Source organism: Canis lupus, chromosome 5 (assembly GCF_003254725.2).
Source record: "Canis lupus dingo isolate Sandy chromosome 5, ASM325472v2, whole genome shotgun sequence".
Taxonomy (NCBI): domain Eukaryota; kingdom Metazoa; phylum Chordata; class Mammalia; order Carnivora; family Canidae; genus Canis; species Canis lupus.
Genome location: NC_064247.1, coordinates 29,203,938 through 29,326,041, shown reverse-complemented (window position 1 = coordinate 29,326,041; position 122,104 = coordinate 29,203,938). Strand labels below are relative to the sequence as shown.

Here is a 122,104-nt window from a genome sequence, read left to right as displayed (position 1 = left end):
TTAGGTGTATTTATTGTGTTGTTTAATCCTTAAGACCCTAGGATTGGTGTTACTTGTGTTTTGTAAATGTGCAGATTTAGGCTGAGTGACAGGATGTAGGTTGCTGGAGATCTAGGTGTGGCGGTCTAGGAGTAGTATGGTTGGACCTCAGACAACATGGAGTTGAACAGTGTGGGGTCACTATACTTGGATTTTTAAACTAAATATATGAGGAAATTTGAGATTTGTGACAGTTTGAAAAAACAAACTGTGTAGTCTAGAAATACCAAAAAAGAAATTAAGAAAAAGGTGATATTTTAGTGATACAGGGTATAGTAGTAGATATGTAAAATGATGTGTTAAGTGATATCAGTGAGACTTCTGGTTGGCAGTTGGCTATTAGTAAAGTTATGGGGGAGTTGGGAGTTAGGGGCAGACTTCAGACCCTAGGGAGGGGGTGATTCCCTGGTTAGCCGTTTGGTTCAGATGGAGGGGAGTCCAGAATACTTACCTTTTGAAAATTTTAATCTCTTGCTAAACTACACTTTTGGGGTTTTAATGTATGTTTGAAAATAATATATGGCTCTATTTCTTGATCTTAATATAAATGGGATTGTGAGGCTCTAGCGTCTGCCCTGGCAGTTTCCCACGTTCTCCGTGGAGACCACGTCCGGGGCTGAACAGAGCCTTCCTGTGTCAGCAGCTCAGGCCCTTCCCTTGTCAACCACCATCCCAGAAGTCAAGGACAGCTAGCTGCTGGTAGCCTTGAAGACAGATCTAAAGTTTTTTCTAGAAGTGTAATATTTCAGACAGTACCCCTATTCTCCAAGAAATAAAGCTAATGCATAGTAGCAGCTCTTCAACATTTACAGTCCTAAATATTGAGGACCTCAGAGCGTCTGTTCATGTGGGTTGCATCTGCTGATGCTTAACCATGTTAGAGATAACAGCAAATTTTTAAAATATTAATTCAGTTAAAAATGAAATATTCCGTTAAAGCAATGCACAGTGCATGTTTTTTTATTTTTCAATTTTAAAAAAAGATTTTATTTATTCACCAGAGACAGGCAGAGGGAGAAGCAGGCTCCATGTAGGAAGCCCGATGTGGGACTCAATCCCAGGGCCCCCTGGATCACACCCTGAACCAAAGGCAGACACACAACCGCTGAGCCACCCAGGCGTCCCTGCGCAGTGCATGTTAATATAGCACTTCTCATGGAACAAGTCAACGCTTTAGAAGAATGGCATCGATTTACATTTTAGCAAAGCCCTTTGATGTCTGGCTTAATAGAAAACAGCTGGATTCTTAGATCAGCTACTGCAGCTAATCTTTTTTAATATGTTGGCTTTGGTTATAGTACATGAAGAAAATTCAGCCTCTGGAGTATGTATTTAGAAAAGGAAGGAGAATTTTTCAGGTAATTGTGGATATTCTTTTTGGTATTACATGGAAACTTGACAAATGGTAGTTTCTGAAAGGTAGTTGGAATGTGGAATCTAAAATCATGCCAGTGGTCTTAAAATTTTAAGTTTAAACTTTAAAAATTTATACATTTTTAAAGAGCTATTTTAGGTTCTCAGCGAAATGGAAAGTACAGAGTTCCTGGGGTGCCTGGGTGGCTCAGTTAAGCGTCCAACTCTTGATTTTCAGCTCAGCTTATGGTCTCAGGATTGTGAGAGTGTAATACACAGAAGAGTTTCACTGCCCTAAAATTCTGTCCCTCCCCTTCATCCCTTCCTCCCCACTAGCCCCTGGGATCCTTTAACTGTTCAGTGATCTTTTTATTTTCTCTTTCATAGTTGACCCTTTCGATGACATGAGGGTTAGGGGCACCAGTCCGCCAACACAGGCAAAAATCTGTATAATTATTGACTCCCCCAAAACTTTACTAATGGTCCACTATCGACTGGAGCCTTACTCATAAACAGTACATATTTTGTATGTTATGTGTATTATGTGTTAAATTCTTAAGGCCTATGAGGGCAAAGGAAGTGTTATTTAAAAACCATAAGGAAAATACATTTCCACTACTGTACTGATACTGTGCATTTATATAATCATTGAAAACATCCACATTCTAAGTGGTGAACCTTGCACTTCGTGGTTTTCTTTTAAAGATTGATTGATTGATTGATTTATGATAGAGAGAGGCAGAGACACAGGAGGAGGGAAAAGCAGGCTCCATGCTGGGAGCCCGACGTGGGACCCGATCCCAGGACTCCAGGATCGCGCCCTGGGCCAAAGGCAGGTGCCAAACCGCTGAGCCACCCAGAGATCCCTGAACCTTGCACTTTTAATGGATCTTTAACCCATGTGTGGGCACGACCCCTTAAGCATTAGTCATTTGGAAAACACTCGTTTACTGAGTTGTGCAGATGTCTCATGTTAGCACATTTCATGACTCATTGTCAAAAAGTCACAGCTAGGGCAGCCCTGGTGGCCCAGCGGTTTAGCGCCGCCTTCAGCCCAGGGTGTGATCCTGGAGACCTGGGATCGAGTCCCACGTCAGACTCCCTGCACGAAGCCTGCTTCTCCCTCTGCCTGTGTCTTTGCACCTCTCTCTCTGCCTCTCATGAATAAATAAAATCTTAAAAAAGTCACATCTATGAATGTCCCCATTAGTATCATCAGGGCAAGTTTAAGGATTAGGAAGTTCTCAAGCTCACAGAATACAGCTTCTATAGAATTTTAATTTTTGCTTAGAAATTTGATTTTTACCATCAACTACGAACACTGTTGGTTTTCATCTCACTCGGAGAAAATGCCACTTATAGCTGCCAGTGGTTTTTTTCTTTTTTCCCCAAAGTAAATATGCTTTGTTGGGAAAAAGGCAGCTCGTCAGCAATGCAGTTGGGTCTGTAGCAGAAGTACCTGGATGTGCTTCCCATCTCGTCCCATAGGATGAAAGCGACGGCCACTCGGGGGCCAGGTTTAAGTGACCGCATCTCCACTCCAACGTGCTGGAGGCACGCAGGGCAGGGCGGCTGTGGCTGCTGGCCCCGTGAGCCCAGCACGCGGATGCAGGCCGTGCTGTCCACAGTGACTGCGCTCCTGTGTTTGCACACCTGTGAGAGTGGCAGACAACCCGTGTGAGTGGTTAGGACCCCCAGAGTGTCCAGGACCCTCGGAGCTCCACCGTCCCATGTAAGAACCACTGGCGACTAGTAACGGTTCAGGAAGAACTGGACAGGGGAGGAGGACACGTATTCTCCTCGGAGTTTCTTCCATCGCAGACTTCTCATCTCTCCAGCACTTACGGTCCCGGTGCTTTTGGGAGGTAGATGGGTTGGTGTGAGATTCGTTCAGCCATGTCTTGCCCCTGGTGTTCCCGTGGGATCGGTGTGCCTGCAGTCTGCTCTGCTCTGTGATTGCGGCCTCCTTGGGGCTCAGTCACCAAGGAGGAGGTTTCCTTCTGGGGTTTGGTGTTCGGACTTCCACGTCTGTCATTGTCAGACATCTTCATCAGTAATAAAGGTGATGTTTTCATCTGTGTGTGGTGACTGCTTTCATCCCTTACTGGTCCTGAACTTGGGTAACATGGGTGTTATTTATTGGGCCCCACAAACCCACCGTGGATCACGCTGTCTAGTTGGTGTGCTGGGATGTGTGTGATTAGCTTAGAGATGGGAAAACCATGACAACAGCTGATCTGTATGCTAGATCCTGTGGTCTCTCTGTGATAACGGTGTCCAGACAGGTCTCCAGCTGCGAATCCTTGGAGCTTTGAGTCCTCTGCAGCGGTGGCAATAAAGGGCAGTGGGCAGCATCTCGTAAGCCACATGGTGGTGCTGCTCCACATGTTCGGTGAGAGCCCGGGATCCCAGACCCAGGGACTCCCCTCCAAGTCCTAAGGCTTCTGGCAAGCCCTTACAACCTTGCCCCCCCCCCCCCCCAGCTTTTCTCTGAGGGTCAGTGTCTCTCATCTTTTGGTCACAAGGTGAAGTGGGACCTGACCAGGGACTGCACACAAGCATGTCTTCTCTCCGGGACTGTGCTAATGGCAGGGCCAGGGGTCCGATCCCCAAGTAGCTGCAATGGAGTCCGAGCATGTGTTGCTGTTTTTGCTGTTTTTTAAAGGCCAGGTAGAATTAGGACACGTAGAAGATCCAGGGTAAGTATATAAAGTGAGATGTTGAAATCCTGTTTCTCCCCACCAGGATTTTGAATCTGCCCTGTGGTAATCCCTGCTAATCCACCATGTATTCTGTGCCTGCCAGTGTATCCCACATGCGTGTGCACAGGCCAGGTGCTTTGTCACTTGACCGTAGGTCTTGAAGATCTTATTTCCAAGTCCATAGGTAAATACCCAATTATTTTTCTATAAAACCAGAAATCATAATAGCTATTCCAAAGTTACAAGGAAACTAAAGATTCTTCTCTGTCCTAGTCTGGTATATAATCTCTGCCACATTCGAGATGGGTCCAGACAGTCTGTATTTCCACCAGAATCTACTGATCTACTGTCTTTTGAGGAAACTTTTCCATTTTGAGGCTGTTGTGAATATAACTCATACTATAGCAGAATTTGGAGCAATTAGGGTATATTTTACAGACACTAAAGGTGAAAAAGCATGAAGGCAGGTATGGGGATTAATTAGTGAAGGGTTTGGGATGGCATAGGAGGTGCAAAAAAATAATCATTGTCAGAGCAAGCAGAAGTCTTATAAAGTAAAGCATGATATGGAATACTGAAGCTCTGAGAGGCAGATTTTAATCCAAGCCATAATAGAAGCTCAGGTTAAGTGCTGTGTGGATTGTTCAAATAATGTAATAAAAGTAAGTAGTCAGTTATTTAAAATTCCAGTTAACATACAGTGTGATAATACTTTCAGGATGTATGCAGTATAGTGATTCAGCGCTTCCCTACATCACCTGGTGCTCATCTTGACAGGTGTGCTCCTTCATCCCCATCTCGTTTCCCCCATCCCCACCTACACCTCCCCTCTGGTGACTTCAGTGTGTTCTCTGTAGTTCAGAGTCTGTTCTTGGTTTGTCTTTTTTTTTCTTCTCTTTGCTCATTTATTTTGTTTCCTAAATGAGTGAAATCATGGTGTTTGTCTTTCTCTGACTTATTTCACTTAGGATAGTATTCTATAGCTCCAGCTCCACCCATGTTGCAAATGGCAAGATTTCATTTTTAATGCTGAGTAATATCCCATTGTATATACACCACCTCTTCTTTACCCATTCATATATCAGTGGATACTTGGGCTGCTTCCATACCTTGGCTATTGTGGATATTGCTGCTATAAACATTGGGGTGCAGGTATTCTTTGAATCAGTATTTTTGTATCCTTCAGGTCAATACCTATTCGTGCAATTGCTGGATTATGGGATAGTTCTATTTATTTTTTTAAAAAGATTTATTTATTTATGAGTGTGTGTGAGCAGGGCAAGGGGTAGTGGGAGAGGGAGAGAAATCTTCAAGTACACTGACTGCTTGAGCATGGAGCACACAGCCCAACGTGAGACTTGATCTCATGACTCTGAGATCATGATCTGAGTTGGACACTTAACCGGCAGCTACCCAGGTGCCTGGAGTAGCTCTGTTTTTAACTTTCTGAGGAATCCCAGAGTGGCTGCACCAGAGGTTCACATTCCCACCAACAGTGCAAGAGGGTTCCCCCTTCTCCACATCCTCTCCAACATTTGTGGTTTCTTATGGTGTTAATTTCAGCCATTCTTACTGGTGTGAGGTAGGATCTCATGGTGGTTTTGATTTGTATTTCCTTGATGATGAGTGATGTTTGCAAATATCTTCTCCCATTCTGTAGGTTGCCTTTTAGTTTTGTTGACTGCTGTGCAGAAACTTTATCTTGATGAAGTCCCAACAGTTCATTTTTTGCCTTTGTTTCTCTTGTCTCTGGAGATGTGGCTAGTAAGAAGTTGCTGCAGCCAAGGTCAAAGAGGTTGTTGCCTGTGTTCTTCTCTAGGATTTTGATGGATTCCTGTCTTACATTTAGATCTTTCATTCATTTTGGGTTTTCCTTTGTGTCTGGTGTAAGAGAATGGTCCAGTTTCATTCTTCTGCATGTGGCTGTCCAATTTTCCTTACAGCACGTATTGGATAGACTGTCCTGCTACACCGGATATTCTTTCCTGCTTTGTTGAAGAGTTGACCATAGAGTTAAGTATCCATTTCTGGGTTCTCTATTCTCTTCCACTGTTCTATGTGTCTACAATTGGGTATTGAAAATTAAATAGGATTAGAGTATGCAGAGTTGGAGAACAGAGATATTGGGAAGTATTTTCCAGAGTGAGAAATATGAAGACAAAAATGCATGAAGCATTTTTGGAAAAAGAAGGTGGATAATGGGAAACAAGTTTGGAAAGGTAGGATGGGCACTAGGGTTTTGTTTTTTTTTTTTTTGGTTTTTAAACTGCTTTATTACCTTCACACTATGTACTAAACATCCTTCCATGCAAGTTGGTGAAACTCCCCCGCTGACAGAAAAACTTTCAGACTAAGTCAAATGAATTCTCCAATCAGAAAAATGACAGAACATCACAGATTCAGAGTAAAGGGTACATAAAGAAAATGCAACTTTGGGAGGCAGGGAGTTTATTATTACTGACCTCAGCATTCAAGGCATAAGGCAAAACTCGTCATGATGGTCATGGTGAGGGGGATCCCCTATAAGAATGTGCAAATTGTACCTCAACTGAAGCTCCCTAATTTTCCTCCTTAGCTCTCTCATCTCCTCCATGAACTGTTCCATATCATTGGGCACCAGGTTTAAGAGGACCACAGATTACGGGCTCTGCTAGTATGAACTGTACCATTCCATGAACACAGGCTATCTTTCCATTTATGTCTTCAGTGTCTTTCATCAGTATCTTGTGATTTTCAGCAGAGATCTTTCAGTTCTTTGATTAAATTTAATCCCCAGTATTTTGTTTTTGATGCTGCCGTAAATAGGATTGTCTATTTTTCAGGAACTTTGTTGTCAGTATATAGAAATACTGCTGCTCTTGGAATGTTGATTTTGTATCTTGCAACTTTCCTGAGTGTATCCATTAGCTCCATTTGGTGGAGTTGTTAGGATTTTTCTGTTTATGAAAACATGTTGTGTGCGAATAAAAAATTTACTTCCTCTGTTCCAGTTCTGATGCTGTTTACCTCGTTAACTGTCTGGCTAGGCTTTCTCATGCTGTGTGGAGTGGTACCCTCTGCCTCCCTCCTGCCCCTGCCATCACTGACTCCTGATGATGGCTATAGGCCTGTCCTATGTGGACTTTACTGTACAGAAGGACATCCCTTCTGTTCTCATGGTAAAACAAATCAAATACGGGTGTTGAATTTTGTCAAATGCTTTTCTTTCTTCTGAAAGAACCTAAACTTCATGGTTGCAGTCTGCAAATGTTGTGCATCACACTTATCTGCCTATGTCAAACCATCCCTGCATCCCAGGGATAAATCCCTGGTGAGCATGGTGAGTGATCCTTTGGGCGGAATTCTGGTAGTAGAAAAAATGTTTGAGTTTATATTCATCAGGGACTTTATCTTCTAGTTTTCTGGTGGTGTCCTTTTCTGGCTTTGGTGTAGTGTACATTAGTGTAATGCTGGCTTTTAAAAATGGTTTCAGGGGTGGGGGAATGCCCTGGCTGGCTCAGTCAGTAGAGCGTCCGACTCTTGATGTCATGAGTTCAAGCCCCATGTTGGGTGTAGAGGTCACTTTAAAAAAACAAAACAAAACTGGGAGAGTGTTCCTTCCTTTATTTGTTGGAAGTTTGGGAAGGATTAGCATTAAGTTTTCTTTGGTTAAATTTACCAATGAAGTCATCTGGTCCTGGGCTTTTCTTTATGGGGAGATTTTTGACAAGTGATTTAATCTCCTTACTCCTAATTGGTCTGTTGAGATTTTTTTTTTTAAAAGATTTTATTTATTCATGAGAGAGACAGAGAGAAAGGCCGAGACCCAGACCCAGATAGAGGGAGAAGAAGCAGGCTCCATGCAGGGAGCACCACGTGAGACTCGATCCTCTGTCTCCAGGATCACGCCCTGGGCCGAAGGCGGCACTAAACCGCTGAGCGCCCACAGACTGCCCGAGATTTTCTATTCCTTCTGGATTCATTCTTGGTAGGTTTTAGGTTCCTCATGTGTCTCTTTCTTTTAGGGCTTTTCTTAGCTCTGGCCAGATTGTGGTGGTGAGGTTCTTTTCTAGATCAGAACGAGGCGGACGTACAGCTGGTTCCCTGCACAGAGAGCACTGCTGCCTGTGCTTCTGTAGGCGAGCAGAGGTGCTGGTTGGACAACAGCTTGGGCACTGCAGGTAGAGCATCCGTCTGATGTCTTCAGACCAAGAGCTGTTTCTTTCAAGTCTCCTGCTGCTCTGTCATAGGTTCCCAGGGGTCCAGACCATGCTGGGGGGCTGCGGGCTTGGGAGAGAGCCCTCAGCATGTTACTGTGCTGGTTTGTACTTTGAGGCATTTGTGGCTGATATTTGTATAATTCTACCCAATAGAATAAAGAAGGGGTGTGATGTTCTGAAGGATCCCCAGGTAGGATCATTGAAACACTGATTCAGAAGGTCTAGAGTGGCGTTGATGAATTTCCTCTTCCACCAGGTTTCCCAGTGGTACTGCTGGTCCAGCCAACCACACTTAACTAGTGTCGTGTTACCCCTAAAATATGCCTCTTTATTTGGGGTTTTTCATTTCTCTTGAGTTTGAAGAAATGAAGCAAAACCACACACACAAAACTCTTAGATGAAGAACAAAATTTTATTCTAAAAATAGATCTCAGTGACAATGAAATACCAAAAGCTGGTCATTATAATAAAAGGAAAAAAGAGTTAAAGGAATTTGCTTTTTTTTTCTCCTTAAAAATACAAAATTCTCACTAATATATTGTCAACTCTCATTTATCTGAATGGGAATATTCATGTTTTGGATTATCTAAAGTCCTGGATTGGGTTCTAATGTATCTTCAAGTCAATACATTTCTCAATGCAAACAAAAGCAAGTATTTGCCGAAGTGAACAGGACAAGGGTATGAGTTTATGCCTGTGAAATGTGCACTGGGGGAGCAGTGGTTGGCCTGGGAAGTGCGCAATGCAGCTTCCACACAGAGAAGACAGTCTTCGCGCCACAGAAAAGGCATTCAGGGACATGAAGTGGTTTCCTATCTTCCGAGTGCTCAAAATCAGGCCTGCCTATGTTGTTCTAATGGACCTCAAGCCGAGAAGCACAAAGAACACAGGAGATGAAAAAGGTAAAATTGAAACACCCCCCCCCCCACACACACACATCATTTTGCAAAGAAATAGAAATGGTGGGGTCCTGACCAGGCAAGTATGTGGTCTGTTACTAACTCCACCCACCCAGGCTTTCTTGGATTCCCTCTACAATACACATCTCAGGCCTGCGGCATCACCTGGTCCTCAGCAGACTAGGCCGTAATGCACAGTGAGCAGAAGTGATGCTTTTACATAAAAATTCCTAGCATCCTCTGAAACACAAAAGCTGGTCACAAGTCACATTTAAATACTTTTCAGTGCAGATGAGGGACATTAGGACATTTTAGTGTATTTCTGGATTAGCAGAAATTTACTAAGATAGAAACACTCTCTCAGATGGTCATACAGTCACACTAAATACCATTTTTTTTGCCAAACATGACTGAGTTTTGGCTGTTTGTAACAGGAACTACATTGACCGGCCCTGGGGTCCCTACAACATGGTGCTTTCTCTGCTACCATAATATAGCCACATGCCCGCCCCCAGGAGACGAGTGGCCTGAAGATAAAAGATAAGATAAAAGCTTATCTTAAAAAGTCTTAAAAATTTAATCCAAAGTTTTTTTTAGTATAAAAATGCTATTTCCCCAAATCTGAGTAAAATCAACAGTGCACAAAAATGCAGCATTTGGTCATGTAGGTGGGAGCCCGAGGGGTTGTGTAGGTAGTGCCGCCCTACGGCCCCTGGACGGACTGGCACGGCCTTAGCTTGTGGGGTGGGTTTGGAAATCACAGGAGGAGCCTATGTTAGGGAAGTTTACAGGACATTAAGCGATTCTAGGAACAGAAAGCTTTACACCTCTTAAAAATATTCACTAAACAGAAAATAACTGTTCCATATGAAATAAAGCAATTTCCAGTAGTTGACGCTAGTCTCACAGCAGCAATAACCTAACTAAATCTTTAAAACACTGTTCAGTGTTGCAGTTTACTGAAATACACAGAGGAAAAAATACTTAGATTAACTATCATTGACAGTTCAGGCTCTCCCTAGTAGGGCAAAGCCCAGATATCATTTCTAGTTTGATTGGGGCCTGAGGGCAGTGCACCAGGTACAAAGCTTTAAAGTTATGCTTGCGAGCTGGTTAACTCCTATAATTTTTGCTGTGTGGCATTTCTGTTACCATCCTGAGGCCCTTATTTGTATGCTGGGACGGCACAGCGCCCATCAGGGACCATGTCTGCCAATTACTCCCCTGCTGTGACCAGTGCCATACAAGGAAAGGGCAGGCCTTGTCTTACTGTGCATTTTTTAAAAGTGACTATAACCATTGTATTAACTATATGTTCCAAATACTCCTTTAAAAAACCCAAATCAAACCTGTTTTACCTTTAGTAACCAGGAGGAATTTCTATATGTTTATACAGCACATTGTATATTATATGCATGGCCTAATAACTGAAATTAATTGACAGGGCTGTATCAATCTTCTTCCATTGGTCCTTGACTTCCTTAGATGATGGCGTCATGTTCATCACTGTAATATATCAAAAGTTAAAATTACTTTGTTTTGTATTTATGTCAAAACAGTTTGGGTTCTTTTTTTTTTTGTTTTGTTTTCTTAATTTTTATTTACTTATGATAGTCACAGAGAGAGAGAGAGAGAGAGAGGCAGAGACACAGGCTGAGGGAGAAGCAGGCTCCATGCACCGGGAGTCCGACGTGGGATTCGATCCCGGTCTCCAGGATCGCGCCCTGGGCCAAAGGCAGGCGCCAAACCGCTGCGCCACCCAGGGATCCCTGGGTTCTTATTTTTAAATAAATAACGTCAGGCCCTAGAATCCACATTGTCATTTCTTTCTGTAAAATCTTAAGTGCCTGGTTTACTATATGGTTAAGGATTCAGACAGCCTCTGCTTGGCCTCTTAGTGGCTGTGCTAAATCACGCACCCACAACTCCTCAAACACAGACTATGTATGAGGTGCTGTGCTGTTGACTCTGCCTGTCTCATCTAATCAGCTCATCTCACAGGGACCAGAAGCCAAGGGGCCAAGGCAGGTCCCGTGCGGAGTCAGCAGCATCCCTGCACCCACAGACCCTACCCGCCTGCCCCCGCATAACCTGGTAGTGCTCACCACCAGACATCAAATACTGTCCTGCATAGGAACCTCACAACTTCAAAGCAACTACTGGCTTTCAGATGCAGTAAGAAAAACGGCCAAATAAACTGCAACACTGTTTTTTCAGCTCACAGACTAAGATACATCCTAACTTCAGACGTGCTAAAATGTGGGGAACAGGAAGAGCCACATGTACTGGGCCTGTGGGGGCCTAGGTCCCCTAGGTCCGCCGCCCTTTGCCAAGGGGTTGCTGCTGGGCCCCTGAAGCCAGGGGAAGGCAGCAGGATGCCACAGGCACACACAGGACAGCATGCTCTGTAGTAAAGGTAAGCTAAAATGAAAACAATGGAACTGCTTCACTATTTCACAGCCTCATTTACATCAGTGAAAACTGATTAACTATGAAAATACACTGATCAAACATCCCTTCTGCTCAACTGGTGAAATTTACCAAAATCACACTATAAATATTTCTAGAAGCACAGAAGTGTATCAAAAACAAGTTGAGGGGCAGCCTGGGTGGTTCAGCGGTTTAGTGCCGTCTTCAGCCCAGGGTGTGATTCTGGAGACCGGGGACTGAGTCCCACATTGGGCTCCCTGCATGGAGCCTGCTTCTCCCTCTGCCTGTGTCTCTGCCTCTCTCTCTCTCTGTCTCCCTCTCATGAATAAATAAATAAAATCTTTTTTTAAAAAGCAAAAACAAAAACAAAAAAACCAAGTTGACTCTAGTCTGTTTCCTTCATGATCTAAAGAATGTTTCTGAATATGCTTTTAGTTTGGCAAAACCTTGATATTCTTTGAAAGTGAGTTTATTAAAGTTTCACAGTTCAATGAAAAATTTGAGAAATACTTTCATGCTGTGTTCCCTTCTGGAAACTCAATGTGCAGCAACATATCCAAGCCTTAGTGACTTCTGTGATCAAGGAACCTGTTCTGTTTCAGTTTGTTAAATCAGCTCAAATGCACTTGACATGTCAGGTCCATGTGGGACACACATGTGTGTCCTCTGGACAGGAGTCACCCTACAACACCTCAACAATCAAAAGAATAAACTGGCTCTTGTGCTCCAGTAAGAGTCAAAACCCCCAAAGGCCTCTGAGGACTAAAAGCTAGGGGTGACCCCTGCAAACAGCACAGGACCTGCAGGCCTACAAAGGGGCCTTGTTGGAAAGATAGGATATTTGATACAATGAGTTATCAGAGAAAATGAGACTGCAGAAGAATTTATGTAAATCCATGTTCCTACCCAGGATGTACCTCCGTGCTCCCGACAAGTGCTGGATGTACCAGCTCCACAGCCTTCTGAACAGGTGCTGCTTATGGCTGGAGGTACGTGAAAGGGACGTGAGTCAGTGCAGCACTTTCACAGGCATGGGCATTGTTTGTGTTTGCAGGTAATGTTGGGCACTGAGGATTAATGGGAATGTAATTCATAAACCTGTGGCCCTGTTCTGGCATTTTGTTGTGGTATTTAAGGAAAAACAGAAATAACCAGTGCTGGCCAGCAAAACTCACATGGTTCTGTATCGAATGCCTCTTCTTGAATAATACATTCTGCATCCGATGTAAAGAATTGACAGGACACCCAGTGTCAACACAATACCGCCAAGAAAGCTGCCAGTATCAAATTTTGATCCTGGATTTCCTTTAGAATTAATAGTTGGTGTGACTAGAACAAAAAATATGCTTTAGTTGCTTTTCAACATTATCATAATAAGCTGCCAATCTGAATTTCTATCTAAGAAAGCCAAAAGCCTGCTTTGCACTGGGTGACTGCTGAGCTCTGGGTCCCTTAGCCCATCCGGCACTTCTCTCCTGTGCCCAGGGCTGACCACCCCCAGCACCGGCAGGTCTTCTTCCCCCCCAACCCCAGGGCTGACTGCCCCCTCAGGACCTGCAGGTCTTCTTCCCCTCCCAACCCCCGGGGCTGACCACCCCCCCAGGACCTACCTGCAGGTCTCCCCACCCCAGGGCTGACCCCTCCAGGACCTGCAGGTCTTCTCCCTGCCCCTAGGGCTGACCCCCCAACCCAGGACCTGCAGGTCCTCTCCCCACCCCCAACCCCGGGGCTGATCCCCCTGCCCAGGACCTGCAGGCCCACATCTCAGCCCCCCACCACCCCCAGGGTTGCCCCTTAGTATCTCAGGGTCTTTCTACTGCTGGACCCCAACCTTTGACCACAGCCTCCGAGGCCGCAGGATTTGGGCAATTTGTTTCCTTGCTGGTCCTGGGAGAGTTCAGGCCTAACTGTAGGTGTTGGCACGATGGATCCAGTCTGAATGAATGGTTCTAACTGAAATTTCTCCTTTTGAATAAATAGGGGATTCAAACTATTTTGGCTTTATCACATCAACAGCCCAGGAGACATTACAGTTGATTTCAGAACATAAACCATATTAATAAAACAATGGAGAGAAACCTACAAAAACAGAGGAAACTGTGAAGTCTGCTCTTTGTGTTGCTATGTGCAGTCACTAGCTGAACTCTTAATATGTTAAAAGTTAACGTTCAGGTTCTGATACCACTGGAAGCAGAAAGGAAGTAAAACCTCCATGAATTGGTGATTGGGGTTTAGAGCCCGGTGGATGAGGCTGCCTAATTCTGGTCTGTGGCGAGGGACCAGGAGTTCCAAGCAGGACACATTTTCAAAGCACATCCCTTACAGTCCTCATGGACCTGATTAAATCAGAAACTCATTTTTCTACAAGAACAAGACCACCAGGATTGATGCCACGGATTGTGTAATATGACACCACTGTCCACATTTCTATTTTTTGCACAACAGGAAAATAGAAATGTGGCATTTGACACCTATTTTCAGTACAGAAATAGGGCAGCTTTGATACATACTTGTTACTGATAAAGAAAGGGCTGTGGCTGAACTGTTGTGGGCGATGGTCTCCGTGGCCAGCGTCGCCTGGGTTGTGTTCTGGGAACCTGAGCTGGTAGAGATCCTGTTGGCCGAGACCCCAGCTGTTGTGATTCTGGCTGTAGCTGTGGCCGTCTTGGAGATAGGAGACAGTGGCGTGGTCAGCGGTTTCGTGGAGCTGGTGGTGGACTGGCTCGTATAGTTGGAGGTCACAAAGGTGACATTCTCTGCAGGAATATCCAAGAAATGTTACCCCTGAACAGTGACTCAGGGAATTAGTACCCACTCTTTGTGGCCTTCCTGGTCAGACAGGTGGAACAGCATGGAAGATCCCGAGCCCACCACCAGCCAGCCCACCGTGGCAGCCAGCCAGTATCTCAGACCATGAACGACTGTGTGGGATCCTGCCTGCCTGCCTGTGAAGCTAAGAGCTTGGTGAAGATAGGAAATAAGGCCCCCGAGGGCAGAGTTCCTTGAGGACAAGAACTGTGTCTTAAACTGATGCTGTCTGAACCTCATACCTATGTCCTGTCCCAAGGATCAGGTGAGTGGAGGATGGGACTGGTGAGTGGAGGATGGGACCGGTGGGTGGAGGAGGGAAGGATTTTAAAGATGCGGTTTCTAGCTACCTCTTTCCCAGCAGCCGTGCCTTAGCCCCCCATGTGGGATGTGGGGAGGAGCCCACACTGCTTTGGGAGGTGAAGGCTATCACCTTGATAGGATGCCACCTGCTGGTGCCCAGTGTGGCTGCTTGGGAAGAATTTCCCATCATTAGGGGGGACACTTCTACTAAACCTGGTTCTGAAGGCTTCAGAAATCCAACACCTGAACCAGCAACTCGGTTCACACCTGACATGGGGGTCTCATGGAAAGGAGCAGGTACTCATCATGTCACTACTCCCCGAAATGCCAAGCAAGAAAGCTTGTTTCCGGGATCCCTGGGTGGCGCAGCGGTTTGGCGCCTGCCTTTGGCCCAGGGCGCGATCCTGGGGACCCGGGATCGAATCCCACGTCGGGCTCCCGGTGCATGGAGCCTGCTTCTCCCTCTGCCTGTGTCTCTGCCTCTCTCTCTCTCTCTGTGACTATCATAAATAAATAAAAATTTATTAAAAAAAAAAAAAGCTTGTTTCCCATTCGGAAAAAGCCTTGTGCAAGACATGTGTATACGTGAACTGTGCTATGGTTCTAACTACGCCTGCTTGCCTCCCACGGGACCTCCCTGGAAGCCCACAGGAGCCCCAGTTGTTGTAGTATGTGCTGTCCAGGGACTGAAGTCCTGCTATCATTCGGTCTTTTTTTTTTTTTTTTTTTAATATTTTGTTTATTTAATCACGAGAGACACAAGCAGAGGGAGAAGCAGGCTCCATGCAGGGAGCCTGATGGGGGACCCGAGCACCGGTCTCCAGGATCACGCCCTGGGCTGAAGGTGGCGCTAAACTGCTGAGCCACCCGGGCTGCCCTCATTCGGTCTTTTTCCTGGGAATGAATGGATTCCTGCATTTGTCTTGAGGTTCCGAGCTTACTGCAGGCTTCCTGCTCCCATCCACCACCTGGGGACGCCGTACCTCTGGGTGAAGGAGTGACTCCGTCCGCCTTCCCCTTCCCCAGGGGGTCTCGGCCCCCCACAGTGCTGTACCGCACCCGCAATCATTGCATCCTATACCAACATCCCCATCCCGTCTTCTAGTCACTTTGGACTTTTTCTTGGAAGACTTACAATACTTTTTTTTTTTTTTTCCAGTTTAACTGTACAGGCTGATTTTAATGGTGCTGCTTATTTGCCTCTCAGCTTTTACCATTCCAACTCCTAGTACATTTTCTCAACTCTGGGTCCCTGCTGTGTGGTCTCACCCACAGAGTCTTATGTAATTTTTAATAAAGGCCAAATGAAAACTTTTGTACTATAGAGACCAACAAATTACAGTTATTCCAAGTAGAGGATACAAACGATAAAAATGAACTACTCTGAATGCTCTCCATGTAGAGATAAGTAATACACTTAGAGTGGAAATATTTCCCTTTGTTTGAAGAAGTCGTGCACGAATGCTATTGTAGTGGAATTAAATACAGCAAAGGACCAGTGTCCATGTCACATCTTCAGAAGAGAGGGCTTCGCAGAGTAAAACAACAAACATGTCCAGCTTCTGGCAGCAGCCCACTCGTGAGCTTCCTGCCCTTTGTCAGAGACACTGGACGGAGCCACAGGGGTGAGGTAGGGAGCTGGAGTGGGTTCATCCAACTAGGAAAATCCCGGTGTGTTAGAGAAACAAGCAGCTGAACATTTCTATAAATTGACCAAACAGGCAAGTTCTGTATCAAACAGTGTCACGAGGTATAAATGCGTCCACGGCAATCCCGGGAAGTGCCCAAGATCAGCGTCCTTGTCTGGGCCCCGAGGGTTGGGTCCCTGGGGGACCAGTGCTGTGCAGGTGCAGGAGGCAGGGTGGGGGTGGTCCACAGGTACAGGTTTCCCAAGTCATGGGGGATGGAACAGGTGGCGAGGGGAAAGGAGTCGATGCCACAGTGCATGAGGGTGGCCGAGGGTAACACTTAAAAGTTGTCATCACGAAGGGAAAATTATGCCGAGGACGGTCCCCGGTATTTACTGGACTCCTTGTGGTCCTTCAGTCGATGCAAATGCTGACTCGTGCAAATACCTGACACTGTGCTGTCACCGAGAAGCTCGCAGCCACTGTCAAGGCACAGAGAGTCTGTGCCTGGAGAGGGTCTGCAGAGGACAGAGGAGGCTGCCCTCAGGTTGCAGCAGGATGCGGAGCCCCTGGACGTGACAAGAAATGGACACCACCAGTGACGGGGGCCTGACAAGCCGTTCGGAGGGGTCCGGGGCTGCACGTGCAGATGGCAGAGGCACGTGTTTCCCGCACCAAGTCCGCAGCCTCAGGACATAGCTCTGCACGGAAGGGTGACCAGCAGGGAGCCAATCCCCAACACCAGGGCGCTGGGTGGGTGAGGGGGGTGGGCAGGGGGGAAGCTCCCGCTGCAGGAACCCCAGGAATCACTTGGGGGAACCGCATGTGTGCCAACGCCACATGTAGTCCCAGCCTTCCTGCAACTGGCTTTCCTCCCCCAGACCCTCTGCCCGTCAGCTCAGAATCAGCAGGAGTGAGGGGGACAGGGCAGAGCTGGGAAGGAGCCGGGAAGGAGCTGGGAACACCCGTGTCCCCACTGTCACCCCGCATCCCCACGGCCACACCTGCACGCCCACAGCGACCCTCCAATCCTGAAGCAGGCCCTGGCTGGCAGAGGGGAGGATCCCCGAGCTTGGGTGACCACAGAGTGTCAGCGTCCGGCATCATTCCGGGCAGCAGACGGACCTACAAGGACTCTTCCAGCAGGTGGACCTGAGGCAGCCCAGCACCTTGGCTGCTGGGAAGGGGCGTGGCCCACACAGCGGTCGGGCTTAGGTTCTGGGATGAACTGCGTCCTCCAGGCGCGTGCTGCAATCCTAATCCAGGTATCCCCACTACCTCAGGGTGCGATGTTAGCTGAGAGGTGGATCTTTCCGTAGGAATCAACTTAAAACGAGTCACCAGGAGGGACCTTACAGATAGGGAAATGGGCAGGGGGGCAGAGGGGGCAGGGGAAGGGGGGAGGGGGACGGAGGGAGAGGGGATGGGGGCGGGGGGCGGGAGGCAGGGGGGCAGGACGCGTTGGGGCCAGCACTGCTAGCCAGTGGGGCCGGGTTCAGGCCACCCGCAGTCACGTACACTCACGCGGCGCCCGGGCGGAGCCGGCTCCTCTGAGCATCTGTCCAAAAACACGCAGAGCTCCCACGGATGAAGCGAGGTCACGGAAGGGCTTCAATCAGACACGAGAAATTCTCGGCTGTTGTCGGGGGACACGGTGAGCGGACGGCGGGCGAGGGGTGGCAGGGACGGGTCCACGCTCTCGGCTTCCCGCCAGGTGCCGAGTGCAGGGCAAAGGCAGGGGCGCTGATGGCGCCTGAGAGGAGTGCGCTTTGCCAGGGCCGTCAGCCCTCGGTCACTGGGTGGCGGTGAGAGCACGACCCTCAGGACAAAGTTTTCAGAAGGGATGAGACTCTACCTGGTGGGTGCTGCCTGTTGTCTGGGTGAGCCATGCACTGCGCTCCCCTCGGGCGCTCAGCCCCTTCCCTGCGGGTTACCTCACACGCCTCACACGCCTCACACACCTCACACTCCTCACACACCTCACACACCTCACACACCTCACACTCCTCACACACCTCACACGCCTCACACGCCTCACACTCCTCACACGCCTCACACACCTCACACTCCTCACACACCTCACACGCCTCACACACCTCACACTCCTCACACACCTCACACGCCTCACACTCCTCACACACCTCACACACCTCACACACCTCACACGCCTCACACGCCTCACACGCCTCACACTCCTCACACACCTCACACTCCTCACACACCTCACACACCTCACACACCTCACACGCCTCACACTCCTCACACGCCTCACACGCCTCACTGAAGCGGACACTCACGCTCCTGCCTCCTCTGGAAAGTGGGAATGAGGGGATCCCCGGTGGCTCAGTGGTGTAGCGCCACCTTCAGCCCAGGGCATGATCCTGGAGACCCGGGGTCGAGTCCCGCGTCCGGCTCCCTGCGTGGAGCCTGCTTCTCCCTCTGCCTGTGTCTCTGCCTCTCTCTCTCTGTCTCTCTCATGAATAAATAAAATCTTTAAAAAAAGAAAAAAGAAACTGGGAACGCCTGGGCACGGCTAGCAAACAGAGCCAGGGGGCGGTGTATGCCACACAGCATCTGCCACACAGAGACCTTCGGTGACTTTTCTTCCCTCCCAGAGCAGCAGTTTTCGGAAATGCACTTCCTCTCAGGAGCTGCACCCGGAGGTCCCCAAGGGAAGCTGAGGGGCAGGTGCCGGCAGCTCTCCTGGCCCAAGGTCAGCGCGGCGGCATCCCTGGGAAGACCAGGCTCTGTGCCCATCGGTTCTTTGGTTCTTTGAGGCGATTTTCCAAAGAAGCGAGGCCTGTTTCCCCGACACCAAGTACAGGTCCTGACCCTGCAGAGTCCTGCTGCTCGCTACAGGTCTGTGTTAAGTAACTTTCCTGCCCGATAGCCTCGAGCCCCAAAACACCGCTTTCCCCTTTAACCTAAAAATTCCAAGGTTAAAGGTGACAGTTCTTTCATCAGGGCATCAAATACACGCTCAAACTGGAGTTGAAAATACACATGAGGTTTTTTAAATCGCAGTTATTTTTAAATAGGATAGGAGTACCTTTTCATTTCCTATGATAGTTACCAAAAATACTGAGCTATTTAAGCTACGGTCATGAGTTGGTGGTGCCATACATTACTCTGAGCGTGTGGGATTCCGAACACGACCCGCAGCCTGAGCCAATGATGAGAAAACCGTGCGTGTGGCCCCCGGAGAACCTCTGTCCTCTGGAACACAGCAAAACCACAGCTCTCTCCCGGCTGTGCTCTTAGAGAGCAGAGGTCTTCCCTCCCTGTGCACACACGGGAGACTGGTTCTTAAAAGTCTGAATTCTCATGACCCGAGGACCAAAAATCCACAGAACTGAAAACTCTAGATTAAAACAGGATCTAAGAGGAAACTGGCCTTAAAAAAATTCAAAAACTATTATAATCATAAAGAACTGTGCTTTGTCTGAAAATCCAATATATTTTGCCAAGTTCCTAAACATCTAAGTTCAAAATTAAAATTCCAAAAAGGAAAAAATAAAAAAATAAAAAAAATAAAATTCCAAAAAGGAAAGCCAACTATATAAATGCAGAAAAATAACCAGGGTGTTTGGACTAAGGTCTCGTATAACCACAATACATTTAGTTCCACCAGGGTCTGCTTGGCCCAGAGCTGCAGGGGGCTGAGCAGAGCCAGGAGTGGGCGCCACCTTCCTGGCCACCAGACTATGACATGCTGTGCCGGTGCCTTCACCTGAGTTCCTGCCCACTTTGTTCTGTTACCACACGCTCAACTCCCAATTAATTAGTAACCCTGGCTAATGACAAAGAAGGCCTGGATCATGGTCACAAGGGCATCTGCAAGAACAGTAACTTTCTTCTCTTGTTGCTCAAAACTGGCCACGCCTCTCATCCCTAAGATTCTTGCTCTCCATAGCACAGAACTCACTCCCTGCTGTCCCCAGCATGCTCCAGCCTTGCTTGTGCAGGCTCCGCACACCTGCCCCATGCACACCTGCTCCCTGCCCCCCACGCACTCCTGCCCCACTTGAAAGTATGCTCCCAGGCTCTGCAGACACACAGACAATGCAGTTCTTACCTGCAAGGAGCTCACAGTCCAAGCAACATGCAAACAGCACAGTCACATTATTCCACTTCCAATTCCTTCCCAGGCATTTCCCTTTTCATCAAACATCTGGTTTTCATTTATTTTGAACTCTTCATTGTATTATTAAATAAAAATTAGTGTATCTTTATTTTTTAAGGAGAGAATGCACACGAAGTGGGGGAGAGAATCTCAAGCAGGCTCCCTGCTGAGTGGGGAGCCCAACAGGGGCTCGAACTCATGACCCTAAGATCATGACCTGAGCAGAAATCAAGAGTTTGACACTTAACCAACTAAGCTACTCAGGTGCCCCCTCAAATTAACGTACCTTATTTTGTTTTTTCAATAGAAAAAACCATTTAGCTGGTTATTAACTGTGCAAACTACACACCTGGATTTTTATTTTACTCATAGTGCCAGGCATGGTTGTGGGTGAACACAATCATTTCTGGCCTGTGCTCTAGACTGTCCAGCAACAGAGGCGTTTGCTCCCTTGCCCCTCACGGCCAGTCCATTTCTGTGTTTGTTGCTCCTCCTTCCTGAGACCTACAGTGCCTCCCCCCACCTCAGTCTAGTGAAGTTCTGTTTCTGTTCAAGGCCCAGCCTAGAGGTCACACTGAAGGTACATTAAGGTGAAGATTATCCAACAGTAAGAAAAACCCCATGAACTGCTTTGTTTACAAGCGACTTATCTTTATATGAGACACAGCAAACTTGGAAAGTACAGAGGGCAAAAGCGTAGAGGTTACCTCAAACCAGTTACTGACCAGAAAACAGGCTCTGCATGGCAATGCAGCAGATCCTACAGTCACCTCCTCCCACAATACCGGATCTGCAGTGACTTCCAGGAAGAAACCACTACCTTGGAGAGCAAGGCCTACACATGGAGCAAAGCTGAAACCTTCCCAGGGAAGCAGGGGGAGAGGCTGACACACAATCCCACCATAAACTCCACCCCAGCACTATGACCCACAGTCACAAGGGAGCTCACAGCCCTCTCCTTGAACCACACATCAAGTACCCCCACCTATACACCTATGCCTGGGAGACAAGCCCATGGGCCCTCCAGCATGACGGGGCTCAGGCCCAGCAGACTCACTGGCTACAGGGACCTGACTGAAAGGGGCTCATGTGCTCAGTCTTGCTCACTCCAGGGACTAAGCACAGAGGCAGCCAAGTGATAGGTGCCTATGCTTTATGTCAGAGGCTCCTCTGCTAATGTCCAGGTGTTGGCTTGAATGGCAGACATGGAATTTAACACACATCTAGGGGCCTGACGGGTCCTCTCTAGAGATGGATATGGGCATCTTTGCTCTCTCCCTCTGCCCCACTCCAGCTCCCCAGTATCTCCAGGGGAGGAGCCTCTGCCCTTCTGGTGCTGGCCTGGCTCTGGTGGCCAGGGTGATTGCATTCCTGGGTCCCATGGACTGTGACAACTGGAAAGGCACTTTGGGCAGACTGCCACCCCCAGGCACTGCACACATAGCAGATGGAAGCACAACTCATCCTTCTGTGGGGGAGGCCCATTCCCTTGGGCTTGGGCACCTTTACACACTGTGTGCCTCTCTCCAGGCACACACTCTCACTGGCATCTCATGGAAAGGAACTTGAACACTTGCCTGGCTCCCACATTTTTGAAATTGTTGCCCAGGGGACACCTCCAGATGGCCTGACTGGTGGGCAGCAGGACTTATGCATACACTCCCTGTGTGTGCTGGCATGCTTCCAATGCTGGTACCTGAGGACATGGCTTATAATCAGCCCGAGTCCAGGTGCTGGGACTATCCCCTACACTGACAGGGCTTGGCACATTCTCAATTCCTGGGAGTCTTTAGACATAAAATATGGTGCTTAATAATCAGAGTTATGAAAGACAACCAGGCTAGGGCAGGATAGATGGTACGTACGGTTCTTCTGCTACATTAGGCCACCCATTCAAGAATAAGAGGTGCCTGTTTCATCTAATGCATAGACCGACACAGAAAGTAAAGGAAAATGAAGAAATAGGAAGATACTCCAAATTAAACAAGAAAACCTCAGAAAAAGTTCTTAATGGAATAGAGATAATTTACCTGATAAAAAGTTCACAATAATGGTCAAAAAGATGCTCCCTGTGCTCGCTTCGGCAGCACATATACTAAAAAGATGCTCCCTGAACTTGGCAGAGGAATGGATGAACACAGTGGGAACTTCAACGGAGAAAGAATATAATAAAGTGCCAGGAAGAATCCAAAATGCTGAAGAACACAGCAAGTGGTCTGAACAATGCACCAGATGAGGCTCAACAGCCAACTAGATTGAGCAGGAGACAGATCAATGGAACTCACCCCATTGGAGCAGCAAAAACACAAAAGAATGGAAAAAAGTGAAGACAGCTTAAGGGACTCATGGGGCAACATCAAACGAGCAACACTGACATTACAGGAACCCCAGGACAGAGAGAGAAAGGAGAGAAAACTGGAAGAAATCATGGCTGAAAACTTCCCTAACCTGGGGTAGGAAACAAACATCCAGGTTTAGGAAGCATACAGAGCTCCAAATAAGATGAAACCACAGAGATCCACACCAAGACAAATTATAATTAAAACATGAAACATTAGAGAAAGGAAAGAATCTTAAGAGCAGGAAGAGAAAAACAACTGCTTATGATCAAGAGAAGCCCCCATGAGATGATCAGATTTTTTCAGTATAAACTCTGCAGGCCGGAAGAGAGTGGCACAATCTATTCTAAGTGCTCAAAGAAAAACTTTCAAACAGGAATACTCCATCTGGCAAAGTTGTCATTTGGAAATGAAGAGTTTTCCAGAAAAGCATAAGTTCAAGTAGTTCATCACAGTCAGAATGGCCACAAGAAATATTAAAGGGATTTTTTAAGCCAAAAGAAGAAGGTGCTGATGAGTAACAGGCAAACATATGAAAGAATAAAGGTACAATTCAGATGAATCTAATGTTGTAAAGGTGGTAGATTCATCACTTATAAAGGCATACAAAGGTTAAAAGACAAAAGCAATATGGGGCGCCTGGGTGCCTCAGTCAGTGAAGCGTCTGCCTGCAGCTCAGGTCATGATCTCAGAATCCTGGGACAGAACCTGCTTCTCCTTCTCCCTCTGCTGTTCCCCTGCTCGTGCTTGCTTCATGTTCTCTGTTAAATAAATAAATAAAATCTTTAAAAAAAATACAAAAGCAGTAAAAGTATAACTATAGTAATTAAGGGGTATATGATATAGAAAATGTAATATGATGAAGTCATAAAGCACTGGGGGAAGGGAGAATAAAAATGTAGAGCTTTAGAATTTATTCAAACTATGTCATCAACTTAAAAAAGACTGTCATAAATATAAGTTGTTATATCCTATCCAAGTCTCATGGTAACCACAAAGCAGCAGCCTATAGCAGATGCACAGACACAATGAGAAAGGAATCTAAGCACACCACTAAAACTCATCACACCATGGTATGTTTAGGAGAAGAAAGGAATAGAGGAACAGCAAAACAGCCAGGAAAAAAAAAATGAGAAAAATGGCAGTAAGTACACCCCTATCAATAATTACTTTAAATGCAAGTGGACTGAATTCTACAAAAGAAAAGAGTGACTATATGGATAAAATAACAAGACCCATCCATATGTTGCCAAAAGAGACTTCAGACCCAAAGACACAGATTCGGAGTGATAGGGTGGAAAAGATACTTTATGTAAATGGGAAGCAAAAGAGGGCCAGGAGAGCAATACTTCTATCAGACAAAATAGACTTCACTGGATTTTTTTTAAAGTAGGCTCCACATCCAATAGAAGTATCTCAAACAACCTAACCTTATACCTCAAGAAACTAGAGAAAATGCCCCAAGTTAATAGAAAAATGGAAACAAGGATCATAGTGGAAATAAAAAATGAAAGAAACCCAAAAGATCAATGAAACAAAGAACTAATTTTTTGAAGGGATGAACAAAATGGACAAATCTTTAGCTAGAATCTTTAGCTAGAATCACCAAGAGAAAAAGAACTGAAAATCAGAAATGAAAAAAAATGTCACAATATATACCACAAAATTACAAATCACCATGAGAGAATACTAAGAACAATTATATGCCAACCTGAAGTAAATGGATAAATTCCTAAAAACATACAACTTTCTAAGACTGAATCATGAAGAAATAAGAGAATCGGAACAGACTAGGCCTATTATTACTAAGGAGATTGAATCAGTAAACAAAAACCTTCCAATAAACCAAAGTCCACGACCAGATAGCTTCACTGGTAAGCTCTGCTCAACATTCAAAGAAATAACAACAATCTTTCTCAAACTCTTTCAGAAATAGAAGAGAAGGGAACACTTCTAGACACATTTTACCAGGCCAGCATTACCCTGATTAACAGAATGAGATCAGGATGCCACAAGCAAAGAAATGTAATGCCCAATATCCTTGATGAACATAGATGCAAAAATCCCCAACACAGTATTAATAAACTTTATTCATCCATCTATTAAAAGCATCCTTTACCATGATCAAGGGGGATTTATTCCAAGGATGCAAGGATGGTTCAGCATCTGCAAGTCAGTGTTATCCACCACATGAACAAAACAAAGGTTAGAAATCTTATGATCATACCTCAACAAATGCAGAAAACACACTTGATAAAATTCAGTATCTGTTCACAATAAAAACTCTCAACAAAGTGGATTTGGAGGGAATACAGCTAAACATAATAAAGGCTGTATATGACAAACCCAGAGCAAGCATCCTATTCAATGGTGAAAAACTGAAAACTATTCCTATAAGCTCAGGAACAAAGCAAGGATACCGCCTCTTGCCACTTTTCTTCAACATATTACTAGTCCCAGCCATAGCAATAAGGCAAGAAAAATAAAATACAAATTGAAAAGTAAAAAGTAAAACTGTTGCCATCTACAAATGACAAGATAATATACACAGAAAATCCTAAAGACGCCACCAAATCAACTGTTGGAACTAATAAATGAAATCAATTAAGTTTCAGGATATAGACATCAGTATACAAAATTTGTTGTATTTCTGAACACTCATAAGGAACCTGCAGAAAACAAGGTTAAGAAAACAATCCTATTTACAACGCACCAAGAAAAATAAAATACCTGGGAATAAACTTAACCAAGAAATGAATGACCTGTAAATTGGAAACCTTAAAACACTGGCAAAAGTAATTGAAGAGGACACAAATGGAAAAATATTCCATGCTCATGTACTGGAAGAATTAATACTCCTAAAAATCCATACCACCTAAAGCTTCCTATAATTCAGTACAATCCCAATCAAAAGCCTCACAGAGATAGGAAATTCTGAAATTTGTATGGAATCACAAAAGACCTCAAATAGGCAAAGTAATCTTGATAAAAGGAACAAAGTTGGAGACATCATGCTCCCTAATTTCCAACTATATTACAAATCCGTACTAATCCAGACAGTAGGTTACTGTCATAAAAGCAGACACACGTGGGGATCCCTGGGTGGCTCAGCGGTTTGGTGCCTGCCTTTGGCCCAGGGCACGATCCTGGAGTCCCGGGATGGAATCCCACGTCGGGCTCCCATGTCGGGCTCCCAATGGAGCCTGCTTCTCCCTCTACCTGTGTCTCTGCCTTTCTCTCTCTATCATAAGTAAATAAATAAATCTTAAAAAAAATAATAAAACATTAAAAAAAAAAAAGCAGACACACAGATCAATTGAAGAGATAGCCCAGAAATAAGCCCATGTACATGCAGTCAATTAACTTATGACAAAGAATTCAAGATTATACAACAGGGAAAACAGAGTCTTCCATAAATGGTGCTGGGCAAACTGAACCAGTGTTTTACATCACACATAAAAATTCACTTGAAATGGATTAATGACTTAAATGTTAAGACTTAAATCATAAAATGCCTAGCAGAAAACACAGGCAGTAAGCTTCCTGATGTTAGTCACAGCTTTTTTTTTTTTTTTGATTTGACACCAATAGCAAAGACAACAAAAAAGCAAAAATAAACAAATGGGACTACATCAAACTAAAAAGCCTCTGCACAGCAAAGTACTTTCAACAAAATGAAAAGGCAACCTGATGAATGGGAGAAGGTACTTGCAGATCACCTGATAAGGGGTTAACATTAAAAATATGTAAAGAAGTCATTCAACTCAACAGCAGAAGAAGCAGCAGGAAGGAAAAGCTGAAGGAATCCACTTAAAAAAACAGAGGATCTGAAGAGTCAATTTTCCATAGACATAGGCCAACGGACACATGAAAAGAAAAGACACTCAACATTGCCAACCATCAGGGAAATGCAAATCAAAACCACAATGAGATACCACCTCACACCTGTCAGAATGGCTATAAAATCAATAAGTCAGGAAACAACACATGTTGGCAAGGATGAGGAGAAAGTGGAACCCTCGTGCACTGTTGGTGGGAATGCAAACAGGTGCAGCCACTCTGGAGAACAATATGAAAGTTCCTCAGAAAATTAAAAGTAGAACTATCCTATAATCCAGAAATTCCATTTCTGGTTATTTATCTTAAGATAACAAAAACACTACCTTGAAAACTATCTGCACTGCTGTATTTATCACAGCATTATTGATAGTAGCCAAGATATGGAGGTAACCTAAGTGTCCATGGACAGAGGAATGAATAAGGAAGATGTGGTCCATACATGCAATGGAATATTTCTCAGCCAACAGAAATAAAATCTTGCCTTTTGACAATACTGTATGATTTCACTTACATGTGAAATTGAAAAAATTAAGCTCACAGACATGATACTTTGGTGGCTGCAAGAGGCAGGAGTGGAGTTTGGGAGGCAAAATGAATGAAGGGGGTCAAATGGTACAAACTTCCAGTTATAAAGTAAGGAAGTCAAGGGGATGTGATGCACAGCGTGGCAGCTGCAGTTAATACTGTACTGAATATCTGAAAGGTGCAAGACTCAATCTTACAGTTTCCTCTTGGGATGAGAATTTTTAATTACAAATGATGGCAAATGTTAACGAGAGTCATTGTGATCATTTCACTGTACAAATACCAAATTTGCACTCTACACCTGCAAATTTGCACTCTACACCTGCAAATAATGTTTACCAATTATACTTCAAAATACAGTGATGAGGGATCCCTGGGTGGCGCAGCGGTTTAGCGCCTGCCTTTGGCTCAGGGCGCGATCCTGGAGACCCGGGATCGAATCCCACGTCGGGCTCCCGGTGCATGGAGCCTGCTTCTCCCTCTGCCTATGTCTCTGCCAATCTCTCTCTCTCTCTGTGTGTGTGTGTGACTATCGTAAAAAAAAAAAAAATACAGTGATGAAACTATAAATAATCATATGCAATAGTCTTTAAGTCATAACCAGAAATGTTTTAAGAAAGGACATTTCATAGAAGGGTCAGCCTAGCAGGATGTATATTTTATATATATCAGAAAAAATATATGAAGCAAAAAATGAATGACCCAATAGGGAAAAACAATCTATGGACCTGGAATTTGACAACTTGAGGGAAAAGAATGAGCAGATTTTTTAAAAAAATCAGTAAGAATTTATAATACTAACAAATTTGACTTAATCAATACATACATTTCTATCTAACTAAAATTCATGCACTTTTCAAGAGCACAGGGTTCATTTAGCACATAGGAACCTGACTTTCATCACAAAACAAGAGTCAATGACTTTCAAGGATTTAAGAATTAGAATATGAATTCTGGCCATTGTGAATTTAAGCTAAAATCAACATTAAGAAGATAGCCAGTTCCTAAAACATTAGAAAATTTACACTTACCAATTACCCACAGATTAAATTTTAAAAATCACAATATAAAATTTAAAACTTTTTGATAATGAACCTATGGTATGTCACACCTTGTGAGCTAAACTCAAGGGATGCACCGAGAGGAGTTTGCCATTGAAACACAACCCATTAAAGGAATGTAGGTTCACACAGACTTCTGAGATTTCATCAGCTCAGACCACACACAACCTTGCAGGAACTTCCCCAGATGTCTCCTTTGTGGGGGGGGGGACCATAAGAACTTCAGAAGGTTGCAAAGTTGAAAGTCTACTTCCAGAGGCTTCCTGCAAGGCAGGTGCTCACCTGGACCAGGAGAATGAACCTGGGGACACCCAGCTTCATTACAGCTCGGCTGTGAAAAGCATCTCAAGATGGTTCTTCTAGACACAGTTTATTGTAAGTTTGTGCATTCAAGTCGATGGCTTTTTCAGCTTTCTTGTTCATTGTTCTTAAAAATTAAAGTATACATCATACGAAAAAACCACTTTGATCTTCACGCATTCCTACAGAATTTCAATCACCCACTCATTCACTGAACATTGAGCATCCTACTATGCATTGGGCACTGACACACGCTAATACATTTCCCAAGCGTATGGTCAGGTGGACTGGTCAGGTGGACAGACAGACCAGTGGCTACAAATGAGCCTTTCATAGTGAGCCCTAAAATAAAGGAACAGAATGCTATTTACTTAAAGCTGAATTCAGTTCAATTCGGCAATATTTGAGTCTACAAATTTTGCCTAATTATAGAATAATTACAAATTATAGAATAACATGCGTGTTTACTGGTTGCCTGTTTTATATAAGACATGGTAAATATTACAAGTGTTACAAAGAAAAACTCCTCTAAGGACATTTAACTTAGTACGAAATACTAGGTTAAATAGAAAATACAGATATGTATTTCTATTATTCTATTACTCAAACACAGTATGGACGATATTTTATTCTACAGAGAACAGATGCAGTGGGAACAGAAAGAGCTCAAGTGTGAAAGAAGGGAGGGCAGGAAGGAGGGATGTTCACCGGGTCTGGGGCAGGAGGACGCAAGCACCGAGCAGGTTATTCCTGGGATGGGGGCGGGGGGTGTGCACCAGGACACACGTGCGCAGAGTACACAGTGGAGTGCAGGATGTGTGCTGACACCGTGGATGGGGGGGCCGCACAGGTGGTTCGGGGTCACCGCACGGAGGACCTGCTTTCCTGGGTAGGGAGTGGCTGTGCCATGAGCAGCATTTAGGACACACCAGGGACAGAAGGCTTGGGAGGTGAGGGCTCAGGTGGTGGGGCAGGGGAAGGGAGAAGGTGACCCCTCATAGGGCCCCAGCATCCCCAGGCACCTGTGAGCACTCCTGGGATCTGCTGCCCCACTGGACACTGCACTCTAGAGGCTTAATTCCCTGCTCAGAAACCCCGTGGACGAGTAGCTCACAGGCCACCATCAGCCAGCCACCTATTCTGTAAGCCAAGTGTGCCTGGAATGTGGCCACATGTCTGTCTCCGTGCTGTGTGTGGCTGCCAGCGCACGGGGGACACAGCGAGCAGAGCACAGAGAGACACCGAGCAGTTCTGAAGCCCGAGTACTTACTCTGGCCCCCCGTGGGACACAGGCTCTAACTCTGCACATTGCTTCTTGGTCCATTAAGTGTTAACAGTTTGTGAAGGCACTAACAGGAGAACTCATGCTTTCACACCATAAAGCACGACGGTGACCTGTTTTGTTAGAATGGACATGCTGGCTGTCAACATTCTTCCTCAGGCAAGCACCTGCAGCGGGTCCAGCCTTGGGGGCGTAATGGTACTCCCTCCCCCCAAGCCTGAGACGAGCTAGCTGCAAGGTGGACCTGCAGGTGTCACACGTCTGTGTGCTGGAGTGGGAAGCATACATCTACCTCCTCCCACTTGGCGCAAAGTGAGGAAAGCACAGAGTGAGAAGAGCAAAGGGGAGTATGGGGCGAGAGGCACGCCTGTGTCACACGCGCACATTCCCGTCTGAGCATCAGACCAACTCCAATCATTTTAAGTGACCACGATCATTTTATTTTTCCTCCCAGTTAAGTGCCAAAATTAAATTTCTTTCTGTAGTAACTTAGAAAACATTTATAGGAAGAGAATAATTTTATATAGAAATAAGTACAGGAATACATATCATGTGTGCACTATATATAAATACACCTGAAGACACTGGCTCAGTACCTGTGATGGATAGTGCTTGCCTGTCCCTCCGGATCCTGTCCCCAGGGTCTCCTGCCTACTCTCTGCCCTGAGAAGGCCCTCGGAGCTACAGGAGGCGCCTCGGCTCCACAGCTTCTGGTTTGGTCAAAGAGAAAGAAAGCATCATATGCTACTGTTTTGTATTCCCCCTTCGCTATGTGGGCACGGATCCAACCGGGAATCAGCTCTCCAAGCTGAGCCCAGTGTGTGAGCTCGAGAGCGTATGTACCAGTATTCGTTCTGAGCGGGCACAGTCCTAATTCCTGCAGGAGGTAGATGTAAACTGAGGCACACAGGTTCAGTAGTGTGAGCATAACTAGGGAGAGAGGCCACGACGACTGGGACTTGGACAGCTCAGCTTACGAGTCGGTTCTCTTGGCCCCTGTGTTTGGCTGCCAGCCATGGAAAGCAGTGTCACCAAGTCGAAAATCTTCGGTCAGGGTCAGTAACTGTCCCTGCCTCGCTGTTGGCCTTCATCAAGTAGCTGGTGAAGAGCATGCTGGCAAATAGATCATAGACAGAAAAATAACATTCTCAGAATTCTCCACATATTTAACCATCCTCAGCTGGGCACGCACCAAATAGTCCTGATGTTCTGACCTACAAGCTGACAGCCAGGACACAGCACCAGCACATCCCCATCATCAACACACGTCATGGTCACAAGCTTCTTGCACCCAGATGAATCATTTCCTTGTCTGAAATATTCTGAAATGACCTTGTTTGCAGTCCCAGAATGCTGTGCAGTGGTCTGTCATTGTTATGGAAGATTTACTCTCTAAACACGGAGAACATGCACCTGTAATGTGCAGCTTCCACAAGAGAATCTGGTCATTAATGAGCTTAAGGTGCAACCACAAAGAGAGATTGATTCATGGAGTGAAAAAGTGATCTGCTCAAATGTCAGCAAAAAGAAATTTCCAGACATGACAACCTTACAGTCCACTAGCCACTAGCAAATAATTTTAATTCACTGGAGAAAGGCATTCGAAAATATTTAATATGAACATTTTTTTTCTTGCAAGACTAAAGGAAAACATCAACTTTGCACTTATTAAAAATACCTATTTGTTCAAATGCTAGATATGGCCTTGGGACCAAGGCAGTAACTGAACAGGGAGAAAATGCTGAACATTTGTGGCATCCAGTCACTGCGTGCAGGTGCTTTGCACAGGTTTAATTTTTAAAAAATATCATGTGACCTGTATAAGAGCACCAAAAAGTAGGTTTGTTCCCTGCAATTCACAGAGGAGAACATGGACTCCAAGGTGAGGGAAATGCCCCAAATTGCTGCAGGAGGCAGTGAGCAAACCTTCGCAGGGCCATGGTGACCTTTCCACTGGCATTCATGCCTCATTCCCTGATGAGGATCCATTAGAACCCCAGCCCTAGGGATCCCTGGGTGGCGCAGCGGTTTGGCGCCTGTCTTTGGCCCGGGGCGTGATCCTGGAGACCCGGGATCGAATCCCACGTCGGGCTCCCGGTGCATGGAGCCTGCTTCTCCCTCTGCCTGTGTCTCTGCGCCTCTCTCTCTCTCTGTGACTATCATAAATAAATAAAAATTAAAAAAAAAAAAAAAAAAAAAAAGAACCCCAGCCCTGCATTTCCCTCAGTTGTTCCACCACCAACCACTCTCGCAGCACTGAATCACTATCAATAAACACACCTTTGTATTTAATACCAAATGGCCTCTTAATTTTTTTAAGCAAACAAGCTTGCAAACAAGCAAGCAAGAAGCTAAGTAACTAAAACTAAGGCATGCAAAAAGCTACAGGTAACAACAGGACCATCTGCATCCTCACCATCCTGATGAACTGATGAATGAAAATCTGCTGACTGAGGGATTCCCGAAAGGAGCGCTCTCCTGGATGCGATCCCTGGAGTCACCACTATCCTGAACGTGTCCTGGTTTCTTCATGTTCTCACTTCACATGATTTCTGAGCCATGTCACACAGTTGACCATGTGTCTAAGTTTTCTACCAGTGGCCTCAGGCCAGAGGCTCTGCTCTTGCTTTCTGTACTCAACACTAAGTTAACTGGTCCATTCTCACGGAGACCTACTCCTCTGCTTCATTTCTTGCAGGATTTAACTTTGCCTTAGGACTTTAGTTTGGCAATGCTGTCTCTGTGCTTGATGATGTGCAAGGACTAACTCCAGTCTGCCCAGAACAAGGCTCAAGGGCAGAGTGTGTCCAGGCTCTCGAGTGTGAGAGTCCATCTTCGTGGGCCTCACATGGAAGCCCATGATGAGCCCACCATTCGGTGTCCGAGAATCTGGCCACCCCAGCAAGTGTGCATTCACTGCAGACTTATCACAAGGAGGTGCATGCTGAGGAGGGCAGGGCTGAGAAGGTCACGGTACATCTATTCATGAAACATAGCAAAGATGGGCACGAAAGACATGGGCTGCACACGTGATGGTGTTACCGTGCATCCGCGGTTCTCCGATGGGTCTTCTTTTGCAAGGTGAGGCCCACTCCACTTCCCTTGCACAGAGACCTGACTTAGGGATCTCTTTCTAAGTGAAGGAGAGCTTCTGTCTGGCTCTTAAGGATTTAGGGATCTCTGGTATTGCTCACTTTAGGGGACGTGTGCCCCCATGTCATGAAGATGTTCCAACAACACGAGAAGGAGAGGAACAGAGGCCTGCCAATAGCCAGCCTGACTCCCTGGAGCCACCTAAGGAGAAAGTCCCTGAGCCCTGCTCACGTCCTCTTGACTGCCACCCCAGGCCCACCCCAGAGAAGCACCTGGCTACTGCCCAACTCCTGACGCAGGGGCCAGGAACAGCATGGTCTCTGTGCACGGAGTCCAGGCTCTGTCTGCAGCAATAACCAGTACCACACAATACATCTGCCTTCTAGTCACAGAAGCAAGCTTCTGGACTCTATGTATATACTTGTTGGTATATGTGCACTAGTAATATTCCTGGGGAATTACTAGGAAGGAAGGGACCAGATTCGTCTTTAGATTTTATGTGCTCCTACGCTGCTTGAAAGACTATGTGCACCTATTCTGCATTTTTTTTTCAAAGCCCATTCACAACAAAAGAAAAATTAAAAAACTTGAATCAATTGAGATTAAAAAAACTTCTCAGCCCCTACAGAAGAAAATTTCTTTAATTTTAGACACACTGGTAACAAGTTGTTATGTGGTTTTCTAGCTGACTGCTGATTCAAAGCAGCAGATGGAGGGAGGTGGGGCCCCTGGAGGGAGGCCTGATGCCAACGTAAGACCCACCATCCAGGCCATCAGAGCATAGCCAACGGAGCCCACAAGCCTATGAGCAAAGCCCCCCATGTGACTAGAAGCCCCTGAGGATGTAACGGCTTCACAGGACTGGGATTATGAGTATAGCGTGTATAAGCCAGCATGTATAAGCTAAGTATTCCACAGACAATATTTTTTTACCCACAAGAAACCTGGAGACCTATGCAATATTTTTACTGTAATTTTACAGATTTGGAAACAAACCTGGGGCACAGAAGACCTTGAATCCCGTGCTCGGAATTCAGACTTGGTCATCGGATTGCACCCTCCAGCTTACATGGAACAGGGTGAAGGTGAGTGTGGAGCCGCCCGGCTCTGCTCTGTGCTCATGAGTTCTCTTCTCAGAAACTCAGGTTTCTGGCAAATGCTGGAGGCACGAAGTGTGTTTGCTGAGCCCAGGTGGGAGTGAAGACATGAGCCTGCATCGGTTTCTGCATGGTGGTCAGGAACATGGGCAGTGCCCATCCCAGGCCTGGCCTAAGCATCGAACCCACCGCCAACATGGCCCCCCCGTCCCCGCCATTTCCCAGAGGACATGCATGTAAGGACGGCCTGCCCCTCCTCTGTAGCACAGACCCAGTTCCTCTTGACTCCTGTCCTCACACTGCGACTCCGGTGACACGTCTGGCCTCCCTTGCCCCGTCTCTGACTACCACATCCCTTCCCCTCATCCTTCAGCTACCCGCTAGCTGGAAGCCCCCTCCCGCTCTGAGCACCCTGCAGGCTCTGCAGCCAGCATGCTCATTGTCCATTAGAGCTGCTTCTATTCTTGTTGCCTTTTCACTGAAATTGGCCTCCCCTGGGCCCAGTTCCATCGATGTTCCTGGGCATAGGCTGAGCACCTGCAGACCCCAGGTGCTCACACAGCACCTGTGATGTGCATGTGTGCAGCCCCCCACACCGCCACCTGTGTGCTTTGGCAGGGAGACTGAGGCACGGACGTGTGTCAGCTCATATGAACCATGTAAGATAAGCAGGCTGAGGAAGCTCACAGCAGCAGTCCATGGGAGCCAATGGTCTGAACATGCCATCAGGGCATGGGATGAGTCACCAAGCATCACAACACTCTACAGTTTGCCCCCAAAAACTTCATAAAATCCGTGTGGGTTAAAATCAGGCCTGTTTTATTGTCCCCCCCCCCCCCATTCGTGTTTTAATGGCTATTCATGCTTAGCCCCCAGGAAAAGAAGTTCCTGCTGCCGGCCATGAACTGCCCCCTACTCTAATCCAGCATCGCTGGCACTGTGGGTGGCAGCTTCTCCAAGGCTCTGCCTGCTGGATGCTGCTTTGCACTAACTAGCACGTTAACAAACTGAATACAGGAGGATTTTAAAGAAGCAAAGCAAAAAACCTATCTAAGTAAAACTGTGTTTTGGGTGCAAGGTGACTTAGGGTCAATTCTTTATGTCAGCTTTCTCCCGAAAAAGGAAAACTTCAGAAGTTTCAGCTACTCAGGGAAGTTATACAAAGTGTCTTAACTTCATAATCATGGAAAAATCAGCCAGTTCACAATTAATGAGACGGGCAGGGATTTCAGGGTCTCTTGTCACTGCTGTGTCCCGTGAAAGCAGACTCATTCACCACAAACATCAAGATGGAATGAGCACGTGGCCTCCCGGGGACAGAGGCAGTTTGGTTCCTCGTTTCCTGATCGAGTCCTAGACAGATGACCCCAGTCACCATTCAAGAACTTATGTTTGACCTGCTGGCATTGCAGCCCTCCAGGGTGTCAGGGATGTCCCTCACAGGCCCTGATGCACCCTCCCCGAGGAGGCACCATGGAGTCTTCCAGGAGCCAACGCTTCACCATCCGGCATGGGATGGAGCCCTAGAGTTCAGTGGCCAGGGTCTGGTGGTTTTGTTTTGTGTTCTGTTTACAACCGTTCTGTGTGGTGGGAACTCACACGTATCCACCCCTGCCATCCAGTAACTCACTGACCAACACTATTGTTCATGGCTGGCTTTTTAAAATTTCCTGAAGGACGTTCCTTCCTGTTCCCTGGGAAGACCTTCCTATGCACGGAGAGGGAGGCTCCTCCTTGCTGGGTGCTCCTTCCCCAGTGGCGGCTCCTCCCTCTTCCTCCACGCGGATATGTGTTCCCACCCTTCCCCGGCGCACTCGAGGGTGCCCCTATCCCTGGAGCCCCTGCTGGCCCCAGGCGTCCTGCACCTACTGGAGGTTCTGCAGCCCTGGGCTGTGTTGCGCACTTGCTGGCCTTGGGCACGCCCTCGCTCTTGCAGGCACTCGTGGCCGTGGGGCGGCCCAGAGACTGACGCAGGTCTTCTCGCGTCAGATGCAGCCTCCATTCCCACACACACTTAAGTCAGGTGTTGTTCGCCGGCTTCTGCGGACAATGGGGGTTTCACAGGAGGTGGCTGGCACCGGCCCATGGCTGTCACAGAGCTGCCACAGGGCAGTGGGTTCTCAGGAGATGTGAGATACAGCGGTCCTGCCAGCTCAGCAGGAAGATAGGGACGATCTCTGCTGACATGTAAGGTGCACACACAGCTGCTGAGAGCTAGTGTTTCCAGGGAACACACTCATGGGGGGATGGGCTGCTCATTCTTGCGTGTTTGCCCCAAGTGGGAAACTCTTGGTTATCAAGACAGTTCACAAAGCTACTGAAAGAGACATTCTGGGTTCATGGGACGTGACCGATAACCAGCCTGAAGCGCACCAATGGCTTGGCTGCTCATGTGCAAAGGAGTGAAGGCCAGCAGCTGGGAACCACCGGCTCCAGGCCAGACAGAGCCCCTGCTGCGGCCACAGCCGTGTAAGCCGAGCCCTGAATGGCCACTTGTCTCCCTCTCCCTCCTGCAGGGACCTCCTTTGCTCACTGCTCAGCGTGGGGCATTGGAACTACAGCCAGGCCAGTCGGGGCCTCCTGGGAATCTGAGTAAAAGGCACCAAGAGATATTCGGTTCTTTCCTGACCCTAACCATCATAACTCGGGTGAGGTCTACTTTCTTCTTGTTTTCCTGTTCTTTGTCATCATGTTTATGGTTTCTCTTCAGTTTTTAAAACATTTTTCCTTCCAAAAGAATGCATGTTTCAACTATGCCCATAGGACAGATGTGTGCAGCTTCTAACGTGAGATGTCTCTCCTGGAAATGGTCACACTCCTCCATGAATCTTTCACTCTGGCCCTGAGAAGACATTTCCTCAAACTAATAAGCATGCAAACATAAATGCCCATGTCTGTTTGCTGCCGTGTTACTATACTGAAGCCAACTAGAGTATTTTTGGTTCAAAAATAAACTGTGAAAATCAAAGCATTCTCGGAGGTAGAAGTTTCACGTTCTACCCGGGGCCCGTGACTGGCACAAACGTCAGACACAGCCAGATTCCCAGAATTCAGAGGGCCTTCAATGTTATGTCACGAGCCCACCGCTATTCCTTCTGCACAGGAGCCGGAGCCACATATTACTTTACTCAATCAAACAGGGATTCTCATCAAGAAAGGAGGTAGATCAGGGACATTCTCCTTTTAAAGACTTCCGAAATCTACTCCTTTACTTATAAATACTCGTATTACTCCTTTTCCTAAAATTTCTAAAGTACAGATTGCAGAAAAGTAATTCAAACAGCACTGCCCGTGTGTCCGTGTGTGTGAAATTATGGAACAACGGTTCCAGGGTGGCGGCAGAGGCCTTCTGACTGCTCCCCCAGAACGACCACTAACAACTTTTCACATACAAAACACCACTGCCAGAGTCTAGAACACTAGAGTGAGGCCGAAGCAGCCCCTGCACCACAGCCTATGGCGGAGCCCAGGACACAGGCAAGGGAAGTGACCACGAGCCAAGTGCATCACCCCATCCCAGGCCCACACAGGCTCCCACAGGCAGGAAAGGACCCAGGGTGGATATCTAGCTCCCCGGCTTTGTAGGGGGTTTTCTGGGACCCCCACCCAGGTTCTGCCTAGCAGGCATCTTGGCAAGCTGATTTCCTACCTGCAGGCTCCCTGTAGCTTACCCACCTCCAGGTGGTCACTTCCAGCAGTCAGGGTACCCCCAGGGGATGTGCTGTGTACAGCTCTGCCTTCTCTGGATCCTCAAATGAAGACCCTGGCTGGTCCTGGAGCCTGTTCTGCCTCCAGGGCAAGGAAGCAGGGTCCTACCCCAGGGTGCTGTGCAGTGCAGCCGGAGGCTCCTGCGGGCAGCCCGGGACTGGTACTCCGGTCCTGCTGAGGTGGCGGAGCCGAGTCACAGCACAGCCCTGGCAGCCCAAACAGGCTTACAAGAACGCCAGGAATCTGCATAGCAGCAGATGAAGCAGTGGCCCCGTTCAACCAGAAAGCTTGGGACATAGGCCACCGTGAACCAGGACAAGAGCCTCACTGGCAGTGGAGCTAGTTCTCTACTAGTTTGGAACATAAACTCATAGCCGCGTGCACCTGCCCTGGGACATCAGACAGAAGACACAGGAAGCTGCATCATCCCTGCAAAGGCCTTGCTTCCAGGGGTGCTAGGAAAAAGTAAGGCTGGTGGTTTCACCTGCCTGTAGAGAAAAACTGGCCCCTTCGGGTGAGGGCACTCCGTGACCTGCCTGATTCAGCATAGGCCCTGGAGACGGTCCTGCTACCACACCCAGGGCAGAGAAACTAGCCTGGAGCCCCATCTACTGCTGCTTACACCATCAGCATAGACGGTAAGCTGCCCAGAACCCAGAGTAGCCAGGCGCCTACAGAGTCTGTCCCACCTTGGCCTCACCTGGGAAGGGAACCCAGGGGCAGTCCTGTCCATTTGTCCTCACCAGAGGCACATGGCCTTCTAAGACAGCAAAACCAGGGCAGTGGCCCCACCCACGGCAGACCCAGACAGCAAGTCCCAAGGCAGGTTAATAGCAGATGCCTCCACAAACCTAGATGGAGCTGAATGATCAGGAGTTGTCTCTGCCAACCTGCAAAGACTAGGAGAGGAGACTGTTGGCTGAAATGCACAGAACCCATGTAAAAAATCAAGAATCATGAAAAATCTACTGATTTGTCACCAAAGGAAACAAAATAACAGCTTTCAAACTTTCCAAACCTGAAGAGACAAGTGAATATCCAGTTTCATGAGGCCCTGGGGAGCCCTAAAAGGTCAAACTCTAACAGGGCTATACCAAGATACACTTTAATTAAGTTGTCAAAAGTCTAAGATAAAGAATGATTTCTTTAAAAAAACAAAGGAGGGACACCTGAGGTTCAGTGGGTGAGAGTCGGTTTTTACCTCAGGGCATGATCCCAGGGTTCCAGGATTGAGTCCTGCATCAGGCTCCCTGTGAGGAGTCTGCTTCTCCCTCTGCCTATGTCTCTGCCCCTCTCTCTGTCTCTCATGAATAAATAAACAAAATCTTAAAAAAAAACCCACAAAAAACAAAAACAAAGGAAAAGAGAAATTAGATACAAGGGAACGCCCACAGGATTGCAGGCAGGTTTCTCAACAATGGTGTTTCAGGTCAGGAGGGAAGAGGATGACATATTCAAAATATTGATAGAAAAAAAAAAAAAAGCTGTCAACCAAGAATTCTATACCTGGCAGAGTGGACCTTCATTAATGAAGGAGAGAGAAAGATTTCTAGAACAAATAAAAGCTTGGCAAATTCATTACTACTAGACCTATCTTGTGAGGAATGCTAAAGGGAGTTCAAGTAGAATTTAAAAGATGCTAGGTATCACCAAAACATAAAGTATCATAAAACTCAATGATAATGGTCTATGCTTATAGAATCTGACAATAAACATAGGCCATTGTATTCTATATTGTGGTAAGGATGATGCATAATTCATTTAGAATCCACTCTAAAAATTCACCAAAAAACTCCATAGATCTGTTACAAGTTACACCATGCAAAAAACATATGTAAACTAACATTAATAACCTCAAATATAAGAGGTAGCAGAAGTAGAATTGTAAAGTTTAGGAATTCTATTGAAGTTGTATCAGTTCAAAACAGGGTGTTAAATTGTAAGATATTTTATGTAAGCCTCATAATAACTACAAAGTAAAACCTATAATTACATAAAAGAACATGATAAAGAAGTCAAAGCATATGTGACACCAAGAAACACAACAAAGAAAAGCAGGAAATGAAAAAACAATGGATCTACAAAACAGCTAGAAATCAACGAAAAGGCAAAAGTAAATCTTTACCTAGTAATAAACTTTTAATAGAAATGCATTAAATTCTCCAATCAGAAGACACAGAATGGCTGAATGGATTTAAAAAATCCAAGATCTGTGATATGCTGCTTACAACACACCTACTGAAAGTGAAAGGATGAGAAAAGTTATTTCAAGCCAGTGGTATACAAATAATTAGTGGTGTTACTACACTTATAGTAAACAAAAATACACTTTAAACTGAAAGTTGTAGGGAGGCCTGGGTGGCTCAGCGGTTGAGCATCTGCCTTTGGCTCAGGGCATGATCCTGGAGTCCCAGGATCAAGTCCCACATCTGGCTCCCTGCACAGAGCCTGCTTCTCCCTCTGCCTGTGTCTCTGCTTCTCTCTCTGTGTCTCTCATGAATTAAATAAATAAATCTTTAAAAATAAATAAATAAACTGAAAGTTGTAAAAATACAAAAAGAAAGCCATTAGGTAATGATAAAAGGGTCAGTCCATTAAAAAGATGTAACAGTTGTAATAATTTACATACCAAACATCAGGGCACCTGAAAATATAAAGCAAAACTAACAGGCAGAAGGAGAAACAGTAATACAGTAGTGGAAGATTCTAATTCCCCACCTTTCAATAAGGGATAGATCAGATGGATTGAACAAGGTAGCAGCAGATTTGAACATGATACACCAAAGGGACCCGACAGACATGTACAAAACATTCTGACAACAAAAATACATGTTCTTCTCAAAAGCAAATGCACATTTTCTAGCATAAACCGTATGGTAAGCCACAAAGCAACTCTTAGCAAATTCAAGAAGACAAAAGCTACAGGCATCTTCTCTTTCCATAAAGCAATGAAATTACAAATAAATAACAACAGTAAAACTAAAAAATTCATGAAGAAATGAAATTAAACAACACTCTCCGGAACAACTAATAGATCAAAGAAGAAATTAAAGGGGAAACAGTTAAGTATACAAATGAAAATGGAACTACAGTGTATCAAAACTTATAGGATACAACAAAAGCATTTCAAAGAGGAAAGTTTATAGCAATAAATGTCTACATTAAGAAACAAAGAAATAGAGGCGCCTGGGTGGCTCAGTCGGTTAAGCATCTGCCATCGGCTCAGGGCCCTGGGATCGAGCCCCCACGTCAGGCTCCCTGTTCAGCAGGGAGTCTGCTTCTCCATCTCCCTCTGTCCCTGCTTGTGCTTCCTCTCTCTCAAATAAATAAAATCTTTTTTTAGAAACCTTGTACAAAAAGGAAACAACAAAATGAAAAGCAATCTGTGTAATGGGAAAAAAAAATATGTGCCACCAAATATCTGATAAAGGTTTACTATTCAAAAATAAATACTACATAGGGATCCCAATGAAGATGGCAGAGTACAGGGCTCCTGAACTGACCTCCTCCCACAGACAGACCAAGGCTGCAGCTAGATACAGAGTAACTCTCTGAGAACAACCCAAAGAGAAGCAGAATACTTCTTTCGCATCTAAAGATAAAAAATAACATTTAAAAAGTTGAAATGTTGAAAAAGGGAAATGGGACAGAGACACACAGTCTGGTCAGAACTCACAACCCTTGTGTGGCAACCACCAAACAGGAGAGGTCACAGATGCAGATGTTCTTCCTGAGATCAAGGATGGCAGCCCTGCACTGGCAGGGCCCTGGGGGCCTGCAGCAAGAGAGGGAGGCCCGGTCACATCTGGCTTTGCAGAATGGGGGGCTTTACTCTGGGAGCTCTGAAAATCAGCAGGGCTTAACCCCAGGAGAGCAGAGGGTGACAGGAAATCAAGACTCCACTCTTAAGGAGCCTGCACTCAGACTTACTCATCTGGAGACCTTGCACAGAAGCAACACTTTGAAAAGCACCCGGCTCTACATGCAGGAAGTTTGCTGACTATTTTTAGGGAATGTAATGAAGTAATAGGCATCAGTGCACGGCTTCAGACAGGACCAGCACCCTCTCAGGGTGTCCCCCACCCATCACAGACAGCAGGGGGCCTTGGGACCAGTAGCCTCCAAAGCAGCTCCTGCCTTGGGGTGGGGGTGGGAGCCTTGCCCATCAGCTCACCCCCAGCCACAGTGCGGGCAGTACATGAGGCCCACACAGAGGATAGCTCTGGAGGGCCTGGTTTTGACAGCCTGACACATTGTGCTTCTGGGCCCTGAGGATGCCTTCTCCATAAGGCCACTCCCTCAGGATCAGGGGATGTACCTAATTGACCTACTATAAGCAGTAAACACAGAGTTAGGCAAAATTAGGACATGCAGGAATATGTTCTAAGCAAAAGAACAAGACCGAACCTCAGGAAGAATAACTAAATGAAACGGATGAGCAATCCATCTGAGAGTTCAAAGTGAGAGTCAAAAGATAATCACCAAAATTAGGAGATTTGATAAACACACAGAGAACTTCAAAGAAACAGAAAATATGAAAATATAGGACCAATCAGAGCTAAGAATGGATCAGAGATCTGGAAGACAGGGTGGTGGTAATCACTCAAGCTCAACAGCAAAAAGGAATTATAAAAATGAGGACAGTTTAAGTGACTTCTGGGACAGCATCAAGTACACCAACATTTGCATTACAGGGGTCCCAGAAGGAGGAGACAGAAAGGGCAGAAAATATATTTGAGGAAATAATTAAGTTTTCTATTCTGGGGGAGGAAACAGATATCCAGGCCCAGGAAACACAGAAAGCCCCAAACAAGATAAACTCAAAGAGGTCCACATCAAGACAAGTAATTAAAATGTCAAAATTTAAAGATAAAGAGGGAAATCTTCAAAGTAGGAAAAGTAAAGCAACTAGTCACATAAAAGGGAATACTCCAAAAACCACCAGCTGATTTTTCAGCACAAACTTTTCAGGTCACAAGGGAGAGGAATATATTCAAAGTGCTTTAAGAAAAACTACAAGCAAGAATACTCCACCTAGAAAGATTATTATTCAGAACTGAAGCAGAGATCATGAGTTTCTCATATGAAAACCTTTTTTAGAGGAGTTCATCACCACTAAACCAACCTTATAAGAAATGTTAAAGGGACTTTTGAAAGCAGGAATGGAAAGGCCATAACTAGAGAAAAGTTCAGAATAAGAACACCTCACTGGCAAAAGCACACATAAAGGTAGTGAATTAACTGCTTCAAAAGCTAGCATGAAGGTTAATAGAGAAAAGTAGTAAAATAAACCCTAGGATAGTCCAAAGGTATACAAAACAAAAGATGTAAGATACAATGTGAAATATGTAAAATGTGGAGGGAGTAAAAATGTAGTGTTTTTCAAATGTGTTCCAACTTCAGAGACCATCAACTACAAACTGACTGTTCTGTACTCATGGTCTTATACATGAACTTCCAGAACCTCTAACAAAGGCAGGCAAGCCTCCTTTATTGTACCTCACTTTACTGTGCTTTATAAGTATTACTTTTAATTTTAATTTTAATTTTTTTACAAAATGAAGGTTTACAGCAACCCTGCACCAAACAAGCCTATTAAGTCCCATTTTTCCAACACAGTCGCTGTGTGTCTGTGCCACACATGGGTAATTCTCACATTATTTCACACTTCCATATATTTGTTATGGTGATCATCTTTGAGGTTACGTCTTAGCTCTTTTCGGACACCACAGAGTGCACCTGTGTGTTGGCTGACTGCTGCACTGACTGGCTGTCCTTGTTGCTCCCTCCCCTCAACCTCCCTCTTCCCTGAGACACAACAGTATTGGCAGTAGACCAGTTTGTAACACTACAGTGGCCTTGTAGGGCCCCAGGGCAGCTGCCCCAAGATGGGCTGCTCTGCCATGAAGCCTATTTTGTGTTAAAAGCCATCAAGACTCAGCAGATGCAGGAAAAGCTCTCGACCTCCTCCATAACTGCCAGAAGAATCCACCTGGAGGGCCCATTTAGGGAAGAGAGCAGTCACCAGAGATGCTTACATGTTGGTATGAACAAGGGATGGTGGACTGGCAGGGGCCCAGCACACTTTCCCTTTTCAGAGGATGGCATTCATTCCTTTGAAGACTGAGACCCCCACTCCTTTCTCCTTAGTTGAGGAGGACATGTATGCCTCATTGTGCCAGTCTGGGAACTTCCCCATCTGTGTGGATTCTTCATATGGACGTTATTGAATGTGATTTCCTGTTAATCCATCTCTGGTCCACTTGGTTCTCACTCTAGCTAGAATAACCTCAAGGAGACAGAATGTTCTTGCTGCCTAACAGCTCTGAAGTGTTCAAGTGCAAGGAAGGGTCTCAGGTCTCACACTTTAAATCCAAAGCTAGAAGTGACTACACCTTATGAGGAAAGAATATTGAAAGTGGAGACTGGCACAAGACGCCTTACTTTCAGCCTCACAGTGACATTGTGAATGCAAAGGGAAAGTTTCCCAGAGAAGTAACAAGTGTTCCTCTAGCGAGCTCATGAGTAAGAAAGTCAGCAAGGCAATCTCATTGTCAATATGGAGAAAGTTCTAGGGGTGTGAAGGGAAGATCAAACCAGCCACAAAGTCTGTAAGTCAAAGGCTAATCCAAAGTCTGAGAGCTGAGGAAGGTGCAGAAATTGGAGGCTGGAAGAGGTGGGCTGGTGAGGCTTCGGGAAAGAAGCCGTCTCCATAGCATCTGAGTCCAGGCAGAGCAGCAGGCACAGATGTCAAAGCTGTACAAGTTACTCAGAAAATCTGCCTAAGATAACTGATGGAGACCGCTACACTGAACAAAACAGATTATCAGTATAGACAAATGGCCTTTACTGAAGACCCCATCCAGAACTTTCAGCTGGAGAGAGATCATGCTGGGCTTTAGAGCTTGAAAGGACAGGCTGCCACTTTTGTTAAGACAAAGGCAAAGGTGAGGCTATGTTGAGGCCAATGCTCATTGAGGATTGGGAAAATCCCCAGCCCTTGAAAATTATCCTCTATCTACTCTGCATGTACTCTAGAAGTTGAACAAAGCCTAGATGAGAGCACAACTGTTTAAAACATCATTTAAAATTTTTTTTTTATTTTTTAAGATTTTTATTTATTTGAGAAAGCACAAGCAAGCACAAGCAGGGAGGGACAGAGGGAAAGGGAGAAGCAGACTCCTCACTGGTCAGGGACCCTGACATAGGGCTTGATCACAGGACCTGAGATCATGACCTGAGCTGAAGGCAGATGCTTCACTGACTGAGCCTCCCAGGCACCCTTTTAATTTTTAAGTTTTAAAATTCTTTGATAGTCTAGGTCTTTTTTTTTTTTTTTAACCCCTATTATGCCATGAATTCATAGGGAACTGGTTCTAGCAGATCAGGCTCCATTCTACTGGTTTTTGCAAAGTGTTCTTTTCAGAGTGGAGCAGGCTGGTGCTATGGTTGAACCCAGACACCCTGCTCTTTGGCCTCCTCCTTTTCCCTGACAATTTCCCTTCACTCACTTCAGGAAGTTGTCTCCACTCAGTATGTACATTACTTCTCTTGGCAAGAATCTTCCCTTAACGTGCCTATTCTCAGCAGCACTAGCAGCAAGAGCCTCTGTAGGCTCTTCCAGTTTTGTGTTGCTAACACTGTGGGGTGCTCCTGTTTGAACTGTGCCCATTCCCTCCCCATCAACAGCATCCCCTTCCTGAAGACTCACATGTATGTGGCTAAAGGAACAATGTAATGTTTTCTAAGAGGCCTAGAGAATACACAGCAGGTGCCTCTTCTCTTTTCCTTTGTGCTGGTCATCTTGGCGAATGACTGGAAGATGGGGGAACAGATCCAAAGGCCATGTTGTATTCTTTTAAGTGCACTGCTGAGATCTTGTGCTCAGAAAAATCATTTTCTTTAAAAATATTGGTGCTAGAGCACCTGATTGTCTCAGTTGGCAGAGCATGCGACTCTTAAACTTGGTGTTGTAAGTTCAAGCCCCAAATTGGGTGTAAAGATTACTTAAAAATAAAATCTTTAAAAAAATATTCATTTATAATATATCTGGTCATCCAAGAGCTCCAATGCAGATGTCCAGTGAGATTAATGTTCTTATACCTATTAATACAATATACACCTTGCACCCTATGGATCAAGAATAAACTTCTATTTTCAAGCCTTATTACTTAAGAAATATATTTCACAAGGCCATGGCTATGCCAGACATGGATTCCTCTGATGGATATGGGCAAAGTAAACTGAAAACCTTCTGGAAAGGATTCTCATTCTAGATGCCAATAAGAGTATTGACTCATGGAAAGAAGTCAAAATACCAACATTAAGAAGAGTTTCAGAGCACCCTGAGGGGTTCAGGACCTCAGGGGAGGAAGTCAGTGCAGATAGGGTGGAAACAGCTGCAGAACAAGAATCAGAAGTAAGTGGAGCCTGAGGATGGGGCTGATGGGCTGCAATCTCATGATCAAACTTGAATGGAGGAGGGGTTGCCTCTTAGCAAAGGAAGTGGTTTCTTGAGATAGAATCTACTCCTGATGAAGATGCTGTGAAGACTGTTGAAATGACAACAAAGTATTACAGAATATTTCAGAATATTACATTCAGAATAACTCAGAGTATCACATGAACTTGGTTGATAAAGCAATAGAAAGTTTGGGAGGACCGATTCCACTTTTAAAAAGTGTAATATGTATAAAAAGCTATCTAATGCATTGCATGGCACAGAAATCATTCATGCAAAAAAAGTCAAACAATTTGGCAAAATTTGTTTTCTTATTTTATTTTTTTTAAAGATTTTATTTATTCATATGAGAGAGAGAGAGAGAGAGAGAGAGAGAGACAGGCAGAGGGAGAAGCAGGCTCCATGCAGGGAGCCCGATGTGGGACTTGATCCCGGGACTCCAGGATCACGCCCTGGACCAAAGGCAGGCACTAAACCGCTGAGCCACCCAGGGATCCCCCTGTTTTCTTAATTTAACAAATCCACAGCCACCCCAACCTTCAGCAGCCCCACACTAACCCATTGGCAGCCACCAACATTGAGGCAGGACCCTCCACTAGCAAGAGGATCGGGATTCACTGCAGGCTCAGATGATACTAGTATTTTAACCAATAAGCCTTTTACAATTAAGATATGTAGTTTTTTAGACATAATATTATTACATACTTAATAGACTACAGTGTAAACATAACTTTTAAGTACACTGGGAAATGAAAATATTAATTTAACTCGTTTTATTGTGGCAGACTGAAATTGAAACTGCTATATCTTCAAGGTATGCCGGTTCACAAAAACCAAAGAAAAAGAAATCCAAATACTGAAGAAATTCATCAAATCACAAGGGGAGAGCAAGAGAAAAAAGGAACAAAGAACTACAAAAATCAGGAAGCAACCAAATGGCAGCAAGTACTGCCATATCAATAATTTCCTTAAATGTAAATGGACTTAACGCTCTAGTCCAAAGACAGGGTGACTGAAGGGAGAAGAGACCCATCCATGTCTCCTCTGAAAGACATGTTGCCTTTCAGAGACTCACTGCAGACTCAATGACACACACACACATTGAGCGCATGAGGGTGGGAAAAGATAGTCCTCACAAATGGAAATAACAAGAAAGCTGGGGAAACAATACTCATATCACACAAAACAGACTTTGAAAGAAAAGAAAGGTGTTACACAAAAGAAAGGTGTTACATAATGATAAAGGCATCAACTCCATAAGGGGCTATAGCAATTTTAGTATCCACATTCCTGAGATAAATAAAGGAGAAACTGGCAACAGCAGGGGACTTTCAAACCCCATTTACATCAATTGCCCAGACAGACTATCGTCAAGGAAGCAGTAGCTGTAAACGACACACCAGATGGATGGGCCGGACAGATATGGGCAGAACCTTCCAGCCAAACACAACAGAAGACACACTGTCTTTCAAGGGCACAGGAAACAGAGCACATGTGGGGTCACAAAACAAGTCTCAGTAAGTTTAAGACAAATCCTATCAAGCACCTTTTCCAAACACAAGAGTATGAAACCAGAAGTCAATTACAAGAAAAACTGGAAACAACACAGGTAGAGGCTCAGCAACATGTCACTACAATCAGTGGGTCAAGGAAGAAATCTAAGATGCAATAAAAAAACACCCTGAGGCTAATGCAAAGGAAAACATCCCCAAATCTGTGGCACAGTCAACACTGTTCTAAGGGGGAAGCTTACAGTGATACAGGCCTACCTCAAGATGCAGGAGAAATTTCAAATCAACACAGATACTTAGAGAAGCTGAAAAACAAAAAATACCAAAAGAAAATCACTGAAACCAAGAACAATTCTTTGAAAACCTTTAGCCAGATTCATCAAGAAAAAGGAAGAAGTCAAAATCAGAAACTCAGGACAAGTTACACCAATAGTACAAAACCACAAGGGGTAAGAGACCCCTGTGAATAATTATGCCAACAAACTGGGCAACCTAGAAACCAAGAAGAAAATGAAAAATTTGAACAAACCAATGACTAGAAAAGAAGTTGAGCTGGCAGTAAAAAACTCCCAACAAACTAAAGTCTAGGACCAGAGGGATTCACAGGCCAATTCTACCAAACATCTGAAAATATATTAATACCCACCCTACCAACTAGTCCAAAAAACTGCAGAGGCAGTTATGTTTGTAATATCATTCAATAAAGCCAGCATTACCCTGATCCTAAAGCCAAAGACACCAATAAAAAAGAGAACTACAGGCCAATATTTCTAATGAACATGGATGCAAAAATCCTCCACAAAATATGAGCAAACAGCATTCAGCAATACGTCAAAAGGATCATTCTCCACAACAAAGTGAGATTTATTCCAGGGATACAAGGATGTTTCCCTACCTACAAATCAACGTGGTACACTACATTAACAAAATGATCGATAAAAATATCTCAACAAATGCAGAAAAAGCACTGGACAAAAAAAAAAAATCAACATCCATTCATGATAAAAAATTCTCAACAAAGTGGTAATAAGGGAGCAAATCTCAATGTAATATTGGCCATATATGACTAACTCACAGCTAACATCACACTGACGGGTAAAAAAGCTAAGAGCTTTTTAAGATCTGGAACAAGATAAAGAGGCCCACTCTCACTACTTTCATTCAACTAGTAGGAGAAGCCCTAGTCATGGCAGTCAGGCAAGAAATAAAAGGCATCCAAAGTGGTAATGAAGAAGTAAACTTTCACTATTTGCAGATGACAGGATACTATCCTTAGAAAAGTCTAAAGAATCTACCCAGGAACTATTAAAATAAATGAATTCAATAAAGTTGCGGGATACAAAATTCGTATTCCTGAATTGGTTGTGTACCTATACAGCAGTTATAAATGGAAAAGCGAAACAATCCTACTAATAAAAAAAGAATAAACTATCACTTTAACCAAATCACTGTACTCTGAAAACCAAAGACAATAATGGAAGAAACTAAATATGACACAAATATAAATGGAAAGATATGCCATGCTCATGGAAGGGAATAATTTATATCTTGTCTTACTGCACTTTGCTTTATCTACTTCACAGATAATGAATTTTTTCCACAAAGTGAAGGTTGTGGCAATACTATATCATCAAGTAATTCCACTGGTGCCATTTTTCCAATAGCACTGGCTCACTTCGTGTCTGTCACATTTTGGTTATTCTCAGAATAGTTAAAATATTCTCTTTTTGTTGTTGTTGTTGTTGTTACAGTGATCCATGATTAAAACTCCTGGAAAGCTCATAATGGTTAGCATTCTTTTTGTAATAAAATATTTTTAAATTAAGGTATGTACATTTTTAAAGACATAATCCAATTGCACACTTAATAGACTATAGTGTAAACAACTTTACATGTACTGGGAAACCATAAAATTCATGACTTGCTTTACTGCGATGGTCTGCAAACCTGCAATCTTCTGATGTATACTGCATTGTTAAGATACTCAAACAGCCGGAAGCAAACTATGGATTTAATGCAATCCCTATCAAATACCAGTGACATCTTCCATAGAACTAGAATAATCCTAAAATGTGTAGGGAACCATAAAAGACCCTGAAAAGCCGAAGCAATCCTAAGAATAAAGCTGGATGTACCACATTCAGATTTCAACCTATATGACAAAGCTACAGCAATCAAAACAGTATGGCAGAATATAGACAGACATAGATCAGTGGAGCCCAACACAGAGCCCAGAAAAAAAAAAAAAAAGCTTAAATGATCCATTAATCTAAGATAAAGTAGGCAAATATACAATGGGGAAAAGATATCTCCTCAATAAATGGTATTTGGAAAACTGGACAGCTATCTGCAAAAAAATGAAACTAGACCACTTTCTTACACAGATAAAAATAAACTCAAACTGGATTAAAAACCTAAATATAAGGCCTGAGATCATAAAACTCCCAGGAGAAAACAGTCTTAGTAGTATTTTCTGTATTTGTCTCCTCAGGCAAGGATAAAAAAAAGCAAAAACAATCAATCATGGCTGTACCAAAATATTTGCTTTTATACAGCAAAGAAAACCATCAATGGGAGAAGACATTTGTAAATGATATCTCTGGTACAGAGCTAATATCTAACATATATAAAGAACTTGTTCAATTCAACACAAAAAACAATCTGAGTAAAAAATGGGCAGAGGACTTGAAAAAACTTTTTTCCCTAAGGAAGACATAGAAATGGCCAAAACACACATGAAAAGATGCTCAACGTCACTTATTATCAGGCAAATGCAAATCAAAACCACGATGAACTATCACCTCATCCTTGTCAGGATGGCTATTACCAAAAAGAATTGAAAGTGTTGGTGGGGATATGGAGAAAAGCAAACCTCATGCACTATTGCTAGTAATGTAAATTGGTGCAGCCACTCTGGAAAACAGTACAGAGGTCCCTCAAAACAGTAGAAGTAAAACTACCATATGATCTAGCAATTCCACTTACAGGTATTTATCTGAAGAAAATGCAAACCATAACTCAAAAAGGTACTGCATCCCTATTTACTGCCACAGTATTTACAACAGCCAAGATTAAGGAAGCAGCCTACGTGTCCATTAATAGATCAATGAATAGAGGATATATAATGAGCATAGATTGTTCAGTGGAATACTGCTTGCCCATAAGGAGTGAAACTTTGCCATCCACCACCACATGGATGGCCTTAGTGGTACTATGTTAAATGAAGTAAGTCAGAGAAAGAGAAATGAAATCCCTTACGATCTCACTTAAATGTGGAATCTAAAAAACCAAATGAAAAAACAAAAGAGACTCAAATATAAGAGCTCGTGATTGCCATCAGGGTGGAGGATGGGAAGATGGGTAAAACAGGTGAAGGGGATTAAAACGTTCAAGTTTCCAGCTATAAAATAAAGAAGTCACAGAGATTTAAAGTACAGCAGAGGGAGTATAGTGAATAAGGTAATAACTGATGACAGATGGTAACCAGACTTACTGTGGTGAGCAGTTTGTAATGTACATGACTGTCAAATCACTATGTCGGACACCTGAAGCTAAGTTTGTATGCCAACTATCGTTTTAAAAAGATTAAAAGAACTCCTACAACTCCATAGCAGAACATCTTTAATCCAATTAAAAGTGGCATTTTTCCAAACCAGATATACAAATGGTCAGCAAGTACATTAAAAGATACTCATAATCACTCAGTAAAATAAAATGCAAATCAAACTGTGAGGAGGCGTCCTCTCATGCTTGTTAGAATGGGTAAGATCAAAAAGACATGGATGTGGATAAAAGGGAAATCTTGAGCACTGTTGGCAGAACTGTGAAGTGGTGCAGCCACTGGAGAAACAGTATGGAGATTCCTCAAAAAATGAAGAATAGGTGTACCATGAGATCCAGCAAGTCCACTGCTGGATATTTATGCAAAGGAAATGAGATCACTGTGCCCAAGAAATACCTGTGCCCCATGTTTACAGCAGCATTATCTACGCCCATCAGTGGATGAGCGAGTTAATATACACAATGGAGTATTACCAACCATAAAAAAGGAAGAATTCCCACCATTTTCAGCAACATGAATAGCCCTTGAAGGCATCATGTTAAGAAAACTGAGACAAAGCCACATACTACATGATCTCACTTACACGTGGAATTTAAGACAAAGAAACCAACCAAGTTCACAGAAAAAGAAATCGGCTTTGTGGTCATGGCAGGAGTGAGGGAGGGGGAGGTGAATGAAGGTGTGCCAGGAGGAGACTTCCAGGTGTAAGGTAAGTACCAGAGATGTAATGCACCACACAGTACCTTGGTTAACACCACAGTATGAGATGCAGGAAAATTAAGAGGAAATCCTCAAAGTTCTTTCATATGAACAAAAAAGCATTTTTCTTTTTATTATTTCCTTTTTTTTTTCTATCTATGAGATGATGGGTGTTGAGTGGCCATCACCTCACAGTGTAAGTCAAGCAGTTATGCTCACATCTTAAATTTACACAATGTCAATTATTCCTCATTAAAGCCATAAAAAAGTTAACTTTTAAGTGTAGTACTAGCATTACAATTATTTTAAAAAAAGTGTCCTCATGTCTCTGTGAAACAGGCGATCTTAATACATACACTTCTATGGTAAAAGCTACCGGAGTTTCTGTAGGACACAGTGTTAAGTCTGTTTTCTCTGGAGAAAGTCATAAATGATTCACAATAATGATTCCGTTACCTATAAAGCTACTGCTGGTTTTCTCTTTATCAGACTATGGGGTAAACAGAGTTAACGGAGATTAATCAATCCCCTTGAGATGACAGTGTGCTTTAACGCTGAACCATGAAGCTTTGAGTGAGGCTCTTCCTGGGGACAATGTGGGCTTCAATGTCAAGAACGTATCTGTCAAGGATGTTTGTCGTGGCAACCTGTCTGGTGACAGCAAAAATGACCCACCAATGGAAGCAGCTGGCTTCACGGCCCAGGTGAGTATCCTGAACCATCCAGGCCAAATCAGTGCTGGATACGCACCTGTGCTGGATTGTCACAGCTCATGGCTTGCAAGCTTGCTGAGCTGAAGGAGAAGATAGATCGTCGTTCTGGAAAAAAGCTGGAAGATGGTCCCAAGTTCTTGAAATCTAGGGATGCTGCCATTGCTGATATGGTTCCTGGCAAACCTATGTGTGTTGAGAGCTTCTCTGACTATCCTCCTCTGGGCCGTTTTGCTGTTCATGATGTGAGACAGACGGTTGCTGTGGGTGTCATCAAAGCAGTGGACCAGAAGGCAGCTGGAGCTGGCAAAGTCACCAAGCCTGCCCAGAAAGCTCAGAAGGCTGAGTGAATATTATCCCCAATACCTGCCACCCCAGTCTTAATCAGTGGTGGAAGAACGGTCTCAGAGCTGTGTGTCAAGGGACACCTGGGTGGCTCAGTGGTTGAGCATCTGCCTTTGGCGCAGGGTGTGATCCTGGAGTCCCAGGATCGAGTCCCACATAGGGCTCCCTCCATGAAGCCTGCTTCTCCCTCTGCCTATGGCTCTGTGTCTCTCATGAATAAATAAATAAACTCTTCAAAAAATTAAAAAAAAAAAAAAGAACTGTGTGTCAATTGGCCATTTAAGTTTAATAGTAAAGACTGGTTAATGATAATGCATCGTAAAACCTTCGGAAGGAAAGGAGAATGTTTTGTGGCCCATTTGTTTTTTTCTGTGCGTGTGTGGCAGTTTTAAGTTATTAGTTTTTTAAATCAGTACTTTTTAATGGAAACAATTTGACCAAAAATCTGTCACAGAATTTTGAGACCCACTAAAACAAAAGTTTAATGAGAAAAATAAATAAAATAAAAATGGAATAATGTAACCAACAGATGACCATGTCTGAGATTTATTCCCCCAGATTTATATCTGATAAGTGGGCTGCCGACCATTCAAACTGCAGGATTTCCACACTGACACACCATCTTGCTCTGGGACCAGGAAGCACAATACGGGGGCATCCTCTCACTCCCCACATGACCTAAGTGCAGTCCTGCGGCCTGTCATCCTCACGAGGCCGTCCCCACTGGGACACTGCCCCCCCCCCGCCTTCCATCCTGCAGGCATCTCTCTGCTGTCCTCAGGCCTCACTTCTCCACCTGTGATAATCCTGAGGCCCACAGTGCCAGGTGTCTGGTTTTACTGGCCAAAAAGCCACTTGAGCACCAACCCCAATACCCAGCTGCCAGCTGCCCCCTCTGCACACCTGCTGCGTCCAGCCAGCCAACACCTCCTCTCCATCTCTGTCACTGCCATCCAGACCTGTATCCCACTTGGGCAGATTTGTTTCAAAACCTGCAGTGGCTTCCCACGGCGCTATTAAACCCCAAACCCCCAGCCCCCACATCACCTTCATGCCACTCCTTCAGGTCAGGGCACAGCCACAAGGTCACCGGGCTGAACCCCAGTACCCCCAGATCAGCATCACGGCCCTGGTAAGCCAGGCCAGGTCCCTGCCATCCTCTTCGATCTGAGCGGCCCATCTGACCACTTCCCTGCACATCACATCAGGCTTTGCTGGGAGGCTTCATCAGAACACAAGCCAAGAAAACAGCATTCCCCTGGGTCACAGTTACACAAGTGCAGCAAGTCTCCCATTAACACTGAAGCCCTGTTCCTCGTCACCGTGGAGGGAAAGGCCCTGCTTCCAATTCCCAGCACACTGGGGGGAGTGCTGGGCATGATTTACCTTGACAAAGGAGCTTCCAGGAATCTCACAGGTGAGGCTGGAGACTGGAAACTGACTTCCTCCTCCCCGAGCATGTTTCTCCTTGTTTCAACAAACACAGAGCACTGGGAACGAGATGGTACCTGAAGCCAGCAAGCCCCTGGCAAAGCTGACTTGTTTGCTGAGGCAGACTAAAACCATCAGGTAGAGAGGGTCCTCTGTGGGTCTGGAACCCAGAGAAGCTTGCACAGAAATGGGAAGCTGAATGGGTGTTAACCAGGCAGAGGCAAGAGGGAAGAGCTCTTCAGAGAACCAGAAGAGCATGTGCAAAGGCCCCTTGGCAGAGAAGGTGGACACTGGAGGGACCAACAAAAGGTCATTGTGACCAGAGAGCAAGGAGGAGCACATTTAGTTTTTAGTTTGTGCCAGGGGCTGTATGAAAGGCAGGTGCTCTACCTATTATCTCATTTGTCCCAGGAAACACCTGTATTTTACCAGCTTTTTTTCCTCTAGAAGGAAGTGAGGCATAAAGAGGTTAAATAACTGGCCCGAGTTCACTGAAGAGGAAAGCAATAATTCTGTCTTCTTCAAAATGTCACAAAATGTCAGAGAGCACATGTAACCAGGAGGTGGGGGCACAAAACTCCAGCAAATCAAATTCACTGTAGGGTGAAAGCAGTCAAACCAGTTCTTAACCAAACTTGGAATACACTCAATTTGTCATTTTTTAACTAGTTGTTCCCCAGTGATGGGTTTTATACAAGAGGGTTAGTTCCCTCTTTAAGAAACGATGTCCATGTAGTTAAGTTTGAATTCTAAAAAAACTAAAAACACTCGGTGAGACTAATTTAAATGATTTAAAAAATATATTTCCAAACTATGTGCTATTTTCACAGTCATAAAAAAATGAGGCAGCACAGACAAGGTACTGAAAGGACAACCTAGTTAACTAGTGGGCAAGGATGGGAACAGACTTCTCTCCATGATGTACCACTGACCAATGAACATGTGAGAAGATGCTCACCCCCACTAGTCCATGAGGAGAAGCCCATTAGAGCCACAATGAGATGTGCTTTCCTAATAACATGGGGTTCCCAATCCCAACTCAGGGTGAGAGGGTCCCTATAACTGTTGGGACAGCAGCGGGGTGTCTGAGAACTGTCCTCACTTACCTACATGGAGACAGCATCAGATCCCAGGGCTAAAGGCATGGCCCCCCACAACACCCACAAGCCCCCTCCTGTGCCCCAGTCATTGTGCTTCTGAGCACCTGCTGCAGCTGAGAGGTTCCAATGACCTCAGGTTACCTTCCTTTGCTAGTGGCTCACAGCTCAGGGACTAAGGACATGAAGCAGCAGCCAGAGGAAGTGTAGAACAGGTGCAGGGAATGGGGGGGGAGGAGGGCTGGAGGACAAGGATGAGTCAGGGGGAAGGGCAGAGCCTCCAGGCCCTCAGCAGGTGCCACTCTCCCCGCATCCCTACCTGTTGACCAATGAGAAGCTCTCCCCAAGCTGTCTGGGTTTTTATGGAGGCTTCACCACACAGTTGTGCCCAAGTCATTAGCTATGGGCCACTGAATCTCCAGCTCCCCCATGCTCCCCAGAGTCTGGAGGGCTGTGGGTGGGCGGAGCACCAACCATTTAACCCAGTGGCTGGTCCAGCCCCCCCTTTGCCCTGTGCCCTAGGATCACCTCATTAGTGTAACAAAAAACAACTTGACCACTCTTAAGGCTTAGGAAACTCTAGGAAACTCCATGGGTTTAGGAGCTGGCCGCCAGGAACCACAGACGATGACCAATACACATGGGGAATATATTCTGGCCATCTGAATGACCCAATACATGTTTCTTACAAATCTCAGTATCGCCCATACCCACGAGGACAGGCAGACTCAAACCATCGCAACATTGTCATTCGCTGCCGGCGCAACTGAAGGTGCAGCGGCAGTGGTGGGCACAGCCTGGCAGGTCCTTAAGCACAGTACTTTCCTGTGACCCATCAACTCTCCCAAGTGACACGCCCACGCACAGACTTCCACCAAAACATGTCCACCAACGTTTATAGCTGTGTCACAACAGCTGAAATGCAGAAATAGCCCACGTGTCCATCGACAAATGAATGCAGGAGCAATAGCGTTCGGCCATACAAGATGCACTACAACTTGGATGAACCTTGGAAACTTTGCCCACTGAAGACACATACCACAGGATTCCACACCCATCAAAGTCTGGGAGGAAATCCAGAGACAGAGGCAGATCAGTGGTTGCTTAGGGCAGGGGTTCGGCTGGTGGATGAGGGGGTCACCACTATAGGATCTGTCTCTGAGACATGAAAATGCTCTAAAATGGGCTGTGATGATGGCCGTACATATCTGTGAATATACCGCAAACCACCAAATTGTACATTTGAAATTGTACAGTATGTGAAATATATCTTAAAGAAGTGTTTTTTTAAAAGAACCCCCCAAAAGCCCTCCAAATCAATATGAAAATAGATTCCTTCAACTGAGTTGAGACTAACTCCAAACAGGACATGTTTATTAATCACATCTCAGTTTAGCAAACAGTAAAATGCTTGCTATTTCCCAGTGCCACTGAGTCTGTAGCAAACAGGTCCCTTTTATTGCCAGTGGGAGTAAACATGTGTTATGTTCTTGGAAGAAAATTTAGCAACATACCCAGTTAAAATAATACACCATGTGACTCAGCAACTCCACCACTAGAAAAGAGCCCTTGCAGAGGTATACCAAGGTGGACCAGGGAGGACACTCACTGCAGCCCCACTCGACACAGCAAAGGCTGCAAATAACCTACATGTGCATCAACAGGGGGCTGGGTGAGTGCGTTATGCTGCATCTGTTCCATGGAAGAGCACGTGGCTGAGGAAGAGCAATCAGCCTTGAGGAGCAATGAGGTTTAGGTGAGACCAGCTGGGCAGAGCATAGTACACTCAGCATTACACATTAATGTTAATAACAAGCGTCTATACTATAGATGAATTATGCTTGCATGAATTTTTGGAAGGATCCATGTGAAACTGGTGACATTTCTGGCTATAGACACCATATGATGGTGGTTCCATTAACGGGGATAAACACAGGAGAAGATCTCTGGGTGAAAGTAAGGAATTGGGCTTTGAGCTGTAACAGCGCACCTGGGAATAGGGCTGGGTGGGGCTCAGTGCCCACAGGAAGGCTGGAAGCACGTATTGCGTATGTTTACGCACTGCATGAAATTTTTCATCACGTATGTGCCTTCCTTGTATTTTATAATTAGTTGTGAAGAAATTACATAGTAAGAAAAAGTAAGATAATAGATGAACAAAAGGGTGAGATGCCAAAGACCAAGTAAGTGCCCGACACCCCTCTGGGACACTCTAGGAAGCATATCCATGTCTCTGGAAGAGACACCTTTGTACACCTGGGAACATTCTTGAGAAATCCCCTTGTACTGCCACACAGGAGGTGGGAGCCATCAACGAGTCTGACAGATGTCGGGGGAGCCCGGAGCAAGCCTACCAGCTTTCTATGGATCAAAAAAGGTAAAATGAGTCCCATGGGCTGGATCCCCAAGCTCAGGCTTGGAAGGGCCCTCCTGCACCCCAGTGTACAGGACCCTGACTTTCACGGGCATTACAGATGGGACACCGCAGTCTGGGAGCCAGCCTTCTGCCCAGGGTCAACCCTTTCATGGGGCAGGTGCTGGGAGGGTAGACAAGTGCAAGTTTGTCTTCTATACCGTCTTTTGTTCTTCCTGCCTTTGCATTCTAATATTCCTCAAACTGTTCTTTTTCTCTTATTCACATCACAATAAAATAGAGCAGCACTTTCTGATGTGAACTGGGAGCATCTCATTTGGCTCCTACAACTAGTTTAGGACAGAGGCATGCTTCAGTGAAGAAAACACCAAGAGTGTTCCAACTCACCATTGCACCTGCAGTCTTTGGGGTGCACAGTGATCCAGAAACACTGGAGCATTTTAATGCCTGAGAGCTAACCACCCTACTACCCCTCGCACAAGAAAGACTCAGAAAAGTGAACATAGTGGCCAGAATCCACATTTCTGGTCTCCTCTACTATACACACACACACACACACACACACACACACACACACACACATTTAAGATTTATTTATTCATTTCAGAGAAAGAGCGAGAGTGAGCATGCATGAGATGGGGGAGGGGCAGAGAAAGAGAGGGAGAGAGTCCCAAGCTGACTGTACTGAGAGGGAGTCCAATGCAGGACTCAATCCCAGGACCCTGAGATCACAACCTGAGCTGAAATCAAGAGTCACAAGAGTCAGACGCTGAACTGACGGTGCCACCAAGGCACCCCTGCTCTACTATATTTTTGACATCTCAAAATATCATAGTGCATCTGAAACATGGTTTCCACTTCCTCCTCTCCTACATGTAATGATGTAACTCGTGCCACCACTGTGCCAGCCCATGACCTGCCCATGTCCCTGCACACGAGTCCTGTTTCAGGGCACCTGTCTACCTGCAGTGCCCTTCACTCCGTATCCACAGGGCTGTCCTCCCTCCCATCATAGTCTTGTCAGATGGCGGCTCCTCCCCAACAGCCTCATCTGAAGTAGCCCTTCCCAAGCTTTTGCCACGTTTCCCAGTTGACTTGTGTATATATTCAGTCTACACCATTTATTTTTGTCAATCACCACCTGACCCCGAGTTCCTTAGTTGTTTCTCTCCTTAGTCTGTATCTGCTGGTGTGGTACCCTTTATGGGAGTAGGGACTCACCTGTCTTATTCACCACTTCCTGCCCGAGACTAAAACAGCGCCTGGTGCAGTGGGCAGACAAAACAAACATCTGTTCAATGAACATAATATTGCAAGATTTTCCACTCTGCATTCCTTAAGACAACATCTGATGATGTTAAAAGTTACCATTCATTTTCAAATGCCATCCCAGAAACATGTGTTGAACACAATAACCAGTCCTGGAGAAACGGATGTGGTTCTGTAAGAACAAGTGAGTTTTTCAGAGCAGTTAGGGAAGCTGCTGAAATCTGAGCCCAAGCCAAGTCCATCTGCTCAAAATTGCTATAGTCCTGCCACATCTGTGGATAAAACCACACCAACAAGAGGCCAAAATGGTGGAACCAAGGGTGGGCTACCACGCCAGAAGCCATTCTGTACACATGGGACATTGAGGGTAATGGACTGCTCTGAAACTGGCCTGGTTCAAATTATGCCCGAAAAGAGGGCCTTCCCCCCAGACAGTCATCCCTTCCACCTCTCGGATTCCTCTTCTTGGGAAGCATCAGTAATAAGAGGTCAAGGAGAGGGCATTTGAGCTACTGGCTCAGAGTTCTGGCTACAGATGGGAAATGCTGTCCATTCTGAACCATGTCACATTCTCTTGTATCTTTGCCCAAATCTGTTATGAAAAAAAATCTGGGTATGTGACATCCTTACACCGTAAAAAATAAATTCATCCATCCACAGACCCTAAAATCGAAGCCCTCTGACTACATCTAAAGTGGGAAAAATTATTTTCTCTACAAGCTGAAAATATGCAAATGATCTAGTAAAACACATTTTTAAAAAACTCCTCTCAACTACCCAACAATAATCATGATTACATTTTGGGTAATCCTGTAGTCTTTTTGTCCACCCCCCAAGTGAAAAAATTTCTGTATAATTACTAAAACTAAATAAGGCCCCGCAGAGAAGGTCAAAGATATGGCTATCCTCAGATAACGATTAGGGCATAAAAGGAAACACAACGCTTACATATAACAGAGTGGTACAACGGGAGGGTGACCTCAACTCCTGCTTCTCTGACCTCAAGTATCCATCCCACTGTTCAAACAATGACGACGACAAAACAGCTGTAATAATGGGTCACACTGGAGCATGGACCAGGTATGTCTGCAAACCACACACAGTGGCTCGTCCATAAAGTGAGTTGGGAGTAAAATATGCACTTGGTTCCTCGGTTCAGCTTAACCAACACGTGCATTCCCTCCTGTGTACCAGGCCCGGTGTTAGGATGAGTAAGTCATGGGTCCCACTCTCAAGGAAATTAGATAGAGACCAAAAAGTAAACAAAACAGGGAAAGAACATTTGCCGAACCCAACATGGTGAGCCCTATAAAAGCAATAGGCAACAATGCTGCCAGCAGGACTGTGGGCGGTTTGCATGCTTCCCAGGCCCGTATGCCTCCAGTAACAGAACATAGGAGTTTGCCAAAGAAAAATGTGACTATCATTTTGGAAGTGACGCCAAATAAACCACATTAGACCAACAGCACCAAAAAAACTGGTAATGTTCAAAAACAGTGTTTCCACATGAGAAGGGCCTGTTACCACAAAAGACAAAATACTAAGCATAATGTCCTACAAAAATACGCACATTCAACATGTTACCTAAGAATTTTCAAGATTCAAAGAGGATATAAGAAGAATACTGTAACGGTTGTGGGAAGTGTTACACGAAGTTTTTATTACTGTATTATCTGATGTTTTTAGGAAAACGTTTTGAGGCAATGATTTCTTTTTTTTTTTTTTTTCCTGTGAATTTCCAAGTGCTAGACGGGGCATCTGGAATCATCACATGGACCCTGGAGGTGATCTCAAAGTACCGTGTTAATCTCTGACAACTGTTGACAACGGCTAGCAGTGGGACTTCTCCACTGAAAAGCATTTCCAAAGGTAAGACCACACCACAGTTTCAGGAAACGTGGTGAAGGGGCACAGGTTTGGAATCAAATCCCGAGCATGCTGTGTGATGTTGGGCAGGGTCCTAACCAGTCTGGGTGTCTGCTCGCTCCATCCGTGTGATGCAGAACCATCCCCAGCTCAGCACTGCTCAGTTAGCAAACGTGTGAGAAGTTTCTCCCACATTGTAGGCTCTCAGTAAAAGACACCTAATAATCTAACAAGATGTTTTTAAAAACCCTCCCTTATGTGCCCGGCAATAATCATTATTACAGTTTGCAGCAACTGCTCTAGTCTCTTCTCCCCAAATGAAACTTTGCTGCAGAATCAGGAAAACTGAAATAGAAGGTTCTCGATTCAGATGGAAGCCAGGAGCCACGGCAGAGACGCTGAGAAGTGGGGATGAGGGTGAGAATGTGAGGTGGGCAGAGCGTGAGATGCTGCTAACAATGCGGCACAGGGGGCACAGGACTGTGAGTGCTCTTGCCGCCCAAATGTGCACTGCGGAAGGCTCCCTGGCTGGTGTCCTGTTGTGTGTACTCTCCCACAGAGAAATAAGACAAAAAGCCCATGACGACTCCCAGGAGCCAGGCCAGGACAACTTGGTACCTCAGCCCTACAATGCCTCGGCACATGGGGGACACTTGGTGAGTGTCGGGCAGACAAACAGGGCTGGTGACAGGCGCATGTGCCGTTTCCTCACGTCCAACTCAGCACCCAGAGAAGGAGATGAGCAGACGCATGCGGTGGCTGACTGCGGACCTCCTTCCCCCTGTGGCCTCAGGCCTCCCGAGGGGACACCCTCTGTCCCAGACTGTGCAGGCAGGGGAGCCACGCGGTAGGCGAAACTCTGGCAGGCTCCCTGGAGGTGGCCCCGCTGACCAGTGAGGGTGGCCTGTCCCACCCATAGGCCGGCAGATGCCGGGAGTCCTATTCCTAATCTACATGCGGCGGACAAAGCCTCTGCGCCTAAAAATGGGCTTGGAAACTCAGGGTGGAAGCCCAGGATGCTCAGACGGAAAGACTCAGCGTTACTCACACTGGGTGAGGCGGAGAACGATGATCCACGCGGCAGCCGCTCTTACGATGCCTGGGACGGCCACCCGGACGGAAGCCGCAGGGCTTCGGGAAGCAGCAGCCATGGTGCCCACAGGTCGGGGCACAGCTTCCTGTACCTGCCCAGCCCCTTCGACCTGCTGCATCCTAGACAGGTGACATCTATTGCTCAAACCTTCTTAAACTCACCTGTTGGGTTAGCACTGTGGTTTCCTGAAGGCATTGAATTCTTTGTGTTTAGAGATCCTATAAAAACAAAACACATCCTGTGATGAAAAAGCATCCAACATCTAAGGACGCCGGCCGCTGGGTGTGGTGGGGCGTGCGGGAAGGCACAGCATTGCACGCAGGTTCTGCCTCGGCCACTGCTGCTGGGAAACACCTTCAACTGCCAGGGAGCACGGGACTATCTCACCGGGGTTTTCAGGGCAGAACACACGGGGCCTACGTGGTACTGACCGTGGGCTGGCTACTGCAGTGCGCTCGCCCACGCAAGGACACGCTCTCGGGAGCACAGCCGACCGCCTGTGAGGGCCCCTTCTACGCTCAGCACCCGGGGCCTCTTACCACGGAGACCCTTATCTTCATACCATGGACACAAGATGAGTGGGTAGGACTTTCTGTTGCTTTCCTACTTCCCCTCTGGCAACCACTAGTTTGTTCTCTATACTTTAGAGTTTGTTTCTCTGTTTGTTCATTTTTCCTTAAACTCCACATCTGAGTGAAATCATCTGGTGTTTGTCTTTCTCTGACTTATTTCACTTAGCATAATACTCTTTAGCTCTAGCCACATTGTTGCAAATGGCAGGATTTCAGTCCTTTTATAATCCAGTAATGTTCCCTGACCCCCTCACCTACCAGGGGACACTCGGTGGCTTCCGTATTCGGGCCGTTGTAAATAATGCTGCAATAAACATGGGTGTACATATCATTTCAAATAACTGTCCTCATTTTCTTTGAATACACATCCAGAAGTAGAACTGCCGGATCACAAGGTAGCTCTATTTCTGAGAACCCTCCACACTGTTCTCCACAGTGGCTGCACCACTGCATTCCTAACAGTGTAAGAGAGTTCCTCTTTCTCCACATCCTCACCAACACCTGTTGTTTCTTGTTTATTCTAGCATTTTGACAGGTGTGAAATGATATTTCCTTGTGGTTTCGATTTTCATTTTCCTGATGGTGATGTTATATTCTTTATACGTAATATATATTCATTATATATTTTCATTTTTAATTGCAAGCCTTTTTATAGAAGTAGGATTCTTTTAATTTTTGATTAGTACCTTAAGATTTGGAAAAACTTCAGAAGAATTCTATGCCCCAGTTAAGCAACTTTTCAGAGTGGTTTACTCAATCTGGGTCTTTGTATAATGGGATACTGAATATATGCAGCATATGGGAAGAGAATAAGTGTATTATTCACAAAGGTAGCACTCCCTAACCCAAAAGCCTCTCAAACTACAACGTAAGAAATAACAACTTTGAAGGACCTATCTTTACCCTGTGCAAATTTCTTCCTCTTAATGCAATTATTCCATTTATCACAAAGGATGTGGTGTGAAGATTAAACATGAAGAAGATCAAGGTCATGACTCTGCTAGAATGAGATGACCCTTTACTGATGCCTCTAAGGGCAACCCTTACTTTAGGGATTCGTGAAGGGATGACTCTAGGCTTTGTGTACCAGCCTACTGGAGGCAGAAGCAGGCATCGAGTGTATACCTGCTATATGCAGCAGCTGGCATCGAGTGCATACCTGCTGTATGCAACAGCTGGCATCAAGTACTTGCCAGTATTATAAAGAGCTTCCACCACACCAGGCCTCCTGGGGAGCATGTAACTTGCACTAGCTCACTTAGCCTGGCCAACAATTCTGAGACAGGAATATACCACTTTGCAGTGACAGGAAAGTGAGGCCCAGAGAAGGCCACCTAGCTAGTATGTGGCAGAGCCTGGACTTGGACCAAGCTGTTTGACTACAAAGCCTATATGTGGAAGTGCCAAAAGAAAGGGCTGATTTTCTACTATAAACTTGCTTCTCTCCCAGGCTTCTCGGTGGTGGAATTACCAACTGTTCAGTCCCCACACCAAGAGGTCATCCTCGATTCCTGTGTGTCCCCATTCTCTCCTCCAGTCCATTCGCAGGTGATTGTTCAGTGTCACCACACACCCCCCCCCAAACACAAAAGGAATCCATGCATTTATACACGGGCCAATGTGCCACAGCCCTCTGCCTAGACCACAGCAGGAGCCTCCTCTTTCTCTCTCCCTGCTGTCATCACTCAGGATATATTATGTCCCAGCAACCTTTTTTGCTTGAAAAAGGAGACAAAAGCTGATGATCTTTGTAGCTCTAGGACCTTTCTTCTTTTAGAGCCTTTCTCCTTTTCAAATCAATTACGATGCACCTACTGTGGGTAGGCACTGGTTTTGTATCCTAGGAGACAATACCAGGACATCCAACTCTAAAGAGGATGATGCTTTACTTGACAGAGACTAAGTATTAACATACAACGATGCACTAAATGGAAGAGAAGAAACTTACATTCATGAAGTGGCACCGACTAGAGATTAATTTACTCTCCTAACTGCCCACTGTGATGGTGCCTGGCGCCTGGGACTCACTTTAGAAAGTCCCTGCTACTTGAAGTCCCTCCCTGAACCCTACTATCATCCCCACCAACAGGCTGACAACACTTGAACAATGGCTCAGCTCCCCTGGGAGCTGACAGGTGTAATCAAGGGAGTGGAAATGACTTTTTCCTGGTGCCCTATTGCAACACTTGGTAGTGCATTTCTGAAGTCACCCTAGACTTCCAGTGGCAGACCAAGTAAAGTCCCTGCTTTCCACTAAGGTTGTTCCAGGTGGGTTTTGGCCACTTGCTACCAAAGGTCCTGATTGAATAACCCCACCCCCACACCATGTCTTCCTGCACTGCCAATATCAATCCTGCTCACTGCTTTGCTCACCTGCTCATCACCTCCCTCACTCCTCCAGCTAAGGATATTTTTGAAGCTACACAGCAGACTGTGCAGGATATTTAAAAAAAAAAAAAAAAAGAATCTCCATGTTCTTATCTTCTCCTACAATATTCTGGGCAATAGCAGATTATACATTTAAGCATTATCTACTTGAATAGCCAACACCACCTAAAATGGCTTGAGTGGCAAAATGGCAAATTGAGAGTTGGGACTTTTAATCTCTGAAATCAAACATGTAATAGCTGTTTTACATTGAAAAAGTTAGGCAATTTTTAAGCCTCAGTTTTTTCCGTTTATAAAGTGAGAATAATACTGCAAGGATCCAATGGCATGATATGTGGGCCTAAATTAGCATAATGGGGAATACACAGGAAGGGTGTCTAGTAAAAAATACTGTATAAGCTCTTGTATTATTGTTAAAAGTTACTGAATTTCATAATGATACTTGTTTTGAGAAATTCTCTACAGAACCTTCTATTCTAATTTCAAAGTGACATTAGAGTTGGTAGAAATGGATTCCAGCTCTTGTTGGCTATATTCGTTCATGAAATGAAGGCTCTCCTATAATGGAGCATTCATTCCAAGATTTCCAAATAGCATTAACCTCTAGCGAGACTTTAATAAACATAACAGTGAGTATTAAAATAGGGCAAAAAAAAATCTGTGTTATTAGGGAAAAAAAAAGTAAAGCAAGGACACTTAGTTTCTCTAATCAGTAATTCATCAGAGAGACAAGAAAAAGGTTTACTTTCACAAAATAACAAAAAAGGGAGACTTTCCCCTAAAAATATTGGTTTAAACTTAGCACCAAAATAGACTGATTTGGTTCCAGATTGTTCACCTTACAATCTGTTGAAAATAGGATAGATGTGATTTGCTTATCATTGTTTTCTTAAATAATTTCAGAATCGGGTCTGCAAAGCCGACTTCTGACGTGCACAATTCAGCAAAGCCAAAGAACAAGAAAATGAGCAAAACAAAGGAAAATTGTTGTCTCTTTCACCCCGATTATTCTAAGCAAAGCAGGTGCTGTGCCTGAACTGAGGTCTTTATCTTTTCCTGGATAAAACTCCTCTAAGGTCCAACAAACAGCCAGTGGACAGAACTTAAAAGTAGGGAAAACTCGAGTCACTGAAAATAACTTACCGTAGTTTACCGGCCATTATGGTGACCAGCAGCTCCAATCGCTGACCAAAGGAAGTGAGGTTCCCAGCCCCCCCAGACTGTTCCCCGAGCCGCCCGCCCCCGGGCTCTTCCCCGAGCCCCTCCCGCCCCCAGACTCATCCTCCGGGACTTTCCAGACCCCCCCGCCCCCCGCCCCCCCCCACCCCGCCTCCCGGAACCGCAGCACCACCGCGCGGGGCGCACACCCGGCAGCCGCCACCCCAGGTGCGCCGCAGGTGCGCCGCGGCAGGTGCCCCCGTGGCGGGGCGGGGAGTGCCCCACAGCTCCCCCTTCCCGCGTCTGGGGCGTCCGGGCTCCACGGGGCCCATCCGAGGCTCCCGGCCCGGGTCCACACGCGGGTCTAGAGAGGGGGCCCGCCCCGCCCCGCCCCGCCCCGCGCCTGCGGACCCGCAGGTGGCGCGCCCTGCCCGCCGGAGCCTCGGGTTCCCCGCCCGCCCGCCCGCCCGCCCGCACCTACCGTCCAGGCCCGCGCTGTCCACAGCCGCCTTGAGCAGCGCCAGCATCAGCAGCACGCCCAGGACCAGCGCCGCCCAGGCCCCGCGCGCGCCCACTCCCATTGTTCCGACGGCAGGACGCGGCGGCCTCGCGGCTCCCCGACCCAGCGTCCGCCGCGCCGCCTCCCGCCGCCGGCCCCCCGATGCCCAAATAGGGCGCGGGAGCCGGCCTGGGGCGACGGGCGGGGCGGGGCCGGGCGAGGGGGCGGGGCCGGGCGAGGGGCGGGGCCGGGCGAGGGGGCGGGGCCGGCGTGGGCCGCGGCTGAGGTGGGGCGGCAAAGCGGCGCGCGGGGCGGGGGGAGGAGGAGCCGGCGCGAGGAGGCGGGGCTTGGCCTACGCGAGGGGCGTGGCCAGGAGGCGGGGGCGGGACTTGCCCGGGAAGCGGGCGGGGCGGGGCGGGGCCGAGAGGAGGGCCGGGCCCGGAAGGGGCGGGGCCTGGCTGGCTGACTGACGGGCCCCCGGCGGGTGGCGGGTTTCTTTTCTGGTCGGAAGCCGCGGTCCTGTTGCAGCTGAGCAGAGCCGGAGCCCGGCCTCTCCCGGCCCTGGGGATGGGCCTCGCGAGGCCCGGAAGTCAGTCTTTGATCGTGGCGGGAGGGCCGGGGCTGAGAGGAGCAGAGCTCGGATGGGCGGGACTTGTGCAGGGTCGCAGGGGTCGCGGGAGCCCTGTGTGACCCAGGCCGCGTTGGGGCGGGGGATGTGCACGGTAAGCGCTCAGATGCACGCGGAGCACAGCCGTGGGCCCCTCTGGGGAAGCCCGCTCGGCCATATGCTTTCGGGAAAGGCCCGTCCTGCTAACAAACGCCCCCGAGGAATCTGCTTGCAGGAAAAGAGCTGGAGGGCATGAATGTAGGTGTTTCCTTAAAGGTGTTGGGAGGCTGACACTGTGCCCATACACAGCCCATACACATACACAGTTATTTTTTTTACCCGCTGTCCGCTGAGGGCAGACGGGGGGGGGGGGGTGGCCCGCAGAGTGGCACCTGTACCCCACAGTGCACCTGATGCCCGGCGCCGGCTCCTGCACCTGGGCCTCCTTCCCGGGGCCCTGCGCGCATGGCAGAACCTGACCTGGGTAGTGCTTGGCCAAGTCCCTCCGAAGCCCTCGCAGCCCCTGCTCACTTGCAGTACTTCCCAGGCCCGCGTTTGGTTCTTGCTCAGACCCGGGGAGGGACGTGAGACACCCACAGCTGAGGTGCAGAGCAGCCCAGGTCCCGCTTTGGGCGGAAGGACAGAGGGTCCAGGGTGCTTGAAATGGCGGTGAGCCCCTGCCTGCAACCCTCTCTCTACATGTGCAGATCTTTGACATCTGACCCAGATTTTATGATATAAAGGCCACATCATTGCAGCTAAATTCCCAAAACTGTGAGGACAGATAGGACTTTTAGGCCTCAGATAAGTCTACCAGTAAGAACAGGACTGATGGTAGAGACTAAATGGGGCAATCTGCCCTCAATCTGAAGATTTCCATCTGTGGATGGGAGCCAGCCAGCACATACTCCCTGGCATCCACGCAGACTAAAGCATACACTGCACATTGAGGTTTTGATTTCTTTACCCAAGTGGGGAATCTGGCTTGAGAATCAGTTGCTCAGGTGATTGTCTAGCCCATCAGCCAAGGATTTCACAACCTGAGTCCAACCGGCCTTTCTAGCCCTGGTTCGCCTGACCGTGGATTCGGGTGCTTCTGGTTCCTGGGCACTTGCGTATTGTTCTCTCTTCTGAAATACTCTCCTCTTATTCTTCTGGCCAGCCTACTTCGAATGCTTCCTTTAGGGCTCAGGGTATGTGTCCCTGGGAGTCTGGACTGGAACATAACTTGCCTCCAGAAGAGAGATGAGAAAGTATAGAAGACAAGATGTCACTTGGCATTTTCTCCTGGGAATGACATTGACACCCTTAGATCTTGCCTGTTATCTGATTTCCACACTACCAGCTTTGCTTTGATGGTAACGGCACAGGACTGGGTTGGCCCACAGTTTCCTCCAGTCTAAGGAGGGAGTGGTAGAAGGGCAAGGAACTATGACCCTCCTGCACTTGTAGGAAGTCCTAGGGGACGCCTGGACTCCCTGGGGAAGATCTGTCCCCAGCTTCGTGTCTGGCTCTGCCCCCATCACTGCACTTTACTTTGGTGAGTGAGGAGTTACTCACATAGAGCAGCACTGGAGGCTTTGGCAGTCTAGGAGACCTAGATGTCTATTGTCTCTGGAACCTCACCAGGCTCCCCAGCATTCTGCAAATATTCCAGGGCCTTCCATGCTGTTGTGCATTTGCTCCTGCTCTTCCCTTTGCCAGGATGCGTCCTGACCTCCTTTCCTGGGTACTTTTCACTCATCTCTCGAAATTCTCTCCATGTCTCACTTCTCCCCAGAAATCAGGTGGACCTGATCCACTTGCCCGTACTTTGATTGTTTGCTCACCTGATTCCACCCTCTTCTCACAGCAGCCAGCCAGCATGATCGTTCTAGAATACTGAACGATCATGCTGTTCCCCTGCCACTTTCCAGAGGCCAGAATCGTGGCCCTACACCATATGGCCCCAGTGCTCTTCCAGCCCTGTTTTCTACCCTCTCCCTGTTCACTTACTTAGCCCCAGCTGCCTTTGTTTTTTTTAGAAATGACAAATCAGTTCCTACCTCAGGGACTCTGCTGGCTGCCCCTCATGCCATGTAGGTGTTTGCTCAGCTCAGAAAAGCTTGTCTTAGACACCCACCTTACAGTTTTATGTGTCTTTGTAGCATCTAGCACTATCCGTCATTAGGGTCATTTATATGCTTATTGTTAGTCTCTTCCTCAAGGATGCAAGTTCCCTGAGAACCAGACACTATCTCTGAGAGCATATTTCAGATTTCTCTCCTATCTGTACTGCTGTAATACAGTGGACACTGGTCATATTTTTGGTCACTCATCACTGTTGGAATAGCTTGTCTTGCTTTAGATCTCAAATCCCCAGCCTCCCTTGCAGCTGGGCTCCAGAAGGTGACCTAGGCTGTGCCAATCCTGCTCATCCACGTGAAACTTAAATCTGGGTTTGAGTGAGGACACAGGCCCTGTCTGCAGTTGCTTGTGTTGCTGATGTGGATAGCAGCAGAGGTGACTGGCTTGGTTGGCAGTGCTCCCAGCAACAGCAGTTTCTCAGTGGAGGTAAGATTGAGTTTCTGATGCAGGTGTAGTATTGACTGGGAGCTGCCGTAGAAACTGTCTCTCACTGGACTAGTTTTGCCGGGTTTGGGACTTAGCTTTGGTCATGATTCTCTACAACTTCCAACAATCTAGAGAGCCACCCAGTATCTTCAACGCCCTCCTTCTCTGCTACATCCGCAACAGTCAGCTTTTCTTCTCTCAACTAAGGATCCTGACTCTATACAATGGGATATGTCTTCTTCCCCCAGAAGGCTATCACGTCCATTTAGGTGCCTTGTCAACTACTGAGCACTTACAACACAGTGGCCAATGTCCTGCCAGAGTTTACAGTCTAGTGGCTGACAGAGTGTGATGGACACTACGATGCGATCATGGAAAAGCAGGGCTCTGTCTGAGAATCTAACACATGTCCCATCACATTGAAGGCACTCAATTTACATGTGTGGGTTTTTGGGTAGACAGAGGCAGAGCCAACCTCTGTTACTCTTCTCGCTCAGCAGTTCTGTTCTGTCCATTCTGTATTTCCCACACGTCTGTGTCTTAGACTGAAGGTCACCCGAACATGAAGCAGAGACTAGAACCATCATCCATTCAAGTAATCGATATCCAAAAATTTATCGAACACATGTCATACACCAGGCATGATGCTAGGTGCTGGGAAATAGCAAATAATACAGATTTACCTGCCCCATGAAATGATAGATCCCATTGAGGGAGGTAAGAGTGGCAGATGATGCATCTGTTATGACTGTACAGGAGATAGAGAGATAGAGATTCCATGTTTTATCACTGAAACTTGCTTATATCCCACAGTAAGTTTTTATTCATCAAAAGAACAAGAGGTGATAAGGGAATGGTCATCTGGTTAGATGTGCACAGGTCTAGCCACGTACACGCCGGTCTGTTGATAAGTCAGTATTTGCAAGAGGAAGGAATCAGAATTTGCGGGACTTTGGGATCGTGAGGGAGCAGCAAGCATGACAAGGCAGCGGGAGGATGTAAGGAAAGTGTGAGTTGGTCTGTGGCCATTTCCCTGTTCCTGCCAATTTCCTGTCGCCTTCCACTCTGGCAGATGGGCAGCATGTCATGCATGGTGATTATGAGTTCCCAGTGAAAGCTGATTCCTTGGGTTTCCCCCCTCTCCTGCACCTCTGCTTCCTCTCCCTGTGCTTGGAAGCCCCGGCTTTACTCAGGCCTTCTTCCCTCTGCTCCTTGTTTTTCCTTCTTGTTTCTTCCCTCAGAGTACCAGTAATCCAAAAAGATTACTGGGTATTGATTTTGTATTCAGTGCTCTGTAGGATTCTCACATTAAGGCAACAGCATAAGAAAAATACAACAAGCCAGAAACAATTCACGGTGAAGATCCAGCAGGAACAATGGACGCCTACACAGGTGGAGTTTCCTCCCCAAACAAGGAAGTCAGATTAGAGAGAGTTCCGCCTGGACTACTAAGGAAGGGCTTCACAAAAAAGGAGTAGGGAGCTGTGTCTGAATCCAAAGGATTTGGCAGGAGAGGGGGGAGGTGAGGGTGATGGAGGTGGGGGAGTTGGGGGGTGGTTAGTTTCCCATATGTGACCTGGACAGGATTATGTTGTACCTTGAGGATGGGAGGAAGACAAGCCCCAGGGGCCAAGGCCAAGGTGCTGGGCTCTTCCACTGCTGTTAGTGCCAGGCTATAGGTCAGCTCCTGCTTTCACCCTCGGCTCTTCTCTGGAGGAGGCTGCAGGGACCCGGTCAGTGAAAGCCACCTGCCCCCTACTCCCCCGCAGCGTCCTCACTTCTGTGAGCCTTCCTATGGAGCTGGCTGCAAGTCCCCGGCAGCACTAGCTGCCCTGGACCACGAGCACATTCTGTAGCAAGACTCATGGCTAATCATAGCGACAAAAGATAAAAGAGCCATTATGGGGAAGTACAAAAAGATCTGATATAAAGGTCTTGTCGTCTTGATCCCTGCTGGGTATTTCCTGCCTCCCATCTCGAAGGGGAGGAAGAGGGCTCATGCTCCACTAGCTCAACAGGAGTTAGAGCCATTGAGTGAACCCAGCCCCACAAGGAAGCGCTGGGAGTGAGTGCTCCATAGTGTGACGCAGAACATCAGGGTAGTTGTTCAGGATAAGTAGTCAAGGAAGTCTTCTCTAAGGAGGTAATGGGGACACTTACAGTCTTGAGTCCTTAAAAGGAGCCATGTGAAAAAACCAGGGGTAGTACATTTCAACCAAGCTTGGTGTGTTGAGGCACAAGAAAGGAAGCCACTGTGGCCAAAGCCCAGTGAACCGGGGCAGATGGAAAGCCATTGGAGAACTGACAAAGTGACACATTACGATTTATATTTTTAGGAAAGGTTACACGGGCTGCTCTTGAGGAGCAAGAGTAGAAATGAGGAGTCTGGTCAGGAGCCTGTTATGTATGTAATGACAATGGAAGCAGCAAATGGGTTAGGGGTGTGGATTCAACTGGATGTGGTACTTGAGGGAAAGAGATATTAAGGCTGAGCCTTCAGTTTGTGGCTTCAGTAAGTGGGTGGGCAGTAGCTCCACACCCGGTGGCCCAGAATATTCACACGTACTTTCTGAACTCTATCTCACTGTCCCTCTGTCATTTCTGAGCCCCTCAGAGCAGCCTCCCTCCAGAAGGCACACAGAGAGCCCCCCCCCGGTGGAACCAAAGATTTCCATGATCCTGTGTTGGTGTCTTCCTGGGTCAAGGAGGTCACTGAGTGGCTCTGGGTGTTACTGAAGTGCCCTCTCACCTACAAGTCGTGCACTGTGGCTATTACCTGACTGGACAGAGAAGAAAATAAGAAATATAGTTGAAGAGATGAAACTGGTTTTTTGGAGGATCCTTGGAGTGTTGGGGAAATAAAGCCGAAAGAGTGCAACAAAAGACCCCTCTATATCAACATGATTCAATATTGGGCAAGTATTATCAGTGATAACATGGATGTGAGCTAAAGTGACTACAAAATTTGGAGAGAATTTCACACAAATTATTCAGAAAGTAGAAGAGAGGAAAATGAAAACTTCTCTGTGTGGAAGATAAGAGAGTGTACCTTGTGGTGGTCTCATTATACCCACCAGAGACGGACCTCTGAGCTGACTCCAGAGGAAGTTTTTAGTTTCAAGGGTCAGAAGGCCCAAGACTTTGCTTGGTAAGATCAAAGGGTTAAACCATTTGTATCAAGTCTGCTGTGTCCTCAAGGTGGACACTCTGAAGAGCAGAGGACACATATGCAGGAACCTTCTTCCTCAAAGAAAACTCATCATCTTACCCTTATAGTTTGCCAAGTAATTTTTTCCAAAGACCTTTCTGTAGTCCACCTCAAATAAATAATGTGTGAGAATTCCATCGTGTAATGAGAATAAAGTCAAGATAATACATTACAGGCATTTGTGATTTTTCCCAGTCCCTCCCATATTCCCCCGAGTCCTAACTCCTGTGTCTCTAGCCAAGAGGGTGGCTGAGTGTGCCACCGCCATGCCCAGGCTCTCATAACACATGATCAGTGGCCCAGAAGAGTGGGGGTCACCCGGAAGAGCAAGAATGCATACCAAGACTCAAAGGGCTGTCTTTAATGGCTAGAAGGAAGAAGCAATAGAAATCAAAGGAATAGGAAAGAAAAGTGAGACCAAAAACCACAAAGGATGGAGTTCAGAGAGAATTTTTGGCGATAATTTTGAGACTGGGCTTTGAGTCCCCTGTAGCCTTGAGACTTGGAGAGAGGGAGCTGGGGCCTGGGGGGAGAAGTGTTATTATGGGTTATGTGTTGAATCCCATTCAGTATTCTTCAAGTTAGGCAAACAAAAGATTCACATGACATTTGAAGATTTATTCATTTTAGAGAGAGAGAGAGAGAGTGTGTGTGAGCAAGCAGGAGGAGGGGCAGAGGGAGAGGGAGAACCTCAAGTATACTCCTGCTAAGTTTGGAGTTGGATGCAGGGCTTGATGCAGGGCTCACTCTCAGGACTCCGAGGTCATGACCTGAGTTGAGATAAAAAGTCAGATGCCCAATTGACTAAGTGACTCAGGTGCCCCTCAAACGATATTTAAATGGCCTTTGATGGCTGAACTAATTTTTGAATGTGGAGTGGGAAGCCCTGTAGGGCCTGGGTTGGGTTACCCCTTACTGAAGACTCAGAGGAATGTTGACCTTGAGGGTGATATGAAATCAGTGAAAATCATCCAAAACTTCTTTGCTGAGCACCAACTGTAGTTGTAGCATGGAGGAAGGAACAAAATAGTATAAGATATGGCCAAGCTTATGAGGCTCTTATATTTGGATAAATAAAACTTTTCTATAAACAGTTAAGTAATAACATACCACCAAAAGGGATGCCAAAAGACTAGGAGGGCTGCTGAGTTGGTAGGAGGAACCACTAGTGGTATATCGGGCCCTTTCCTAGAACTGAGTATCTATTTTTCCTTAATCTATTTTTTAAGCTTGCCTCCCCCATATTGCAATAATTTTCTTAAACTTTAAGAGTTTGCAATTCCAACCATATATATCAAACAAAAACACCATTTTTAGGGGAAAAAAACGGAAAAAGTACTCAGGCTTTATTAGTAATTTTTCTGATAGATGGTTCTCTATGTAATCTTTTTTTTCCCCACTTTTGTGAATTTGCCATTTTTTCTAAAACGAATACTTATTGCATTTAAATTAATATTTTAAGCCCTTATTTTAGAACTGTAAATGTAATAATGATAAAATATGTGCCTATGACTACAGTTAGGTACTAGGCAAGAGACAAGCATGATTTAATCTTCTCTTAGAGCTTAGACCTGAGGAAGAAGAGACTAAAAATTCTATATGAGGAACAAAATCTAGAGCTTATTCAAATTCTTTCCCCAAATATACCAAGAAGTCTCTTTCCTTTCTTTTTTATTTGAAAAAAAATTTTTTTAAGGAGTCTCTTTCCAATGGTCCAGTCTTTGTGCAGACATCACTGCCATTTGCCTAATCATCTGACTTACATCTCAGCGGTGTTAACCTTGGAAAGAGGATTGTATTGGGACTCAAGTTATTTGTTTCTGGAATCTGCTCTACAGTTGACTTTCTGTCAAATATGGTCAAGTTATTTAACCAGTTTTACCCTTGATTTCTTCACCTTAAAAATAAGGGATTTACATGCATTGCTGGTGGGTTTGTAAAATGGTACCAATGGTGGGAAACAGGTTGGCAGTTCCTCAAAAAGTTAAATATAGAATTATCCTATAATCCAACAATTTTACTGTTAGGTATAGACTGAAGGAATAAAAAATGGACTCAGATATTTTTAAGCCAATATTCATAGCATTTTTGACAGCATTGAAAAGTGGAAACAACCCATCAACAGAGGAACAGATAAACCAAACGTGGTAGACACGTAGAAAATGTTCTAAGCTCAATTTCCGACACCAATAAGCAGTGCTCAGACACCAGCGGGGGGTCCAATTTAACTCACTTCTGACATTGCCTATGGGGAGAGAACATCAGACTGCACAGGTAAGGGCTCAGTCCCAGCTTCCCAACAAACACACACTTCAGAGGCCAGCTGCCAGTCAGCTTAGCTGTGCTTTTGACCCACTGGCTGTGAACCAGAGGTTCCCGTGGCCTGTCCTTGGGTTGGATTAATTTGCTAGACTGGCTCACTAAACTCAGGAAACCCTTTTACTCACTGAATTATTGGCTTATTATAAAAGGACAGAACTCAGGATCAGTGGGAATGGGGTGGGGGAGGGCACGGAGCTATACCATCTCGGGACATGGCTATCGCCCTGATCCCCACAGTGTCACCCTGGATGCTCTATGAACCTGTCCTCTTTGGTTATTGATGGATACTTTATACTTCATTACGTAGGCATGGTTGATGTAACCATTGGCCGCAGGTGGGCATTTTTACCTACAGGTCCTCTCTCCCTGACATCAAGGGGTGGGACTGCAATTTCCAACCCCAAATCTCCTGGTTGGTTGCCCTGGCAACTAGTTATCATCCTCAGGTGACCAAGGGGCTTACCCAAAAGCCACTCACTAACATAACAAAAGACACCTTGACTGTTCTCACAGTTTGGGAAATTCTGAGGTTTTAGAAGCTCTCATGCCTGAAAGGGAAATGAAGACCAAATATATGTTTGTTTCTTACTATAACCACAATACTGGGGCACCTGGCTGGCTCAATTGGTGGAGCGTGTGACTCTCAATCTTGGGGTCATGAGTTCAAGCTCCACATTGAGCGTGGAGCCCACCTAAAAAAAAAAATCACAATAGACGGTATACAGTGGAGTATGCTTCAGCCAGCAAAGGGAATGAAGCTATTATGCATGGTACCATGTGGATGGACTCTGGAAACATCATGTGATGTGAAATAAGCCAGATGCAAAAGGCAAATAGGTGATTGCAGACAGTTGAGGTGCTTGGAACAGGCTGGAGGTTACAAGGTGCTGGGGGTGTAAGGAATACAGAGTTTCTGTTGGGGTATTAAAAAATTTTGGAAATAGCTGGTAGCGATGGTTGTACAAACCTGTGAATGTAATTAATGCCACTGCATTGTACACATAAAATTGTTTTATGTTATATTTGACTACAATGAAAAATGAGAGATTTTTAAAAAAAGATTTTATTTATTTATTCATGAGAGACACAGAGAGAGGCAGACACAGGCAGAGGGAGAAGCAGGCTCCTTTCAGGGAAGCCATTGTGGGACTCAATCCCAGGATCCCAGGATCATGACCTGAGCTGAAGGCAGATGCTCAACCACTGAGCCACATGGGTGTTCCCCAAAATGATTTTTAATGAGAGATTAGATTAATTCAATATTTTTAATGAGATATTTCTTTTTAAATTTTTTTTTTTTTTTTTTTTGTGAGAGAGATCATAAGCAGGGGAGGGGGAGCAGGAGAGGGAGAAGCAGACTCACACTACCTGTGGCTCAATCCCAGGACCCCGGGGTTGTGACCTGAGCTGAAGTAAAAAACTTAACACACTGAGCCAGGTGCCCCCAATGAGATATTTCTTTTTTTTTTTTTTTTTCCAATGAGATATTTTTAAACCATCTCTGAACTCTGATGTCCTAGAGTCCCATGGCCAAAGGCTGATGAAAGAAGAGTGGACTGATGTGGGTCATTAAGATGTGTTGGAATGAGTCCCCTGAAACTCCGTGAGGACAGTGGAACCCAAATATGGCAAGTGGGAAATCCAGCTGGCCAAATCCTGTGGGAGACAGGTCTTGTTTGGCCTTTGCAATTTACCAGCATAGCACTTACTATTTTAAATAATTAGTTGTTAAAATGTAAAAGTTGGGGGCATTGCAACGAAAAATTCTGATGTCTGCTTTCTCTAGAAATGCTAGGAGATCCAGGATAACCCGTCTGTCCTGTCAGTCAGGCTGGAGGCGGGAAGAGCTCTTAGCTGTGGGCAGCACACCTCCCAACATCCCAGGGTGCTCACCTGCTCACCTGCTCATTCTAACTGGCTGCACCAATCTTCTCACCTGGTTACTTCCCTGTCCAGTGGCACTTGAATGTGCAACTCCTAGAGCATCAATCAGCCATCAGGTGAATTGTTTTGAGAGCCCTATGCTTGGGGTGTCCATTTTTTAAAAGCAAAGTGTCAGAGACATTTATTTTTCTTTTAGTTCCTTTCTTATCGCATCTACAACATGGAAGTGACTGTTCTGGGCAACCACACAGGATTTCAGGTTTCTGTAACTGACACAAATATATGTGAATAATTTTGTGAGCATAGAGTTCTAAAGAATACTTAAAGAGATTATTCATGCATGCAGTCTCTGAAGTTTGATGACTGCTTCCGCAAATACTCAAACATTTTATAACAACTTTTAAAAGCCTCTACTTTTGTTGGCCTTATTTTCTATTTGAAAAAAGCCATAAGTTTTACATAAAGGCTGAAAGGAAATTTAAACAATACATAGAGGTGCGTAAAAAGTCCCTTCCTGTTTTACCTCCCTAGGGGAAACCACAGGTGTGGGGGGTTTTCTTCTCAGATCTGTTTTTTTTTTTTAATATTTTATTTTATTTTTTTGAAGATTTTATTTATTTATTCATGACAGACAGAGAGAGAGGGGGGTGCAGAGAGAGAAGCAGGCTCCATGCAGGGAGCCTGATGTGGGACTCGATCCTGGGTCTCCAGGATCACACCTCGGGCCGAAGGTGGCGCTAAACCGCTGGGCCACTGGGGCTGCCCCTCAGACCTGTTTTTGTTTGTATGTTTGTTTTTGTCTTTGCACATGTAGTTATGTAGAAATTTGCATGTGCATTTATATGAATGTGGAAACCTAGAACATATGTCTTTTTTTTTCCACAGAAAAAAGGAATTATACCCTAGTTACTGTTTTGCAACTTGCTTTTTAAATTTGACAATATATTGTGGGTTATTTTTCCATATCCACAGAAAGAGATATACTTCATCTGTGTGATGACTATGAAGCACCAGAGCATAGATGTTGTTTATGTAAATATACTTATTTTGACAGAGATGTAGGTCATCTCTGATTTCTACTAATAAAAATTCATGGCACTGTGAGCATCCTTCAGCCAATATCCTGGCAACATGGAAAAAGTAATTTTGAGGAGCATATTCTTAGAAATGTGAGTACTTAGGGCATATATGTTTCAAAAATTCTGATCAGTATTGTAAAATGCATTTTAAAATTTACGTTCCTGCTCTTGCCAACACTGAACATGACCTGTTTGTCTTTTGCTAGGGTGATAAATGAGCGATGGAGGCTCATTTTGCTCAATTTGCATTTTCCTTCCTATTAAGGGAGATGGCACAGCTTTGGTTATTTTCTTGGGCATTTGTATTTCCTGTTCTGGGAATTATTTGTTTATATTTTTGGTTGCTTAATTCTCATGCGAGCTATGTACATGAATCTATATACTCAGAGTTGTTTCAACGCCCAGCCCCTGGCCTGGAGAGCATGCTGGCTCCTGCTCCTTGCCAGTCTGTCTCCTTCCTCCTGTTGTGGCTCGTACATGTCTGAGTCAGCCGTGGACAAGTGACTTCTGCTCTTTTCCCAGAGCAACTAGCTGGGCGTAGTGCATAATGTCAGAGGAAAGAAAAGAAACAACTTTGGTCTCTTACTGGCCTTTAGAAGATGATAATCAAAGCCTGTGAAATGTGCAAGGAAGCAAGTACAACAAAAATCATGAAAACCACTTGCCCCTGATCAGTGCTTTGCAGCTGACATTCTTTTGATAAATAAGACATGTAAATAAATAATGAAAATATTGGGTAAAAAATGTAAGTACAATATATTGTAATAGGGATTTGGGGGAAATAGAAATATGTTGTGGTTGAGGGGGCTGGCACGTGGGACAGGGAGGATCCCCAGGAGGACAGTGGAGATGGGAAGAATTTTTGTGGTGGAAGAAAACCCTGTCAACAGAACAAAAGGGAGAGGCTCTGTGTGGGAAAGATCACTTCCCTTGGAATTGGGCATGGCCTTTGGGATGTTGGAGACATGGTTGCAGCAGGAAGAATCCCATATCAGCTGGCTTTCCCTCGAGCATTGGACTGCTGCTAACTCAGTCTTGAGGTTGCATTAAAATTGTTTCATCAGCCACGTCTCATGGCTGGTTCATGTGAGGCTCATGTGAGTTGAGGTGACCTTCTGTGCTTCTGCAGGAACCTTGCCTGTGAGCGCAGGAGGAAGAGGCCACATCGGAGCCTCTGTCTGTGACCTTCAGTCCCAGCATGTCCACGAACTTACCAAGTCTTCATTCATCCCTATGACCTTCCGAAGCAGGATTGCCCACCCCAGGCATCAGGACCGGGCAGCGTGCTCGGGAGGCTGAGATGAGCACATCCAGTTCCCAGCCCAAGCTCAGCTGCCTGCAGCACACGAGTCCCCGTGTTGGCCGGTGCGTCCCGACCTGAGTCAGCTGCGGGGCCTGCAGGTCTTTGCTCTGCGCTGAGCTGCCCGTGCTGGGGGCAGGGACTGGGAGCTGGAGCCACTGATGGGCCAGCCAGGCCTGGGGCAGCTCCCAAGGAGGCCGTGCTCCTCATTCCCACTGGGGGCAGCCTTCCTGGTCATCACACACATTTCTCCGTATCTGTTCACAGGTGGTGAGTGCGCTTCAGAAGAAAAGGGAAGTTTCACTGAAGCTTAAAATATTGATTTCTTGTTAATTAGATGGCTTATGTGACTGTCCAGCATATGAGAAACGTGGTGAGGCTCTGACAGAGGCATTATAGTCTAACATAAACACCAGCTACTTCTTTGAAGGTAATTTTGTTCCAATTGTTTGGTTCTGTATTGTCCTGTTTTTTTTAAAAATAAATTTATTTTTTATTGGTGTTCAATTTGCCAACAAATAGAACAACACCCAGTGCTCATCCCATCAACTGCCCACCTCAGTGCCTGTCACCCAGTCACCCCCACCCCCCACCCACCTCCCTTTATACCACCCCTAGTTCGCTTTCCGGAGTTAGGAGTCTTTCATGTTCCGTCTCCCTTTCTGATATTTCCCACTTATTTTTTCTCCTTTCCCCTTTATTCCCTTTCACTATTTTTTATATTCCCCAAATGAATGAGACCATATAATGTTGTCTTGTTTTAATGCTTGTTATAAATCATAAATGTAACCATAATAAACTAATAAAATTTTCAACTCGCTGAATGTCTATGTTAACAAAATTTGTATTTTCCCCACATCAGATAAATCTGATACTTTATAAAACACCAGGGAAACCAGGTGGCTTCAGGGTTAAGGAAGGCGCCGCGAATGACTCCGTGTAACAGTCGGGAGGTCAGCCTCCTGGTGGCCCTGGAGCCCTGGTGGCCCGATTGTCCCCTTAGGTGACGTTAGGAGGACTGATGTGATGAGGGCAGCGTGGAACCACCCCTGTGAATTCAGGGTACGTGCATGTGTGCTGACCCCAGAGACTCAAGGCTGCCACCCACCAAGTTAGACACACTCACGGTGCCACCTGCCACCTCTTGTCTGTCTGTCCTTCCTTCCTGTGCCAGTGTAAAGGAGGCCCCAGAACGTCCACTTCTTCAATGAGGACAGGAGGACAACATGGGTACCTTTGTTACCGTGTCGTAGGAGAGGAGAAATGAGGGAGTGCACTGAAGGCCCCACAGTTGGGCCCAGCCCAGCGGGTGTTCACCATTAATTCTCTCTCTCTGAAGCTTTAAAGTCCAGCTTCTCTGAGGTCCCCCTGAGCGTGAGCAGGCTCTCTAAGATTTTTCCAGCCAGGGGAAGCACAAGCCTCCAGGATTATGCAAAAAACTTACTGATTAGGGGTGCCTGGGGGCTCCGTCCAACCACATCTGTCTTGGGTTCAGATCATGTTCTCAGGGTCGTGAGATGGAGTTCTGCGTCGTCTATCTCCCTGCTCGATGAAGGGTCTGCTTCTCCCTGCCCTCCCACTACTCATGTGTTCTCTTTTTCTTTCTTTTTTTTTTGTATATTTTTTTTATTGGAGTTCAATTTACCAATCTCTTTTTTCAAATAAATAAATAAAATCCTTTTTAAAAAGTTACTAATTTCTAAATGCTGTCACTGACAGGTGCCGGGTAGCAATAACAATTTCAATCATTTAATCAGAATTACGATTTTAATGAAATAAACACAGTCTAGCACTTATTATGTGGCCACATTACAAGAACTTTACACGGATGCCCCTTCAGTCCCCGAGGAGGAGAGTGCTGGTACCATCACCCCATTTTTCCTCAAGGAAGCAGCACTGTTCACACAGCTAAGCAGCCAGGACATTTGGATCCAGAATTCATGCTCTTAGCTGCTTTGCTTTACTGATCATTTTATAAAAATTGCATATAATCCTGAGCACTTATTTGCTTTAAAGGTTAGATTAGTCTTGAGTCTGGGAAACCCTGGACAAATTAGTGAGGAGCTGTGAGAAGAAAGACCAACGGGGCTAAGATGTGACCATATTCTGTGATACTAAAGACAGAATGCAAGCAAGGGGGCTGTTTTCAAAATGAAATCAGTGGATGGAGCTCCGTGAGAAAAGCCGGGCAGACCTGCTGGTCAGTGGTGTAGGGCCAGCGACCTTGGGGAACCATCACAGCGAGATGCATGCACACGCCCGATCAAGGATAGAAGGACATTTAGAAAACAAGATTTGGGCAAATGGATGAAGTTATGAAGTTTCAAAGATGAACAAGTAAGTGAGAGTAAAAATACGGAAAGGTCATAGAGCTGACTAGTGTTGTGAGGATGTTGGCCGCACCACACTCTGGTTTTCAAGTGATAGGCTCACGGCCCCAGACGATGACATCTTGGTGGGTTGACTATTTGAAGCTGAGAGGGCATGAGCAAGTGGTGGCAGTGGGAGGGGTGCCTGACATCTCGGCGTCCTCTTGGATTTCTCCTTTGTCCTTCCCTCCTGGAAACACCCATCTTCACTCCTGGCCTTGAACCCCTAGCCACTGGCAGTCCCTCGGTGGCCAGCAGCCCCTGAATGCAGGCAGCTTCCTAGTTGACTGCTGCAGGCCCTGCCCCCCCCCCCATCCTCACCCTGGTCACCATGCTTTGGGGGAAAGGTGAGTGAGGCAGCTCATCTAGGAGGGACAGGGCACCCAGGACCTGAGGACAGATGCTTCTGCCTCCACGGGGCGAGATAGGTGAGTGCCTCCCACACACCATCCATCCTGCTGGGAGCCTTGGTGGTCTTGTGTTTAGGCTCTCCATTTATGCTCTCATTTGTCATTTTATTCAGTAAACACTTACTAAGGGCCTAATTTGTGAGAATTGGTTAAGTATTGAGGACACAGCAAAGAAGATAAGATGTACCCCCTGTCTTTCCAAAGGTTGTCAGGTAAGTCTAAGGACTGGGCTGTTTTCCATCCCTGAAAACAAACACAGCGAACAAAGCCCAGAGAGGCTCAGGGACCAGTGCTCCCAGACCTACAAGGTGGGGACAAGTGTATTTGTCTGTCTTCAGCACTCGCTCCTCTGCCTACTGCCACTCCCTGAAGATTTGTGTTCAGGAGGGCTTTTGGGTTCCAAGTGACAGAAAAGGAAATCCAACTATCTCATACTAAAGAAGGAATTTTGGCATTTGGACTGAAGCCAAGCACTGGGTGGGGAAGAGAAGGTGCTGGCATCAGGGCCACCCTAGCCCCAGGGATCCCACAGGGTTGAGAGTCTCCCACGCACTCCTGCTCTCACCCTTGTTCTAGTGTCTCTGCATTTTGGATTTATTTTTTCCGTGTCAGATAGATCTTCTCCCTGTACTGGCGAGTGCAGTTACTGGCCTAACAGCTCACAACAAAGGACAGAAGGCACTTTGCTGTGACCTGTAGTTAGAACCATTCTGGGGAACACAGGTTTACTCACTGTGGGTCATGGGCACACCTCTCGGTCCATCAGTGAGGCCAGAGGTATGAGGAGTTCTGACCAGTGCTGCCTGTGTCACTTACCTGCTCCTGTAGCCACGGATGATGGCTTATTATCGAAAGAAGGGGAGGTGGTAGGAATGTGGCTGCTGATGAGCATGGACAATCCAACACTCAGTAAGCACCTGCCAACGTCAGCCCAGGAACAGATTCTAGGAAGGGTCTAGCACATCACTGTGGCATCAGTTCTAACGATGCTGCACGCTAACATTCAAATGCTATGTTGATCAGGTTTGCTGTACTAGGATGGCCTCTAAAAAAAATTAATCAGGAAGGCTGTCCTGTTTTATTCTTCTCTAAATAACATTTGAGATATATGTTCCTTGATGTCTAAAAGAATTTACCCATAAAAACACTGGGAAGTAGGTTTGGGAAGAGGATGCTAATATTTATTTGGAATTCTTTCCTGGTGAGGTGTCTGGCTGGCTCAGTTGGTAGAACATGCAACTCTTAATCTTGGGGTTGTAAGATCAAGCCCCACTCTGGGCACAGAGATTACTTAAAAATAAATGAAAATTTAAAAATAAAATTCTTAGAGTGCCTTGGCTAAGCATCTGATTCTTTTTTTTTTTTGAATTTTTTATTTATTTATGATAGTCACAGAGAGAGAGAGAGAGAGGCAGAGACACAGGCAGAGAGAGAAGCAGGCTCCATGCACCGGGAGCCCGACGTGGGATTCGATCCCGGGTCTCCAGGATCGCACCCTGGGCCAAAGGCAGGCGCCAAACCGCTGCGCCACCCAGGGATCCCTAAGCATCTGATTCTTGATTTCTGCTCAGGTTATGATCTTGGTGTACTGAGATCGAGCCCTGCTCTGAGGAGTCTGCTTGAGATTCTCTCTCCCGCTCCCCCGCCTCAAATAAAATTTTTTAAAAATTAAAAAAAATTTCTTTCCTAGGTATTGGGTGTATTTATATTTGCATAGTTACTAGTATATGGTAGGTGCTCAAAATATGTTAGCTTCCTTTACAACATGAAAACAGAGGAGACTGTGCTGAAGATAACTGAGAAAGGGTTTAACTTTAAAGATGATTACTGTGAGAGCAGTGTTGAGAAAGTATTAGAGGACCCTTTGGGATTGAGCTCCAAAAATTGGAGATGAAGAGCCAATGTGTTTTTTTTTATTATTTTTTAAAAGATTTTATTTATTTATTTATTTATTTATTTATTTATTTATTTATTTATTTATGAGGGAGAGTGCATGTGTGGAAGCAGGGGTGGGGAGACTGAGGGGGAGGGAGCCACATGCAGCCACATGCAGGGCTGAATCCTAGAACTCCAAGATTTCAGCCTGAGCCAAAATCAACAGGTGCATGCTTAACCTCCTGAGGCACCCAGGCACTCCGTTGGTTTTTCTTTTTTAAAGGTTTTATTGATTGGGATGCATGGGTGGCTCAAGATTCAAAGATAAAACCTTTTAAGAAAAAGATTTTATTGATTTCTTTGAGAGAGAGAGAGCACACAAGGGGAGGGACAAAGGGAAAGGAAAAAGCTGACTCCCTGCTGAGCAGGGAGCCCCACATGAGCTTGATCCCAGGACCCAGGATCACAACCTGAGCCCAAGGCAGATGCTTCACCGACTGAGCCACCAAAGTGCCCGTTTTCTTTTTAAAATTTAATGTTGATCATTTTTAAGGCACAATTATGAATGGCTAGAAAAATAAAATTTAAATAGCTGGTATACACAATACAAGCCCGATGACCTATTTTTAGATTCAACAGACATAAAACCACTTTCTGAAACTATTGTGTTTCCTGTACTTACTGTGGGGTGGCCTGGGGTGAACGCTTCATGGGGGGCACAGTTCCCGCTGGCCGGGGGTGTGTGCAGTGATCCCCATGTTAGCACCATCCAGTCAAACAGCACCAGGAACGTACTTGTTCTTAAGACAGTGGGGTCGTCACTTAGTGCAGTGAGGGAGGCTGCATGCCTGCAACATTTCTTTCAGAACTCATCAGAAAGGACCTTTCAGGCGGGATTTCAGCCTGTGTTCAGTCCTACTGAGACCTGGGGTTTTCCCCGGGGTTGGATGGTGTCTGCAAGTTCCAGAACTAAGTGTTGGTCTGGGGCAGAGGGAAACAGATCTACAGCTTTAGTTGGCTAGGAGACAATGGCCACTCATTTTTAGCTAGGATGGAAAACATATTGGTTATTTTTGTGCTTTGGACATGTTCCTGTTCCTGTCTGTGTTCAGATGAGGTCACAGAGTGGCCTGGTCTGAAGATGTTCTGTGAAATTGTTCATGTTGTACCCCAGGGCCATGTCATGAGTGCAGGCCAGCTCCCAGCCCTACTTTCTTTCTCAGCTCCGTGAGGGGACCTGGATTGTGAAAGGTTAAATACCTCTGAACCGTAAGGAGTTACCATCACAGGTCAGCATCTCAGGCAGGCTGGTTCAGACATGGCATCTGGGCTCCACCCTGGGGTTTGTGCTCTAGTAGGTTGGCGTGGGCCTCAAGAATTTGCATTTCTCACCCATCGCCAAGAGCTGCTGATGCTGCCAGGCCACACTTGGATAACCACTGGAGTCAGTGAGAGGATCAAAGAGGAGGTGTTTACGGAGAAGGAAAGTCCTATTGCAGTTAGTGCATTCCCAGGGTAGAAGTCTAGCGCCTTCCGTGGAGACAGATCTCTAGTATCTATGGAAATCCTGGTGTCCTCCCAACACGGCTACCCTGTGTGTTTTCCTGGTTCAAGGGACCACTCTCCCTGGGGAAGTTCACAGAGGAAGAATCTCTCCACTATGATTTGTGCAGATTGTTGACAAGTTTGTAATTAACATGAAAATAAAACGTATATATTTAGGGGGCCTGGGTGGCCGGGTCAGTGAAACATCTGCCTTGGGCTCAGGTCATGATCTCAGGTCCTGGGATTGAGTCCTGGGTCGGGCTCCCTGCTCGGGGAAACCTGCTTCTCCTTCTCCCTCTGCCCCTCCTGCTCCTCCATACTCTCTCTTCTTCTCAAATAAATAAATACAAAATCTTAAAAAAAAAACCTGTGTTTACTGTCCATTTTCCAGGAAGTTCCTAATAACAAAGAAGCAGATCCATTTCAGGAAAATGGGTTAGAAAACCAGCAATTCAACTGCATTATCTGCAAATTGTCTTTTTTTGCAAATTAGATGTTGTACTACCTGCAAAGTAACTCTTAGAATATGCTTTTTAACTGTTCCACTCTGTCAGTGGTAGGATAGAATTCCTTAGGGACACCTGGTGGCTGGTTGAGCCTCTGCCTTCGGGTCAGGGAGTGATCCTGGGGTCCTGGGAAAAGTCCCACATCGGGCTCCCTGCAGGGAGCCTGCTTCTCCCTCTGCCTGTGTCTCTGCCTCTCTCCATGTCTCTTATGAATAAATAAATGAAATCTTTTTTTAAAAAGACAGAATGCCTTGAAAAATGTAATTGCTCATGTTTTTGAAATACATAAATGTCTACTGAAGAAGTTGACATTTTCTATTTGATTTTGTATATTCTTTTCTAAGACATTTGGTGAAAAGAGGAAGTGGTAAATGGGGTGGAACTGGCTGGTCTCTAATTGTTCTGAAAAAAATGGGTGTAGTTTACTTCCTTCTATATTTGGCCACATGGGGATGAAAGAAAAGAAACGACATGGACTTTTGTGGCTCAGGTGGGCAGCCTGTCTTACAACTTACATGGATTCTGTTAATTCTTTTGTTGTTGCCGTTGTTTTAAATATTTTATTTTCTGCTCTGTATCACTTGCCATAAGGGAAACACAAATCAAAACCACAATGAGATACCACCTCACACCAGTGAGAATGGGGAAAATTAACAAGACAGGAAACAAGAAATGTTGGAGAGGATGTGGAGAAAGGGGAACCCTCTTGCACTGTTGGTGGGAATGTGAACTGGTGCAGCCACTCTGGAAAACTGTGTGGAGGTTCCTCAAAGAGTTAAAAATAGAGCTACCCTATGACCCAGCAATCGCACTACTGGGGATTTACCCCCAAAATACAGATGCAGTGAAACAGCAGGACACCTGCACCCCAGTCTCTGTAGCAGCAATGTCCACAATAGCCAAACTGTGGAGGGAGCCTCAGTATCCATCAAAAGATGAATGGATAAAGAAGATGTGGTCTATGTATACAATGGAATATTCCTCAGCCATTAGAAACGACAAATACACACCATTTGCTTCAACGTGGATAGAACTGGAGAGTATTATGCTGAGTGAAATGAAATCTTAAAAAAAAACAAAACAGAAAAAAAAAAAAAACCTTGCCCTGGTCTAAAACATGTTCTCTTTGCTCTAGGGAAGGGAAGGTTGACTTTACCAAAGATGAGAAAGAATATTTTCCATTTCACATTCTAGTACATCAAAGATAAGAGAGAAAAACAAACATGGTGAGATGATGCTTTGAAGTGGTGTGAACATCACATCCTGTATGGGTGGTGAGGAGATGGTGCGTGCGAGGAAGACCCCAGGCCCGGCAGGGCTGGGCAGGGCAGGGGGCAGCTGAGAGTGGGGTCTCTGCACTTGGGCTTCCCTGGTCCTCAGGATGGAGCGTTGCAGGAGCCTGTATTCAGGGCTGTGGTGGGGAGGGCGGGAGGTGGTGGGGTGGTGGGCACTGGCGATGGCGTGGGAAAAACAGCCATGCTTCCTCCTGGGTCTCTCTGCCACGACCACACACAGCACTTCTGACTCTGGCTCTCGGTCACACCAGCAGCCTGTCCTGCAATTTAACTCAATTCTGAGGCTGCCTCAGACCCCACATATTAGGGGCTCGGTCCTGAGAGACTGGCCTTTTAGTTGCCAGCCGCAGATTCCCAGTTAGCTGCAACTTGGCACCAACTTGGCCACAATCTCGTGTTCCTATGATCGCCCTACTTGGAGTCAATCACCTGCTAGAGCAGCTTACAGAACTTGGGGAACCACATTTACCAGTTTATTAAAGGACATGAGAAAGGGTACAGATAAGCAGCCAGGTGACAGGTGTGTGGGGCAAGGTCTGCAAGGGTCCCAAGCATGGTGCTTCTGGACTTGGGGTGTGTCACCGTCCCAATATGTGGATCTGTGCACCAACCTGGAAGCTCCCAGAGGTTCTTATTTTGTATATATATTTTTAATAGAAGCTTCATCATGTAGGTGTGATTGGTCATTAACTCCGTTTTCATCCCTTCTCCCTTCTTAAGACAATGATGGGGGGCTTCCAATCATGGCTTGGTCTCTGTGTGGATCCCACCCACCCAGCATCACCTCATAAGAGTAAAAGATGCACTCATCACTAGGAAATACAAGAGTTTTAGGAGCCCTGAATCATGCACTGGGGTCAAAGACCAAATATTAGAACAAAAGATGCTCCTCGTGCTCTAGCCACTTAGAACATTACAAGGGTTTCAGGTGCTCTGTGCCAGGAACTGGGGCAGAGACAGTCATTCACTACGGCGTGGCCTCATCTGTACTTCCCTGCCTCTGGTCCAGACAGCTCTGGAATTCTGTTGGTTTGAATCTGGGTGCTGGGATCCTTGCTCCGTACTGTGGATTCTGGGTTGGTGATCCCTGGTGCTGGAATCAACTAACTTTTGTTTAGAAGTTAAGAGTTTACTTGCTTTATTCCAACTCTTCAATTTCTATTCTGCTGATGGGAAACCTGAAACTCAGAGAGGCCAGTGACTTCGCCACACGATCCAGCTAATAGGCAGCATCAAACCCATGTCCACATGGCTGGTTCACCCCTGGGAATATTTTGCTGCCCAGCAGTGACATTTTCTGGCTAAAAAGGGCTGCAGTGAATAACTGTGCTAGGAGAGGGTGTAACATGGAGGCCTCCAGAGCAGATTGGGGAGTATGGGCACCTGGTTATTTTTTTGTTTTTATTAACCTTTTTGAAGAGCAAATTGTGATTTTAGAAATCATTTTTGCTTTTAAAAATTCTCCATATTATTGATCCGTAACCTTAGTTTTATCATTTCTTTTTTTAAAGAAAGATAGGATTGCCACCTCCTTTTAAAAAGTCAATTTAAGCCTAATATCAAAACTTGATAAAAACAGTACAATAAAAGTAGATTACAGTCCAGTCTCATTTGTGAATACAGATGCAAGGACCCTAATGTATATTAGCTTACTGAATTCAGTAATGATGAAAAATATATAGTGAAATTATGGTTTATTTTTAGTAATACAAGGAGAAAATTCTACATTAGAAAAGAAATCTATTAATGTAAATTCACATACTAATAAGCTAAAGAAGGAAATACTTAGGAACATTTCAACAGATGCAGAAAAAGCACCTTATTTACAATTTTAGTTAGTAGAAAACTAGAAATAAAAAGAAACTCCCCTAATGGGATAGAAAGGTATTTGTCTTTTTACCTGGAAAAACTTGAAAAGCATTGGCTATGCATAAGACCAGGAAAACACAAGAATACATGGTGGTAACAGAATGTTCTGCATAATATCACTGAAGTTTCAGGACAAAGTAATAAGACAGGGAATAATAGTAAGAAATGTACAGATTGGATGGAAAGAGATGAAATTGTCACTTGCAAGTATTGTGATCATTTACATGGAAGACTAAAGAAAACCAACAGACTTTTAGAAGTAATAAGAAAGTTTAAATACCATAAGATCAATATACAAAAATCAGAGGTATCTCTGAATACCAGCAATAATAAAATCAAGAAGATAATAGACAATAAAATACCAAAACATCCAACACAACAATAACAAAACTGTAAAATATCGAGGACTTATGAGACAAAAATTCACAAGACCATTAAGAACATTTAAAACTCTAGCAAAGGGCATGAAGAGAGCGGAGTTAAAAGTGAGATAAATCATCTTCATGAATGAGGATGGAGAATATAAGGATAACAATTTTGCCTCAATTTAATGCAATTTCAAGCAAAGTCACAGCCACCTTTGGAGAGATCCTGCCCTGCTCATATTTTGAATGAACCTTTCACTGAGTGAGTCCTGGTAGAAGGCAGGAACCCATCTCCCACCTCTCTCTGTGGAGGTGGAAGAAGGGCCAGACACTCTTTACTCTTTTTTTTTTTTTTAAAGATTGTATTTATTTATTCATGAGAGACACAGAAGAGACAGAGACATAGGCAGAGGGAGAAGCAGGCCCCTCATGGGGAGCCTGATGCGGGACTTGATCTTGGGATTCCAGGATCATACCCTGAGCTGAAGGCAGATGCTCAACCACTGAACCACCCAGGTATCTCACTCCTTGCTCTTTGGAAGCTAGCACATGAGTATGTGATCCTAGCTTGAACAAAAAACTCTCCTCCTCAGGGCTCTGAGTCTTGAGTGGTACAGGGATGCAGGGAGAGTTCAGAAGATTTCACCATGGCAGCAGCCACACTGGCATCCCAAATAGGTGCTCCCTGCAGTAGCCCTGTCATGCTGCCGCCTGTTCTTCTTTGGTGCATGCCCATTTTTTGAGCCTGTTTCTCTAGGCTTTTTCCTGAGAGCTCCAGTGAACTCTGATGCCTTCTGCAGCAAATTCGTTTCTGCATTAAATCAGATAGAAACAGTTTCTGTTGCTTGTAATCAAGAACTTGGAACTGAGAATCTTGCCAAAATATTTCTGAAATTTATGTGGAAGAATTCAAGTCTACTATGAGTAACTAAAACCAGGAGTCAGCAAAATTTTTCTATAAAAATACTAAACATTTTAAGCTTTGGTGGCTGGATACAGCTGCTCAACTCTACTGTAATGTTCAAAAGCAGCCACTGACAGAAAATATGTAAGCACACTTTGTTGTGTTCCAATAAAACTTTATTTACAAAAATAGTCAGTGGGCAGATTTTGGCCCATGGGCTGGAATTCCCTGATCCCTGACTAAGACAATCATAAAAAAGAAAAGCAACAAGGACACAGACTCACTCTACTAACTAGTCAGACATATTACCCAGCCACAGTGGGAAAAACAACATGGTATGAACATAGAATCATACAAACAGCCCAAGGAACAGGATAGAACTCAGAAAGAAGCCCATAAGAGTTTGCGTTAATTAAACATTTTGTAGGAAAAATTGGTTCACTATATGGAAAAAAAGTAAATTAGATCTGTACCTCTGGCAAAATAGAAAAAGAAGCTCAAAATATTAAAAGTAAGTAAGAAGCTAAATATGGAAGAATAAAATTCCTGGAAGAAAATATGGAATATCTTCAGGACCTACCCTTTGGGGGTAGGGAGGAATTATGATTGCTAGGGTAGGCCATTATTGAACATTATTTTGTTTTTTCAGAGGACACATCAGCAGAGAAAGTGATAGTGTTATTAGGTCAAGTTAGCCTGGAGTTGAAATCTGTGTGGTCAACTCAGGTGAGCATAGTCTCATTCAAAGAATGAGCACTGGCCACGCACTGGTGGAGGAACCATTGTCTGGGTCATGTCAGACTGCTTAGGGAATGCATGTCTCTTTTGTGGACACAATGACAGGAAATCCCAAAGGGATAGTATTTGGAGCCAAAAAGTAACACAAGGCCCTGATTGATAATTCTATAAATAACATGGCTTTCAGGTACATGAATGAGACACGTGAGCAAGACATAAAGTAGGTATCAAGTAATTTTGTTTGGTTTTATTTTGTACACATCCTTAATGGTATCTTATTAGAGAGTCAGTAAAAAAGACTGGAGATGCACAAACATGGCTTCAAACCCAAGAGTTATCACATGGCAGCTGCGAGAATTTCCTCTTTTATGAAGTGGATGAGATACTACCTACCTCTCAGGGTACCTGTAATTCCTAGAATGTCAGCAGGTAGGGTGGATTGAAGGTAGTTTCATGTTCTTTGTCATGCTCTCCCATGGAGAAATGGAGTTTGTTTTCCTCATTTTGAATCCTGTGTCCTGGCAGCATGTCTGCTTCAAAAGACGGAACTCCAGTATCCCAGGGAGCCCAGCATAAGGGCTCTCATTCAGGAAAAAGTCAATTTCCATTTGATGTTTTTCCAGACCATTTGTATGTCAATTAATTCATTCATTAACATCAACAAATGTTAAATGGGTGTCTACTCTCTATCAATGCTCTTCTAGGTACTGAACAAAACAGATAACTTCCCTGTCTGAAAGTAATTAAAATGATACCCTTTAGTCTTTGGTGATGTGATGGTTATTAAGATAATCAGAATATTAGAGTTTCACTAAAAAGGCATTATTTTCTGGTCTGGACACAAAAGAAATGAAGTTCAGAGGAAATTTATCCTAAGTAAATTTTAATGAATATCCTTCTAAGTATTCATTCTCATCAAGCTGAATAGAAACCATTTAGCTATTTCAAATTTAAAGTAGCCTGTATTTTGCCTATCATTCTTGACTTATATCATCATCTGAAAGATGTCTAAAATGAAAATTTTAATTGAGCAAGTTAACTCAAATTAATATTTATTCATTCATTCATTCATTTGACCATTCAGCAAATGTATATTAAGTGACTTCTCTGTACCAGTGATCATGCTAATCATTAAGCTTCTAACTCCAAACAGTTCAGACACAGACTCTGCCTTTTCTGCCGAGAACTCCACTGTTCCTGCTAGTAGCACCAGGGGAGGAGAAGCTTAAGGAAGTGTTAGAGCACGGATTCAGAATGGTGCCATAGATTATGAGGTTGTGGTCTGTGAACGCTGAGGTAGATACTTCCTGTGTGTGATCTAGTTACAGGTAAACTGAGGATGTGGAGTAGGTGTTAAGTTTGAACAGAACTTTAACCTATTATGTAAGGTTCCCAACTTTTCTATATAGTTGCTTGCTCTTTCGGGGCTAGGAAAATTTGCTAATTTGAGAGGCAAGAAGAAGCAGCAGCCTTTCAAACGTATTTGAATAATGCTGAGGTAGTTCTCAAAGTGGTGCTGTTTCTTAAACTTTGACCCATCATCTTTTGGTAACCATGACACCATGTTTCTCATCACCAGGTGAAGTTGCCTGGTAGGTCACAGCTGTCCCTTAGCTGGAGGTCAGGTCAAAGTGCGAGTCCCTGTGCTCTCCATGGCCACTAGCATCGGAGTGGCTCTGTCACACACGTGGAAAGATCACTGAATATGTGGGCAGGCATCGTGTTGCGTGACAGCTTCCATCCTTGCAGAAAATATAAAGAAACAGTTGTGGTCACCAGAGGCATGTTCTCCACTTCATCTGTCTCCTGTATACTGAAGCACTGAATTCCCTCTTTGTTGGTTGGGGCATTGATATCTGGGCTGTGGTGGCAAAGAGGGTAGAAACTAGGACTTATTTTTGCTGATCCACGCAGCATTTTATTGAAGCAAGTGAACTTTCAGTTGGAATGAATAGAACTCCTCCAGTTCAAATGATAGATGGTTTCATAAGAGAAAGGGTGACCCCCTGTGGCAGTTTTAAAACATGACCTCAAATGTTTCAGCACCTCCTGCATCAAGGTGGCCTGTACACGCCCTCATCTTGAATCTAGTGGGTTTGGGGTTGCTTTGACCAGTGACTACAGCAGGACTGATGCTCTATGACTTCGGAGGCTAGCTGCAAAAGGCAATATAGCTTCTCCTTGCCTGCGGGAACACCTGCTGCTGGAGGCTGGAGCCTCCACATGTGGAGTCCCATCATCTTCCCATCTCCAAGCTGGAGGACCGTGCGCACGATATAGCTGCAGTCCCTGCTGGGCCCAGATCTCCAGCACCTGAACAACATGGCATACATGGGAGGGAAGCCATTTTGGACCCTCCAAACCAGCCAGTCCACCCCATGAAGCAAACAAATTGCCCTGTGGAGACTTGCCCAAATTTCTGACTCACAAAATCATGGGACTTCATAAAAGGATTGTTGGTGTAAGCCACTATTTAGTGCAGTGATAGATTACTGAAACACCCCTTATGTTAGCTCACGTCCTTCAAAAAGCAGATGCCAAGACATGATTAGACACACAAGAGATTTATTGCTGGGTATCCTTCCCATGCCTAGGAGGGATACAGGGGAAAAGAATGGAGCAGGTGGAGGGAGCCTCCAGGCCATGATGTGGGACAGGACTCTGTGAGGTATTAGGGTATATGACAGTTGTAAGACAGTCTCAGTCAGGCCAATGTGAGTCCCAAGCCTGCTAGAGAGGCCCTACTTGTCCAGGATACTTTCTGGTCAAACTGGAGTTTTGGACTTGCATATAATCTGTGCTAGAATTCATACAGTGGAGCTCAGGAGCCCATTACCCATTTCTCAGTCATTTATTGTAGCACTTAATGTGGTATATTATAGTAATTTCTGGAATATCTGTTCTATTCACCAAACTTTTAGATTCTGGAAGGTACACACTATGTGTTTTTTTTTTTTTTAACCTTTCCGTGCTTCTTCTCTCTGCAGGTTCCTGATTCAATAAATGTTTGTTGAATGCTGAGAATAATGATCAAGTTATGTCTCGTGTGTAGTTACAGAAATAATCCTTTGACCATATATGTGGGGGTTTGTTCTGGACTCTATTCTATTTCATTGGTCTCTCTTTACACCAGTACCATCTATTTTTTTTAAAAAGATTTTATTAATTTATTTGAGAGACAGAGAGAGAGAAAGAGAGAGAAAGAATGAGCAGGGGGAACGGCAGGTAGAGGGAGAGAAAGAAGCAGACTCCCCTCTGAGCAGGGAGCCCAATGTGGGACTCCATCCCAGGACCCTGAGATCATGACCTGAGATGAAGGCAGATGCTTCACCGACTGACCCACCCAGTTGCCCCAGCACCTTATGGTTTTGACTGTAGCTTTGTAGTAAGTTTTGAACTCAGCAGTGTGAATTTTCCAGCTTTGTTCTTTTTCAGGATTGTTTTGGCTCTTTAGGGTCCCTTGAGAGTCCATACGAATTTTAGCAGAAGTTTTTGTCATTTGCATTAAATCTATAGTAGATCACTTTGGGTACTATTGACCTTTTAACAGTATTGGGTCCACCAGTCTATGAACATGAGATTTTCCCACTAATTTACCTTCTTTAATTTCTTTTACTCCTTCCTTAATTCCTAAGTATTTTATTCTTTTTTGATACAATTATTAATGGCATTGTTTTAATCTCCTTTCAGATTGTTCATTGTTAGTGTACAGAAATGCAACCCATTTTTGCTTGTTGACTTTCTGTCCTGCTACTTTGCTGAATTTATTGGTTCTAACAGGTGTGTGTGTATGTGTGTGTGTGTGTGTGTGTGTGTGTGTGATCTTTAGGGTTTTCTGTGTGTAAGATCTTATCTTTGTGACCAGGGATAATTTTACGCCTTCCTTTTTATTTTGGATGCCATTCATTTTTCTTATCTGATTGCTTTGCTTAGGACTTCCAGTATGATGTTGGGTAGCAGTGGCAAAAGTGGGCACCCTTGTCTTGTTCTTGATCTTAGAGGAAAAGATTTAAATTTTTCCTCACTGAGTATGATGTTTGTTTTTCATATTTTTATTATGTTGTGGGAGTTTCCTTTAATTCCTAGTGGTTGAGTGTTTTTATCATAAAAGAGTCTGAATTTTGTCAAATGCTTTCCTGCATCAATTGAGATGATTATGCAGTTTCCCCCTTCTTTTGTTAATGTGGTCTATTACATTGATCGATTTTCATCTCATTGCAACACCTGTGCATTCCAGGAATAAATCCTACTTTCATGGTGTGTAATCATTTTACTATGTAGCTGAATGTGGTTTGCTAGTACTTTGTTAAGAATTTCTGTATCAATTTCATAAGGAGTGTTGGTCTGTGGTTTTCTTGTAGTGTCTTTGTCTAGCTTTGATATATAGGTTATGTTGGCCTTATAAAATGAATAAAGGAGTGTTACTTCCTGTTCAAATTTTTGGAAAAGTTTGGGAAGGATTGGTATCAATTTTCCTTTAAGTATTTGGTGGAATTCACTGGTGAAGCCTTCAGTCCTGGGCTTTCCTTGGTCAGGAGATTCTTGATTACTGGTTTAATCTCCTTACTAGTTATGAGTCTATTTAGATTTTCTATTTCTTCATGATTTAATATTGGCAGGTTTTGTGTTTCTAGGAACTTTTCCATTTAGTCTACGTTATCCAATTTGCTGGCATATAATTGTTTACAGGGCTCTTACTTTTAAACTTTATTTTTGTAGAGTCACTAGTAATGTTCCCACTTTCAGAGCTAAACTTTAAGTGATTTGAGCCCTCTCTCTTTTTTCCTTAGTGCGTCTAGGTAAAGGCTTGTCAATTTCGTTGATTTGAAAAATTCCAGATTGTAATTTAATGTTTAATCTATAAGGTTAAAGTTCACAGCAAAATCGAGTGGAAGGGATGATGTCTTCCACAGGCCTCCATTCCTTCTCAGGCATAGTCTCTCTCCTTATCAGCACTCCCCCTACGGTCTGCCTGATGGTGTCCCACAGGGGCATTAAGTTCTTTTTCTTTTTCTCCCTCAGTTTTGATAATTTCCAATGCTCTACTTTCAAGTTTGCTGATTCTTTCTTCCACAGAGAGTGCTTCTCCCACAGAAACACATCCTCTGTGCTGCAGGGAGAGCTGTGTGGACGTCAGGAAATGAGTTTCTGGGAGAAGTCAGAGGGATGGAGTGTAGACCCCGGGGGTAGGGGGCCAGAGCCTGGGGAGGTAGGCAGCTGCTGAGAAACCCCTGATGCTGGGGCAAGAGGAGGTTTTGAGGGATGGGGATACTGTCCAATTCCATCAACCTCGTACTACATGAAATCCCACTACGGAGGCACGTCTTCAGTGTGTCACCAAAGTCTTTCGGGGCTGGCCCCGGGCCCAGGAAAGGGAACACAGGTGCGACAGTGTCAGGGGAGATACAGTGAAGTCAGGTCAGGGGTAGGGACTCAACCAGAAGTGATGACAGGAATGTAAAACATTGGGAATTCACCTGTATTTGTGGGAAGAACTGGACTTCCAGAATACTCAGAGTGAAAGCCTGGGCCAGCAGAAGAAGGGGAACTAGGTGCCTCCACGGGCTTCATAAGGAACAAGGAAGAGCTGGGGTCTCCCTGCCCACACGGTGACAGGTAGGTCAGTGTGCCATGGAGGACCCGGGGTGAGGTGGGATTTTTGTTCGTTTGTTAGCTTTGGTCTTGATTTTGTTGCATAGCCTGTCTTTTCTGACCCAGAAACAATGCTTCCTGATAGAAATCCTTTTGCTATGGAATAAAAACTTTATTTATCTGTGCATTTGTTAAAATTCACCAAATGCAAAGTCATTGGCGAATGAGGCACTTGCACCATTGAAGAGCTTCTCTTTGGGACAGCAAGACATGTGATGACCACGGCATGGGGGAGAATGAACCAAGTACTCAGTGGAGCTCAGGGACCGTGTGCATTACCTCTGCTCGAGGACAATGACACCGAATCCAGTGAATGGAAGTGTGTTCTCCCTGCAGCTCCAGATTTCTCCTTAAATTCTGTTCCCTCCTGTTGAGAGAAAATGAGATCATTTGATATGGTATATACAACACATGAAAACCATTGAGAGATGCTAAAAGCAGAAGACGTATCACAAGCTGTCCTGCCCCCAGCCCCCTTCTCGTGCCTGGAATGAAGGTTCTGAGGACCCTCCTCCAGAGGCGGAGAGGGAGGTGTTGGTGCACGTGGGCAGGGGGCCGGGTGGCTGTGCACCCCATGCCTGCCGTCCAGCAGCTGCACCGTCTCGGGTGAGGTACCACTCAGCCCCTCTTCAGGTGCGGTCTCCCATGTGCGAGATGAGGGTAAGGGCAACTCGCTGGATTGTCGTGTTCAATGAGCTAATGCACGTGGAACGCTGGGTGCACAACGCGTGGGGTGCATTATAGCTATTATTTTTATGATTCTGAAAAGAACATCCATGAGTTTAATGATATACTTCTGAACTTACATTCTCTGTTCATAGGGCTTCTTGGATTAATGAACTGGTTACATTTAAAACCTATTTCATTAAGTCTTGGTTTCATTTGTCCAGAAGCTACCTCTTTCCACCGTGGCCTAGGGCACCTCATTGTCTGATAGTTAATAATATAATGCCCTGGTCTGTCTGCTTCATGTGAAATCTGATCAAGCCCTTCCTAATTTTCTTGAGGTTCTAGGACAGTTACAGATGCCAGGAGTATTCGATGGGCCACAGATTTATGGCAGGGGAGGCACTGTTTCTACTCTGCTGGCGATCACTTTATCGACAAGTGTTGTGTCACGTGAACTTTTTGGCAATCGCAGCAATTTGAGTCACAACTTTCAGGCCCAGTTACATGGTATCTTCCAAAATATGCTCCCTGCAGGGCTGATCGGCAAGTGCTCAGTCGCTGTTTAGTATAGGAGATTGTAACCTGGGGGTGCTGAGTCAGCACGCGCAGCGGGGACCTCAAGATCATGTGCACCTGAAGTAGGGGAGCTCCTGCTTCTTGAACTTGTTCTTCTCTAGCTTCCTCTGTTGGGGATTGTCCTGTAGGACTACTTAGTGTTCGGGGAACACAGTTTAGGAAACGCCATTGATAGTAAATTCTAGGTTTGATCAATTGCTTAAATCCATTTTATTCTAGGAATGATTATCTCCTGAGGACATTGCCCGGTGATTTGGAAGCACTTCCACTGCCTTTTGGTCATTCTGACTGGCAGCTAGGGAGGAAGGTGGTAGTTTCTCAGTCCATCCCCTAGGGACAATCTCCTAAAGTATCTGAGCAGAGCAAGAAAAAACAGTGGGTGGCAGCCTGGGGAAAAACAAACAAACAACCTGCCTAGTGTCATTTTCCTGATTTCATGGAATGATACTATGCTACCGAAAACTTAAAATCAGTATCACAGGATAAAATAGCCTGGCAACATTTCAAGTATCTAAGGTCTCAAATTTCTCCCCTCAATGGGCCTTTAGATGTATATTCCAGTTTGTTTATCCAAGTGGATACCCATCTCCCAGCCTTTCCTGCAGGAGACCATGTGAAATCTTAAACATTACCGTATAATTTCTGGATTCCTTCTATATCATCCTGTGAAAGTTTGAAACTCTTAGAATCTCTAATGCTGTAGGTCGGATACATCACGGCATCGGGATCTGACGAATGACCCAGGCCCAGAGAATGGCCGAGCTCGTGGGTTGCAGCAATCAGGAAGTTAATTCCTACAACCCAAGAGTGACACACGGTGACTATAAGAGCAACACTGTAAATAACGTCACACATAACACGTAGTAAAAAAAATAGGAGAACTGTAAGAATGCACACATCTTCAGAGCCTTTGCAGCTCACTTCCTTGTTTCTAGGCCCTCCCAACTGGAGGGTTGACGAGAATCACAGAGCGCTTTAATCTCATCGCCCCTTCTGCTGTGTTTCTGCCTATGTGCTTCTAATGTAATCAAGTAGCAGGCTTCTGGAGGGGAACACGAAGGCTTCAGAGGCACGAGGATCCCGGCTTGACCTCCGGCTCTGCTACTACCAGTGCAGATTCTGGACACGTGAACTGACCGCCCCAAGTCTCAGTTCCTCATCTGATAACAGAGATAATCCTCCCACTGTGTAGGTTTGTCATTCTACTGGGAGTTTCCACTTTCTGGGAAATAATGGCTGTTTACTGATGGTGAGTTTGAGTACCAGGAGAGACAGTTTGAGGAAGCTGGGGTGAAATGTCCCCTGGTGCCACTGGGTTTGGTTTCTGATTTATTTGATAAGGCGGAAGGGGTGAGCCTGGGAGTTTGCCAGGTGGCCAGAGCGCGGATAGTGGGTGGCATGAAGATGGAGGGACACTCAGTGAGCTGACCCCGAGGGGGAAGAAAGGGGAATGAGCCAGACACGCAGGATGTGGAAGCCAGCCAGTGTCACCACCTCACAAAGGTTGGATGTTGACAGTCTGGCTTTGCTGTGGAGAAGAATTCCCATCACCAAACATAAGCACAGATCTCCTTCTCAGGGACAGTGAGCAGGCATGCTATTTTATTTAATTAATATCTTGTTAGAATCTTCTCCACTTAGTATGATTTATACCAGAGCTTTCCTGTTAGTTTCCTGGAGTGTCTGTAATCTCCTACTTTGTAAGGTGATGAATACAATGGACTGGCTGCCTTCTGAACAACAGGCTATAATCTCAGAATTGTACACAATTCTTAAATATCATGTCATAGCTCCTCCTTCTCCTTAAATAAAAAAACTTATTTTTGGGAAATAGAACTGTAATTTATCGAATACTAAGATATCCCAACACCGTGTAAAGCACTGTGTAAACATGATCTCATTTACTTCAAACCATAATCCTATGGGGTGGGAATTATTTATAGATGGAAACTGGCTCAGAGAAGTCAGATAACCAGACCAGAGACATGTGGTGAGTAGCTGGTAGAGCTATGGTGAATTGAGCCCAGTGTGCCTGGGCCCTCAGCCTCCTTCCATCCTGAAGTCATGCCTTTGAATCACGTAGTCTTTGGCAGTTAGCGACGGGTTGGTAATTAGCATGAACTAAAGCCATCATCAAACTCAAGCTAGCATAGGAAGTTCAGATTTTTAGGAACAACATGCAGCAGAAGAGCCCTAGTGTGTCGTACCTATCCTGCTACCATCTGTCCAGCGCTCGTCCTCATCAAAGTGAGCGTCTCCTCCTAGGTCTGGCCCAGGTGCAAAGGCGTGAGCCAGGATGTTTCCTGGTCCATCAAATGGATAGTAGTCCCCGTGAGCTGAAAGAAAATAGGGTGAGTGAAATGATCTCCAGCCATTTTACCTGGGAGTTTACGGAATTACAGAGACTGCAAAGATCAGCAGAGTGTGGCTGTGAGCGCTTGGTTACCAGCTGCGCCCCCAGGGGGTTGGGGTGTTTACTGGTCACGGGCACTAGTCCAGACTCAGTCCTGACAACCACCAGAGACTGAAGGCTTCCAGAATATGAGACTTTAAATACATCACAGTTAACTTCCAGGGTTAAATCCAATCACTGCACTTGGCCGAATGGTGGCAGGATGGAGGAGTGGTGCACGGCACTCATCACGTTACTTGTGCACCATTTAGTACAATCTTTCTTAAAAACCTAGCTTATTCTTTGTGCGTAGAACAGACAAAGTCTCGGAGAACCACACACAAAGTGTCAAAATGAATTTTGTTAGTGCTTGTATTTATGATGCTTGTTTTTGAATTGCTATCAGGCTGTAACCATGTGAATCCAATGGATTCAAGATCCTTGATTGGAAGACATAGTGGCCATGATCCATGCCTTCTGCGACATTTTCTTTGCTGTTGTCAGTATTGTGGCCAAAGCTCAAATTTCAGCTAAATTCACAGCACCCGAGCAGTTCAACATTAGAACAGACTGAGAAGAACGACATTTTTCTTTAAATTTGCACCATAAAATGCTAGCAATTAATAGCAGTTCGTGTGTATGGGTTCTATGTCCTTGAGTCCTGTAATCTGAGTTCTCTGAGTTTCTACTTTCTTATTCCGTTGAGGGTGTTGGCAACAGGCCCTTGGGGAGGCACTTAGGGCCTCTGGAGGTTGTCTCCCCGTGTCTTGGTTTAATGTTGATGTTAGTTAGCTATATTTTAACTTGTTCCATAACTACAGACATGTATGTACATCCATCAGGATTCACACTGCAAAAAAGGGCTGGCAAACTTTTTGTGTAAAGGACCAGATCATAAGTAATTTAGGATTTATGAGCTTCATGGTATCTGAGATGTCATGATCACTAAATTCTCCCATGGTCGCCCCAAAGCATCATTGATAGTAGGTAAGTGAAGGACCATCACTGTGTTCTGATAAAAATTTCTCCATAAAATGCTGAAACTGCCCTCACACACAAAAAAGACAGAAATTTATTTACAAAAATAGATGGTGGGCCACATTTGGCTCATGGGCTGTAATTTGGCATCTCCTGCTATAAAAAGTGGCTTTAAATTAAACTAGTAAAACTATAATGACAGAGATATGTCATTACATATTATACATGTCACATATATATCATATGTAAAGACTATTATAAAGATTTTAAGTCCTGAAAAGAGGAAGGCAGTGACCACACACAGGACCAGCCTACAGCAGCCTGCCTTACCTCCTCTTGCAAAGCCAATCATTATATCTGCAGTTCCCCTTGGAACTCTCCTGAAGGATAGTGGGATCTCTTTGCTCCACATTGCCAAAGCCTTTGCCACTAATTGATTCACTCTGAAGCGTGGTAAGTCTGGGGTGTACGATGCGATCCTGGAAGCCAAGAAGAACACAACATTTGAACTTAGGAAGAGAGGGCTTTGCTGCTTTCCCCAAAACGAGCCAAAGTAAAACTAACCTGTAAGTGATGACTTCGGAAGTCCACTTTGGCCTGTTTGGGAATAGTGAGAAATGGGCGACATCAGGCACACCACATCTGGGCTTCTGCATTATTTCTATCGTGCGGGAGTTCAGGATTCCTGTTACCGGCAGGCGAAAGAACTTTTGCATCTCCTTGAGTTTGGTTTTGAAGCTGTCAGCATCCCTTGTTTTTGAGTCAGATGGATAAAACCTCTTGAGATAGTCCTGTTGGAAAGAGTGATTGTTCTACCATCTTATTTATTGTCTCCTTTATAGGTCTCAGAGGGCTATGCATCTTTGCCTCGGATTTCTGTGGACTCAAGTAGTGGTTTGAAGGTAAAGTAGTTATGCAGGCACCAGGTAAAACAAGTGTGCATTAATGAGGAGAAAATCTAATATTGATAATGATACAGTGTCCTTCTATTTCAGGAGCCAAAGAGTCCCTCCATTTCCCTTTTATCCCATTACATTTTTTTTAAGAAGATGATTTTTTTTTATTTTAAAGGTTTTATTTATTTATTTATTTATTTATTTATTTATTTATTTATTTATGAGAGAGAGAGAGAGAATGAATAGGGGAGGGGGAAGGAACAGACGGAGGGGGAGAAGCAGACCGGAGCCTAACTTGGGACTATTCCTAGGACTCTGGGATGGCCTTAGCCGATGGCAGACACTTCACTGATGGAGCCACCCAGGCCCCCTATCCCATTAAATGTTTTGAGGAGAAATCCACTGTATGCTTTATAAAACACAGACTTGCTTGTAAGAGCAAATCAGGAAGAGCACGCAGCATGTCCTTGGGGGGTACAGCAGAGACCCTGTGGGAGGTCCCAGGTCCCCCAGCCATATCAGAGGTTCTCCAGAGGACTGGTCCTCTGAGGTTAAAAGGTCTTAAGATTTTAGTCTTAGGACAGGATATTATGAAATTATTTCATTTATTGTGCACATTCTCCTGGTGAAGACAGCAAAGCTCAGACAGCTGAGTGATGTGCCCGGGCCACATGTTAATCTAGCAGCAGAGCTGGCCCTGAGTTCCTCACGGCCTGTCCTGTGGGCTACAGGACACAGCTGTTCTCTCAGGCGTCCTCCACATGCAGCTGGGGCCTCAGGACCTTCTTCAAAGACTCCAGTGTGTGGACATGAGGGTGGCAGCCCAGTGGCCTCAATAGGACACATTAAAAGTCAATGACAGAGGGGCAGCACCTTCACGAGAACTTGTATCAAGGACCTCTGAGTGACAGGACCAGGAGCTTTCTGTGCAAATCTCATCCAGACCTCAAGCCACCTGGGATGTAGGTGTTGCGTTGTCATTCCTACTTACACATGAAGACTAGTGACTCAAACAAGGAAATCACTTGCACGAGCTCACCCCATGAGGAGCTGCATTTGAACTCGTGTTCCACCTCCAAAGTCCATTTCATTAGAAAAATGCGGAGGGCTGTAGGATGCATGACGGTGTTGGAGTGATTCAAACACCGGCACGCACGTGTGGTCTGAGTCCCTCAGGGGCGTGCGTGTCAGGGAAGTAAACTTCATCATACTGAGCTCTCTTTTCAAGATTCCAGTGATTGTGTTTTACTTCACTCAACAAACATCCAGGACAATTAAGAATGAATCTGTTGTTTTAAAATAAGTAAGTAATTTTATCTCTTCTCGAGCCACAGGCTTCACAAACACACTCTTTTGGAAGAAATCTTTTTGCATTCTTGACAGAAATTTTCCTGCCTTCTGTTAAACCCAGCTAGTGTCTCTCTAGTTTATTGGCGACCTGTGCATGAAGTCAAGGGACTCAATGCTCCTGCAAAAGTATCCCTTATGGAGAACCCATTAGATCAAACTTTATGGAATTGTTGTTTTACAGGAAAAAAAAAAACAGTTAAATATCAGTAATTTAATACTGTTCAATCTAACATATTACTGGGACTTTTTCAAAGTCAAAGTTACTGTGAAATAAAAGTAGACTTTTCTTATGTTTAAAGCTTAAATTTTTGAATAGTAGTTAGGAGTAAACAACCCATTATTTTACCAAATATTATTATTTATACTTATCAATTTGCTTATTAAGTAGTATATTGGAATGACCATGGCTTTTGAACCAGAAAAACTTGTCCTTGACTCCTATCACTCTCATTACCAAGTATGTGAATCAATATCACTTTGGCTCCTTCTTTTTCCGGAATTGGAGCTAAAGATTCAATGACACAAAGTATATGGAGCACTTTGTAATCTATGATTGTTGCACGCATAATTGTTGGCATTGTTGTCACTTCTTTGTTCATGAGAGGAATCCTGTGAGCACATAGTATGGCTGTCCCTACTGGGCAAAGTCAGGAGTTTGCATCTGCCCATCATCCTCCCCGCTGCTGAGCAGCCAGCTGTAACCTCTGTTTTTTGATTTCAAGCTTCTCCATGACCTGATTCCTCACCTTAAGAGGCAACACTCAGCTCTTTATGAAAAGAATCTCAAGTCACAATAAGTAAAACATTACCAACTTCAATTCATTGAGTAGACACAGTGTTCCAGGTTCTGGGTTAAGTGCCTCATGGCACCCCACCTGGTGATGCCACTATCATTGGCAATTTCCAAGTCAGAAAGAATGTCGAAGTGCAGAGAAGTGTAATAACATCCTCATGTCTGTTTACTTGGTGAGGGGAGCAGGAACTGCGGTGTGAACCCAGTTTGGGTAGCAATAAAGCCACTCTGGTTTTGTGTGTTGTTTTGAGAGAGACAGAGAGAGAGAGAGAGAGAGAGAGAGAGAGAGAGACTGAGAAAAAGATATTGAGAGAGAGTGCAGAGGGGAGGGCAGACAGAGAAAGAGAGAAAATCTCAAGCAGACCCTGCACCGAGCCTGGACCCCGACATGGGGCTTGATCTCATGACCCTGAGATCACGACCTGAGCCAAAATCGAGTTAGATGCTCAACTGACTGAGCCTCCCAGTCAGCCTGCTTTTAATAGCTACTTGATTAAAACATATATGTAATCAGAAAAACAACCCAAATCAAAAACCACACCTCATCATGCTGATGGTGAGATGGGGAGCTCCCGGGGAGTGGACCTGTGACCTACCTGAGCCTGTTTCCACTGTGGCTCACTCATGCCACCTGCCTCCCGGGGAAGCGGCAAGGCCAGGCAGCTGGGCAGCAGGCACAGGGCACATAGCACAGCCGGCCACATCGCTGCTGCCCCGGACGGTTCTTGGACCGAGGCTCAGTCTGCTCGGTTCTGCCAGAGGCTGCAGACATTTATATAGCTTCTCAGCCCTGATGTGGAAATAGGTGACTCATTCGGCTGTTTTCTTTCTTGTAGGTGTCTACAGAACTTTGGAAGTGTGTGTTATTTTTCATTAATGCCAACAAGGAAGTTTTATGTCCTTATTGTCAGGAAGCACACAATGTATTTGCCTTTCAAAGGATTTTTTTTTTTCCTGTCTGCTGTATGAATTTAACTCATGTTATTTGCCAGAATCAAATTTCTACTCAGATAAAACTTTGCAGTTGAAAGTTTGGGGGAGCATCATTCAGGACATATTGTACATGTATCTTTTTTTTTTTAAGATTTTATTTATTTATTTGAGAGAGTGCAAGAGCAGGGAGAGGGTAGAGGGGGAGAGAAGCAGACACTGCTGAGCAGGGAGCCCGAAACAGGGCTCCAACCCAGGACCCTGAGATCATGACCTGAGCTGAAGGCAGATGCTTCACTGACTGAACCACCCTTGTACATGCATCTTAAAAATATCTTTTTAAGATTTGAAATGCATGAAAAAGTGCATAAAACATAAAAATAATCAAACAATTACCAAGCAAACATTCTGTAACAATCTCCAAAGTCAAGATTTGAGTCCAACTTATTTATTTTTATTTTATTTTAAAAATATTTTATTTATTTGTTCATGAGAGACACAGAGAGAGAGAGAGGCAGAGGCACAGGCAGAGGGAGAAGTAGGCTCCATGCAGGGAGCCCGACGTAGGACTCGATCCTGGGACCCCAAGATCACGCCCTGGGGCCAAAGGCAGGGGCTAAACCACTGAGCCACCCAGGGATCCCCTAATTTCTTTATTTTTATCAAAGTTGAAATTGAAGCCCAAATGACAGATTAACGTATTTCCCCAGTCTTGCAGCTAGTTGATAGTAGGCCTGACTCCCAGTCCAGAGTTGCCTCTTCATTTTGTGGTTGTATTTATTATACATTTCTTGGGAGAGTCCCATGGCTTTGGACTGTAATACATCATGGGAAACATTCCAGATATGCTGGAGCTGAAAATTTTACTTATTCAAATAACTCCTAAATCATCTGGAGATTGAGTGCTGTGACTTAGCAGACTTTCCAGATCAATAACTTGAATTTACTCACTTTACATAAATGCATTAATTCTGTATCATCACAGTTCAACTGTACTTGAGAACCTGTATGTTTAGTCAGCATGTGGCATGTAACAGGTCAGCGCATGTTTATAGGGTAAATTAACACTTCTAGATTTGGATCAGCTCATATGGGGTATATGAGCTTTTCCATCATCTTTGCTTTGAATTAAGATTCAAAGACATTCTCCAGATATTATCTTTTCTATTTTTGTTACTTTTAGTAATTCAAAAAGCATTAGGTATTACAAATACTTTATTTATTATTATTATTTTTTAGATTTATTTATTTATTTATTCAGAGAGAGCGAAAGAGAGGCAGAGACACAGGCAGAGGGAGAAGCAGGCTCCGTGCAGGGAGCCCGACGGGACTCGCCTGGGGTCTCCAGGATCACACCCCGGGCTGCAGGCGGCACTAAGCCGCTGTGCCACCGGGGCTGCCCAGGTATTACAAATACTTTAAATAAATTTTAGTGACCCCTCAAGTAGTCATTTCTGGAGAGCAAGAAAGACATTTTTGTCTTGTTCCTTTGAATTGTAATTAGAGAAAAATGAACGAGATCAAGTGATCAAGTACCAGTTCCTGCCTGCAGAAGCTGATGCTCTGGGGTGGGGGTACAGGGAGAGAAATACTCTTAAAACAATGGGACAATTGCTTATAGTATGTGATGTGATCCAGGAGGGGGTACAGCTAGTCCTTCTTATGGGAATGGAGGAATGATCCCTGTAGGAAGTGGCCTTATAGCTGGATTTGGGAGGGTAGTTCACGGTTGCCCTGGGTAGGCCTCAGAGAAGGAGTACAGGGGAAGGAAAGACACATGATGAAGGGCAAACTGTTGGCGTTGCTGGCAAATGAGTGTCTGGGAAAGGAGTTTGGGTCAAGTTGTGAAGGGCCAGTCGTGTCTGCTACCGGCTTCTGACTTTATCCTCAACAGTGTCAGGGATGTTTCAAAGGAAGAAAGTAGCATTATTAGATCTGTAAGGTTGTCAGCAAATGTTGGTGGTTGTCCTGAAGATGGATCGTGGAGGGATGGTATTTGAAGAGCAGACAGATAAAAAAAAAGTCATTGAATAATCCAGGCGAGAGAGGAAACGTGAGGCCCTGACCAGGACCCACCCAGGAATGGGAAAGAGGAAGGCCGTTCATGATCTGCTGGAAGGTAAGACTGAAGCCAAAACCAAGCTTAAGCACTGATGGGCTTGGGAGCGAGGAAGACAGAATTATGGATTAATGGACTTTGTGGACAGTAGTGCTGCTATTACAGAGATGAGGCTTTGGAGAAAGGGAAAGAGGTAAATTTTTCTTTTTCTTTAAAAAAAAATTATTTGAGAGGGAGAGGGAGAGCAAGGGGGGAGGGGCAGAGGAGAGAATACTCAAGCAGACTTTTTGCTGAGCTCAGATCCCGACCCAAGGCTCGATCCCATGACCCAGAGATCACACCCTGAGCTGAAACCAAGAGTTGGACACTCAACCAACTGTACCATCCAGGTGCCCCAAGAAGTAAATTTTTCAAGGGAAACAGGGTTGATTGTGACATCAATTCTGGGTATTGAGTTTGGGTATTTTCAGCTGGAAAATCAGATCTAGAGTTCATGGGGGTGATCTGGTCTGCAGAGAGAGATCACAAGTGACTTACTTCAAAAGAAGGAGAATCATGCTTTTTTATTGTAATAAAATATGCATAACATAACATTGACCATTTTCACCATTTTAATTGTGCAGTTTGGTTGCATTAAGTACATTCATTGTATTGGGCAACCATCACCAACACCTATGTCCAGAACTTTTTTGTCATCCCAAACAGAGGTTCTATATCCATTATATGTTAATACTTTTCCTCCCTGTCTTCCTAGTCCCTGGTAATCTCAATTCTACATCTTGTCTCTATGAATATGATTATTCTAGGCAACTTATACGATTGTATACATATCAGAGTGGTCCTTTAGTGTATGGATTATTTCATTTAGCAAAATGTCCTCAAGGTTCATCCATGTTGTAGCAGATGTCAGAACTTCCTTCCTTTTTATGGCTGAATAATATTCCATCATATGAATGTATCACATATTATTTATCCATTTATCTGTCAACATTTTGGGTTGCTTCCACTGCTTGTCTATGGTGAATGATTGTACAATGTCAGCAGTGTACAAATATCTGTTTGAGTCCCTGTTTTCAATCAGTTTAGTCAGATACCTATGAGTGGGATTGCTTGGCCATATAATAATTCTAGGTTTAAGTTCTTGAGGAACCACCAAATGTTTTTCTACAGAGATGGCATCATTTTACATTCTTCCCAGCAACGTAGGAGGATTTCAATTTCTCCATATCCTCACGAACATTTACTATTTCCCCTGTATAAAAATTTTTCTTTATTATAATCACAAAGTGGTATCTCATTATAGTTTTGATTTGTGTTTCTAATGATCAGTGAATGATGCTGACCATCTTTTTTATGTGCTGTTGTCCATGGTAAATCTTCTTTAGAGGAATATCTATTTAAGCTTTCTGACTGTAGTTTTAATTGAGTTGCCTTTTTGTTGTTGAATTTAGGAGTTCTTTATATATTGTGGATGTTAAATCTTTATCTTTATATGATTTGCAAATATTTTCTCCCTCTCTGTAGGTTGCCTTTTCATGATAATGTCCTTTGATGAACAAAAGTTTCTAATTTTGATTAAGTCCAATTTGTCTATATTTTCTTGTGCTTTATTTCCACATGCTTTATTATTTTTTTCTTTTTAAAAGTTTTTAATTCCACTTAGTTAAAATACATATAGCTAACATATTAGTTTCAGGTGTACAATATAGTGACTTCATGCTTCCCTACATCACCCAGTGTTCGTCATGACAGATGCGCTCCTTCATCCCCATCCCCAGTTTCCCCCATCCCCTCACCACATCCTCTGATGACATCAGTGTGTTCTCTGTAGTTCAGAGTCTGTTTCTTGGTTTGCCCCCTCCCTTTCTTTCTTTCTCCTATGATCATTTGTTTTGTTTCTTAAATTCCACATGAGTAAAATCATATGGTGTTTGTCTTTCTCTGACTGATTTATTTCATTTAGCATAATACCCTCTAGCTCCATCCATGTCATTGTAAAACAAAATTTCATTCCTTCTGATGGTATTCCATAGTATATACACCACATCTTCTTTATCCATCCATCTGTCCATGGACACTTAGGCTGCTTCCATAGCTTGGTTATTGTAGATAATGCTGCTCTATACAGGGGTGCATGTAACCTTTAAATGTGTATTTTTGTATTCTTTGGGTAAATACCTTGTAGTGCAATTGCTGAATCAAGGGTATCTCTGTTTTCAACTTCTTGAGGAACTTCCATACTGTTCTCCACAGTTGCTGCACCAGTTTGCATTCCCACCAATAGTGCATGAGGGTTCCTCTTTCTCCACATCCTCGCTGACACCTGTTGTGTCCTGTATTGTTGATTTTAGCCATCCTGACAGGTGCGTAAACACTTTATCTTTGACAGATTTCCTTTTCATACCTTTGCATTCTTTTGCTGTAGTGTGATTTTCTGCTTTGGTGTCCTGACCAGACAGACTTTTCTTTTTTTTTTTTTTTTTTTTTTTTTTTTTTTTTTTAATTTTTTTATTTATTTATGATAGTCACAGAGAGACAGAGAGAGAGAGAGGCAGAGACACAGGCAGAGGGAGAAGCAGGCTCCATGCACCGGGAGCCTGATGTGGGATTCGATCCCGGGTCTCCAGGATCGCGCCCTGGGCCAAAGGCAGGCGCCAAACCGCTGCGCCACCCAGGGATCCCCCAGACAGACTTTTCATATTAAAGGCAGGCGTTCAGTCCTGGGAAGCCTCCTTGTGTCATAGTGACTAAGTACTTGACCCCTCATGCTTCAAACTTCTCATATGAAAAATAGGGATGCTGCTTTTCTCTTTTGGTGGTGGTGGGGACTGAATGGGGGGATTAAGTGTGTAAGCATGGGAAGACTTTCATAATAAATGCTAATTGGATCGTTGTCCTTGTAATGAGCTGGGAGTTTTTATGTACCAGAACCTCTATGAACTCAGCAAGGTCATCATATTATTAGGTATAAAAGAAAATAGGAAGTTTAAGTGGTTTTGTTCCAAAAATTTTACTATGCTGATAATTCCAATTTTTATTGAGACAGAATGAACTATTTTTAATATTATAATGAGGCGAGTTATAATAAGCCATAAAGAAATCATCTTATCATAGTTGCTATTGACTTTCTAAATAAGAAAAGCATTTGTGGTATTTATCAATTAAATCTTTGGGTGTACCCTATGGGCAAGAAAACATCCAGAAGAAAGTCACAAAGATGAAGACAGAGTAAATCAGATGTTAGGACATGTGACACAGATTAATTTTGTTTTGTTTTTTTTAATAAATTAATTTTTTAGTGGTGTTCAATTTACCAACATACAGAATAACACCCAGTGCTCATCCCGTCAAGTGTCCCCCTCAGTGCCCGTCACCCATTCACCCCCACCCCCCGCCCTCCTCCCCTTCCACCACCCCTAGTTCGTTTCCCAGGGTCAGGAGTCTTTATGTTCTGTCTCCATTTCTGATATTTCCCACACATTTCTTCTCCCTTCCCTTCTATTCCCTTTCACTATTATTTATATTCCCCAAATGAATGAGAACACACACTGTCTGTCCTCCAATTGACTTACTTCACTCAGCATAATACCTTACAGTTCCATCCACGTCGAAGCAAATGGTGGGTATTTGTCGTTTCTAATGGCTGAGGAATATTCCATTGTATACATAAACCACATCTTCTTTATCCATTCATTTTTCGAAGGACACCAAGGCTCCTTCCACAGTTTGGCTATTGTGGACATTGCTGCTAGAAACATCGGGGTGCAGGTGTCCCGGCGTTTCATTGCATCTGAATCTTTGGGGTAAATCCCCAACAGTGCAATTGCTGGGTCGTAGGGCAGCTCTATTTTTAACTCTTTGAGGAACCTCCACATGGTTTTCCAGAGTGGCTGCGCCAGTTCACATTCCCACCACCAGTGTATGAGGGTTCCCTTTTCTCCACATCCTCTCCAACATTTGTTGTTTCCTGCCTTGTTAATTTTCCCCATTCTCACTGGTGTGAGGTGGTATCTCATTGTGGTTTTGATTTGTGTTTCCCTGATGGCAAGTGATGCAGAGCATTTTCTCATGTGCATGTTGGCCATGTCTATGTCTTCCTCTGTGAGATTTCTCTTCATGTCTTTTGCCCGTTTCATGATTGGATTGTTTGTTTCTTTGCTGTTGAGTTTAATAAGTTCTTTATAGATCTTGGAAACTAGCCCTTTATCTGATATGTCATTTGCACTATCTTCTCCCATTCTGTAGGTTGTCTTTTAGTTTTGTTGACTGTATCCTTTGCTGTGCAAAAGCTTCTTATCTTGATGAAGTCCCAATAGTTCATTTTTGCTTTTGTTTCTTTTGCCTTCGTGGATGTATCTTGCAAGAAGTTACTGTGGCCAAGTTCAAAAAGGGTGTTGCCTGTGTTCTCCTCTAAGATTTGGATGGAATCTTGTCTCACATTTAGATCTTTCATCCATTTTGAGTTGATCTTTGTGTATGGTGCAAGAGAGTGGTCTAGTTTCATTCTTCTGCATGTGGATGTCCAATTTTCCCAGCACCATTTATTGAAGAGACTGTCTTTCTTCCAGTGGATAATCTTTCCTCCTTTGTCGAATATTAGTTGACCATAAAGTTGAGGTTCCACTTCTGGGTTCTCTATTCTGTTCCATTGATCTATGTGTCTGTTTTTGTGTCAGTACCACAGTGTCTTGATGACCACAGCTTTGTAGTACAACATGAAATCTGGCATTGTGAAGCCCCCAGATATGGTTTTCTTCTTTAAAATTCCCCTGGCTATTTGGAGTCTTTTCTGATTCCACACAAATCTTAAAAGAATTTGTTCCAACTCTCTGAAGAAAGTCCATGGTATTTTGATAGGGATTGCATTAAACGTGTAAATTGCCCTGGGTAACATTGACATTTTCACAATATTAATTCTGCCAGTCCATGAGCATGGAATATTTTTCCATCTCTTTGTGTCTTCCTCAATTTCTTTCAGAAGTGTTCTATAGTTGTTAGGGTGTAGATCCTTTACCTCTTTGGTTAGGTTTATTCCTAGGTATCTTATGCTTTTGGGTGCCATTGTAAATGGGATTGACTCCTTAATTTCTCTTTCTTCAGTCTCATTGTTAGTGTATAGAAATGCCATTGATTTCTGGGCATTGATTTTGTATCCTGCCATGCTACCAAATGCTGTATGAGTTCTAGCAATCTTGGGGTGGAGGCTTTTGGGTTTTCTATGTAGAGTATCATGTCATCGGCGAAGAGGGAGAGTTTGACTTCTTCTTTTCCAATTTGAATGCCTTTAATGTCTTTTTGTTGTCTGATTGCTGAGGCTAGGACTTCCAATACTATGTTGAATAGCAGTGGTGAGAGTGGACATCCCTGTCTTGTTCCTGATCTTAGGGGAAAGGCTCCCAGTGCTTCCCCATTGAGAATGATATTTGCTGTGGGCTTTTCGTAGATGGCTTTTAAGATGTCGAGGAAGATTCCCTCTATCCCTACACTCTGAAGAGTTTTGATCAGGAATGGATGCTGTATTCCCACAGAGTTACAAAATCTGGATTACAATTCAATGTCAGAAAGCCAATTCAGAAGCACTATTATACAGCTACTGGTGGCTCTAGAAAAAAGCATAAAGGACTCAAGAGACTTCATGACTGCAGAATTTAGATCCAATCAGGCAGAGATTAAAAATCAATTGAATGAGATGCAATCCAAACTAGAAGTCCTAACGACGAGGGTTAACGAGGTGGAAGAACGAGTGAGTGACATAGAAGACAAGTTGATGGCAAAGAGGGAAACTGAGGAAAAAAGAGACAGACAATTAAAAGACCATGAGGTTAGATTAAGGGAAATAAATGACAGCCTGAGGAAGAAAATCCTACGTTTAATTGGGGTTCCCGAGGGCGCCGAAAGGGACAGAGGGCCAGAATATGTATTTGAACAAATCATAGCTGAAAACTTTCTTAATCTGGGAAGGGAAACAGGCATTCAGATCCAGGAAATAGAGAGATTCCCACCCCTAAAATCAATAAAAACCGTTCAACACCTCGACATCTAATAGTTAAGCTTGCAAATTCCAAAGATAAAGAGAAGATCCTTAAAGCAGCAAGAGACAAGAAATCCCTGACTTTTATGGGGAAAAATATTAGGGTAACAGCAGACCTCTCCACAGAGACCTGGCAGGCCAGAAAGGGCTGGCAGGATATATTCAGGGTCCTAAATGAGAAGAACATGCAACCAAGAATACTTTATCCATCAAGGCTCTCATTCAGAATGGAAGGAGAGATAAAGAGCTTCCAAGACAGGCAGGAACTGAAAGAATATGTGACCTCCAAACCAGCTCTGCAAGAAATGTTAAAGGGGACTGTTAAAATTCCCCTTTAAGAAGAAGTTCAGTGGAACAATCCACAAAAACAAGGACTGAAGAGATATCATGATGATGCTAAACTCCTATCTGTCAATAGTAACTGTGAACGTGAACAGGCTTAATGACCCCATCAAAAGGCGCAGGGTTTCAGACTGGATAAAAAAGCAGGACCCATCTATTTGCTGTCTACAACAGACTCATTTTAGACAGAAGGACACGTACAACCTGAAAATAAAAGGTTGGAGAACCATTTACCATTCAAATGGTCCTCAAAAGAAAGCAGGGGTAGCCATCCTTAGATAAGATAAACTAAAATTTACCCCGAAGACTGTAGTGAGAGATGAAGAGGGACACTATCTCATACTTAAAGGATCTATCCAACAAGAGGACTTAACAATCCTGAATATATATGCCCGAATGTGGGAGCTGCCAAATATTTAAACCAATTAATAACCAAAGTGAAGAAATACTTAGATAATAATACACTTATACTTGGTGACTTCAATCTAGCTCTTTCTATCCTCGATAGGTCTTCTAAGCACAACATCTCCAAAGAAACGAGAGCTTTAAATGATACACTGGACCGATGGATTTCACAGATATCTACAGAATTTTACATCCAAACTCAACTGAATACACATTCTTCTCAAGTGCACATGGAACTTTCTCCAGAATAGACCACATACTGGGTCACAAATCGGGTCTGAACCGATACCAAAAGATTGGGATCGTCCCCTGCATATTCTCAGACCATAATGCCTTGAAATTAGAACTAAATCACAACAAGAAGTTTGGAAGAACCTCAAACACGTGGAGGTTAAGGACCATCCTGCTAAAAGATGAAAGGGTCAACCAGGAAATTAAGGAAGAATTAAAAAGATTCATGGAAACTAATGAGAATGAAGATACAACCGTTCAAAATCTTTGGGATGCAGCAAAAGCAGTCCTGAGGGGGAAATACATCGCAATACAAGCATCCATTCAAAAACTGGAAAGAACTCAAATACAAAAGCTAACCTTACACATAAAGGAGCTAGAGAAAAAACAGCAGATAGATCCTACACCCAGCAGAAGAAGAGAGTTAATTAAGATTCGAGCAGAACTCAACGAAATCGAGACCAGAAGAACTGTGGAACAGATCAACAGAACCAGGAGTTGGCTCTTTGAAAGAATTAATAAGATAGATAAACCATTAGCCAGCCTTATTAAAAAGAAGAGAGAGAAGACTCAAATTAATAAAATCATGAATGAGAAAGGAGAGATCACTACCGGTGACCAGCGGCCCCTGCAGGTGGCCTCCAAGCCCCTCGGAAGTCAGTGTGAGCTGCTGTAGGAGCACTGACTCTCCATGAGGTCACCACTCCCTGAAGCCCCAGCATCAGCTCACGGAAAGTTCTAGAATTAGGAAACAGAGGAGGAAGGAGCACAGAGGCATCTGGGACTACAGCCTCCACTCTGCTCCCGTGTGCTTCCTGTTCCACCAGCACCAAAGGGAGCACATGGGAGCGGGTGTTTCTCCTCCTCTGTCCTGGTGGGACCACAGCCTGCAAGGTCTGCACCTTGTGGAGGAGCCCGCCTGCCTCCCCTAATGGGTGCTTGACCTCCTCCCAGGAACTCCGCAGCTGGACTTGGCTCACGCAGGACTGGACGGTAAGGGTGGCGGGGGAAGGGTCACTGCCCTGCACCCCGCCGAGGAGCCTGTGAAACCCAGTGCCAGCATCCTCATCCTCGTCCTTGTTCTTACAGAAACCCTCACCAGCTGTGTCTTCTGCTTCCTGCCCTGCCCCCATCCCTTTCCTGGGTCCCCAGCCCTGCCTCCTGCCCCGCCCCCAGCCCCTCCAGTCTTCCCTTAGTCCCTGCTTTGTTTCTGGGCCTTTGTCTCCTAAAAAAGAGTTCTGTAGCTAGCTGCTTATTGCTTATACCTGTGCTTCCCAAACCTCTGCACTCGGGCTCCCTTGAGGGGTCTAAGGGAGCAGCCCAAGGAGCTCACCATAGCTGGGGAGATGTCTCTGATGTGTCTTATACCTGATTATTTGGTTACACACTTGCCAAGCCTCCAAGGTCTGCACCGGCAGACCAGCCTATCCAGCAGGACTTCCCAAGAACATAAATATAGGACATGAACAGATACTAAGTAGAAACACGCTGTGGCAACATAACTTTGGGAAAGAATATATTAAAACAGGCTCACAGGTTTCCTTGCTGCAGGATTTCCTAGAGCCTCCAACGTGCAAACCTGTGTTTTGAATCTATGATTTTACTTATTATTATTTTTTAATTTCCCAAACTTATTTGACCAAGGATTTCTAATTACTTAGGCATTTCCAAGACGCAGGGTTCTGTTGAACATGATGTGGGAAAGGGGGAAGCTTTTTCCCTTCCGGGTTTCAGGAGGTGAGCCATGTGGGCTGCAGAGACTCATCTTCCTTCTCTTGGCCAGCAAGTTCTGTCATTTTTTCTTTCTTTTTTTCTTGCTGTCTGAAGACATTAAGTCTTCTCAAAAATTTCCTTGGTGTTTTGCCATTTTGCTTCCTTATTTTGGATGGTATCTCAGTTGAAATATTTTGCGGATCTGACACCAACGTGATGAGTTGGAGAGGAAGCAGGATCACACCTAGAACTACAGGAGTGCACAGTTGCTGTGTCATCACGCCATTCCGTCTACACCATCACTTTGCCAACAGAATGCACTTGCTTTCATTGAACTGGGGCCACAGCTTTAGATGATTTTTATTAAAAAAAAAAAAAAAAAGAGTCACACAGACTAGGTAAATATTGGTGAGGACAAGGGATAATGGGGTGGGGGTCTTCCTAAAACCAGATAGCAATACTTCCTGCATTGTTTGACAACTCTTTCTTTGTAGGTATATTTTTAATTCATCATAGCAACTGTCTCATTTGTGTACAGGACTCCATTCAGGAGAGAAGGCTTTTCTCCTGATCTCATCTTTGAGCTGGGTGGATTTACCACCATTAAGAAGTATATATCTAGGGGGTGCCTGGCTGGCTTTGTGGGTGGTGGGTGTGACTCCTGATTTTGGGGTTGTGAGTTTAAGCCCCACGTGGGGCATAGAGGTGAATTAAATATAAAATCTTTTGAAAAAAGGAAATATATGTCTATATCCCCAGATTTATTCATTCATGCAACAGAAACACTAATTTATCCATCATATATGCTTAGTCCTAGGGACGAAGGATTAAACAGACACGTACTCTGACCTCAAACATCTTATGGGGAGGCACAATGGGACCATCTTACATACTAAAGTATAAATGCGTGGCAGCAGGGTGGAATAGCGGACTGCGTTGCTGAAAATGGAGGACTCACCTTGGTTCCACAATCAATTCCAGGCTTGTCCAGTGCTGAAGTGCTTGTGTCCTGACTGTGAATTCTGGCTGGTTCCTATGAGCCATGCGACCTCAGACATGTACTAACGTCTCTAAACCTCATTTTCTTGGTGATTATATCTCATCACTTAGTTGCTATTAGGATAATGGACATATTTGTAAAACACTGGCCTCATTCCCTGGCCTAAATTTGGTCTAAGTCTGTTTCCTTTAAATTCGTATTTCCTGCTGCCTTCTAGAAATGTCCATTTGGATGTTCTATAGGAGCTAAATGGAAGTTGTGAACTTTCTCACCAGTTTCCTCCTCTTCTGTTTTTTATTTTGGTGAATGTTAGCATGATTCACATTTACTCCTGTGGCTCTGCAGGCACAGTGGTTTGGGAGGCAGCAGATCTGACGGTGGCATCCTGGGACCCGGGATGCACAGAGCAGCTTGCCGACTTCCTAGTCTCCAGGCTGTGGAATGAATGGTTTCTACAGTCAGTTCATGCTATTGTTCTGGGAGTCCTTCTTGGAGGCCTGGGCTTTCTGTGATTTTTGTTAACAGGTAATTAATTCCCTGTATTTCCTTTCTTCTAAAACTTGCAGAGGCAAATCCTGTTATTCTCAGCTGAATCCTGACTGATGCACGTACTTCATGGGGTTATTTTGAGCATTGAATGAAATAGTACACATGGCATATTTAAAATCATGCTTGAGGACACCTGGGGGGCTCAGCCTGTGAACTGTCTGCCTTCAGCTCAGGTCATGATCTCAGGATGCTGAGATGGAGTCCCATGTGGGACTCCCTGCTCAGCAGAGAGTCTGCTTCTCTCCCTCCTCTGATCCTCCTTCCTGCTTGGGCTCTCTCTCTTTCTCTCTCTGTGAAATAAATAAATAAAATCTTAAAAAAAAAAAAAAAAAAAGCAACCAAGCTTGACACATAATTAAAGTTCAACAATTGGTCTTTGAATTATTTTTAAGTTCCAATCATCAATATTGTTGAAATGGATTGTTCTAGGCTTTCCTGCTTCCCTTAACAAGTGCTATATATTTTTGTACTTTATCATATCATCATAAACACTTCGGCTCTGTGCTAAGTGTTCAAACAGCCCTGTGGCAGGTAGTGGTATCATCACCTCCTTTCACAGATGAAGTGACTGAGGGGCAGAGTCTGCATCGCACAGCTAGTACGTGGGAGGGACAGCAGTCGGTCCTTGAAATCACTGTGTAACACTGCTTCTCTCGGGATGAAACATTGCTCATAAATTATTTCTAGATTATTTCCTTAATAGGACTACAAGGTCCTTGAGAGCAGGGACTTGTGTTTTTTTCTATGTCCTCCACTTTGCCGGTCCTCCAAGTATTTTGTTCTTTTGATATTTGCCTTTAAAAAGCTTTTTAGTTTAAAATTATGTTTACAAAAAAAAATTATGTTTACAGAAAGATTCCAAAGATAGAAGAGAGAGAGCTCCCAAATACCCTGTCCTCAGTTTTCTGGAAGGTTAACATCTCACCTAACCAGGGTCCATTTATTGGCATATCACTATTACCTAGTCTACGGACTTTTATTGGATTTCACTGGTTTGGGTCCTTTTCTGTTCCAGGGTCTGATCCTGTTCACCAAATGAGCAAGAGCAGAGTGCTAACCAGATGAGCTGGTTGGATGATGACATCGAACATCTCTGCGACTGTGCTTGGAAGGCCTAATGGTCTAACTCAACATTCAGAGTTTTCCTTGCTGGTTGGTGAGACCGCTGCAGTTTTCTGTTTCCTAAATCATGGCATATGACACATGAAATTCAACGTTCAAAAAGAAGAGTTTTTTGGGGGGATTTGAATAAGGACACAATTCAAGGTGAATGTATAATTCTTGTAGTTTCTTTGAACTTTGTTCCCCTTAACGGCATTGTTATGAACAATAGCTGCTATGTGGTGGATGCCTTTCACGACTTAGTAAGTGCTTTACATGTGATTTTGCTGTTAATCATCACATCAGTGCCGACAGATTATTTAGTGCAAGAGTGTTACTTTTTGGTCTTGGCAAACTTTCCTTCTGTGGACTGCATCTGTCCTGCTCCCCAGACACCTCCCCCCTAGGGGTTCGCATACACCACCAGTTCAAGAGTGGGCAGGTGACCCCAGGAGTAGGCGTGGGAAGCCTTCTCTGGGTTCAGTGTGCACAGCTGTAAAGAGAGGGGCTTGTGTTTTTGGCGTATGAGCTGTGAGAACCATGCGTGCTTGGAGCAGCTAACGGCTGTCCTGCTAGCCTGAGAACCGTTGTCTGAGAATGAAATGGAGCAGAGGGCCTCAGGTGTCCAGTCCTACCACTTGATTGCTTACATTCGGCCAGAGCTGAAGGGACTCTCACTACCTGAATTTCCCAGTTATGCCAGCTGATAAAATCCCCCCATATATTTGTTTTTTTTTTTTTTTAGATTTTATTTATTCATGAGAGACACAGAGAGAGGCAGAAACACAGGCAGAGGGAGAAGCAGGCCCCCGCAGGAGCCCGATGCAGGACTTGATCCTAGGACCCTGTGATCATGCCCTGAGCCGAATGCAAATGCTCAACCACTGAGCCACCCAGGTGTCCTAGTTGGTTTTTGATTGTGTGTCGTTGGGTTGGTTTTCTGATGCTCTCAACCAAATCATTCAGAAAGTTGTCGTCTGTCTTTGAGTTTCAAAGGTACATCGGTAACAAGTGGCACAGCTGGGGTTTGAACCTGCCTGTCTGAGAAGTGCATAGCCTATTCAGGATCCCATGCCACCGCTCATTCATTCATTCCCACATGCAGTCATTCATTCTGCAGACATGTGTAGAATGTTTCTTACACACCAGCCCCTGGGCTGGGTTGTTGGCTGTCATAATCTTGGTGTGGTAAGCGGGGCTGACCCTACCAGACTCCCCAAATCCATAGCCACGGCCCTGCTATGGCTCTTAGTTACCCTCACTGGAGCATTTGGGTGATTTGGTTGCTTGTTCATTTATTTACCACATATTTATAAAGCACATGGTGTGTGGTCTGGCCTGGTGGTGAGGCTGGGGACTCATGAAGAGTAATCCCTGGAATCTTCCCTTGAGGGGACCAACGAGTCCCTTGTGACCTACTGATTAAACCCGCGTTGAAGGTATGGATCCGCCTCACAGCCCTCAGCGTGCCTCCAGGCTGGGCTAACTGCTCCTCCTCCCCCACCTCAGCATCTCAGCAAACACGTTATCATCGAACAGACCACGTTATGTTCTAATTTTGTGTCCACCTCCCCTTGAGGATGGTCCCGTCCTGAGGGCTCAGATGCAGTGTTCAGTACTGACAAGGCCGACCTGCCGCGGAGTAGCTGGGTTGACGGTCCTCGGGCTCATAAACATGCCCATTGCCAGGCCCCGTTGCTCGAGGGCCTGTCGTGTTCCCGGGCAGAGCCTGGCTGCGCCACCCTCCTCATGGGCGAGCCCCACTTCCTCTTCAGTACAAGTTCTCCCGGGCTCACTCAGGGGAGACAGAGGTCCCGCGTCATGCGCTCAGCTGCGCACGTCCATGCAGGTGGCCTTTCCAGGGCCTCTCTGTCTCTGATCTTATAATCTTTCGGTCTCGTTCCTTCAGACCCTGATGAACCAGTCAGGTGACTTGGGAAAACCCAGAGACTGATGTCTCCTCTGACTTCGGTCTGTCCCCTGCACACGGAGCTAATGACTGCTTATCATCATCACTGTGGGACTCAGCGCTGTGCTTGCTGGAAGTGCCACCCCTCTCCACCCTTCCAAGGTCCCCCCACGTGGGGTGACAGCCGCTAACCCAGGCATGAATGTATTCTTCCTCCTTGGTTTGTGAAGGGGGCAGAGGGTGCTGTCACTTTGCCAGAGGGGTTATTTTGAGCTGAGGGCAGCTGAGAAGTGTCCTCTGCCCTGTCCGGGTTCGCTAGGACACAGGCCGTGCCTCTGCACCTCCCACCACTTCCCTCTCTTCCAGGAAGGACAGAAGTTAATCCCCCAGGGCAGCCCTATATCCTTGCCAGCCCCCAGGGGCCCCAGAGGCATTTATGTGATGAACTCTACTAAGAGGTGGTTTCTTTCATTGGTTCCCTATATATTGACCTTCCCACAGTTTGCTGCCCCTAGAAATTTAGATTTCTTTTCCTCTGTCTTGTTCCTTCTCTGAAAATGTAATTTTGTTGTTGTTGCCAGTTCTAAGCACTCCTGACTCATGAGTCAGGTGCCCCTGTGTGTAGGCATCAGGCACTTGTGTTAATAAACTTCAGCTTTTCTCCTTAATCTGTCTTTTGTTGATCTAATTTATAGGTGCCAGCCAGAGAACCCAGGAGGATCCAGGAGAAAACTTTCTTTCCTCCCCTGCATCACTCAGAGAGAATCCCACAAGATTATGAGCGGGGGGAAAGGCATGGTGGACAGGTGTGGGTGACCTAGAGGTTCTGGCCACCTGTCCACGTGACACATGCTCTCCAGGCCAGGTTGGGCCATCACTCGCATTCTTCCTGCCATGAATATGTCTCTGTTCTGGGGAGCACATTCTTGCTCCAG

At 45.0% G+C, this 122,104-nt stretch overlaps 2 protein-coding genes and 1 long non-coding RNA gene across 6 annotated transcripts; all 3 read right to left on the bottom strand.

Moving 5' to 3' along the window:
* Positions 1-8,691: 8,691 nt before the first annotated feature.
* Positions 8,692-66,980, bottom strand: TMEM123 (transmembrane protein 123). 4 transcript variants are annotated; one of them, XM_049110041.1, is made up of 5 exons: positions 66,747-66,976; positions 62,309-62,365; positions 14,133-14,378; positions 12,798-12,927; positions 8,692-10,698 (listed from the first exon to the last, which is right to left on the bottom strand). In XM_049110041.1, exons 1-5 carry the CDS (start codon positions 66,844-66,846, stop codon positions 10,674-10,676), a joined length of 558 nt encoding a protein of 185 aa, XP_048965998.1. In that variant the 5' UTR covers positions 66,847-66,976; the 3' UTR covers positions 8,692-10,673. The 4 variants fall into 4 exon arrangements, with proteins under 4 accessions (XP_048965998.1, XP_025321509.1, XP_048966000.1 ...); XM_025465724.3 differs by having other exon boundaries at positions 12,798-12,951; positions 66,747-66,971; XM_049110043.1 differs by lacking the exon at positions 12,798-12,927 and having other exon boundaries at positions 66,747-66,980.
* A 1,337-nt stretch (positions 66,981-68,317) lies between these two features.
* LOC125755103 (uncharacterized) lies at positions 68,318-69,066 on the bottom strand. Its single transcript, XR_007410703.1, has 2 exons — positions 68,932-69,066; positions 68,318-68,603 (listed from the first exon to the last, which is right to left on the bottom strand). It is a non-coding gene; the product is annotated as an uncharacterized LOC125755103 (long non-coding RNA).
* A 28,270-nt stretch (positions 69,067-97,336) lies between these two features.
* Positions 97,337-105,642, bottom strand: MMP7 (matrix metallopeptidase 7). Its single transcript, XM_025465800.3, has 6 exons — positions 105,496-105,642; positions 102,425-102,651; positions 102,191-102,339; positions 100,698-100,826; positions 99,123-99,284; positions 97,337-97,612 (listed from the first exon to the last, which is right to left on the bottom strand). The coding sequence occupies exons 1-6, from the start codon at positions 105,601-105,603 to the stop codon at positions 97,596-97,598; spliced, it is 792 nt and encodes a 263-aa protein (XP_025321585.1). The 5' UTR covers positions 105,604-105,642; the 3' UTR covers positions 97,337-97,595.
* Between the last annotated feature and the right edge of the window lie 16,462 nt (positions 105,643-122,104).

Bases quoted from the DNA above. Each gene is read 5' to 3' on its own strand.
- MMP7 (XM_025465800.3), bottom strand. From the start codon at position 105,603: ATGTGGCCGGCTGTGCTATGTGCCCTGTGCCTGCTGCCCAGCTGCCTG. The intron at 102,652-105,495 runs GTAGGTCACAGG...TCTTTCCAACAG, and splicing joins CACAGTGGAAACAGGCTCAG to GACTATCTCAAGAGGTTTTA. The intron at 99,285-100,697 runs GTACGACACACT...CTTGGGTTGTAG, and splicing joins GACAGATGGTAGCAGGATAG to GAATTAACTTCCTGATTGCT.
- TMEM123 (XM_025465724.3), bottom strand. From the start codon at position 66,846: ATGGGAGTGGGCGCGCGCGGGGCCTGGGCGGCGCTGGTCCTGGGCGTG. The intron at 12,952-14,132 runs GTATGTATCAAA...TTTTTGTTCTAG, and splicing joins CCTTTCTTTATCAGTAACAA to TCACACCAACTATTAATTCT. The intron at 10,699-12,797 runs GTGAGTTTTGCT...GATATATTACAG, and splicing joins GGCATTCGATACAGAACCAT to TGATGAACATGACGCCATCA.